Consider the following 144,179-nt stretch of genomic DNA (forward strand, 5'->3'; position numbering starts at 1 on the left):
ACATTGGGTGTGGGTCTTGGCATCTACTCCCATCATGTGCAGAGGTGGTCTCTCTGACGACGCCTGAGGCATCAGTCTATGAGTATCGCAAAACATTGTTAGGAATCATTTCATTGGGCTTTTTTGTTTGGTTTTGTTTTTTTGACTAGTCAAGTTTGGTTCTGTCCTAGTCTCTGGAAGCCCTGGGATTGTCCTCTGAGCACTGCCTCAAGCAGGCACCATGGTCCTTGTGTGTAATCCCAACACTATGGAGGTGGATGCAGAAGGATCAGTAGTTCAAAGTCATCCTGTAAGTATCAGGCCAGCCTGAGATACATGAGATTTTTATGCCAAAAAGACAGGTAGGAAATACACTTGTCTCTATTTGATCATTTATAAGTGTTTGGCATCTTGACATTTAGGATAATAGCTTATAATGGAAGCATCATTTTGTAAAATTCAGTATTAATTTACTTTAGGTGCCCTTACTCTGTGAGTACACAGCACAGGAAGGCCTGCCCCAACACTACTAACATCAATTTATCACTTAAGAGTGGGAGCTTCAGTGACTGAGATGTGACTTTAGAAGGATCTTCATTTTAGGAAAAGGCATTAAAATTTAGGAATAAAGCCTTAAACACGTTCTAGACAGGTTTCTGGGATCTGAATTACATGGAATTATGCCAGTGGCTTGATCATGATAGAACTCATCTCTAAAGTGAGAGCTTTTAAAGTCTTAAAAATCCTTAGTGTGATTTATTCTATAGTCATAGACTTCTAAGAGGGAAGAATGTTAGATAAACCACATGGGAGCTAGAGTAGTGTTCACCATAGCATGTACACAGTAGTGCATGACGGTGTCCCTGTACACAGTAGTGCATGATGGTGTCTAGAAGAAGGGTTAAGTTTGGTTCTAGGGCATTTGCTTTAGCTGAGGGCTAGGCCAAATTTTCAGTGGCTTTAGGTTTATTTTAAAAGGTCACTCCTGTTGCTTAAAAACTCTAACTTCTCACATAAAAATGTAATTCAGAATCCAGAGATTGAAACGGACAAGGCTCACCTAGCCACTAATATCACTTTCAAAGCAGTCAGTTACCAGCCTCAACCACCACCAACCTTCACAGGAGCTGGTGAAATATGTGTCCAAATATGGTGAACATTCCTCTATTGCCAAAATGGGAAAAACAGCCTTATCTCCTCATCAAAAGCCATCCACCAGGAAATCAGCTTCACTGTTTAGTACCCAAATAGACGAAAAGCACATTTCACGTGCAGCTCCTGGGAGGCTTGTCCCAGTGCCAACTTGCAGACCTCCAGTAAACATGAAATCATAGCTCTTGATAATGTCGACATCTTTCTAGAAACGCTCTAGGCAGAACTTGCCCAGTTAGGGGAAAGGTGATTTTATTCGTGCTTATGGAGCTAAGCAGGGCTTGTGCTTCTGCACTTCATGTCGGAGACTGAATTCTTCCTCCTCTCTATTTCCACACCAGAAAGTTTGTGCACGAGTGTGTGTGTACTTTACAAATGCGCACAGAGCTACAGGTGTCTCCCAGGCTACTTAGTCTGGGGTTACAGGTGGCCCCTCGAGGCTGTCTTGCCTAAATCTGGAACACAATCGCCTGGAGAAGGACTCTGGTTTAACCTGCTCTGGGATACCCAACCCTACTACATGCGCGCGTGTCTTGATGCCACTACAGAGCTCCAGAAACTTCAGCAAGGACCCGTGGGTGGCCCCTCAGCCAGCCTACACAAAAACCTGTAGCATTTGGGTTCCCCTTTTGTCTCTAAATCTCGGGGATCAGTGTGGACCAGAGGTGTCTGTCATTGCTCCGGGAGAGGGAAAGGCACGGACAGGCTCCCAGCGCCGGCTCCAGCCCATAGAATCCATCCCTTCCTGGACTAACTAGGTAACTAAGCCCAGACCAGCATGGGCGCAGGCAGGGCAAGATCCTCCCTTCTCACCTCGCGTGGTCCCTTCTTACTCACAGGGTCTGGGAGCCTCAGCCCTGTCGCCTTGAGCTGCAGCAAGGTCCCCGAGGCACTTTCGGCCCAGGCTGGGCATCGCGGCTGGGCCACCCCCACCCCGGCACGGTGGCGCTCTGGGTTCCGAGCCCCGGAGGCTGGCTCCGAGGGCTCCCCCCTCCCCCGTCCCCTGTCCTCCCTCCTTCTCCCCCGCTCCGTCCCCGCCCCGTCGCAGCCCGAGGCCACCCTGGGTCCGGGCAAGCGCTAGCTCCCGGGCCGGCTGCCCCCTCCCCTCTCCCCCACCCCGGGCGGGGGCGCGCGAGCAGCGGTGACGTCAAGGGGCGCGCGGTGGCAGCACCTCCCCGCGCGCTAGTTAAAAAGAAGAAGAAAAGAGGGAGCGAAACATGAGAGGCTGTGTGAGAAGCAGCAGCCGCCGGCAGAGGAGACCTCAGCATCCTCGGGAGCCCAGCGCCGGCCCTGCCTCCGCCCGGCCCGCCGCCGCCACCGCCGCCCTTTCGGTTCCTGCTACTGTCTCACCTAAACAACTCCCATTGAGCGGACTAGCGAAGTTCCATGACTGTCTTCTCCTATCCTTCCTCCTCCTCTTCCAACTCCTTCTCCTCCCACTTCCCAGCCGCTGCGGAAAGCCCCTAACCCAACTGACGCTGGCAAGGCTGCGGACAGTGTCATCTGCACTTTATCTCGCTGCTCCGGCTGCCCTAAGGCAAAGTTGCGTCGCTCTGCATCTTTCTCCCCCGCTGCCACCTCCCTCTGCCTCTGAAGCGTCCCGCCGCCCCGCAGCACTCTCCTGGAGCTGCGCCCTAGTGCCCCTGCTGGGCAGTGGCCACCCCCCACCCCCATCCTCCCGCGCCCTGCCACTGCTGCTCCGGGTAGACGATGCTGAAGATGCTCTCGTTTAAGCTGCTACTGCTGGCCGTGGCTCTGGGCTTCTTTGAAGGAGATGCCAAGTTTGGGGAAAGGAGCGAAGGGAGCGGAGCGAGGAGGAGAAGGTGCCTGAATGGGAACCCCCCGAAGCGCCTGAAAAGGAGAGACAGGCGGATGATGTCCCAGCTGGAACTGCTGAGTGGAGGAGAGATCCTGTGTGGTGGCTTCTACCCACGAGTATCCTGCTGCCTTCAGAGTGACAGCCCAGGATTGGGGCGTCTGGAGAACAAGGTAGGCACTCGTAGATGTGGCTGGCTGAGATGCTGGTAGCTGCTAGAGAGACCAAACTCATTTCGATAGTTCCTATAACTTTTCTAAGGTGAATAGGTGTTTGGGGTGTGTGTTCCTCAGCGGTGTGCAGATCTCTCTCTCTCCCCTGGAGTCCGTTGTGGGGATGCTGGTCAACTTTGCCTATCTCTAAAGAGACGTTTCTGTGGTACCCGCGCCCTGGGCTGGGTAAATATTTTTTAAAAATCGGGATTAACAGTATATTTTGGATCAAACCGAGCACTTGGTGAGGTGAAACTGTAAATTAGGGTAGCTGTGGTTTCCGGTTTGTTTTTCTGGGGTAGAAAAGATTTGTTCCGTTTCTCCACGTGCTCTAACTAGTGAGTGGATTGGATTCTAAAGGCTATCGCTATCGAGGCACTGTTGGTTTATGATCCCAAGCCCAGGCTGAGGGGTCTAGCTTGCATGACAATGGTTAAACCAGCGAAAGGAACTCCTGGTACGTTAAGAACTTGGAGATTTGACTGGAGCCTCCTACTCAGTGGTTTCTCTGTCTTGTAACGTTATAAATCCAGGATTTTGCCTGGACAGCGTTGTCTAGGAGGATTTTCTCTAGAAACTCATTTTTATGAGTGATGACATATGCACTTCCCATGCGTTGATTAGTTTAGCCAAGAAGTGTCTGTCCGGTGCAAGTCGTCGTTGGTCTTGATTCTGCATGAGATTTTTTTCCTGGGGATGCAGTGCTGTGTGCCGTCTGTGGGATCCTGTCATTAACAATCACTTCACGGGGAATAGACAATCAGGTGTCTCTGCTCCCCCTGTCTTTGCCCATTTTAGGTTTAATTAAGAATTCCTCTGTTACAGCCCTGCAGTTGTCAAGGTCTGAGAGACTCGGAAGACTTGTGCTCCACTCTTGCTGGCCCAGGCATTAAAAAAAAATGCCCAGGCTGAATCTAATTTTTATGCTCAGTTCACGGTAGATTTCACCCTATTATCATGTAAACAGCTCCTGCGAATCAACATATGTGTCTGGGTGGTACCTCTCACTTTGTTTTGTAACAAAAAGCCATATTGCATCATTTAATTTGCTCAAGTCATGCAAATAGGAAAAAAATCAATAGGACAAAAAGGGGTCGACTTCTCCTCCTCCCCACTAACTGCTGCCCACACACAGCGTCCTGTTGCTTATGGCCAAAGAATAACAACACCACCATTGTATTTGTTAGTTGGTTCACTAATGGGTGAAACTAGAGAACATCATTCTCTTTCAGTCCCCAGCTCTGTCCAAATGTTCATGCCTTTTGAGGGAGCGTTTGTCCAACTCGTTCTATTCCCAGATGAGTGAGAGCTGTCTTGCTGCGGGTTTCAGCTGCAGCTCACTCTTTATTCTTACCATATGCAGCAGTAGTCTGAGATGCGGGGAACAGATATTCCAGCGTTTTATTCACAACAATGTCATTAAGCCCCAGCCTCCTAATTGAATGAAGCTACAGAAACAGCTCAGTCAGAGCATCTTAAAGGCTTCCCCAGGAGTCCCCACCCCCATCCCCAAGGGGAAACTCAGAGAAAGGTGTAGAAATATTTACTCACCATGAAGTGCCCCTGTGTGTAGTGTATGCTGTGAATATAACAAGGATCCAGAGACCCCTGCAGTACTGACCTCTTCCAGAAACATGTGGAATGCAAACTTTGTTCTTACTAACTGTAGTGGGGAAGGGAAGAAGGGCAGACTTAGGGGGCTTATAATCCTCAAGAGAAGACACATTAGAAAAAAAAAAAAAACTTAAAGAAAGTAATTCTTTAGGAAAGGTCTGCCATGTTAGCTGTGCACAATCCTGTCTAAGCTCTTCCAGTCTTCAACAAATTCTGATTCCTTTGGGAAATGCTGTGAATCAAGTTGGGTGCTGCATGCTCTGAGGCTCCTTTGCAAGTGGTTTATAAGCAAACAATGCCAAAGTGTTCAAGGCAAGAGACTTGTTACAGCCACGCTCATGAATTCTTGACCGATGTTCTCAAATTTGAATAGTTTTAAAAACATGTTATTCTATAATAAACATAAAATATTTTGTTTTATGTTTCCCTCATGAGCTTTCCTAGATTATAACATATATTAGGTATTATTTCATAAATGTGTATGAAAGAGAGATGGCGGCTATTTGAAACAGTCATTTGTTGTTGTTGTTTACAAAAAAAAGTCCCAGAAAAGATTTTTGCATTTCTGCAGCTTTTCAAGAAAAGTACTACAGTAGCTTTTCATCAGGGAAGAAATTTCAAAGACAGATAGTAAGAAAAAAGTCAGTGGACTAAGCTTGCTCAGCTAAGCAGTTAAAGCCAGTTGCTAAGTTAATGAACTTTCTTTAGTGAACTAAAATTTAGTTCAATTATGTAGACTCCATACTATGTTCTTATGCTTGAGTTTCTTTTAAGTTTTAATAATGTTATTGTAATATAATGAGATTTTTAACTATGATGAGACATAAGTGTTGCCAAAATTTAGTAGGTTATGTTGTCTTAGAAAAATTGCTGCAGATCCTAAATATAGCATGCTAAAAGGATCTAATTCTTCTTAGCCAAATTGAATCTACAACCCACCCAAATACCCCATTTCTTAAATGTAACTTGTAGTCACAGAGGCACAGTCTCTCCTCTCTCTCTCTCTCTCTCTCTCTCTCTCTCTCTCTCTCTCTCTCTCTCTCTGCCTTGGTGGTTTCACAGCCAAAGCTGTCAAGGAATGGGTGAAAAGTAATTGTTTTCAAGTGTGCCCTTTTACAATCATTTGTTTGCTCTGGCTCTTGCAGGGACAAAGGCTATTGTTGAGCACATCCAACTAAACAAATAACTCATCCTGGGGTCCCTTTAACAGCTGCCTCAGTACAATGATCTATTTACATATTAGGCTACAATTGAAACTGAACTCTTTAATGACATAATCCAGCACTATAGTCCAGAGGCGCGTGTGTTCTGCCCTACAGCTGAACAGTCTTGTAGACATATGATTTTTTTAGAAATAGCTTTGCTGTGGACCAAGTGATGTTAAGGTGACATCTTAATATACTGTCATGTGTTTTCTACTTTTATCCCTTCATGGATCCCATGTGGGTGCCTCTTTACCCTCTTTGTTTAGTTATGTGATAAATAAAGAGAAATCTAGGGCGTCCCCGCCCCCTCTGTTGATAAGCTGTGGCTGTGGCTTTCTTCTGAATCCCAGCACTTACCTTTCTTCGTAGCTTTCACTTTCACGTGAATGAAGATTTAAGGATGAGCTGCCAAATGTTACAGACCAGTGAGCCACAGCTTCAGTACTTCGCAGGCTGGCTAGAATCATGTTTGCAAGTTTTACACAATTTCCAAAGTATATTTAGCTAAACCTCTACAACTTGATGGCCTTTAAAAATTGCAACAGGAAATTAACTTAAACTTCTTCTTAAGATTCATGGCAATGTGAGGCATTAAGAACCTGTGTGCCTGACATGGACATGTTGGAGGGGAGAAAGAAAGAAAAGACCGGGGTATTGCCCCCCCCCCCCAACACACACCAGTACTCATCTGCCTAAACCAATGTTGTTGCTTGGGCTGAGTCAATTTAATTGACTTCAGTAAGACTATCGGTTCATTGAAACCAAAGCCAGAATGATGGCTCTATCTATCTTCAAATAGGTGTTTATATTGTAGACCTCACACAGAGTAAAATGTTACCATCCTGCTGGGTCGGAACAGCGTCAAACCTTAACAAGAATAATATTCTACTTGATTTCAGATAATTTATTGAATCCTATTTGTGAAACTTTTGATGAAGGATCTTGTGGACAGGACATATTCCAAAAATTGTAAAAGACAAAATTCTGTAGGCACTAAAAGCAAGCTCTTCCTGAAGAGCAGCTGGGAGAGAACATGGGATCATTCTGTGTCAGCTATTAAAAAAAAAAAATAGAAGCACAAATAGTCTCTATAAAAGCAAAGGTAATTACAGCCCAGTTTTCGGGCAGCAGAAGAGTTGGCTTCAGGTCCCTGCAGTTGTTTAGTTCTTGGAGGATTGCTGTATGTGAAATAAACAGAACCAAGCTGAACACTATTCATATTGAATAGATCTGGTGAGGTCTCCAGGCTGGACAATAAAAGACATTGAAAACATTCTTGGAATGCAGATCCTAAGTGTCTGCTGTATGTTTTCTTTTACAAAACTTGGACCATTTAAGCAATTGTCATTTAAACAAACTGATAAAAATTAAAATGTAAATGCAACTATGATTAATAACTTTTGAATACTCTAAGTAGTTCTAATATACAAACCCTTCTTTCTGAACTAGAGTAGCCTCTTTAGACGGTTGAACATTCCATGCAATTTGTTTTTAGGTGATCTTGTCCTTTAGATCGACGACTTTTATGACCCTGTGATATTATAATTCAGAAAAACAGAAGCTAGATTATTTCCTCAAATTAGCTCAACTTGTAAAAGAAATACTTGTTTTAAAGAACTAAACAATTTTCTAAAGTTTCAACTTTTAATTTGAATGCATTATTCTAGAGAAATACTTAAGCAGACACCTAGATGGAAACAGTATAAAATTCATACATGTTATGACATTTTGTAATGTATGTGGGAGGGGGAATCAGTGGTTGATTTAGATAGCATAAATTTTATTTCCCAGGTATTAGGCTGTCCCCTATACTTTTTGAAGGGCTCCTCAAGTCAGGCTTCTAAGTGAATACTGATACTAAAATCTATTCTACCTACACATAATTAACTTCAAGGAATCATCAAGTCCTCCAGAATCAATCTTACTGAAATAAAGGACATTCCATTGTAAGAATAATAATAATAAAAGTAGTCTTTTTTATTAAAATTTACTACCCACTATACAAAAGCACTTTCATTAAACTCTGTGTTTATTCATGCATATAAAACACCTAAGGAACTAGCTAGAAAGTTTTTCCTGGCTAAGATATAATGAATATTAAAAATGGGTCTTAAGCCCATTTGGTTCAGTTTTGGGTATTTTTATAGAACACGAAAGGCAGTGTAGAAACTTGCGTGGTACCATTTGCAGATTGAGAACAAGTAGAAATTCACCAAAATGCTATTTAAGTACAGTTTTGAAATCATGTTAGGGGTTTTAAGGAATTACATGATTTTTTTTAACGCATGACACAAATAAGCCATGTTTTTAAATTACACTCTGGACACAGTTGGATAAAAGTGCAGAATTTTTAAGGTAAATATGATTCAATATCTGCTCTCGGGCAGAGTAAGTGAATCAAACATTCGACAGTCTATAAACATCTCAGTTTTAACAGCAGAAGGACAGAGTCACACACTTGGATTTGCAAAGGCAAGAAGTGCTTCTGTGTGCTCCCTTCTGACCTCTGTCTTCCCACCCTGGCCTAAAGATAGCGTGTGTTCTTTTGAAAGACTCTATATTGTGACATCGTCCTTTTTTTTCTGAATTAGACTTTTCTACCCACATGATTGAAAAGGGAGGAAGAAAACCGACAAAGCCCACTTTCCTCATGACTAACAAGATGTCTTTCTGATTTGTGGCTTTCAGATCTTTTCTGCCACCAACAACACAGAATGTGGCAAATTACTGGAGGAGATCAAATGTGCTCCTTGCTCGCCACACTCCCACAGCCTGTTCTACTCGCCTGAGAGAGATGTCCTGGATGGAGATCTAGTACTTCCACTCCTCTGCAAGGACTACTGCAAAGAATTCTTTTATACTTGTCGGGGCCATATTCCAGGTAAAAGAAAAAAAGAGCATAAGACAAAACATTGCCAAGCATCCTTAAGATAACTGTTCTTAAAGGCTTGCGTACAAGACTTGTAAATTGTGTTTCTCCTTCCTATTTTACTTCATAGTTAACTTTTCCAAAGTCTTATCTTTTAATTGCTGTGAAATAGTATGACAATTTCAGCTGACAAATGGTACACTAACTTTATTCTCATGGCTTACCTTTCTTGTTAAGATACTAATACAAGTGGTAAACTTTTTGCACTTTGGGTTATCAGTATAACTTTATACATGCTGGGTTATTATCAGTAAAACCTTTTTTTTCTTCTCCCTCTGAATTATACCCCGGCACCAATAGATGTTTCTTGTTGGAATCTTTTTTTTCACCTACCAGAATCAATATCAAGGCCATTGCTTGTAAAACATGGCAGATATGGGGTAAGAGGGTGCCCACTGACTTTTAAGATACTTCTTTAGATAAAGTGGGACTAAGAATTCCCCAAAGTAACATCTAGCCAAGCATTTTCACATAAAATGACTAATTGGTACCTTAGAAACACCATGAAATGGATAGACCAGTGAAGTCCTGGACAGAGGAGAAAAACTGAGCCCGGAGAAACTCTCCTGCTTTAACTAAAGCTGTATAAAGAGAAGATGGCAGTGGCTGCAGATGGTCTTCCTCAGGAGGTGTCCCAAGGACACCTGGTCACCATCACATTTCAGACCCTAACAAACATAGAGAACTCCACATGAGCATCATCAAAAGTTTATAACCTGGTGGGGGGGGCGGGGGGCGCGGGAGAGATAGCTCCATTGCTAAAGTACGTGCCACACAATCATAAAGACCTGAGTTCAGATTCCCAACACCCATGTGGAAAAAAAATTTTAAAAAGATAGGCATAATCATTCACATGTTTAACCTAGGGCAGGGATCTCAGAGACAGGCTGATCCTGGGAGCTCGACTCAGAATCTATGTCTCTGTGGCTCACTGAGAGGACAATGATGAGGAAGATGCCCAGTGTCAACCTCTGGCCATTATGTTTGTGCATGCACCCCCCCACACACACACACAGACACACACATTTATAAATTGAGCATTTGTCATTTTAATTAGAATAAACGTGAAGGAAGAACATAATTTAACAAGACAGATTATTTTTAGTTAATCCAAGTTCACACAGAAATCACTACGGTGAACCATTTCTAAAACTAAATGGTATTTAAGAAAGGCAAGCCTTAAGTACAGTAGGATGTGGCTCAGATAATTCTTTGAAAGTGCTATATACATCTTAGAATTTTTTTTTTGACCCACAAAAATGCAGAGAAAAAAATTTACTAGAACTTTCTTCTAAATTATAAACACTTCAGGTTTGCTTGCTCCCTTTGCGTGTAGCGTGACACGTACCTAAACCATTTGGATGTGAAAATATTATTGTTTTTATAAACTGTAGCCATGTTTCTGACTTTTCTTAAACTAGATGTTTTTTCCCCTTTATCACATTCCTCAGTGCAAAGTGGAGCAGCTCCCAGTAGCCTCAGTGGCCCACAGAGACCAATAACAGGTTGGAGAGCATGGGGGTTAGCTGCAGACTTCTGCCTTTACAACCCTTAGCAGAAAGTGATCTCAGCACTTGGCTTCTTCCGGTACTTTATCACTTCACAGAAAATGCAATATGTCAGGTTCACAGACTCCTCCACAGTGGGCTTTAGATCTCTGAAGCTATTTTAGCATCCAAAATAACAAAACAAGGCTACAAGATCAACTGAAAAGGCCCAGCAAACAGCTCAGAGCCCAAACGGCAAGCACGTCACTTCCCAGATCAGCATATGTGGTGACAAATGACAAATTTATTTTTCTACAAAGTTTGTGTATATGTAAAACTGCTGAAGTGCATCAAGATGTCAAGTGCTCTTCGTGGCCACCCAGGCTGCCTGGAAAGATAACCACATGAAAGCTCCACTCCTGAGGTGGAAAGGGCAGGCGGGATGCTGCCTACAGAATCAGGGAGACTTTAGCAACAAGCAGAGGGGCAGCCCTCCCTGGGTCACATGCTGATAATCATTTTAAATACTTGTAATAGCACACTCTTTGTGGCATTTATGTTCATTGATTTATTAGCCAGCCCTGGAAGGTGGGCCACCTTTTCCTGAAGTGTGATGGACAATGCGGGAGTCTGCCCATCCGCCTTGCCCCCAGCACAGAAGCGTGTGCAGACTTCTAGGGCACTGGGGCTTTAGAAATGATTGCAAGAACAACTGTGTAATCATTTCACCTTAAGTCTGTTTTATGCTTTACTCTTCTCAGAAATTCAAACCTACGGGAAATAGATACTTTGAGATTCCATTTCATCCAGAAACCTGGTCAAGGTTATCAGCTGCTCCTACCAGTGCCCTCTTCTCTCTACAAACCAAAATCCTGGAAGGAAGCAAGCTTGAGGAATGTGCTTTATAAAAAGAAGGAAAACTCTGAGTGGGACCATAAGAAAGCAATTTCAGAAATCCCTTCCCTTGTCCTATACTGCTCAAAACGGGGGAAAAAAGTACATCATCATCTTGGCTTTAAGAAAGCATGACCACTTCAGAGCATTCTTGGATGCTGAAAGATAACTCATTTCCAGAATTTAAATTCAGAAATGATCAGGTTCTACCTATTAGAAAAGAGATTCAAAAGCAGTAAAATTGAGTATACTTTCACTATTTATCAAAATGTTCTCCACTTGTGGACTTTCTAAGAAAGATAATTTCCTAAAATTTCTCCCATGTTCCAGTTGCTTACCCTTATGGGTCTTTTCCTTTGGTTTGGCTGAGCAGAGGAGATACTTTGTGTTCATTAAAGCTGGTATAATACACTCTGAGAAAGGCACATAAAGACGTCCATTGGCATTGCTTTATACTTTGTACCTATTATCGTAATGATTTTTATCACTTCTAGACAGTCATGTCCCAGCAGTAGGTTCCAGTTGTGGGAAAGGTCTGCACCCAATTAGTTCAATTGGTTTAATCCTGTGGCTAATGAGGCCAAGGTCAAGGGTTTGAGTCCACTGAGTTTCTCCAGCCCCGACTCCATCAGATACCTAACACCTGTGTCTTATTAGTCCCAGGGAGGAAAAGCTAGAGAGATAGGATGGATACATCGAAAGCCTTCTTTCCAGGGACTCAGAAGTTCTTCCTCTTTTCGGTATCATGATGGATGAACATAGGGGGGAAATACAACTTCTCTAGAATACACTGTGAGAAATAAAGCTGAAACACAATACACTTTGGGGGGGGGCGGGAGTATTTATTTTCCAAGTCAATATCCATCAGGCCTGGATTCTCTATCTTGGAACATGGCTACAGACCTGAATACTTGATAAATAATCAAGAGTTTTACAAATACAGCAGGGGCAAAAATACTCTGTATTTGTAGACCTGACCATAGCATGGTGATCCATGCTGGGGTAAACACATACCTCTAGTAAAAGGCTCTCCAGTGTATTCTAAGAAATAAAAGGTGTGTGTTTGATCAAGAGTCAGTACATCTGGATACACAAAGTTTATGAAGATACATTCTATCTTAAAGTCAAGATATTCTATTTGAAAATGAGTTCTCATTTCCTATTTATCCTCAGCTTACAGTGCTCTTAGAAGAGAAACCAGCCACAGTTCCATTCATTAATTAGCTTTAGATATGGTCCTGGTTTGCAGATACTCCAGTCACTTTTAAAGCAAACTTGAGTTTTCTTATACTTGTTTTTGCTCAAATGACTTGTTTTTAGCACTTTCAGTTTTCAGCTGTGTGCTTCGCCATTGAAGAATGAGGAGAGAAAGGTTATCTTTTGTAGTGAAAGTCCCTCTATGTCCCTTCCTGTGTTTGATGCTGGCAGATTTTTAAAGGAAGAAAATCTCCTTATTGCCCCTCCTAAGGAGGATCCCCTGACTGTCATGCCTCCTTTCTCATGCCCTATACCCGTTTGTACAACCCCTGAGGGCACACACAGTACCCTGTACCCCTGTATGCATACCCCCCTGAGGGCACACACAGTACCCTGCATATCTGTGTGCACACCCCCCTGAGGGCACACACAGTACCCTGCATACCTGTGTACACATGCTCCTGTGGGCACATACAGTACCCTGCTTCCCTGTATACACACACTTCTGAGGGCACACATTTTTCCCGGCCTTCTTCCCCAACTTAATACATTTCCCAACATCCTAGACAGAAATTGCTCTTGAAGAGTCTGTCAGCAATTTAAGGGTAAGACATTTCACCCAAAAGTGAGGTCAAAATGTATCCCAAGCTTTATCATGTGGGACTCTTACGCCCTCAGGGTGGTTTGTTTTGAGGTGTGTGCTGACCACTAGAGATGAGCTTTGAGTGTCTTGCAAGCTCCATCGATAAGCCTCGCTTGGCTGAGCTCCAAATCTTGTTCTTAGAAACTCTTGCAAAACCTGAATATTTTGTATAATTTCCAAACTCCGACTAAGTTACCTGATACTTTTATCCCAAGACTAGTAGGCAGAATGAAAAATCCAATTTGTTATATAAAAACCAGAACTTCACTCCGGTGAAGACAGGGGTGAGAGGCATCCTTCCGTCTGGGTAAGCAAATGCTCTCTCCTGAAGTGACTCTGATAAAAACAGATCAAGCAGGGCTTGTTTCTTGTTTGTTTGCAGTGTTAAAATCAAGCCTGGACTTGGAGTTGCTGGATAAATACTCCAGCAGTTATATCCTCTTCCCAGAGCCTGATTTAAAAAAAACATACTTGGAAAGCAGAAGTCTTCAGAATACAGAAGCAGTCTTATTGACACGCACAATAAAACGAGCATCTTACTACCTCAGACTATAGATTTCAAATGTTTCTACAGTTTTCCTCCAGTCTAAAGCTTTTAATTGCAGATTCAAGGAGAGCTGTACTTCCAAAAAGTCTGTGTGGGACTGGGGAATGGCTCAGTCAGTGAAGGATTTGCTGTCCAAGCGTAAGGACCCGAGTTCAATTCCCAGAACCTATGTGAAAACCTGGGCACAGAGGAGCGGGCCTGTGACCCCAGGGGGGGGGGAGACTGAACGAGGAGGCTCCTTGGGGCTCACTGGCCAGCCAGCATCACAGAATCCGTGTGTGTCACATCAGCGAGAGACCTTGCCTCACACACTGAAGAGGAGAACAGCAGGTGTTGGCTTCTGACCTCCACACTTGCATCTGTGTTCACACACACGGCCACACGAACACACACATATTCACTTACACATATACACACACATGCACCAACAATTTTAACATGAAAGAGGAGAAAAATTATCTTTCTTTTATCATTTGTTCAGTAAATCCATCATGGAATTTTGTTTTGATTCAGGGATGTGTCAGTTTTTCTTCTTAAGAAGGTGGAAGATCTTTTAAATATATTGTCCCTTAGAGAAAAAAGCTTCAAAGTATTTGAAATAAGAGGCCTCCTCTTAGCACCAATTCTTTGTTTAAAGATTGTACAATGGGTCGTTAATTTTATGTGGAGATATCTGTTATCTCCATTAATGCATTGCATTAAGACAACTGGCAAACAATAGACTATGGCTTTTCTAGTTGTCATGTGTTCTTTTTAGGAAAGTATTTAGTACTGTAGGAAAGTTAGACTAATTAGTGATGAGGTAAGCTCATAAATACAACCTGTGATTAGTGAGGCGGCTCGAGAAGCTTCAATACAGTGAGATTAACCCTGAGTTTATAACGTGTGTCTCCTATAACCTTTAAGTAGTAAGCACAGGGCTGGATGGCTCCCTGGTGAATAGCCCTTGCTGCTCTCTCAGAGGGTCTGGGTTCAGTTCCCAGCACCCACACTGACATCACAACTGTCTGTACTCCAGTTCCAGGGGATCTGATGAGCTTCTGGCTGCCTCAGACTCCTGCGCACACGGTGCATGTAAACTCGTGAAGGAACACAAATGGATAAGTACAGCTTTTATAAGTACTCAGCATAAGATTACACTTTTTTGGAATTCTTAAATGTATTTACAGAAGAAAAGGGAATCCCACTCCCCCCGCCCCATGCCTTTTCACACTGTTGTAGGATGATTTTCCTCTGTGAATATTCATATACTTTCTAAAATTCCTCTTTGGCCAGATGCCCAAATGAGCTGGTTTTGCTAGCACACTTCACGGTTCTAATGAGTCTTTCTCCATGTCTGTTTAAAGGTCTTCTTCAAACAACTGCTGATGAGTTTTGCTTCTACCATTCGAGAAAAGATGGCGGCCTGTGCTTTCCAGATTTCCCAAGAAAGCAAGTCAGAGGGCCGGCATCTAACTACTTGGACCAGATGGAAGAATACGAGAAGGTGGAGGAGCTAAGCAGGTCCATACGGTTCGACGCTCTTCTCCCCCAACCCCCCGCCTCTCTGTCTCTCTCAATTCTCTTTATTCTTTAAAAAAAAAAAAAGTAACAAATCTGTGATTTGGACAGGACACACCTCTCCATGGTTATGCTTGGGAGCCATAGACTCCACACGCATTAACTTCTTTTTCCTCTCAGGGGTTTGTCCCTCTAAAATCAGCTTAAGTGCACTGAATACTCAGACTCCTAATCCTATGTTATGAGCTTGGCTTCTCCATGACTCATGGGAATTTTATGGGCACAGTGTTCAACTTGAATTTTATGATTGTTGTTAGCTTTATGGCACCATGGAAATATTCAGCACATTTATTATTAGCAAATCAGTTTTGCTTTATATAAATGGATCTTAGAACTTTCTCCTTAAATGCCTTCTCATAAAGGCTCATTATTGTGAGTAAAAGCGAATTTTAATTATAGTCACTGAAAGATGAGATAATGAGTGAGTAACATTCCAGAACAAAATGTTTGCGGCCTCACTTTTACTTTCTGAGAAAAGGATATCTTGTTATTTTTCATTGAAAAGATGATACGGATTAACAAAAAGAATCCCATTAGAGACCACCCGTGTGAGCAGCCCTTCCTGGTTTTCAAGACCATTGGTTCTTGGAGGAAATGAGTACTTTTGGGGAACTGTGCTGTGTGCATCGTTTGTACCTCCATCAGGAGAACTGACTGGCGTTCTCTGGTTTGTTTAGAAAACACAAACACAACTGCTTCTGTGTCCAGGAGGTTGTGAGTGGGCTGCGGCAGCCTGTGGGTGCTGTGCACAGTGGGGACGGATCCCAGCGCCTCTTCATTCTAGAGAAGGAAGGGTATGTGAAGATTCTAACCCCAGAAGGAGACGTTTTCAAGGAGCCTTACTTGGACATTCACAAACTTGTTCAAAGTGGAATAAAGGTTGGCGTTTTCTATTTCTTTATTTTGTTCTGGCTGCGTAGGATTGATCTTAAATGTCTTCTTCTTCACTGGAGGTTTATTTTTGTAATAAAATAAAGAATATCTACAAGGGGAAATAACGAGACACCCTAAGAGATCAACAGTCACAACTCAGAAGGATAGTGACATTTTGTTTGATTTACTGGCTATGGAGAAATAAAACCAGGGTGATATTTTGACATGCTTACCCTATGTAGTGTTCATATTTAAAATAACTTTTGCCTTTGGCTCTTCGTTAATGGGCATAAAATTTTATATTACACGTTCACATTTCCGAGGAGAACAAAGATGTTATTTTGGAAATCGTAATTAATTCTTTTATCATGCCTTCTTGTTTGGGCCATGAAAAAAATGTTTTTTGTACTATGACTTCTTTGTACAGGTAAGTCAGACATTTTTATCAATAATTAGTCATCTGTAGAATGCGTAAGCATACCCATCATTTCTTTCCCACTTCTTCCTAATTTGACTTCTCTAGTCAAATAACTTAGGTACGTAAATTAAGTGTCCTGAAGTTCACATGAATAGCAGGTGATGTTGGCGGTAGGAGGCTGCATGGCCGCTGCAGCGTTCTGGAACCAAGACACACACACCAGCCACTGGCTGTCAGAGTGAAACAGAAAGTCACGGGCATCAGGAAGAACTGCTTATCCTTCTCACTTTGTGAGTGGAAACAGAACTAAGGGGGCTCTACATCCTGAGACTCATAGATAGGGAGTCCTTGATTTGTGTCCTGTTCTCAGTGGGGAGACAACCAAAATCAGAAGGGACCAATGAAAGAAAGGTAGACTCCCAATAGCTGTTCAGTAAATACTGGGTTAAAAAAAAAGTTAGAATGAGTCAGTGAGAACACAGGTCAGTGAGATCACAGGGAACACTGGGGTCAGTGAGATCACAGGGAACACTGGGGTCAGTGAGATCACAGGGAACACTGGGGTCAGTGAGATCACAGGGAGGAACACTGGGGTCAGTGAGATCACAGGTCAGTGAGATCACAGGTCAGTGAGATCACAGGTCAGTGAGATCACAGGTCAGTAAGATCACAGGTCAGTGAGATCACAGGGAACACTGGGGCCAGTGAGATCACAGGGAGGAACACTGGGGTCAGTGAGATCAAAGGGAACACTGGGGTCAGTGAGATCACAGGGAGGAACACTGGGGTCAGTGAGATCACAGGGAGGAACACTGGGGTCAGTGAGATCGCAGGTAGTGTTGAGATTAATGAGAACATGGGAAATGCTGAGATTAGTGAGATCACAGGTAATGCTGTACACGTTGGAACCATGTGGACTTGTGATGTACTGATGCATCTAAGACATACCTCATGGAAGAAGTAAACCTGGAGCTGGAATGTAGGTCAGTGGGAATCCACTTGCTTAGCATGTGTGAAGTCCTGGGTTCAATCTCCAGTACCACTAAAACGAAACAAAACACAAGAGAAAATAAACAAAATCGCTGGACCAGCAAGATGGCTCAGCAGGCAAAAACACTTGCCATACAAACCTGCCCACCTGAGTTTGATCCCTGGACCCCACAGTGGAAAGAGCAGACTCCTGGACACTGTCCTCTGCCTCCATGTCTGCACCAAGGCACATCCACATCCACAGCCATAAGCATACCCACAGACTAATAATAAATTATTCATATATGTATAATATATATACACAAAGATATACCTCTGGGGCTGGGCTCTGTATAGAGGGCTAACCTAGTGTGTATGAGGTCACTGGTTCAATCCTCAGTCCTGGGGTGGGAGATTAAGCCTTTTCTTTAATACATACCTGTGATCTCAGCCAAGGCAGGGAGATGGTAAATTCAAGGCCAATCTGCTTTAGACAGTAAAATCCTACTGTTGTTTGTCATTTTTTATTTTTTTCAATTTTTATTATTTTTCAATTTCTCATTATTTTATGTGTAGGGGTGTTTTTTTGCATGCATATATATCTGTGTACCACATACATGTCTGGTGTCTGTGGAAGCCAGAAAAGGCCTGGACTTACAGATGGTTGTGAGCCACCACATGGGTGCTAGGAATCTATCTTGGATCTTTTAGCAAAGTGACCATTGCTCTTAATGGCTGAGCCTCCTCTCCAGCCGCCACCCCTCCCCCTTTATAGATACATATCAGGAAGGGGAGGGGGAAGGAGGAGGCTTTTGACAGGAAACAGCTTGGACACCAAGACAGATTATTTGGGTGAATCTATTGTTTGGACTTTGATAGTTTCAACTTTTCCTCCAAAAGAAACATCATTAGATTTCACAGCAGATAATCAAAAGCAACATTAATGGGTTTCCATCTTGTGTTCAATAAATACTCCCTGAAATTGGTCTTGGTAAGTCTCTGTGGACTCACTGCAGACCGAAGATAAAGAGAGACAAGTGTGTGCGCCCCTCACAGCGGTAGCTTCCTCCTGTGAGAGTGACATGTGACATGTGACTTGCAAGAGAACAATGGAGAAAGCATGTTAAAACCATCCTTTGTAGTTCCACTGATTAAAGACAACCACAGTTCAGTTTCCACACACCTCCTTCTGGTGGTTTTTTTTTTTTTTTTTGGTTTTTCGAGACAGGGTTTCTCTGTGTAGCTTTGTGCCTTTCCTGGAACTCACTTGGTAGCCCAGGCTGGCCTCGAACTCACAGAGATCCACCTGCCTCTGCCTCCCAAGTGCTGGGATTAAAGGTGTGCGCCACCACCGCCCGGCTCCTTCTGGTTTTTATATTAAAATTAAATGATCTTTTTCTTAGATACAATTTTTAGCTTTTGTCCTAAACAGCTTTTAAATAACATTAAAATTAAATCACACACACACACACACACACACACACACACACACACACACACACATTTTCCTCTTATATTTTGGGACTTTCCTGAGACTTGGAAACTTTTCTCACAAACTTACTTTTGGGAGCTGGAGAGATGGCTCAGTGGTTTAAAAGTGTTTGTTGCTCCTTCAGAGAGGCCAAGTTTTGGTCCCATCAAGTCAGATCTAAGTCCAGCTTCAGAGAATCTGAGGCCCACTTCTGGCCTCCTTGGGCACTAACACGTGCACACATCACACACACACACACACACACACACACACACACACACACACACACTTTGCAAATTTCATTTAGATGTCTTCGTCCCTTCTTATTTGTCTTTAGGATGGCCCCATCGTCTAGTTCTCCCACTGTGAGCAAAGTCCTGTATCACTCCTGTATCTTCTGCTTAACCTGGCTGGTGGACTATTCTCTTAATATCCATTCATAAAAAGAATGTTTCTGAGTGGTGTATATTTCATAAATACACATTCTCAATTTGCTTTAAAACAGGCTTTGAACTATTTAAGGTTATAGTACAATTCTTTTTAACACTATTTCGGAAAAATGTTGAACTTTAAAAGACACATATGCTTAGAAGTAGCTGTGAGAAAGGCTCCGAACCCCAAAAATGTGCTACATAAGTCAGGAAAGTGATCATCTTATTTCTACTTCAACCTAACTGCCTAAAGAACAGATGAGACCCTTTAAAGTCACAATGACTTTGAAGTCCTTCTATTTCAAATTACACGTGTTCACTGGGATACTGAATGAAAGATCCAGTGGGCTATTCTGTTCTGGCAGGGAAACATTTCATAATGCAATAAATTGCCCAAGGCAGGACATCACAGTTGGGGGGGGCGGGGAGCTGTGGTGTGTTTGCACTGGAGTCTCCAGGAACTTTGTAGAGCATGAGGAAGTCCTGTTGAATTTGGTATCTGGGTTTCCAGAGGAGCCCCAGAGCTTCTGGAGCTTTAACGTAAACTTCAGAATCCATTATTCCAGGGAATGGCTAGGACACACTTAAAGGGCGATGTTTTAAATTCTCTTAGGGTTTGACACTAATGATACCACTGAGATAGAAATCTGTCCCTTAGATATTTGAGTGTGTTTAGTGAGGAATGAGACCCTGATAAAGCAGTCTATGTAGCATGTGCCTGTATCTCATTCTCTAGGGAACACTTGGACAAGGAGTGCTCGGAGGCCAGTGTAACGGGGTGGATGCCATTGCAGCCATGAAGAGATCAGGAATTATATCACTGCTTGTGATTGCTTGTCTCTCAGAGACCTAGGAAACAAAGACATCTCACAGCTATCTCTCAGGCCTCTTTGATAACAGATAATTTTAGCAAGCTCATGTGTGAATTTTGTGTTTGTCTATAATTATTTTGTATAAATGATACAAGGAAGACTTTTCACAAGTCACTTTACATGCTATTTCTTTTCTGTTCTTTCAGTTTTAAAATCCTAAGTGGTGGCATAAAGCCATTTAACTACAACACGCAGATCACAGAATTAATAATACATTTTAACTCAGCCTCCACATGCCTAATTAAATGAAAATTATAGAAACTTCAGGGGAGAGCTAAGCCACATGACATCAATTAATGACCTGTGGGAGTAAATCAAATCAGACATAAAGAAGAATTACTGATTACAAGACTTTCTGAGAGCTAGTTCTGGCTACAAGAGTTCTGGAATGTTCTCTCTTCTAATTATCAACTTAGAATGGATAGGGATTTCTGGCCCATAATAAGGCAAGTTGAACTCAGTTGATCTTAAACTCCACCAGTCCTTGTAACTGTTTGTATCCAATACCATCTACAATTAGTCAATAACTGAGATGCTTAGGCACAATTCTTCTCCACTTGGGTTTCTTGTGTGTGTGTATGGTGTGTGTGTGTGGTGTATGTGTGGTGTGTGCATGGTGTGTGTGTGTGTGTGTGTGTGTGTGTGTGTGTGTGTGTGTGATGTGTGTGGTGTGTGTGCTATATTTGAGTGTGTACACTCGTGTTCACGCAGGTGCGTTTGCACACATGTGCGTATCCAGAGGCTAGAGGTAGACATTGGATGTCTTCCTTGATCACTTTCCACATTGTTTTTTGAGACAAAATCTCTCACTGAGCACAGTGATCACTAATTTTCTAGACTTGCTGGCCAATGAGCTCTAGGGACCCACCTGTCTCTGCACCCACAGCACTAAGGTTATAGATGTGTGCCACTGGGCCTGGATTTCATATGCTTGTGAGGTAGGAGCTCGCTGACAGCAGGAGTGTGTTGCCTAAAATATAAGAGATCATAGTATCCTGGCCGGGGGGTGGGGGTGGGGGGGGGTGTAACTATGTTCGGTTCACATGACAACAGTGATCTGTGAATAGAAAAAAGTTTTCTGTGAGAAATAATCCTGGAATTTGGGATTAAAGAGTCCTTCTGAAATACAACTTATAAGCCCATCACCACTAGTACTGATACTAAAGACACTAACCTCCGCAATGTCTGACCTTGTACACACGTATTGTTACTGTTGATCTTTTGGACAAAGGGCACAAAACTGTACTCTCTGTCTCCAAAAAAGGTCTTTAGATGCCGGCCTGTGATTGTTTCAGTTGGCTTCTCTCTGGGTTGAACCAGAGCTTCTAAAGTCCAAGAGTCAGCTTCCCCTTTCCGAACTCCTCAGAGACCACAGACGAACAGCATCAAGAATGGACGCTCACTTGTCATGCTGACCCAAGAGCTTTCAAAGCTCCTGCCCCAAATCAGAATGAGTAGATCAGGCTCAGACAGAATGCTTCCCACATCCTTTTAACGGCTGGTCAGTTTCACAAGGGTGAGACTCATTTTCTCTGCCTGGTCTATAGCCAGGAATGAGTAGGATCAGGCTCAGACAGAATGCTTCCCACATCATTTTAACGGTGCTCAGTTTCACAAGGGTGAGACTCATTTTCTCTGCCTGGTCTATAGCCAGGTGTCATGTCCCCCAGGATCACTGAGAGCCAATGGCAGCGTACCAGTAGTCTTTCCCTTGTGTCTTTTTTTACTTACTCCCACTGGGCATATGACACTTGTGAGTGAGTAAGTAAGTAAGTTTGAGTGAGGAGATGCGTTAACTGTGGAGGTGGAAAACACTTGATATGGCATTTTGAAAAATAGTATTTTTTACAATTTTCGTGTGTGTGTGCATGTGCACACACATGTACATATGCACACACATGTGTGGACATGTGGAACTTGCATAAGTTAGTTCTTTCCTTCTACCATGTGGGTCCTAGAGATTGGGCTCAGGTCATCCATCAAGCTAGGCAGCAAGCACCCTTGATCCACTGAACTGTCTCATGGGGCTGACACCAAGCTTTGAAAATTGCACTTTAAAAAAGAACTATTTAAAAAAGAACCACTCTGTTTTTATTTTTATTTGTTTTCTCCATGTTGGAATCTGGTGCTTGGCTGGTTGACAAATTGTTATCGTTAGTGGTCTTGCAGTTTGCTGTTGTCTCTGTAAATCCTACCTGCAAAGGACCTGGACCCCGGAAGGCACTCCAACATAATCTCACCAAAGTAACTTAACACTTCTGGGGACCCAGAAGCCAGCCATGGCATTGCAAATGTACAGAAGGAAGGAGCAGTCTGCATCTGACCCTTGCAGGGAACTGGCAGGCATCACTCACCATTTGGTTCTCATGAGCGGTCAGCAGACAGAGGGTCACATTTTCAGCCCCCAGCTTGCAGCATGCATCAGAGCTGAAAGACTTGTCTGTCACTGGAGCAAGTGTCGCTGGACCCCTGTCCCTCTCTGTCTACTTGGATCCTCCCTTCAAAAGATGCTTTTGGAAGCAATCCTTTTATGGGGGGAGGAGAAGACATAAGGCTGAAAGCCACTGATTGTCCGGGTGACTGAGTCCATTGAGGTAGGGCTCTTGAGAGACCCAGTCCTAGTGGCTGGCAGTCCCAGGAACATGTGGAGGACAACAGAGGGTGTTGGGGGCCAGTCCTGCCTGCGCAGCCCCTGGCTTGTAACTCACACGCAGAATTACGAGCATTTAGAGTTGCTAAAATCCAAGTAGTCACTGTCTGCCCACTGGAGGATGTTCTAGATTTTCAGAATTTTCCTGTTTTCAGTCATTGAGTCACAATCTTAGGGCAGCCCCTGAAATGTTGGTGTGTTACTGTTTGAGTGGTGGGATTCAAAGCAGAGGACAGAAACAATTTGCTCTTTCTAGGAGTGTTGTGAACGTAGCCTGCACACGTGTGTCCATGCAGAAGTGATTGGACCATGTGTAGAAAGCTCCCTTGAAGAAAGAGTTAGTACCTGGGCTTTCTTTGGAGAGAAAGCACATCCTGTCGAAATAAAGCAGCAGATTATATTTGTAAAACATTACAATGGGGACATCACCATTCTGAGAGGTTTAAAGGGTTTATACTTGTTTATATGTTTTTAAGATAGGGTCTCTGTAGCCCAGGCTAGCCTCATATCTGTACCTTCCTGCATCAGTGTTGGGATTACAGATGTCAGTCAACACACCTGGCTTCATTTTAAAAGCTTTTGCCATATCCAACAGCTTCCTATAAGTTATTAAACTGTACCAGAAAGAGAATTACTATGGCAGCAGAAATAAACATATTTTTAATTCTTATGAAAAGTGGTAGACATTGTCTTCCCCCAAACACAAACTTTTAAGCGTCTTCTTTAATTATTTAGAAATCTAGTCTCAAATCAGTCAGTTAAAATGTAAACGAAGTGTTTTACTGCAATGGGTCTTGTTTTTTTGTTTTTTATCAAGGCAGTGTCTTTATCTTATTGGGTATTGTTGGTGCTTTGTATCAGAGTGCTCTGAACTTTATGAAAACAAGGTTATTTTCAACTTTTAAATATTTAATCTCATTTTAAATCTAGTACCTAATATTTTTCATAAAACAAAAAGATCCTTGTTCCAAGTTGAACATCTCAAATCCAAAAATCTGAAATCCAAAATGGTTTAGATTTGGAGACCTTGTGAGCTCTTACGTGACACGCTGGGAAATCTCAGACTTTGAAGCTTTTTCTGCACAAAATTATTGTCTTTTATGAGGTGTTGTGGAGATAATTCAGTGGATAGGTGCTCACTCTCCAAGCACAGAAACCTGAATTCAAATGCCAGAAGCCTGGTGTCAAGCCGGACACATAGCACAGGCATCTCAAAGAACCTCTGAGGGAATGAGAGGTGAAGCAGGACAGTCCCTGTGAGCTCATGGGCTGGCCAACCTGGCATACAATGCAGAAAAGCAGTGGAAGGCAAGAATTACTGTCCTGTTGCTAAGATCGTTGTAACTAGTAGAAACGTGTCGTGGTTTATACCACGCTAAGTCAGTGTCATCTATAAATTCATCATGCATCCTATCTTAAGCTACAGTGGCCCCTTGGTGTTCTTGGACTGAGCAGAGGAGGTATGCTTTCTCTTATATGTTAGGGGAAGGTGAGGAAAGTTCCTACTTGAATATTTTTGTATTTACTCAAGATTTCAAGGGCAAAAGAAACTGTGAATCTGATAACTCTTAGGGCAATCAGGTAAAACAAGGAAATTCCAAGAAATAGGACTCTAGAAACAGCCTCTGTCACCTTTGAAAGGCATCAGTCCTGAGGCAAAGTCCATTGTCTCCTCTAGGCTGTTGACTAGAAAGAGCAGAGCAGACCACTCAGGGATGCTGGGTATCAGATGCCCCATGACCTATGACCTCATGAAGACACAACACTGGAAACCATTATAAATGGTGGGTGATAGCATGCCATTCCCTTTTATAGATACTCAATGCATTTGTATGTTTAGTATGTGTGTGAGAGACCTAAGATCTACCCTTTTAGCAAATATTAAGTACACAATGTAGCCCAACACTGTAATCCTCAAGCAATCCCTGATGTCTACAGAGATACCAGGTTCTTTCCTTTCCTTTTTAAGTCATTGCATAGACTACCTCTTTTGTCCCTACAGGACCCCTGTGGGGAAGCTATTAATATGCCTCACAGATAAAAATGCTGGGGCCAGAAAGTAAACTGTGTGAGATGACAGAGCTGCAGGCACCAGGGCCAGATTTTAGCAGCAGATTGTGTTTGAACCCCGACCCTGAGCTGCCTTCCTGATCTTGATGAAAGACTGGAGCAGGTGCTGATGGTTGTTTGCATGGCTGAGGGCCTCGGACCTAGAGTCAGGTAGATCGGTTTGACTTCCGGCTGCTGCACCTGCTCCGGATTGCTAGTTAACCCGGGACAGGCTGTATACATGCCTCGTTGGTCCAGTGTCTTCACCAGTTGAAGAAAGAAGTACCAGGGAACAGTTTACACGCAGGCTCTCATATAAACATGAAGTGCTTTGGGAGCCTGAGCTAGTGTCAGGATCTGCAATATTAAAATGAAAAGGGGACCCAGAAGAAAGGAACAGCAGCCCCTGGCCTGACTTGGAGGCTCTAGTGACCACTGATAAGTCTGCTTTTTGGTTTTAAGACAATTCTCCCTTAAAAGATGTTCAAATGATACTTATAGAAAATTTCCAATGGTATTATCATTTGTGTCAAAATTAGATGACAGTTCTACAGAAATAAATCACACAGATACATGTGGAGTTTTCCTTGCCAAAAAATAATAAGCCTGGGATGTGCCTTTTTAAAAAAAATTAATTTAAATGTGACTCCAGGAGCTGGAGGGATAGTTCAGTGCGTAAGAACACATGCTGCTTTTACAGAGGACTGGAATTCAGATACAACCCCACTTCAGGAGGCGCACAACAGTGTGACTCCAGCTCCAAGGAATATGACATGTGCTCTTTTGGACTCCATGGGCAGTGGCACTCTCGTGCACATACCACGTGCGCACACCCACACACAGACACACTCATTCATACAGAATTAAAAATAGTCTCTGAAATTCAGAAGAAAATAGAGAAAAAACAATAACAATACCGGCATTTCTCTAGCCTCCCCTTTGGACACTAGACAATAGTGATGCAGCCCCCGCCCCCATTCTGGAGTTCCTCTGAGTGCATATGTGGTCATGAGGAAACCCTGTGCAGCTGACCCAAGAGCTCGACCTTTCATCAGAATCTGCTTGCCTTTGTAGTAGTTTTTCTCAACCTGGGTATTCTAGTAATGTGGATCTTCTCTGTGTTTACTTTGGAACGTGCTTTGTGTCAATCTGCCATAAAGTCAATAAATCATGGGATTTGCAAAGGAAATACACTGAGGCTGAAAACTAAGACCACACATATTTTTTGCCCATGAGCAGCTATTGCTCAAAGCACAGGTTTAGACTGTCAGAAAGGGTGGGGCCATTGGGTCAAATTACTTTAAGATTAACATATAATGTCATGTTACAGTGACTGTTTTAGTCAACTGTTTTTTTTTTTTGTTTTTTAAGCAGAGCAATAAAATCTCTAAAAGAAGGTTTTTCTAGCCAAGCAGTGGGGGCAAATATCAGTCAATGCAGCCCAAGGTGCTGGGTGCCCATGGAAGAATGTGCAAAGAGAGTGCCCTCAGCGCTCCCTCTCAGGCCTTGACCATGGAAGCGGCTATCCCATCACTCCCACTCGGTGTTAGGGACACCTCCACAGTCTAGAAACAAATTCACAGTTTGATTCGTTTCCACATTCCTGTGATCAGCTTCTGAGTTTGCATCTATAGCAAGTGATTTTTCACAGTTCTCTCTCTCTCTCATATATATATATATATGTATATATACACATTCTATCAATGTATTTGTTATATATATCAAACATGTACAAAATATTTTCCGTTACTACAATGATACCTTAATGTAACTATTAATGATCTCTATCACTTGATATTTAGTTTTTTTAAAGACTGTAAAAATCTGCAATTATACAAAGCTGTCATAATATCGAAATCCTCAGATGTGGGGATGTATCTGAAGTATTTTTAAAAACCATTATTAGTTAGAAATTAAACTCATCTTTACTGTTTTCAGTCAAAACGTGCTTTGAGAGTTCACCTGTTTATGAGGACTGTTTTACAGTTATCATCATGCAGAAGATTTGAGAAACCCTTTTCTGAGCCACGTCAACTATCCCCATGAGACTCTGTGACTGAGGCACAGCACATCTAGTTACAGTTGTGCTCAAAATTGTCACCAAAAAGGAGTTCAAGTTTTAGTCCTCTTTCGAGCAAATTCCCATTTTACTCTGCCTGGGCATGCTGCATCCAGTTTAATCATCGGCCTCATCTATGCACCTAATTAGTGTACAGACCTAGACTTCAAATCACAGAAAAAAACTATTAAAAGTCATTTCAGGCAGTATTCATTACTCTGTCCTCCCTATCCATGGCCACACAAGGGTAAGACTGGACCTGCGCTAATGGCTTCACTGCCAGCAATTAAATTATTTAATTAGATTGATAGAACTGAGTCTAGAAAGCTGAAGCTAAGAGAAATAATGCTGTGTCTAAAAGGACCATGCAGCTCCATACATGGCTACAGAATTTCTGAGAAAAGAGCATTCCTTTCAAATATTCAACTGTGGATAATGTTGTCTTTCTCTTAAAGACGAGCCAAATTATTTACTTTTTCTTTTTCATTCTAATAAACTCTTTTTAAACCACCCTCTTAGCCTAAAGCACCTTTGATCCAAACAGGATCACAAACCTAAATCAGAGACATCTGTCCTCAGGCTATTTCTAGATAGGGACCACATCTGCACAGCAACCCCGGAGCCAGCAGCCAGTTGGAAGCCACAGAACCATGTCTGAAGAGGGCTGGGGTTACATCCACAGAATGAGTGTAAGATGCTCGAGGTTTGAAATAAAATCAGAGTGCTGTTCTTCAGAGGATTTAAAGGTAGCTGAATGTCATTCCCATTAAATGCTAGACTTCCTGAGAACGATGTGGGGAGGAAGCAAACATCTTTTGTGAGTGAGTGTGAACACACCTGTTCAGGAAAAGTGAGGCAGAACCCGAGCCCACTTCTTCCCAGCCCCCAAGCACACACAGGTCACCAGACATCTGTCACAAGTCATCAACGACTGTCCTGGACTCCTGTGTCACAATTACAGCTTCTTTTTACATCTCCAGGAACTTGAAAGGTCACATCACCCCAGGATGTTAATAATGTATTTATACCCGTCACCCTGGGGCTGACCTCAGACTTCTCTGAGAGTTCCACCAAAGACTTTACCTAATAGTTGGGATACTTCCTTAATTGCAGCCTACAAGGTGGCCTCTCTCAGTTTTTTATTTTCCAGATTCTTGGCTTTGACTAAGTGTGTGTGTGTGTGTGTGTGTGTGTGTGTGTGTGTGTGTGTGTGTGTGTGTGTCTTCTGGCAAAATAATAGTTAAATGCAACAACAACAACAACAACAACAACAACAACAAAAAACCCAGTCACCTAGACATGTTGTTCAGCTTTCCTTGGGAACAGTTACTAGAACTTCTTCTAAGTAGGCGCCTCAGTGGGTAAAGTGCTTGCCAAACAAGCACAGGACCTGAGTTCGATCCCCAGAATCCACATAAAAAAGCTAGCTTGTAGCCAGGCATGGTATGATGACTCAAGCTCATAAACCCCAATGCTGGGGAGGCAGAGACAAGCAGGCACCTGAAGCTCACTGGCCAGCCAGGCTAGCTGACCATGTGATACCACAGTACAGAAGAAAGCCATACAGTTAGTTCTAAGAGAAGGATGGTCAAGAGAAGTGGTCTGTGTGACTCATGTTTGCCTGGACTCAGGGAAGGTGGCCTTTGCTTTCTTCTTATTTAATGATCCAGAAAAGAAACCGGAGGCAACCCTCCTCAGGCAGAGCTCACTGGGCTCTTTACACGCTGACAGATAGCACGCTCTACCTTGCTGTGTGGTCAGCACTGCTCAGTGTGGTTTTCAAAGCCCCAGCTGAGGCTTCAGGTTTCAACTAACAACAGGGTCATGTCTTAAATGTTCAGGATAGCAACACAAGGATTGTCCAAACCTGGATTTGAAGGTGAAGACACTCAAGGACCTTTCAATAGACAGTGTTTAGTGTGCTGGCAGAAGGGACAGCCTATGGCCTTGCAGAGGTTGGGGGAGGCACAGCAAAGGAGTTTGCTATGGACTGGCATGGGGTAGGAAGTACACTGTGGATTGCACTGAGTCTTACCGCAAAAGTCTTTGGCTTTTTACACACGGTCAAAAGGGGGAATTGCTTCAAGGATTCAGAAGAATGACATGATCTGAACTGGTCGTTTTTTTTTAAGATTTATTTATTTATTATGTATACAGCGAGTGTTCGGGCTGCAGGCCAGAAGAGGGCACCAGATCTCATTGTAGATGGTTGTGAGCCACCATGTGGTTGCTGGGAATTGAACTCAGGACCTCTGGAAGAACAGCCAGTGCTCTTAACCTCTGAGCCATCTCTCCAGCCCCTGAACTGGTCTTTTCTAAAAGCAAGATCAATAACAAGCATGTTGGGAGTAGACAGGGAAGGGCAAGAGTGAAAACAGGCCATGGGTCAAAATCGAGCTTCTATCTACTTCCAGCTCTGGTCAAAATGCTTTGTACTCACGGGCCCACCATCTTACCCTACCAGCCTCAGTTATTGACCTACAGAACGAAGTCAATAATAACTACAGTTATTATGGGCAGTTTCTCCAGCTATAGTGTTAGTACTTGGAGAAATATTAAGATATTTTCGCTATTAAGCATTTTATACAAGGGCATTTCCTGAAGTTCTGCTTCATTCCTAAGACTTTTAGGAGCAAGTTTTTAAAGTGCCTTAGCACCCTAAAATGTTTAATGGGATCCAGGAAGAGGTTTTCAGTCATACAGAATTATCAATTGGGGTACAGAAGGGAACCCAGCAGTTACCATTTGTAAATACTAGTTCATAAAAACATCGATTGCTACCCAAAACTCATCAAGATACCTGTGCCCATGGTGCTCTGGGCAAAGGTACAGTTAAAGACAGACACAGGGCACAAGCCCAGATTCACAGAAGATTAATAATAATGAGATCCAAAAGTATACATTTCTCATAAGGAAGGTGAAACAAGCTCTTGTGAGGAATTTGACATTTTAAATTGTCCAGTAATGCAATTATTTCTGAAATACCTATAATCCACTCTCAAGAGCAGAGTCTTTCCAAATATGCTCAGTGGACTCCTTCATCATTGGCATTTGGACAAATAATCACAGCTTAACAAATCAGCTTTTCAAGCTGTCTGTTAAACTACCAAGAGTGGTTTCTTCTCCTACCTGCTTCTGTGTCTACAGAAGTTAATTGGGCTGTGGACAGAGTAATGAGATGTGAAAAGCTGAATGGGGAGGAAGGTGGTGCTTGCTGATTTTCTTACACACTTAAGGGTTTCTGTGCTCAGCATTGCTTTGAGAGAATTCCCTTGGTGCCAATTGACCTGACTTATTCCCAAACAATTCTCTGTTTGGAAAGAATAATTTTCATTGTGGGTGTTCCCTGAAATTGTATGCCTCGTCCCCTGTTATTACAGAGATGTGTGCTGTGTGATTGAAAGTCCCGGTTTCATTTCCATGTTCTGTGTAGATTAGCACTATATCCCACACACAGAGCCAAATAATCGGTTTTAATTTTATCCCATGCACATATAGTTTAATTCTAAACAGTTTTTTTATGTGCAAAATTCTTCTTTGCCTAATATTAAACCAAATTTTTCATATTTAAACTATTAAAAAAAACAAAAGGCAAGAGACTTGTTTCAGTCACAAAGTAGTTTTGTTTTTTTACAATATTTTTTTAAGTTGGCTTTCTTGGATTGGCTTAAATGGCATCTTCATGCTCCTTTGAAATCATGTGAATACATTTTTCCCTAGTGTGAGAAGGAAAAAGCTGGAAGAGGACAGTTCAAAAAGACCGTAATGAACTTAGTCGGTGCATTCTTTTTGTTGGGCAGTGGTGTCTGCTGGGGTTTCCGCAGTGTTTTTTTAAACCCCAATAAATCAATTAACCAATATTCATTCTAAGATTTAATTTGGTGAATAGAATATATGTGCTTTTCATCAGGGCACACATCTTTTTAAGTCTGGAACCACCACACACAAAGAATTTAATTCTGACAGACATTTGTTCTCAGCATAAATACTCTGGGGCCAATAGTTGCCCCCACTTAATCATGCCTCTTAAAAGTAAATTCCAGAAAACGCCAAGCTCCCAGTGACCCCTGGTAAGGTGAGTTGTCAGTAAATTACTTTTATGATGTGCCCTAGAGAAGCAGTTCTGCCAGGACTTAGGAGTGGGGAGTTCTTGCCTGGAGGGGATTGGGCCCTTTTCTTTATCTGACCTTCCCACCACTAATTCCACATTGCTGGTTGGCTGCCGGCTGCATTGTTGGGTATCATAGTAGAAGAGACTTCTGCGCCAGGAGACCATGTTCACAGCCATTTGTTATTTAACTTCCAGATGGAACTTGCTAGTGAGCATTTGATTTCTGTGATTAAATTTAAATACTGAGCATCTAATGATGTCAGAACAGATCGGGGTAAATTATGACTGTCTTGGGTGACAACAGGAACCGGCTGCATTCAAGTCTGCCCCTCTCATTTTGCTAATTTGAATTTTTGTGACACTCTAACATTTATAGGAACCAGGAGACATGTATGAAGATGCCATGTCAGAATTGTGTCCTGTTTTTGTTTTGTTTTGTTTTCACAAACGATTAAGCTATTGGAGACAAATCTTGATAGTTTTATTTTTCTTCGTTGTAAGATCTTATGGTGCCTTGGTGGGGTAGCAAACACAGAAATTCATATTGTTTTAGATTTTTTTAAAAAAAATCAGACTAAAAGTATTACAAAATAATACTTTTATAGGCTATAGAACAAAAAATGTTATTCATTTCCGGTTAATGGTTAGGGTATAACTTCTGTAGCCTTAGACGTCTGTCTCAACTTCATGAATTCTAATTTTCCTCTTGTCCCATTAGTTTTAGCTGGCATGGGAGGAACCATATCTCAAATTCTTTCATGCAGTCCTTTATAGCTTGGCTTTATTTTCTATAAGTGTATCATATCATTAAATGATTGTGTGTGTGTGTGTGTGTGTACATCTAAAACACTACGTGGTGGCATGAAATCATGATGAAGGTAAGCACAGACTAAATGTAGACTATTTGTGTAATTGCTTCAGTTTATGTCCTAGACTATAGAATAAGTGAATCAGGAAGCTCGGGGGTTGACGTCAACCTTTTCAGGCAGACCAACAGTCAGAACAGTAAAGATGTGAGTTCAATAGCTCTGCAGTGGGGAAGGGAAAAGATCAGCCAATACTTTCCTGTAATGGAAGTTTCTGGCTCAGGAGCAGATGTAAGCAAAAAGGAAGCTTTAAACTTCGTGTACATGCCACACAGAATAACTCCAAAGTTATCAGCCCCAAATAGTTGTTAAACTGGGTGCGGTCTTTAAATGATGGGAAAGTATTAAATTGATGACCTTATATTATAAGTATAGTCATGTGCTTTCAAGCACAGGGTGCCCCCAATATTAGCACTGAGAGGGACAATAAGAGTAGAGAGCAGTGTAGAAATCGCTCTCTGACAACACTGGGCAGACTGTACTGGAGAAACTGATAACCAAGCTCAAGTCAGAAAGCAAATTTGGAAACAATAGTTAAAATAGATGTCTCATCAAGTTGCTGATGTCCAATCTTAGACTGTCTACTTGTTTTCATCCCACCCAAAGTGTTCACTTGTCATCATGTGCACATGGTCAGCCAGATGTTTTGTGAGCTTGTTTTGTCGAAAATATCCAAATGATTTTATCCACTACAGAGTGCTCCATGCTATCATTCCTTGGAGATTTGCTGTTCAGTTACCATTAAGACCTGGTCCAGAGGTTGCATTAACACTGTGAGATGCCCATCAAAGGATCCATCTCTGAAACCATTTGTAGGCCCATCCCAAAACCCAGGACCTGGAATTTGGAAGGCAGCTTTCCAGATGGAAATCTGGGGGCTTTGACCAAAAGAAAAGAGATAGACAGTAAGTACACACACACACACACACACACACACACACACACACACACACACACACCAGGGAAATGAGAAACTCAAATATAAAGATAAAGAGGAAACAGAACTTGAAAATGATTGGTGTCTCCTAATGTCAAAGTGAAATTTGGGAGATGCCAGAGGAAGGCGCAGGTGACTCCATCTGTCTGAGGATGACTGTGTCTTCCTTTGTAAGTCTGTCTTCAACAAGCATAAGTAAAGGAGGAGCTCTGGGGGTAGGTGACATGGGGCAGAATGGAGACCAAACCACACATGGCAGCTAAGGCCAGAGAGGAGACGTGTGATGCATCTCACAGGCTCCGCTGAGATTCTGAATGTCGCCAGTAGATAGCAAGAACAGTACGGCCACCCCGGCGCAGTGTCTGGCCTCGGTGCCCACTTAGCTTTTGAAGCAAGCATCACTTTAGCTGTGCTAATTGCCCCTCAGCCCACGTATGCAATTCCATAGTTTTTCTTTGTCTGAAAGCAAGAGGTTAAGAACTAAATCAAAAACTGAATGCAGAGAGAATCCAAGGAGAAACTGAAATTCAACTCAAATGGGCTTAACTAAAATAATTCCTGATTTTACATCCCCTGAACTTCACCTCTCCTAGTACACATTGTAGCAATTCCCAAACTCACCTAAGAGTGTAGAAAATCCTGGCTTTTCCTCTGGAGAACAAAGACAAGTCCAGGAAGGGATGGACACTTCCCCCACCCCCGACACACATACCTAAGGCATACCTTTCCTGAAACTTTGTATGTGTCTTGGTTACTTTTCTTTTCTTTTTTCTTTTTTTTTTTTGGGGGGGGGGTGGGTTTCCGAGACAGGGTTTCTCTGTGTAGCTTTGCACCTTTCCTGGAACTCACTTTGTAGACCAGGCTGGCCTTGAACTCACAGAGATCTCACAGAGATCTGCCTGACTCTGCCTCCCAAGTGCTGGGATTAAAGGCGAGCGCCACCATCGCCCGGCTTTGGTTACTTTTCTATTGCTGCGACAAAACACTATGATCAAGACAACTTAGGAAAGAAAATATTTAATTTGTGTTTGCATTTTAAGAGAATTAGAGTCCATGATAGCAGAACAAGAATATGGGAGCAGGAGCAGCTGAAGGCTTACAACTCTGCAAGTGGGAAGCAGAGAGAGAGAGAGACAGAGAGACAGAGAGACAGAGAGACAGAGACAGAGAAAGCACTGAGTATGACATACAAGTCCAACCCCAGGGACACACGTCCTCCAACAAGGTTACATCTAATCCTTCCCAAACATTTCCACCAACTAGGGACCAATTATTCAAATATGGAGCGGGCGGGGAAGCAAGGCATCCTCATTCAAACCACCAATGGTATGTCCTACCAGTGTTTGGCTGGGCCTGAGCCAGTAATCCTTTCCTGGAGCCGGTGATAGAGACTCTAAGCAAGGGAAAAGATAATTGTTCCAGCTTAAACTGCAGTGTCTGTAGGAGAGGAGAGGGTGGGATGCTGGGCAGTCTAAACCGTGGCTTATTAAACCTTATCCACTTCCGACACCTGTTCATTCAGGACATTTTTACACAGCTACTGCTATGTTTTTTTTTTAAATATACAAATCAAATGCCTAATAATAATCAACCAGAAAGAAAATTTATTTTAAGACAAGTCTTTTTCGTGTAATTTTACCACTTATTAAAGACTAAAGCAAATTTGTGTACTAATACAATGGACATATTTGTTTATTCATACATAAAAAATCTTGTCTGAATCTTTGATACTACAGTGTGATGAAGTACCTTTGACCTGTTTCAGAGTTGATTGATATTTTGATTTATAATTATCAATACTGAGAACACAACTTCACATCAATACATAATACAAAATGGCAGATATTGTTTTAGAAGGGATATTTCAGAAACTGTTGGAGGGGGTCTGTCCCAATCTCAACCCAAAATTCATTGAACGATTTTCCATGGAACTCAATTTGGCATCTCAAAAGGCAGTTTTTAAATAAAATATTCAACTACAGTACAACCCAGTGATCAACTAATTTGATACTTTCGTGCCAAGGATGACAGTAGGAAAGTATCAGAGGTTTTTATTTTCTATAATTAAAGCACTGTGCTTCTGTGAGAGAGAAAACCCTCCAGATGTTTAGTGTTTGTTAGTACCTGGGAGTGTGCAGGCATGTGCAGGGAAAAGTACACATGCAGTGTGTTCACAACCAAGGCTGCAGCAAGTCATGCATGCAAAACAGGCAAGCATTACCAGAAGCAGCTTGCATCTGTTCCTTTGGGGTTTTGTTTTTTTAAGATCTATTTACATGTGTCTGTGTGAGTATTCATGCACCTGTAGGTGCTGGTGTCCTCAGAGGCCTGAGAGGGATATTGGAGTCAGCCCTCTTTGGTTTTGAATTTGGGGTCATTGTGCATTCAAAAATCTTGCATTGTTACTAAGATTTGTCATGAACCTCAAATTCGGTTCCAGTCTAGTCTTGATTGTGATCCTAACAGTTTAAGCAGCTGGGATCTAAGATAGACACCTCCTCACCAGGACCTGAGACTCTTGATAAGGTCCTGACTTTCTTCCTAGACATCTCATCACTGAGCTCCTGAGCTTTCTTCTAAGGCTTGTCTCGGTACATCTGAGTGTTGCAAAGCAACCCATTCAAGTATTCAGTTGGTGCAGTGTGTCTGATTCAGTGTCTTCTCAGTGTATGTGTGTGTCCAGTACTCATTCTTCACCTATTTTTAATCTGTCTTCTGTTTAATATCATGTAGTCCAGACATCCACATTTCATGCACCAATATAACATGCACAAGAGAGCATTGCTGAGCCTCTGGGTGCAATACAGTAAAAAATGACTGACTTTTCAGTTGTGAAAATGGGTCATCTCCAAAGCTGAGGTGGCTGAGGTTTGGCTGACATGCATTTACACCACCGAGTCTTCTCAATTTGAAAGACTTTTGTGACATATCTAGTTTTCTTCTGTCTATTCATCATATTTTTTAGTGAATCACTATGGAGTCTGCAGCCAAACCTCCAGGAAAAATGGAAGTATGGAAAGAGCTGCCCCCAAAAGGCTTTCCTAGGGAATAAGAACCAACTAATGAAAAACTACTACAATATGTAGTATTGTAACATAGTTTTGATATTTTTTTGGTATCCTACGGTTTGAAGGTTTCCATTTTCTAAATAATGATACCGAGTTCCATCATGTGCAATTTAATTAACTTTGGCAAACAAGTTTGACACGTTTTAATTTGTCTTTAGTTGTAATGGTATGATTAATGTACTGCAAACTACCCAGAGTGTAATGTGCTCATTATTTCTTTACATTTTGAAATATGATGGGTGTTCCTGAATATCCCCAGAGTCAGTTAGCATGCCTTTGCTAGACAGCTAATGTTCTTATTAAAATCTGTTCTTATTTATTCAGTTAAGTGGAAACAAGAGAAAGTTTGCAAGGCATGAATCCTGACAATCTACCCAGGAAATGTGTGTTTTCATTTATTCTCTAACAATTAGAAAAATATTTCAGTTATTCCTTTGTTTATTTCAGTAAGAGCCTTTGTCACATTTAAGCATGTTCTTGAAATTAATGCCAACTCTACTTAAAAAACAAAAAACAATCAAAATCAAAAATATAATTTTTTAGTGAAAATTATTTTTGTTTTAGGAAGAACTTTTTATTTATTTAGTCTTTGTGTATATGTGTATATGGGTGTGTGCATATTCTTGTGTACATGAGTGTGTATGTGTGCATAGTCTTGTGTATGAGAGTGGTCGCATGCATACCATAGTGTGTGTGTGCAAAGGTCAGAGAACATCAGGCATCAGTTCTCATCTTGCACCTTTCTGAGGTGGGGTCCCCATTGTTCACTGCTGCACACAGGCTACCCTGCCTGTGGGTGTCCAGGATGTCTCTGTCTCAGGCTCTCCATTGTTCACTCTGCACACAGGCTACCCTCTCATCAGATGAAAAATGTCTAGGATGTCCCTGCCTCCACCCTCTCATCTCACGCAGGAAGATTATAGGCACAGGTTACCACACCTGAATTTTGCTTGGGTTCTGGAGAATTGAACTTGAGTCTTCACACTTGGACAGCACACACTTTATTCACTGAGTGATCTTCCCAGCCTGTATGTGAATGAGTTCTAAACAGGACTAGTGTTTTTTATGTAGGCAGCAGATTTTTTTTTTGTCTTTATAGCTCTTTCTTCTTGAAAACCTGCCTGTGTTGGCAGGATGACTTAATGAACGTATTTATCTGTTTCCAGTAGTGTACATTATGTAAGTATCTGTCATGTTCCATCCTTCTCAGAGTGATAATTAATTTGTTCCCATGGAAAGCTGAAGTAACTTGACCTCAAGCTTCATTTTCACTGCTGTGATTCCTTGTCATATTCTACCCCCTTGATCATGTTAAATGATGGGATCATTTTTCTTTAAAATTGTCTTCTCACCCATGGGATGTGTAGGTGAGATCCAGATTGTTAGCAGAAGGTGGCTGTGAAGCCACTTTCTGTTTGAGTAAAACTCAACAAGAGCTGTGGCATTCAGCTTAGTTGAATGGTATGTTTTCTGGAAGTTTCTGTGTAAGGACTTACTAGATATTGTCCATGTGTTCTATAGCACTACATAAAGTAACATGGGGCAGGGTTGCCACTCAGTGGTCCCCTGGGTTGTTCATTGATAGAGACTTTTGGTGAGCAACTGACTGATTCAGCATCTCCTAAATGAGCCAGTAAAACTGGGGGGAGACCAGAAAATGTGTCTTTATTTATGATACATTATGATAAACTAGGTGTGAAGATTTGTGTAAAGATGTGAGTGTTGGGAAGAGAAAGGGAGAGAGACAGTAGGGCCATTTGGAGTTGTCTCTCAGGATTGTTTTATAAACAGGTGCAAGTGTCTCCCCATTGACCAGTTTCTTAAGGACAGCAAGACTGTCGCATTGTTCCCTGTATTAACTGGGAAGTAGTAACATACATAACATTTCCAACTACCTTTAAAAGTGGGAGCTTTTCATTAGCTGAATGGTTTGATTAAAGCTAATAAGTTGAAAGATGCATGATAAAAAATGTCACAATTTTGTGACAGTATCAGGAGATGTGCACATTATGTCCTCTGTTTCTTGGTTACTTTTTATTGTTATGATCAGACATCATGACCAAGGCAACTTACAAAAGAACGAGTTTATTGGGACTTACAGTTGCAGAGAGTGAATCCATACCCGTCATTTGGGAGTGTGGCAGCAGGCAGACAGACATGGCACGAGACCAGTAGTTGAGAGCTCACATCTGTGAAACAGCCATAAGGCAGGGAGAGCTGACTGGGAATGGTGTGGGCTTTTTGAAATCTCAAAGCCCGCTCACAATGATACATCTCCTCCTTTTGTATCCTTCTGAGGCATTTTTGAATTTAAGTTTGGACTTTAAACCACTGTGTCAATTATACTTTTCTTTTGCTCTAGGGATGGTCAAGAATTAACCAAATGATGCCATGGTTACAATAGTTGTTCTTGGAAATTAAGACTATAATCCAACAATTAAATAAGATTTGTCCTAAATTATGCCAACTACTTCCACACATGTGGATATTATAGTATGTGGACCAATGTGAAGATGCTTCAAATGCAGTGTGTGACAATGACTTTGATTAGGAGTTGACAGACAACAGATGGAGTCTGGTCCACGGCTTGCTTCTGTAAATAGAGTTTCATTGTGACACTTACTGATACCCATGGTGACTTCTGTACTCGACAACAAAGCTGAGTAGTTGCCATAGAGATTCAATACCTTCTGAAAAAGTCACCAAATCCTAAATATTCACTCTCTAGTCCTTTAAGGAAGTACTCTCAAATACACTATTCTTTGAAGTCATGTTGCCATGAATCTTTGAAGACACTAAAATAACATTTTAGGGATATTTGAACAAAATTATAAAAACTATAAAAACATTAGCATCTCTCTACACATTTTAGTATGATCTGAAAGAATCCAAATTTCTTTACGGACTGTATTCCTAGGGCTCCGAAATTTTTAGAACATCATTACAGTTGATTTTTTTTTTAAACTTACAAGCAGTTGTAGTGATGTACTCCTTTAATCACAGAACTTGGGAGGCAGAGGCAGACAGATCTCTGTGAATTCAAGACCACCCTGATCTGCATGGTGAGTTACAGGACAGTCAGAGCTACACAGTGAGATTCTGTCTCAAAAAAAAAAAATTAATGAATTCATTTATTTTGGTAGCACATACCATGGTGCATGTGTGAGGTCAGAACACAACATGTGGGAGTTGGTTCTCTCCTTCCACCATGTGGGTCCTGGGGAGGAAACTCAGGTTGTCAGGCGTGGCAGCCAGTGCCTTTGCCTGCTGAGCCTTCTTCCCATCCCATATGACTGATTGTAGTGTTTGCTGGTGAAAAGATGACGACATAGATGCTTGTAATGTGCTATGTGACTCTCAACTCTGAACGAGCTGATACGATTTATATCAGTATATGTGTATATATTATGCATATATATGCACATATGTGTATATGTATACATATGTATAGGATTATATATATATGTAATATACATATAGTCCTCAGTTAGTTATCTTGGCTCCCTGGATATCCCATTATGCTAATGGCAAAGAGAAACTGTATCTCCATGAAGCCAACCATGTCAATAGGACATCTTCTCTATATTCTACAGCTTAAGGCACGAGAGAAGGTAGTGAAGAAGCTCTCCTCATCTCTGCATCGTTCACCATGTCACTGAACACCCTGACCTGTCCCTTCACCTAAGGAGAGGGACTGTACCCATTTCATTAACTGCACATCATCCTTTAGCATCTTTGTTTTACAAAACTGACATTTTTACCGAGAACAGTTTTCGAATTTCCTTCTCTGCATAAGCTCAACAATTGAGCATATGTTAAAGGGATCTGCTTAGTTTATCTTTAAATTTAGAACTCTTGGGGACGCAGGAGAGTCAGAACAGTTTAACTGTTTATAAACCAGAACCGAAGCTGCACAAAACAGCACGTATGTGACTCTAATTTCTGTAGATTGAAACATTACAATTCCTTGCCTATGACACATGACATCATTAAAGTGGCCTTAGTGGTCCCTAGGAAATTACTAGTGCCAAAGTGGCTTTTAAATTGGGGATTTTAGGTGACTTGGACTCAGCATCTTCGGCCTGATAAAGCAGCACCATGCCTGAGCTGTCTTTGCTCTCCTGCCCCTTTAGAGCTTCCTGCTCCATTTTGTCATCAGGAAAATCAGGAGTGGGCCAGGAGAGAAGGCTCAGCAATTCAGAGCATTTCCTGCTCTTCCAGAGGACCTCAGATTTGATTCCCAGAGCCCGTGTCTTTCAGTTTACAACTGCCTGTAATTCCAGACCCAGGATCTGATGCCCCCTTCTGGCATGCATGGGCACCCACACCCATGTGGCGTCTGTTCACACACACACACACACACACACACACACACACACACACACACACACTCACTCACTCACACACGTGCAGAAGGAAGAGGGCGAGAGAAACTAGAAGGGATTGTATCAGACTTAGGAAGTACTATCTTGCATAAGCCATCCTGTTTCGTTTTCCTTCTCTGGTCATCATGTTTTTCAGCATCATGGGGAATGCATCGATCTTACAAGAAGCTTTACTTCTATGGTAAAATTTGAGTATGGCCTAAATTATGCAGTCCACTATATTAAGCCCAGACTTTCCAGTCCACCCAAAGTTTCCAGTAAGTTCTATCTGACCTTTATATAAAGGCCACCTTCACTAGGTGACTTATTTTTGCTACCCTCGTGGGTGGTCGAATGAGGCAGATTTCCCCGTTGAACAACACAAAACTTTCTCTTTTGCCAACTGAGCATTACCCAGGGATGTGGCTTGGAGGAGCAGTTTCTCAGTGCCATCATCAGCTGCTGCTCTTTGGTTGGAACAGCCTATTGCTGAACTGTGGAGGTTGCTCTTGGGTTCCCCTTAAGTCATGTATGGATTGGTTAAGGAAGTGAGTGTGGCTGACCCACCAAATTACAGTGGTCATGATGTAATTAAGTTCAGTGTCCTCCCAAGAGATTTTAAACAGTATCATTATAACACCAAACCTAAAGAAGAGGAATTTCCAAGAGGAATTTAGTGAGAAATAGTCTTTGGGGAAATGTTGCAAAGTTAGAAAATAATACTAATCAGCAAAAACACACTATAATTATTCAAGAATATAACCGGTTCAATACAAGTTTATTATCTGTCATCCTGAGTACATTTTAGCCAGTAATTAAAAAAACTAACTGGGATAAAGGGATGGCTAGAAATTAATGATGCTGTTGGAATTTGGATAGAAGGTAAAAAAACACGTTTAAAAAATTTTAAATAAAGAGAAAATAAAAACACTTGTAAAGAAATGACTGAGTGGGCATTTGCTCTGTGATTATTTAATTAAACTGTACTGAACAGTCACAGTAACAACTTAGACTATCAAGTTATGGACAGTATAAACTACTAAAATACCATCTGAGGAATAAATGAGCATGCAGAGAGGGTGGAGGGGAGAAAGGAAAAGGGAGAGCCTCCCACCAGCCCCAACCAGTCAGAACCTTCACAGCAAAACCCCATGCATGCTTGCCAGCCTCCTGGTATGACCCTAGTCTGAGCTTAACACTCAGGGACAAGGAGGCTTGAACATGTATGAAGGCTATGTGCTAACGGAGGATGCTCTGCTAGTATTTTGTCCCGGATGGTTGTTGTTCAAGGTTCTGCTCTTATCCCTTCAGCGTCCAATAAGAAATTTTCTTAAAGTGACTTAACAAGTCTTCAGGTCAAGGGTAATTTATATTTTGGGTAATATGCAACAGCTCTGTCACTCTATGCAACTGTGACAACCAGTCTGTGTCTCACAGCTTACAATGTCATAATGCAGGTAATAACACTTAAGTTTCACTGTCTAGCTTTCAGATATTACAGTCATGTGTGGGAAAGCCAAGATAGCCTGTGTCCAGACCAGAAGCTACATTACAATAAACATCATTTCCTGATAAGGAGAGGACCCTGGGTATAAAAGGATGACCACTTGATATACAGGGTAGGACTCCATGGGTGGTTCTAATCCAGTGCACTAAAAGACTATAGATAAGTCCAGCAAGATGGCTCACTGGGTAAAGGTACTTGCTACCAAGCCTGACAACCTGAATTTGATCCCATTTATGAAAGAAAGAAAGAAAGAAAGAAAGAAAGAAAGGAAGGAAGGAAGGAAGGAAGGAAGGAAGGAAGGAAGGAAGGAAGGAAGGAAAGAAGGAAGGAAGGAAGGAAGAAAAAAATTTTAAAACTTCAAAGTTGCTGGGCAATGGTGGTGCACACCTTTAATCCCAGCACTCAGGAGGTAGAGGCAGGTGGATCTGTGAGTTCGAGGCCAGCCTGGGCTACAGAGTGAGTTCCAGGACAGGCTCCAAAGCTACACAGAGAAACCTTGTCTCAAAAAACCAAACCAAACCAAAACACAAACAGAAAACCTCAAAGTCTGAATCATAGCACTTGGCAAAGCCATCTTTATGCAGCCATTCCTCCACATTATATGGCCCAGGATAGCTCGTGTTATATGTCATGCAAAATAAACATACATGTGCTCTTGCAACCTGCAGGCCACAGGGTGGACACTCGTGGTTTTAACATGTGGACCTGCAGTGTGGCCTAGAGAAGTGGGCAGGTTGGACACCTGGCCTGGCTTAGAGCCCCCTTTCCAATGCTGCTCTCTTTTACACTCACCAACCTTCCAGAGGATATCCCAGCCCCTTCGAGAAGAGCTCAAGAAAGATTACTGTACTTCACTGAGCCTCTGTGGAAAGCTGCAATAGTGTCCAAGTCTCTGGAATTTGCTCTAGACCAGAGGTTCTCAAACTGTGGGTCTTGACCCCTTTGGCAAACTTGAATCTCCAAAAAATATTCATATTACTATCATGATACTAGCAAAATTACAGTTGCAAAGTAGCAACAAAATAATTGTACGGTTGGGGATCACTGCAACATGAGGACCTGTATTAAAGGGTTGCAGTGTTAGGAAGGTTGAGAACCTCTGACCTAGATAAAGCAGATGCTCTCGGTCTTCTCACACAAGCAACTCCCATTCTCTCTTGCCCTGTGACATTCTTTTGCTGTTGGCCTATGCCATCATAGCATTATTAGAGGTCAATCTGATGCTTTACACTATGCTTATATGTGTGCGCTCGTGTGTGTATGTGTGCATGTGTATGTGTGTGTGCATGTATGTGCATGCATGTGTGTGTGAACATGTGCAGATGTGTATGCGCACGCATGTGTGTGTGTGTGTGTGTGTGTGTGTGTGTGTGTGTGTTAATGCGCTAAACCAGAATGTTTAACCTTTTGGCTTATCTAAGCTACATCACATGAAGAATTGCCTTGGGCCACATATTAAACCCAGGAATGTCCAGCCTGTGGCCTCTAAGTTGTGAGAACATACCCTTTTTGATAGAAATGAATCCTCTTTTTTTGTGAAGTCCCACTGTAGTCCAGAAATCTTCTAATATGTCCTTCATTTAATCCTTGCCATGGTCCTATTATCTAGGTTGTAGCAACCCAACCCAGCTTTATAGACAAGGAAACTCGTGTTCAAAGAAGCTAAGAGATCTTCCCAGTGATTCGTATAGTGTGGTAACTGGAGAGACTAAGATTAAACTCTTGTCAATCTGATGTCAATCATCAAATACAATCCAGCCAATACCCACGCTGCATCCAGCCCCTGACCACATCTGAAGAAATTCTACTCCAGAATCGGCACTGACTTCCAGTGTGCCTGTCTTCTGGGAACACTGCCTACGGGAATACAAAGTTAGACATAAACCGTGACATCCCTGCGGCAAGCAGCCTCTGCCCCTCAATGTGGTGGCTTGATCTCTGAACAGACAGCTCCTTGCTGAGGCAGAAAAAAAGCTGCCCTTGATCTGGCCTTGAGTGGCAATATGAATTGTTCAGGAAGTAAGTGTGGCTTGCTGGGAAAGGCCCCTGCATGGTGCTGGTTTGACAGGGTGGCCTTCTACAGAATTAATTGGTTTGTTTTGTTTGGGTTTTTAACTCCCAAACAGCCCACAATTGAATTCATTCAAGGCTGGGGAGAAGTCTCACCTGTGCCCAGATAAGATTTTCCCATCCTGAATGAACACAAAGTTTGACGTTTCTGCCAATTGGGAGGGGCAGTTGGACTATACCGCCTTTGAAATGTACTAGAAGAAATGGCTCTTTTGTTCTCCTGCTCCGCTGGTTTTAATAATTCAAAAGACTCATCTTGAAGGGGTCATTAACTGTCCAAGAAACTGTGGAAACTGGTGGATGCTAGTGAACCTTGTCAGGTGGAAGAGTAAAAAGATAGGAAACGATGGAGTACCATGCTAGGATGCAAGGGTTGAGAACGTCCACACAAAACTCAGCTCCCCTGTGTCTACCATTCTGCTTTCTTTACTGTTACTGATACAGTGAGTCTGTGGGTTTAAAGGGGGAGCATTCAAAACATGTCACTGGAGTGCTCTTTTCTCCAAAGAGCATGATATGTCACCCATGAGCCATGTCCTATCAGTGGGCACTTAAAGCTTGCTTTTTTCTCATACACAACTCATTTCGGTGACAGATAAATACTTTACCAAGAATTTGAGCTGTGGAAGTTGGAGGGGAAAAGAAAACCTTTCATACATTTCTGTATTGAGTCATATAACTACCTCTGTCCACTGTGAATTTAAACCACACCTGTGCACGTGCAATCTGTGGAGATAGTTTGATTTCCCAGAGCTGTTAGGAATGTGTTTGATTTCACACCAAACTGTTCCGTATAACCAACAGGAAACTCCACTATGTTTAATCCAAGGTTTGAGCAATGGAAAGGCATATAGATGATGTCGTGCATTATAAATATTTTTTGTACTTGCTGGTTTATTTCTAAGGAAATTGTGCCGATGACATCATAATGATGACTGACTTTTATTAGTGTTTTGCTCTAAAGCTCTGGACCAGTCTTTATAAAGAAAAACAGATTGTCAAGTGGTATCCCTTAGTACTTTACAGGATGTCTTCTGGAGACATTAATCCTGGGAAGTGTTTCTGGGATTGTTCTGCCCCATTAGCCCTCTGTATTCTATTATCATAAGATACAACAAGGAGGCAAAACAAAGCTTCATAAATTTCAGAGTGCGGGATGATGCCTGTGGATTTTTGTCTGAACTACTCACAGTTCCCTAAACATCAGTCTTACACAGACATTTTCTGGTCACCACTGTTCATTGTCGAAGAAAGGCATTTCACATAGGCTTAGTATGATTTTAAATGTTTGGCTTCTACTGGCAGCCAGGAGGAATTGTTGACATTGTATTTTTATTAACTCCTTGCTTCAGCGTTTGTTTTTTTTCTAGATGAGTTCTTTAGTTAGATTCCTGTCATGAATTCCAGAATGTCATACATTGTGTTTGAATCATATTTACTCTAACTTCTCCCCCAACTTCTCCCAGATCCACCACCACCTTGACCCACCCCTAGTTTCGTATCTTCTTTTTTTTCTTTAGCAACTTAACTCCCGTTTATGCTGCTTATATACCCCTGGATGTGGTGCATCCAGTAGAGCATGTCAAGCTACCCAGAGCCACACCTTTAAAGAAAACTGACTGCCCCTCCCTCAGAAGCTATCCATAGTTCCTCAGTTAGGCATAGGGACCCGTGAACCTCTTCCTGTTCCATCTGGAATGTTCTCTGACTTGGTCTCGTGCAGTACCCACAGCTGCCATGGGAGCTCATAAGCACAGAGGCCCTGTCATATCGGGAAGACACTGTTTCACTCCAGTCCTCCATGACTCCTCTTCCAATCTTCTACCTCCCTTTCCTGGATTGTTCCTCAGCCTTAGGGAAGATATGAGATGTCCCATTTATGGCAGAAACTTATTTTCTGCACTTTGACCAGCTGTGAGTTATCCATTAACCACCATCCACTACACTAGAAACTTCTCTGATGAGGTCTGAGAGCGGCACTATGGGTAGAGAGATAATGAAGTTAGAGGGCAGTTTGATATTATGCCTCGTTAGCAGAATAATAGCATTAGGTTCACCCCCAAGGCCATGAGCTCCTTAACAATGGGTTCTTAGCCACATTTACTGCACCAGGCATGTGTTTTCTCTCTTAGAGCAGCAGACCTCACATCCAGCCAGAAAGTGATTGGTTACCCCCATAACATCCATGCCTCTGTTGCATCCGTTGCCATATCTTGCCATGCTGGACGTTTGTAGTTCTCAGGGTTCACAGCTGGGTACAACTGCTGATGACATTTTTTAACTGATAAATCCTTTTAAATGATTTACTTGACATGGCTACATTTTAAAAGAAAAGTAAAAAATGTGATAAAATACACATATGTATAAAATAGAATTATAGATTGTACTGCCTTTTATTCATTCATACTGTTAATCTCTTAATGCCCAGAAGTTACAGTTAAGTTTTAGGGATACAGTAACAGAATAATAAAATGAAGTTCCCACTCAAGAGCCTTTCTTCACATAGAAGGAAGACTGGTAAACACAATTAACACTACATGATGAGAGGTGAATGGGGTCTTAGGCATATGTGGAACATACTAGAAAAAAAAGAGAGAGACATGCAGAACGCTTGAGTCTAGACTTGTCAGGGAAGCAGAGGCTGACCCTTGAAACACCAGGGAATTCTTCCAGAGAAACTACAACCGAGAGGAGAGGCCTTCCTCCACTGGAGGGAAAAGCGAACCCCGAGGCACTGGGTGCTAAAGCTGACGGGTGTCAAGATGACTCTCTGGAAACACACAGACCTGGGATAGAAGGACCAAAGCTGAGGTTGGAAAAGGAGACCGGAACCTTTTAGGTGAAGGAGGCCTCGTGTGTTCTCTGAGAGATTATTTGGTCTTGTTTTGTAGATGATGTGAGTTGAAAATGTTCATTGATTTTTATTTTAAGCAAATGGAGTAAAATAATCATCCTGTTTGTAAATCTGTATGAAGGATGGAGCAGTGTCCCTGCCCCACCACCATCGGATCACGGCCTAGCAGAGTGAAAACTCATACAACCAAAGAACAAGTTGCCCTTTCCTCTTGCCATGATGTTTTTCTTACCTCCATTTAGATTTATATTGGAAAAATGCTTGATTCAAAGCAAAAAGCTTCATCCATCTTTCAACCACCTCCATAGCAACAGATGTAGTCTCTCCAGAATTAATAAGGGAGTTTTATATCAGGCCACTTTTCCATTTATACACCATTCTGAAATGATGCACAATGTCATTCAAAATACTATTTCATGGTATATTTGAGGCTCCTTGAGAATTCCTACATGTGTTTGTGGTACTATCCCTTTAATTGTGGTAAGGGAAAGATTGCCAATATTCAATAGAAAAAAAAATAACTTCCTCTGTCGCTGTTACATTGTTTATGGTCATAGCACTGACAGAATAAGTCAGTGATGGATGCCATTATTCATAATTCATGAATTCATGAACTTTCAATCCTCTGTGCAGTCAAAGATAGCCCTCCTGTCGCCCACTGTCATGGTCACAGACAAACCCAGCCCACACCTCTGAGAGGAAGAAAACTGATTGGCTGACACTCAGCAAGCCAACGGAGTGCTAGGAGCTTCAACTTTTGCTCCCTAAGTTATTCATTGTGTGGTGGGTGCCTTGGGAAAGGAACTTACAATGCCTATGCAATAGGAAAAATAAAAACCCAAAAGCTTAAGGGTGGGTTATCATGCCATAGTCAAACATCCTGCAAGCCATAAGGCAAGAGTTAAGCCAGTAAACTTCTGCTAGAACTCAAATTCTCTCCGCTGTGTTCACACACCCTCACAGCCCTGAGTTCAACACAACCCAAGAGCAAGAGTGGGAGAATGCACATACTTCTGTGCCTTCTTTTCATTCCTCCTTTTCTAAAGAATGGTAAGGGTTTGCAGACAGGTAAGGCTGTTGTCTTTCTCCAGTTCCTTCCATGAGGTGCCTCTCTGGGAGAGACTCCATTTTCTCTCCTGGCCAGCTTCAGTTTGCATGCACAATCCAGGCAGACCTTTCCCAAGCCCTTACACTAAATTGATCCCCAACCCTGTGCTCTTTCCCACAATATCCTATACTTTTATGTTAGAATTCTCTCTAGAAGCTAATTACATGTTTATTTGTAACCATCTTTCCTTAAAATCTGGCTTCCCAAGTAGAACACACTAGCCTAGGCCATGGCATGTGAGAATAATGTAGAGTTGTACTAAGCACTAAGAATGTGTCAGAGCCATTCCTTAGTCTTTCTGTGAGCTGCCTCACAGTGATCCGTGAGACAGAAAATGCTCTTGTTTGCATGCTGAAAATACAGGGATTCTAAAAAAAAAAAAAAAAAAAAACTCAAATCAAAGGCTCTTAAGTGGGAAGCTGACTGTAAACTTTGGTGTCTGAACCCAAGTTCATGCTCTTCAGTGTGGCAATATGAATGAATTTGGAATTTGGTGCCCCAGTCTGGAGAAAAAACTGGTTTACCTTATCATACTGGTGACTGAGGGAAGAGCTGAACTCCCAAGGCAAGCTCTGGGAATGATGAAAATAAATGTGAATGAGGCCATGGGTATTGAAAACAGTAGAATGCTGTCTTTAGGAAAATGAACACTGTATTTGCACTGTGCTTTGGTACCAGAATCTCTTCTCCCTCCCTATGGGATGTTGGGAATTATCATGGGATGCTGGGAATTAGCAGGGGATGCTGGGAATTACCATGGGATATTGGAAATTAGAATGGAATGCCAGGAATTAGAATACAAAGCATCCATTTTCCTCAGTTTTGTCCAGATTGCCTCATGTGTGAAATTATGAACATACAAGAAACCATTGTTTGTCTTTGACTAATTCTTCCCTTGGTTAATTGAGAGCACATCTCACATGATTTAAACATAAGAAACTCCTGCAAATTGGTCCTGTGGTCCCATATCACATTTTCCCTAGCAATCTAAAGTTTCTGTTGAGAAACTGTAGGAAACAGCATTTATTTCCACTGAAAACTGGCGAACAGCAATCTTGTAATTCAAGTAAAGACTCTGTTCCTCCTGATGTTTCTTTTAAAAACTTACAAAATCTAGGAGGTTGGCAAGACAGCACAGGGAGTAAAAGAGGTTGCTACAAAAGCCTGGTGACCTGAGTTCAGTCCCTGGACCTCATGTAAAGATGAGAAAGGGTAGAACTAATTCTACAAAGTTGTCCTCTGACCTCCACATAACAGTATGGCATGCTATGCTCCCACATATCTCCCTCTTTCCCTCTCCCCAGCACACACACACACACACACACACACACACACACACACACACACACACACACACACTAAGAAGAAGAAGGAGAAGGAGGAGAAGAAGAAGAAGAAGAAGAAGAAGAAGAAGAAGAAGAAGAAGAAGAAGAAGAAGAAGAAGAAGAAGAAGAAGAAGAAGGAAAGAAGAAGAAGAAGAAGAAGAAAGAAGAGGAAGACATCAAATCCTCCCTATAGTCTTTCTTAATGAATTCTATTCTGATTTTATAGTCTTTAATCTAGACTTCATCCAAATTAATATACATATCATTCCCACAATTATGCTAAAGAGACATTTATTCACAAATATTCACTATTGCTTTCATCCAGAATTAGTATAATACATAAATACTAAGCCAGGGTTGGTGGTGTGCACAGCTGAAGCAGGAGGGGTCTAGCCTGGGCTGCACAGAGAGACTGTGTCTCAAAAGAAAAGCCATAAAAATAATTAATGTAAGTACGTAAGATATAAAATATCAAACATATTTGCTCAACTTAGATATAGGAGGCACACGAGTATTCTTTCTAACTGTTGATTATAACTGAGTTTTTGCAGTAAACCAGTAAACACGACACTATGTAAAAAGAATGATTTGGTCCTTCTGACGTTGCTCTCACTAGAACTCTGCATTTTGATCATTTTATAAAATGGTGCTTCACGATAATATCAAAGAGCCAAACAATTTGATTTTGCTGCTTTGGTAAATTGCAAGTTTAATTGACACATAAATCATATTCGTTCAAACTCTAACTCAGAAAATAATTTTTAAAGTGCCATAATTTTTATGTGACCTTGAAGTTCCAGCAATCTATTATATAACTTTTCAAAAGAGGTCACATGAAGGGAACCTCATATTTCCTTAAATTTATTAGTGTTCCTTGGTGGTCTAAACTGCTAGGGTTGTTTTCTTCAAGGCTCTCTTTTAAAGCAATAATCTTATTTAATTGCTCAGTTTTGTGCTCATGGAAGTCAGTCAGAGCTCTTATTTAGAGTCACAGAGGAAATCCACAATGGAAGAGAACACAGAAACCTGACTGGGAAAATCAAGTGCACCAGCCTGAGATTTCCACATAACGATGTGAAGATAATGCTTTTAGCTGAATAATCACCGTATTAGCCACACATCATAAAACGCAAGCTTTATAAAACCAAAAAGTCAAATTCATTAAAAGCAATTTTATACCCTTTGCTAGAGTGAAGCATTTATCTTTTATATTGTGATTTTTCTTTTTGTCTTTATTGAAAAAGCCCTAAATCTCTCCTTTTCTGGCAGGAAAAAAATTATTTTTCCAACTGCACAGATATAAATCACATGGAACTATGAAGGAAATATGCTTTATAGTCCTGTGTCTAATGTTTAAAACCCAATAGGCAGACCTAATGCCTCAGAGATTCCAGCAGTGAATGAAACCTTACAACTCTACTTTATTTCATTAGTTTTCACTATAAAAATCGAATATTCCAAATAACTCATAAAATTGACTTTCATCCTTATGAAAGTACAACCCTGATGCTTATGCGTTCATTAAAAGTTTGTCTTTATTATAGACTAAGTCATTCAAAAGAAACTAGTTTCAAGTATTAAGACAATAGAAAGATACTTCATCCATGAGGTAAAGTGAACTTGAACCTGGGCTTGTTCACTCACACAGCCCTTAGAAATCTGAGGCAGCAGAGTTGTGAGCACAAGAACAGTATGAACAACATAACCAGTTACAAGCCCCTCTGCAGCGCACAGTGAAGCTCCTCCTTAAATAAATCAATACATAAGTCAATACATAAATACACAAATGACAAATATGTAGAGTTATAAGGAAGTCTGAAGAAGTTAATATGTTTTCTAAATTTCCCCCTTTATCTCAAGGGAATTGTTTATAAACAAGATTTGCCCAGTATGTGTGAACCGACAGGGTCTTACTACATACTCTAGCTGTCGTGAATTCACTGTTAACCAGAGATCCATTAACCTGCTTCAATGTCCACAGTGCAGGGATTAAAGGCATCAGCCAACACACCAGGCTCAACCTAACAGCTTCTGTTTATCTGCTAATACCTTTGAGAATGGTTCTAAGGAGAGCCCTCGAGGGAGGGCAGAATTGATCCTGCACAATCATAACAAGCAATGTCACTTCATTCTGCTACATGATCTAATATTCTGATACATGGATCCTTTCAGTGGATAGCACCCCTGCCTAGAAGGATCTCACAGTCTTCTTCAGTTTATAATTGAATAGCCAACTTGAATCTAAATTTAGTAAGTGTGGAGTTTAAATAAGCATAGGTTATACTAGTCAGCATCGTTCTAAAGTAATTTTCAGAGCCATAGGTCACATCAAAAGTGTATTTTTTTCCATCACAAATCTTGGAAGCACCTTTATGGAGGACTTACTTGTAATGTGGAGGAGACACCACCGGGATTGGCTTTCAGTACCCAGAGAGCACAGCAGTGTCGGGGTTGAGTTGTTGCTTCAAATATTGTCTTTGTTCACTAAATAAATTGCTTTATGTCTAACTTCAGAATATTTACCATCTTTAACTGACATTTTTTAAGTCAACTAAATTCCTAAAATGCCCCAGTGTACATGCTTGCAAATCATTAATAAACTACCATTAATACACACCACCTAAATCTCCTGAGATGAGAGACATGGATTTCTCAAAAGTGGGGGCTCTCTGCTGACTAGAAATCAAAATCTGTCTTCCCATGCCTACAATTTTGTAAAGTCGAGACGTTGTTTGGATGGCTGGAAGCAAGACAAGACTCCTTCTCCACAGCACACAGCTTCTTGTAAGACTGAAATGGGCCGGGCGGTGGTGGCGCACGCCTTTAATTTAATCCCAGCAAGCGGGAGGCAGAGCCAGGTGGATCTCTGTGAGTTCGAGGCCAGCCTGGGCTACCAAGTGAGTCCCAGGAAAGGTGCAAAGCTACACAGAGAAACCCTGTCTCGAAAAACCAAAAAAAAAAAAAAAAAGACTGAAATGGAGGGCTTCACATTCTTTTCTTCAAAATCCCATTCCCCTATCTGAAAATCTTATCTGTGGAACAACTGAATGTGCCATGGAGCCTCCCTTTCCACCCTTGACTACTGCGCTCAATTCAAGTATTGCTCTGGAGGTCAGTGGCTCACAATCCTTATCCTCCCAGGTCTCTGAGCCATCGTGGATGGCTATTCCCGAAGAGATTCTTCATGAACCCCTAGCCCGACAAAATGACCAAGCAAATTCTACTATATAACCTGTGGGTGTCTTATTCCATTTCAGAAAGTAGGTGTGACTACTTTGTGTGAATGTTCCATCTAAAAAAATCAGGAAGACACACTTCTTCCCCACCTCCTCCCCGCTGTGCTTAATGGGTCATTTATTTAATCATATTAAACCTTTGGTTCCTTCACAAAAGTGCTTGTGAAACAATGAAGGAGTAGGATTTGAAAACGGGAAAATGGGAAGACCACGGTAATGATGAAGGGCGAGTGTGTCTAGGTCAGTGAGATGTTCCACAGTGATGTCCACAGGCTACATCTGTGAAGAACTGACTGCCTACAAATCCTCACACCACAACAGCCATGGCATCAAACAGCTGATCCTCACTTGGCTTTGGTAAGATTATTTGTAGCATACCACAGAAATTGATACAAGTCAGTACTTGTTTTTCTCTGATAGTTTCTTTATTAATATAACACTGCATTGTTAAAGATTAAAAAAATAACTGTTGGGGGAGGGGTGTCCAAGAAACTTAAGTTTTATTGTAACAATACTTAGGAAGGGTGATGAATATTACATGAGACAAGTTCAGTTAAACTTGCTTTGTGCATCTTTCTGTTCATTGTTCATATCCCTTTGGTATGATAAAAATCAATAATCTACATAAATATTTCTCATGTTTAATTCTGTCTGTGCAGACAATTCTTTCTCCAGGTAAATGCCTTACTTGTTTCTTCTATTTCTGTGTTTAAAAAATAAATTACTATTTTCCCAGAGATATTTGAAAAGATAACTAGACACATACATGACTGTGTAAGTTAAAAATAGCTGAGTTGTTTAAGTTCAACTAACCACCTACTAGCTAAAATAACTAAAATACAGAGGTTACCATTTTTCCCCTGTAGGACTGATAAAACCTAAGCCAGACTGTTTCAAACCCTCTCAGTCCCTGAGCTGCACAGAGAAAAAAAAAGAAAGAAAGCCAGCCCCACGTGTCTCATTAGTTTTAGGAAATAGTTGGTCACAGACAGTGAAACACGTTTTAATTGTTTGTACTCCAATCAGAGATGAGCCCTGCACTGCCCTTTCTAATTATGCATTCTGAACAAATTCATTAATCCCTTGTCCAAAACAGGAGTACCAGTGAAATGGCACTAAGCCCTGGGATTGCTGTGGAGTTTCAACCAGCACTCCCAAGTTCCTGAGCAAAGTCTATGGGACATAGTAATGGAGCAGCACAGGCTACTGTCATGACACGTCTTCCCAGGGAGCTGAGGCTCACCTTCCAGAAGTTTCCAGCCTCGGGGAGAATTGTTCTAATTCCTGTTTTACATAACTGACATTCAGATGTGTTTAATAATGCAATTACCCAGTATTTCACCCTTTTACAGTTATCTTAAAAATGGTGTGTGTGTGTGTGTGTGTGTGTGTGTGTGTGTGTGCCCATGCATTGTACACAGAGCCTTTTGTGCAAACTAAACACACCTTTAATACCAAGCTGCTCCCTCATTCAGAAATACTTCACAACCTAAAGACCAACATGTACTTAGCCTATAGGTCATAACAGAATAATTTAGTGAACCATAATGCTTGTCTTTAACAAAACAATTCTCACTTTCCCTTACTTCTCAATCCCATGAAGTTCCTTTAGTTTGCCTTATACTTTCATTTATTTTTATTTAGCCAAAAATCACAGAGTATGATCTTTACTTTCCCTAAATGGCACTGACGCTTCTAAAATCTTTCTTCAGAAAAATGTGTGGCACTGTTTCTGAGAAGAGCTAACTTTTGTAAGCTTATTGTTTTGTTCCTTTATCATTGCAAATATATGTTTCAAATAGCTTAACTGTATTGAAGTCTTTCATCTTTTGGAAATGTTTTAGCAAACTGAACTTCAGAATATCTCAAAATTATTACCACGTGGCATACATGGAACCAAACATTCCTAGTGTTCAAGCCATTCCCTGACATAACTTAAATTCCTCTGGCACATATATTAGCAGTACTACGACAGATGGCCACTGCTTAAATATGGTAAGGAGTGCAGTGAATCCATTTTTCAGGAGGCTGTACTGTATCAAATGAAGCCTGGGGAAAGACATGAAAGTATAAACATAGTTTAATTCTACTTGACAAGTATGAATTTAACATAAAATAAATCACAAACACAGGTACTAAAGTATTGTAATTATAAAGTTTCAGTATGAAATGTGGTAGAGACATGTGTCTATGGAGAAGTAGGAGCCGTGAAGATGAAAATTCTAGAATGCAGGGCTCTGTGGCTGTGCCATACCTTCCGTGGAAGCAAGACCCTCGCTTGACTCCATTGTTCAGGAGGGATTTTGTTTTTGTTTTATTGTTTAAATGTGTCTGTATGATGGGAGGGAGGATATATGTGTGGGTGTGTGTGTGTATGTAGAGGACACAGGATAGCTTCAGATGTGAGTCCCTGCCTTCTACCTTGTTCAAAACAGGGTCTCTTACTGAGTGCTGGCCTGCAAGCATTTGGGAATGCTGCTTTGTCTCTTATTCTGCAGCAGTAGTGCATGGGCCACCTCTAGCTTTATATGGACTCCAGAGATTCAAACTCAGGTTTTCACACTTGCTCGGCAAATGGTTTGCCCGCTGAACTAGTTCCAAAGCCCAGTAGTTGTTAATGAAGATTTCATTACATAGACAGAATAGATTCAATTGTCAGCCGTTGGTGACTGAACTGAGTTATCAGCTCCTCTCTTGGGATGAAGGATGAGGAGCACTGATGGCTTCAGTCCTCTGTACATGGGGTTGACTTCTCTGGCCACTGGCTCCACTCCCGTCCTGCCTGGGGGCCACCAACAGTCAGCCCATTAACACGAGCTCAGGTGTTGTTGAAAGAGGGCTCTATAAATAAAATGACATTCCTGTCACTCAGGAAGTTCCAAGAGGTTTGGGGGCTCTGGGCCAGGAACTAGAGACAAAGACAAATTGTGTTTTTTATTGGGTGCGTATTCCTTCCCCTAAGTTCACTCAAGATCCCTATAATTGTCTCTTCTTCAGGGATTAAATTACACTTTAAACTGTTGAAAGGCCATACTTCTGACCTTTTCCAGAGGGCATTAAAAAAAAGTACCCTATACCCTATAGCATATTTCAAAATTGCAAACAAAAATAGTATAGAACACAGTTTTCTTTGCTTAAAATGTGAAGATTTGCCAACAGGCAGGCGTTCCCCTGGTCAGCAGTGTCTCCTGCGCCCTGAAGACCCATGTGGTCTGCACAGGAGTTTGGCCCTTGACTAATAGATACACACAAATTTCATTTGCCCACTTTTTGTAAAACAGTCTTCTCTTTCCCCCTCACTCCTGATGGCTGCTTTCACTCGTTCTGAAGGCCATCAGGATTATTTCTATGTGGCAGCTACATGAACAGGTGTGCCAGGATTGATTTCCCTTCTGTGCCTGTCAGGGACTGTAGATGCACTTCACCGCTAGAGGCCATGGCCAAAAACACTCAAGTTTTAAATACTTAGGGTCAGACAGGTTAAACTATTCTTGTTTAATTTGTCCAAAATATGTCCTCATTCTTATGATTTGTTACCTTGGCCATCAATGGAAATTAGGTTACAAAGGGACTGAGAGAACTAAACTACACATAGATGGGGAGTCTAACCTGAGCAGGCTACCTGGACCCACTCTTGGTACTCTGAAGGCAGAAAGGGAGGCTGGGAGGATGGGATTGATGAGTGAGGATTCAACCTGCCATTGCTTTCTTTGAAGATGGAGAGAAGGAGGCATAGACTAAGGAATGTAAGAGGCTGCTAATTGGAAAGGGGGGCAAAATTATCCCCTGGAGACCAGTAAAGAAGGCAGTTCTGCTGACAATCCCTTTAACCCTTGAGACCCATGTTGAATCTTCATGTACAGACCAAGATCACAAACGTGTCTTGTTTCCAACCGTGAGCTTTGTGAAACTATAATCTGGTATTATGTTTGGAACAACAATTCCAAAAATAAACAAATAAATATGATTTTTTAAACAAAATCACTTGTTTTCTCATTTCTGGATAGCAGAAAGTTCCAGACAAGAAGAAGCCATGCTGGTTACCAAGTCTTCCTTTTCCTCTTATTCTATGTACCAGCACAGACAAGTGAGTGATTCCTGATACAGGAAATGAGATAGTCAGCATGATAGTACAAGAATGTGTCTTATAGACAATCAAAAGTGCCACTATTCTATTCTTCTGTTAATTCTCAGAGATTTCGTTGGCATTAAAGGAACAACAGTTTTACCCAAGGCTGTCACTCCTACCTATGCCCTGGTGTCATGTAAGAAAATGGTCTTACTATCTGTAGAAACTTACCTAATTCTTCAAGTAATTTAGCTGCTCAGAAGGCAAGTTCTTTCTTTTTGTTACTAAGTCTTGGAGTTACTAAGTCTCTGAATATCTGAGAAAATAAACCTTTTGTGAAAAGATACCCCCAAATATTTATGAACTCTCTGCAACTCCTGTTGTTCAGAAAGGCCCATTTCTAATGATGGAGTACTGCTTCACCACTGAGAACATCAGCATCTCAGAGGAGTGTTGTGGGGATGAGACTCCTGAAAATAACAATGCAGTCTGCTTCCATGCTCTTTGAGGACCAGGAGTCCTTATCCTTACTGCCAAGTAAAACCTGGCATCTAATAGGTACTCAATAAACATCTGCTCAACTAATGTTAATTTCTAATCATTAATGCAGCAATAATTTCTTGATTATAGGACTGTTTAATGCTTCTTCACTGCTTAGTGCCATAGATTCATGTTATGGAAGTCATGCCCCAGAAGGCTAAGTCTTATGTGCTTGGGATTCCTTTTCTTGTTTTTGTTTTTTTTTGTTTTGTTTAGAAACAGAGACACAGGTGACCCAAGCCAGTCTCAGACTCATTATGTAACAGACACTAGCCTTGAATCCCTGGTCCTCCTGCCTCCATCTCCTAAGTGCTAGGATTACAGGCATGTTCAACCACCCCTGTCTGCAGTAGCCTTTTTAAAAGCGAAGTGTCCATGCAGTAGGCATGATAACCTGCCGCAAAGGTACTCTTGTCCTGATCCCTAGACACTGTGACTACAGTAGACAGCAAGGGTTCCAGGAGAGGTAAGTCTGGACTTGAAGTCAGTTAGTTAGTCATGTATCAAAGAACACTAAAAAAAAAAAAAAAAAAAAAAAAAAAAAAAAACTATGTACAATGGAGCAGTGGTATTTCCAGCTTCCGGTTCCATGTTGCCCCTTCCAAAAATACTCAAGCTGGCATTTCCCAAGGGGAATGGAAGCAAATGTAAGAAAAACTCAGAACAAATTAAGTTTCACCCATATTGAAAGTAGAGGGAGGGAGCTAGAGAGACGGCTCAGCAGAGAAAGCACGTGATGCTCTTGCACTGGACCTGGGTTTGGTCCCCAGCACTCACAGCTCACATCCATCCATTAAGTCCAGTTCCAGGGGGTCCAGTGCCTTCTTCTGACCTCTGAGGGCACCAGGTATGTAGGTGATACACATACATACATGCAGACATATATACATACATGCAGACATGCAAACAAAACACTCATACACATAAAATAAAGATAAATAAGTCTAAAAATTTTTTAAAGATAATGTTTTCTTTAGATGGCATCACAATAAAAGACAAATACCTCAAAATTTTCCTTAAAGAGAGAAAAAATGGCTGGGTGGTGGTATGCACACCTTTAATCCCAGCACTTGGGAGGCAGAGCCAGGCGGATCTCTGTGAGTTTGAGGCCAACCTGGTCTACGGAGCGAGATCCAGGACAGGCACCAAACAACACAGAGAAACCCTGTCTCAAAAAATGAGAGAGAGAGAGAGAGAGAGAGAGAGAGAGAGAGAGAGAGAGAGAGAGAAAGTTCTCTGTTCTAATCATTTTATGTTTACCTCTCCTTTTCAATAGACATTTCTTATTATTCAAAGAAGAATACTCTTCCACAATTTGTTAGAACTTGGTTCTGCTCAAAAGCATAAAGTTTATCCCAACATTACAAGAGAAGAGACGGTCTACTAAAGTCTTCAGTACTCTGATGCCGGTGCTAGCTGCTTATTCTGTGGACTTGTGAGGCTGGTCCCAAGACCTGAGTGACAGTTACCTTTCTTTTTAAAAGTCCCTGGAGAAGCTTTTTTGATGTACCTGGAAACATGGGTCAATCTCAAGATTTTAAACAGTTTAAGGATATTGTTTTCAAATCATTCAACAATTCTATTTGAGTATCCACTTGTGGTTGGTGTGGAGATGTCCAGACTATTGGGAAAGCTGAGGAAGGAGAAGAGGAGACTCCAGGCTCTAGTCAGAGTGGCAAGCTTGTCCAACCTGAAGCCTAACACGCTATCATGATCTTATGTATGAGGGCTTTCTTGTAAACTTCCTTCCTTCCTTCCTTCCTTCCTTCCTTCCTTCCTTCCTTCCTTCCTTCCTTCCTTCCTTCCTTCCTTCCTTCCTTCCTCCTCCTTCCTTCCTTCCTTCCTTCCTCCTCCTTCCTTCCTCCTTCCTTCCTCCTTCCTTCCTTCCTTCCTTCCTTCCTTCCTTCCTTCCTTCCTTCCTTCCTTCCATCTTTCCTTCTTTAGTTTGAACTTTGCAGAAGATAACCCTGTTTGGCAATGTCAGAAGTCTCTTGCTCTGTTAGCATCTGGTCTGGGTCTCATGTTGTTGTGCGCACCGTCACCTGAAGCACAACTTGCCTACAAAGTATCCAGTAACTAACCATGAAGCCCAAAGTTCAACATGAGGATTTGGGGGGAGGGGGGAAATCACTGCCATTCACATGGGCGATGATCACTATTTTGAACATTGGCTAACAGATTTGAAAAGCATTGTGTTAGAAGCCATACTTTTTTGTAAATGGCACAGCTCCCTGGAATATAAGTCTTCCTACCATGAGCTGTTCGGTGAGCTCAGGTCAACTCAGCTCATCTTGAACTCTTCATTCTCCTTAGATGCTCTAGGGATCAGTTTCTACCTCTAAGCATTTCTGGATGGAGTTCATAGTTTCCATTCCATAAATCCTGAGTCGTAAAGCCATCCATCATGAGGGGAAGGATGAGAGGAGTTAGGAGGAACCTCTGTGAAGTTGACATAAGGACTGGTTGATTCTTCCCGCTGAGCCTCTAAAACTGACTTAGCAGAGATTGCACCAGAGGGTAGGAAGATGAGGCTTTGGAACTGGGGGGGACAGAGTGAGGCTGCCTGCACACAGCAGAGCTAGGGTGAAAAGGACATATGATCACAGGAGGAGCAGAGGTCTTAGGGAGCTGTCTTCAGCTGTCCCTCATGCTGGGACAGTGTCTGTTACTGTCTGAAGCTGGAGCCATGTAAGGGGACTGAGGCTTTAAATATCTGATGGCATCACTGAAAAGCCCTCTGACTCTGCTATAAAGTCAACTTTCAGTGGCAGTCAACGTGTTTCTTCATGTAGACCTTGAAAACTGAGCCAGACCTCAAAGGCAGGTTTTCATTTGGGAGTTCAATCATGATTTGATCATAACATATTTTTTTTTTTTTTTTGGGTTTTCCGAGACAGGGTTTCTCTGTGTAGCTTTGCGCCTTTCCTGGAGCTCACTTGGTAGCCCAGGCTGGCCTCGAACTCACAGAGATCCGCCTGGCTCTGCCTCCCGAGTGCTGGGATTAAAGGCGTGCGCCACCACCGCCCGGCGATTGATCATAACATATTTTAATTAAATAGATAACATCACTGTGAAAGCTAATTCAGGTGAACTGCCTATTGATATTTTAGTCTCCTGGTTCAGTAGGAGTTAACAGAACTTCCCAACACTTGAGCCTTGGCTATCATTAGAGACAGCCATGAGATTTCTACAACACATGAAATTTTCTCACCAATATAGTTATGAAATTTTTTCTCAGAAATGACTTTAGTAGTCAAGTTTTAAACCAATCAGAACACAACTTTATACCAGAAGGTTCTTTGAAAAGAGCAGATCCTATATCCTAAATTAATCAAATGTCAATTGTGTAACTTGAAAAATGTTGGAATTTTTACTTTTTTAAAAAAATGTACTATCTATTTTTTTTTTCATTCACAACTCATTTCTTTTCTGAATTTGGCACTTTACTAAATGTCTGTGATGCTCCTGGATTCACAAGTGTCAAGCTATGTGTTTCTAAAGTGAACAAAAGCCCACTCCCACTTGTGGATTTATTTGTGGCTCTTTTCCATTTGCCTACTAATGAGCATTCTTTTTAAACCCCTAATTCCTGAAAAGCAACCAGCTCAGTTTAAACCATGTTGCTCTCCTCCTCAGGCTGTATTTCTGACTATTTGATGAGCAGCTACAGAGAACTGCTTTCAAGCAAAGCTTCCTGCAGTGACCACAAGCACTTGTGAAGCAGGCAGGCGGCACTTAACCTGTCCCACAGTTTTAGCTAGAAGTATATTGGGGAGGAGAATTAATCACAGACAAAATCCCACAAAATTCCTCACGCAATCCGTCAAAGTGGTTTAAATGTGCAGACACTCTCCATTCAGATATGAGTTATACATCTCAGCTTCTGGAGTTCTCTAAGACAGCCAAGGGATATTTATCTCCTGATGATGTGAGAAGTGAAACACCAGCATCGAGGCTGTATTAAAACCATCATCACAAAACAGAGGCACATTCATAAATCATAGTCATTAGCATCTGACTCTAATGATTAAACTTAAAATCAGGCACATGGCGGTGTGCAAAAAGGTTAACACTTGAATAAATGATTCAGTAGTTCCCGGTTATTTCTAGCCAGTGCATCATTTATGCAGCACTCAACGTCTGAATATTTCTACTTTGGATGCTCTATAGTCAAGCACATTTATTTCTGAGCCATGAAACAAATCAAGCAAGGCTGATTTAAAAGGAACTTTTATGGCTAGAATTTTATGTTCTCAGATTGATGTATCATACAAAATGCACCCAGAACTGTTCTGTGCTGGTGACAGACACTGTTGAGTGGGGATGAGCAACTGTAGACTTCAGTTTCTGTCATAGGATGTCATTGCTGTGGATAACTCACCAGACTGCAGAGAAAATGTTCACTCATTTCCTAAAATACGGAATGTGTTCTGATCTACGTCATCTGAGACGTTTTCATTCCAGGATGGACACTCCTAGACTACCCGTGGGATACAGCAAATGCTAAGACCATATCGGATTTCCACAAGCTGAATTAGCAGAAAATGAAGATAAAATGCCTTTCTATATCCGAACATGATGATGTTTTAATTGCTTTAGCATTTGGCATGTCTAATGTATACAGTCCTTGACGTTCATACAATAACAAAGGAGAGCTGCCTGAGATCTTTATTGTATTTCCTAGCATCCCCTTTCTTTCTCATGTTTCTCCCACCCCCACTCTGGTCCTTCCTTTTGCTCTCCTCCCATCTCTTCATCCGTCTATTCTCTGCAGAGTTAGGGTGCATGTAAAAATGCCTCCTCTCTGTGTGGATGGCCTAGGCTGCTGTTCCCTAGCTGTGATGTACAGACCACCATCGCTGTGACAACTGATGTCGATGCCCCCGGGTGAAACAAAGGTTTATACATTACACAAGCAGTTTAACTGCTTTCTAAACATATTGCCAAGACAGTGGGAGCCGGCAGGCAGCACGGCGTTTTAGATTTGGGTGAACTGGATTAGAAGTAAGCATTGATTGTGAGCTGGTTTTATTTGTCTCCCGTGCACTGCAAACAACCTTGTAACTCAGGAAAGAATTCCTCGTAGCACTTACACTGCTCTCCCCAGCTTCCCAAGATGACATGCACAAATCTCTTGACCAAAGTGGCATAAGAGTCTTGCGCACAGATAACTGCACAATCGTCTTGTTCTAACCTTTAAAGAGAACTACATAGAGAAGCGTTTTATAATCCTTTTCTGTGCAATCTGCAATGGAGAAAAGAAAGAGACTGGGAAGAGATTACCCAGAAGAAATAAAGAGACTCTTTTTGGGGTTCCAGTTGAAACACAATAAAGAACATAATTAACCTCACAATTCTTTGTGTTTTTCATTTGACTGCAGGGAGGAGATGAAAGGGGCCTGCTAAGCCTTGCATTCCATCCCAATTACAAGAAAAATGGAAAGCTGTATGTGTCTTACACCACCAACCAAGAGCGGTGGGCTATCGGGCCTCATGACCACATTCTTAGGGTTGTGGAATACACAGTGTCCAGGTATCACTAACTAACGTTCATGGAAGTCTACAAACTCTGCCATGATGTTTTCTCTTCTTCATCTTTTCACAAACTATTTAGAAATGATCGCCATAAATTGGTAGTAATTAAAGCAGAATCTTCTCATGGCTTAAAACACATGTATGTGTATGCATCTCTGTGTGTGTGTGTGTGTGTGTGTGTGTGTGTGTGTGTGTGTCTATAAGGGAAAATAATGTAAAATAATGTCTTTGACACTTTTACTCAATTATTTTTAACTTCAATGACGTTCCTAAAATGTAGAGATTAATGTAATTTTCCAGTAATTCTGATTAGCTCTGTTTCAAATGCGGTTCTTTCTGTATACTGCTTCCTCCCCAGTGGATTCACATTATGCCTGAAAACTCATGGTGCTTTTCCCCTCCATCTTGCAGGAAAAATCCCCATCAAGTTGACGTGAGAACAGCCAGGGTGTTTCTGGAAGTTGCCGAACTCCACCGAAAGCATCTTGGAGGGCAGCTGCTCTTTGGTCCTGATGGTTTTTTGTACATCATCCTTGGGGATGGTATGATCACGCTGGATGACATGGAGGAGATGGATGGGTTAAGGTAACAGGCTGCTTACCGACAAGCACTCTTAGACATTAACATGCTTTCAGTGCCTGGACATGCGGTCTGAATCAGCAACTGGAAACCAGAGCTGATGATTGAACACGTGGTTATCTTATGCTGAAGGGTTGCTTTGCTTTGTCCTAAAAGAGTTATTGCTTCAGATGCTGCCCCATGACACACAGCAACGGGGAGGGCACCTCTTCCTCTGGGCCCAGCAGCTGGGTAGTAGACTCTTCCTGACCCCCATACATCCATGCTGCTGCTCCACCCTCTGCCTAATGTGATGTCTAGGGGACATAAAACACAAGACTGGCAAAGATGAAAGAGGACAGATTTTTTAAAAAGCAAGGAGCAAACCATGCCACATCCTTGGCCACCCTCCATCTGCACCCAAACTACCCCTGGTCTCATTTCTTGCCTTATGGAATATGGAACTTAAGTAATTCCGTGTCAAAAGAGGGGACAGTTTCTTTCCTTCAGGCAGCTTTACCCCATGTATGCAGCTGGAACACACAAGCCGGATATGAAGTACTCACTCCCCTCCAATTTCTCAGTGATTTCACAGGCTCTGTGCTGAGGCTAGATGTGGACACCGACATGTGCAATGTGCCTTATTCCATACCACGGAGCAACCCCCACTTCAACAGCACCAACCAGCCCCCAGAAGTGTTTGCCCACGGGCTCCATGATCCAGGCAGGTGAGGACATCTGCCTATCTCATCCCTATTTTCACACACACACACACACACACACACACACACACACACACAAAAAGACAGAATTTGAGGTCTAGGAAGAGCAATGGGATGTTTGCCCACCACATAGCAAGGGGTGTTTGCCCTCTGTACTTGTAGAATCACAGTGGGACTAACTGAGCATAGTGGGACTAACTGAGCAGGTCTCTAGCCTACTTCCTAGCGCTCCTCTGTGACGAAGATTTAAAAAAGGTTAGACAAGGAAAACACGGGTTCTTAAAGAAGACTGGGGAACTGCTATTAGAGGTCATTGGCTTTCTTCCTTTAAACACCTCTAAATTTTATTTTCCTGTTATTAGTCTGTTTTATACTGCTTTAACAGGATACCACATACAGGTAATTCATTACAATAGATGGTTTGGGGCTCACAGTTCTGGATGCTGGGCAATCCGAGGCCACCTGCCAGCACTTGCTCAGCATCTGCTGGGAGCCTTCTGGCTTCCTCATCTCGGTGGAAGATGGGAGCAAAAGAGAGGGAGGGAGGGAGAAAAGTTGCCAAACTCATCCTCCTATGGGGAGCTCACTCCTAGGATAACCAGCCCCTCTCTCCCGATCACAGCACCAATCTGCTGGTGAGAGCAGTGTTCTCGTGATCCATCAGCCCCTAAAGGTCCCATCTGCCCCACGGGCTGCAGCGGGGACAGGGTGCTGGGATGTGAGCTTTGCAGGGTATATTCAGACAATGCCACCTGTGTTAAAGAGGGGCGGTAGCGAGCGTGCTCCCCGGGCTCTGTCGGGACTATAGAAAGAGTCGTAGATGCAGTACAGAGCGGTGTCTCGTGCCTCACACCGGGGCAGTTCGTACTGCCATGGTTTCACTTCATACTAGATGGTGTCGTGTTAATTTGCAAGGAATTGAGGTAAATGTTAATGTCTTTCATGCTTTAAAAAGTTAGAAATACTAAAGGAATCCATGTTGGCAGTTTTCTGCTTATACTATAATGAACCATAAAGAACAGAAAACTAAGAAGTCTGTAGAATGCAGGGTTTCAGCCACACTTTAAAAATTCTATGAACTGTAACAGAAATTCTCTGATGAAAATCTGGTCTATCATTCGACTAAGGGGTATGTGGCCACATTCATTCATTTACTACATTAGTTAGTATTGCTATTTAATGTTTATTAAGTGTTCACTATGTGCAAGGTGAATATTTCTCAAACTTTTTATTTTTATAATCCCTTGTGCCCTTCATCTTCCCTCCATCAAAGCCCAAGTCCACAGTTCATTTCCTTTCTGGCAATCCCCACAGATCTTAAAATCTGTTCAGCAGGGAATACTTAAGGTGGGGTCAGGATGTGGAGGAAACTGTCACATTCCATTCCTATAGCTCAGGACGCACAGACACCACAAAGCAGCACTTTGAAGTGAGGGGGCCTGAGTCACGATCCTCCCACCAGAACATTCTTGCAGCCTTCCTGGGGGTCCCAGGCTCAGTGTGAAAACACAGGATGAGGCGCTTTCCAGACCCTACGCATGGCAAGATGCCTGTGTGGAGCACTGCTTCCTCTGGCAGCCGAAGGCTAAAGAGAACGCCTGTGGATTCTGCTCCCCTTGCAGAGAATCTCAGACAGAGAAAGATCTCGTAGAGAAAAAAGAAACTAAAACCATTATTGGCTAAAAGTAAAGCTGGCCATCATTAAGCACCTCGCTGCAGGGAGCTAGACTAGGTACTCCTCTTGGTCGTGCTCTGAGGTAGCTGCTCATGCAGCACCTTTCTAACTTTTTTATGTGTGTGTGTGTGGTGTGTATGCACACCCACACTTATACATGTAGAGGGTAGAGCCCAGGAGGATGTCTTCCTCTACCGTCTGCCTTCCTCCTGTCCTTTATTTTTAAAGACAGATGTGTTACTGAACCGGAGGCTCGATATTTCAGTGAGCCTGGCTGGTCAGCAGCTCTGTCTTTTCTAATACCCCCACACACACCTGACTCATGTCTGACTTTCATGAGGGTGATGGGGAATCAAACTCAGGTCCTCCTGCCTGCACAGCGTGTATTCTTACCCACTGGCTCATTTTCCCATCCAACATCTTTTTTTAATTTTAAGAATAAGGAATAGGTTCACAGTAATGTGACCACAGGTACAAGGACCAGTGCTAAGCCCTGTGCCCACATTAACATAGTAAACTGCCCCTCGCCCCCATCATCATTCCCAGTAGAATGACTTTCAGTGAACAACTAAGGAGACAGAGTTGGCACATCAGTTCCCAAGAGTCCCTGATTGACAGTGGCAGCCACTGTGGGTGCTGCCCACTCTGTGCTGCTTTTAGGCAAATGGATGGAGACAGGTACCCACCATCATAGTCTCACCTGACTAGTTCATATCTGGCTGAAGGTCAGGGAATGGAGTGGAGCTCACAGCCCCCAGCTGCTCACCTCAGCGGAAGCTGGCCTCTGCTTCCACACATGAGATGCTTCTTACTGGAAAGAAGTCAAACTTCTTTTGTCATAAATTCTCCATCTTCAGAAAGAGGTACTAGAAAAAATCCTTTCATCTGTGGGGACTAAAGTTCCTCATGAAGTCATAGCATGCCTGCATCTCCATGCCTGCCCGACACTGTGCTGTGGAATCACTGTTAGGACCGTGGTTCTGTCTGTGGAACAGTCCAGCTCCTGCTTCTTTATCAGGAGTGGGCTGGTGGAGCTCTCAGGGGTTGTTCTGTTTTATTTTAATAATTGCTAAATGGCTCTCTATCTCTGAAGCCCCTCCTCTCCATTTTTTAACGTTTTTTCATTTATTTAAAGCCAAGTTTGATTTATAAGTAGTGTATTTTGTTCACCCAAACAGCAATTTTCAATGGAAGGTTTTTGCCTCCAGGGGACATTTGACAATGTCTAGAGACATTTTTGGATTTCACAATTGGGATGAGAGGGGCTAAGAGCAGGGCAACACTACTGTCATCAGGGTCAAGGTCAAGGAGATTGCTAAAAATCATAAATCACAGAATGGTACCCCCTCACCTCTTATTCACTTAAGCATGTCGGGAATACTGTGACCTCTTAGACCTAGACCAGGTAAGAGGAATGTAATGACCCTTGACCCCTGTGGCGCTCCACCAATGGTTAGAACTACAGGGATATTCTGGTCTCCACATTAGGTATGGAGGACATGAAGACAGAGTGGAGGCAAAAGACCTCCACACTCCACACGTGCACAGGCCAGCTGTGTTTTGTTTTATTTTGCTATAGCTCCCTGAGTATTAGAATGTAACCATTCAGGGACTGGTAAGATGGCTCAGTGGGTAAAGGCATTTGCCAGCAAACATAACACCTGAGTTCAATCCTCGAAACAGAAGAGGGAGAAGAAAGCCAACTTCCACAGATTGTCCTCTGACCTCCACACAATATACACCATGGTGCACCTCAAGCGCGCGTGCATACACATGGTAGATGAATGCATGTACTATTTTTTAAGTTAGCATCCCATGTAGGGAACGCCGCACTGGTTCTGAGGCTAACACATTACATACATTGTGTGGCACAGATGGGTTGACGGTAGCACTGATTCATATTTCCAAAGCCTGCCAATGTGTCATGCATGAGGTAATCCTTACCGATAGGCTAAACAAAGGTTTTTAAGACGATGAGAACATTCCCATTAGAAGACAGATAGCCAGAAAAATTAAGAAACACACTCCTGAGGTCATTAGCTTCAGCAGGGTAAACAAACACATCAAATGTTTCCTTCAGTTGGTTCAAGAACATCGGAACTAAATTGCTCACAGGCTTCTCGCCAGCCCACAGAGCCTTCCTTTCTCTGTCAAGAAGAGACCCTGGCAGGCATTAATGAGTATCTGTCTCCTTTATTGTGTAGATGTGCCGTGGATCGACATCCCACTGATATAAACATCAATTTAACAATACTTTGCTCAGATTCCAATGGGAAAAACAGATCATCGGCCAGAATCCTACAGATAATAAAAGGGAAGGATTATGGTGAGTCAAGCCTACGGTAGATGGTTTAAGTGAAGATTGGTTTTAGTATATTAATTGGAGAAAAAGGGAGCTTGCATAATGAGCTTTGAAAAGGCATAAAAACAGTGGCCTTTGTCATGCCAGTGAGTAAATTGCTCCATTTTTAAAGGTTCAAGGACTCCTCCAAACCCTGAGGATTCCTCTGCTTAATTGCCTTTCCTAGGGATTGCATGGTTCCCTGTGTTCAAATGGTTTAATGGTCTCAAAAGTCGGTGGCTTGTATTTTGCTCATCTGAGACTCAAAGTGAGGATCTTCTTCTCTTTACTCACTCTTATATGGGGGAACTTGTCTTAACATCTTACATGCAGAGAAATAAGCTTAAAGGTAAGAAATGGCTGAACACTCGACATGTAAGTCTCAGCAATTAGGAAAATAATGTTTCTAATAAAAATAATTTTAAAATGGGTTTCTTTTAGAGAAAACAAAGTAATTGACTTGTAAAAACAAGTCATGGGAATAAAATGTTTAAACATTATTTTTAATAACATGATTACTGAGTATTCACAGAGAACTTAAAAACATAAAGTTGGATAATGAAGTCCAAAACACTCAGTTATTTTCAATGCTCTAGTGCATACTCCTTCTGAAGGCCATAATATATTAAGCATTATTATGACTTAGGGAGTGCAGTAGATTGAGATTATTAAATTGATTGCTCCTTCTACTTACTCATTCAACAGAGCGATTTTAGCACTAAGAATGGGCAGCTGTGTTAGTTCATGCAGTGGTCGGTTGTTTTACTTTGCTTTTTTTCTAGATATTTCTCTCTCTCTTTCTCTCTCTTTCTCTCTCCCTCCCTCCCTCCCTCCCTTCCTCCCTCCCCCCTCTCTTCCTCTGTGTGTATGTGTATATGCACAAAAAGCCATACTAAAGAATAATGTTGTTTGGGGGAAAAAAATCTAACAGACCACTAATTCAATGGATTTTGGCTATATCAGGAGATTAAACTATATTTTACTAATCACATTAACTTCCAGACAAAACCAGTTAAAGTATTAACAGCCTTATAGTTGCATATTTTCAAACACATCCATGGCTCCCACGGCTCCCACTGTGAACACACTCACAGAACCACTGTAGGTGACGGCCACTGTAATCGGCCACATTATGCAGAGGGGAACACTGAGGTACAGAAAGGTTAATTGACAAACAAAATTGAACAGCAAAGGATGGATTTGAAGTGCAGCAGCCTAACCCCAGTATTCAATCTTAGTCATTCAATCACGCCTTCTGTCCGGGTGTGGGATATTTAAAACTTGACTTTTCCAAGCTTTGCTTTATCGTGATCATGTGAGAAGAGTAGGGCCTTTAAAATGACTGTGTTACCACAAAAGTGCTTACCTAAGGTACCGTCTGTTGATTGTTACTTATTTGACATTAAATGCATGAGAAGGAATCCTCAGGTGAATTTGCCACATGTAATTCAAAGGAACTCCTGAAGCCCATTTGTTAACCTTAAAACTCTATAAACAAAACCATTACCGTGCCTTAAGCTGAGATAACGCAACTGAGTGAGTGTTTCTAAGAATAAGTAAATGTGGGCTTAAAGAACTTTTATTTTTCATTAGAGTGTGAACTTTCAAAACTTTTTAAACATATTAAATGATTTGATAGGTCTGTTTGATTTGCTAAACGTAAGTAGAACCATTTTTACAGATTGTTCAAAACTCAAGTTTTAAAGTATTTTGGCTTTATAGTAAATAACAATGATTTCAAAATACCTGGATTTAAATTGTGTTGGAATCTTGGTGCATCCTGACAGATAACAACAGCAAGCTCCTGAAGGGCATTTTGATTTCTTTAAACTTATATTTTGGTGCTACTTTAAGCGAGTTTCATTATTCTCATGCGTGTATCTGAAAAGGATCCATGTCTTGCCTTTTGAAACACAACTCGGAATTAAATTGTTGTGACACTCATTAATTGGTCTGTATCACTTTTGCTTCTGAAAATGATTTATTTGCTCTAATGTTTAGTTTTTTGTTGTTTTGTTTTGTTTTGTTTCAGAGAGTGAGCCGTCACTTTTAGAATTCAAGCCATTCAGTAATGGTCCTTTGGTTGGCGGATTTGTTTACAGAGGGTGCCAGTCTGAAAGATTGTATGGAAGCTATGTGTTTGGAGATCGTAATGGGTATGTTTCCCAATGCCAGTTTCTTGTATTGGTTGGCACACTACCAAAACCTATTCAAGTGGATGTCCCCCACAAGTCACACCTTGGACACGCAAATGTTATTACTTCCTTGTGTTACACCACATCTGGAAGCTTAACTGAAGAGACGCTTCTAAAAAGATTCTTCAGTAGGAACAGTCACTTCTATGGGATGACGTTTAAAGGCAAAGAAGTCTTTGCGTTTATTTCGACTGTTCCCTTTATCCTCAACCTCATTCCAAAACGTGTTTTACGGGAGTAGTAAAAGCTGTCTTAGAATTACCCCAGAAGACTAAGAATTTTGGTAGTGCCAAACTCCCAGGACTGTGTGCAAGCGGAGTGTAATCCACCTACATTAATAGCTACTACAAAATAAAAACTCAGCCTACATTTTCAAGGTCTCATGGTGGGTTTCATCAGAAGGAGCTGATGAAACCCATGCTGCTGGCACTCATGTCTGCGTTCTGCAGGAGATGGGGACAGACTGTACCTACCCTGTGCTCCACCCGCCCATCTCACAGTTTTAGCGGCACAGTTTGCAGCTGAGACCTGCCTGCATGGGCAGTACCCTCTCTTGGGGAGAGGAGAGGAGGGGCTTTCTCTTCCTTGGACTTTTCAGAGCCCTCTCCAGACCCCATCTTACCTTTAGGTCCTTTATCCTCATCTGGCCTTTACAGTGCTCTCATACAGGACAGAGCACATTCCTTTTCCCTTGAGAAGTGATGTCTTCTGTGTGATAGTTCCTTGTTGCGATTTCTATTTTAAAACATTTTAGAGTGCCCAGTAAGCCAAGGTGTATTCACTGTAGGTCTGTGGTGTGTTTTGTTACAGGAATTTCTTAACCCTCCAGCAAAGTCCAGTGACCAAGCAGTGGCAAGAAAAGCCACTCTGTCTGGGCAGCAGTGGTTCCTGCCGAGGCTACTTTATAGGCCACATCTTGGGATTTGGAGAAGACGAATTAGGTACCATATCTATTACACCATTAAGTTCTAATTTCACTCATTGCTTGGAAAACTTTGTTCTGCCCTATAGAATAGCAGTCTCTTCTTCCATTTGTTGGAAATGTACCCACAGCAAAGGTGACCTTCCTAGAATCTGAAGATGGTACAGTTAGGTTTTCTTTCTCAGAAACCTTCCCCAAGGATCTTTATACCTGGCTTATATTTTGGAAATATTAAAGTAATAAAGCAGGAAAAACAGGCAGAAACAAGAAAAAAATCGGTCCCAAATGGAGAACCTTTTCATATTGATATTTTTCACTCTGTGCTATGATGGTCCTTTTGTTTTCTGTGTAAAAACTGTTTACACTTGCCCATGCTCCTTTAGTATATTTTAGAAGGGTGGAATCTGAACCTAATTTACTCTCTTTGTTGTTTACTTATTTATTTTGCCCATTGGAGAATAAAATTGGTGCAAGATAATCTGGGGGCTAGCGATCCTTGCCAATAGAACAGAGATTATCACACCGAACATCGGTGCAACCATATTTTTGGCCTGTTTCTCAATGTCCGGAGCCTATGTGTGTTGAAGGCCTCCTCATCACCTTGTTGTGGTGCTATTGGGAGGGGGCGCCACCTGGAGCAGGTGAGCCTCACGGAGAGGAAATTGGTGCTCTTTAAAAGACGTTTTTTAGATTATTTTATTATTTCATACGTATGGTGTTTTGCCTGCATGTGTGTGTACACCATGTACACAGTCAGTGTCTGAGGAGGTCAGAAGAGGGTGTCAGATCCTCCAGGACTAGAGTCATACGTGGTCATGAGCTACCATATGGGTGCTGGAAATTGAACCTAGGTACTCTACAAGAGCACAAGCGCCCTTCACCTCAGAGCCTTCTCTCCAGCCCCCCAACTGGTGTTCTTGAAGGGAGAGTTAGAACCTTGTTTTTCTCTGTATCTTTGCTCCCTGGCTGCTGTGAGGGCAAGAAGTGTTCTTTACCATACACCACTGCAGTGATGTCTCCCAAGTAACAGAGACAGGCTAACACATATTGCAATCCCTAAAACCAGGAGCTAAAATAAAACTTTCCTCCATTGGAAAAAAATACATATGGAGCCTAATGAGCAGAAGGGAGTTGGAATTGGAGTATGATTAATTGGAAAGTGAAACTGTGTACTCTGCACCATTTTAAATTACAGAGTGTAGCTTTTGTGGTATTTTACTTAACTACACCCTAACAAACCATGAGGACTATGATCCTTCAGCCTCAGAAATGAGTTTTAAGGCATAAAAGAAAAGAATGTTTCTTTCCTAAGTCAGAATATTCTCCCTATAATGAAAGTCCAGGCTGCTTTTTTTTTGTACATTGAATGGGGGAAATCAACAGAAATAGTTACATGCCATTCACTTAGGTTAATAAGGGACTCAGGCAACTCTTCCCAAAATGCATAGGAAGTACTTGAGAAACACGGAGATATAATAATTAGGAAAGAGATTTGTCTGCTCTTGTTCCAGAGTGAAAGCATCCCCCTCCCCAGATGGGGTTTCTCTGTGTGTCCTTGGCTGTCCTAGATCTCGCTCTGTAGACTAGGCTGGCCTCAAACCCACAGAGATCCACCTATCTCTGCCTCCAGAGTGCTGGGATCAAAGGTGTGTGTCACCACCACCCAACATCCACAGTGAAAACATTTTATATCTGAGTTTTTTCCCTTTGATGTGCTTCTACCCCACCCAAGAGAATCAGAAAGATATTCGTCTCTTGTTCATATGCTCTGTAGAATAATTTAAATGTCATTGGCAGACTCTAATTTTGAGAATAACTAGGGCTATGGGTGGGCATCGGAGGCAGAGTGCTTGGCTAGAACACTCAAGGCTCTGAGTTTGCTTCTAGGCATCCCAAGAAAAGAGAGAGGAGAGTCAGTAGAAGGAACGAGAAGAGAGCGGCGCGGGCGGGGCGGGGAAGGAAGGAGGGATGAAGGGAGGGGCTTATCCAGGCAGCTTCATGAGAAGGCAGGAAAATTCCACTTGACTTAACTTATGCCATTTCACTTTTGAAAAGAATCACTGGGTAAGAATAAGCCCACAGAACAAAGACAGAGACAGGATCCCAGGGAGGAGGCTGTTGGCTATGACCCAGGTGAGGAGCAATGTCCTCCTGAACAGGAACAGTCTGGGGACAGGGAAGAGGTGACTCGAGGTGTGCATAAAGGAGGACTTGGAAGATCCTGTTACAGCTTCTAAGCACAGGGTCTTCCTACTTGGCTGTGATGGATGCTCTGAATCTACTCTATTGTTTCTCTTTTCAACAGGAGAAGTGTACATTTTATCAAGCAGTAAGAGCATGACCCAGACGCATAATGGAAAACTGTACAAGATCATAGACCCCAAAAGGTAAAATTTCACTTTCTTTCTGAGTCCACTCAATGTCCATCCTCCAGTTACTTTAGTTATAGAAGAGACACAGTTTGCAATTGGCTGGAGTGAGCATCCCGCCCTTCCCATGACAGAGGGCTACACTTGACCTTGAAGGACTTGAAAAGTTCATTCATATCGTTCTTGTCCTGGACTTGTGGAATCAATGCTCACAGTTCAAAGTCAGGAGGGGACCCCAACATGTAGGACAGTAGCTTCAGCGCTCATGTTAGAAAAGGAATAAAACCTTTAGTTTTGAGAAAATGATAAATGTTCTAGCAGAATCAATCTTCTTAGTATGATTTTTGTTAGATAAGCAAGGCAAGTTATTTTAACAGTTCAACAAATGAGCCTCATTTCAAAACTATCTGACAGTTCACAGTGTTCATAAAGATTGTTTGATCAAGCTAATGAACTCTAAAGGGGTGTTTTGTTATTTGCTTCAGCAATGGGAAGGTTTGGAGGGGTTTGTCCCTTAAAGAGCATATTTGATGGCTTAGTAGATAAAATGTTGTCTGGAAAGCATAAGAGCAAGAGTCCACATCCCCAGAACCCACACAAATGTGGAGTGGACATGGTGGCTACATACAATCCAACACCCAGAGACAAGGCATCCCCAGCAGACTGTCTGGCTAGCCCAGCCAAATGAGTGAGCTCCTGTTTCAGCCAGAGACCCTGTCTCAGGAAATGAAATAGAAAATGATCTAGAAAGATACTCAGTGTTAACATCTGGCCTCCACACACACATACATACATACACAGATACATGCTTAACACGTGTGTGTGTGTGTGTGTGTGTGTGTGTGTGTGTGTGTGTGTGCGCGCGCGCGCGTGCGCGCGAGCTCTGCTACTGTTCCCTCCCTGACTACCCATCTCGACGCTGGTACACACAGCTCTATCGTCATTCCAATCATCATTCATCAGTCATGATTTTCAAATATGACAGCTCAGCTTTCAGAAACTGTTAAAATTACATGCAGCCACATGGATGTTGGTCATACAGAACCTAATCATTTTTATAGATACAATTAGTTAGTGACAAACTAACTAGTACTCTTTACTCACTAACACCATGCTGCAAACTTCAATCTTCTTTGAAAATTTTCTCAAGAAAATCAATTCTAGTGATTGGAAAGGTTAGCCAAAGGCATGGGCATCATTCAACTCTTAAAATACTATTTGTAAGTTGTCAATTGTGTATTTTCCCAGAAAAGCCAGAAACTAGTGACTGGGCAGACCTACTCTTTCTATAACCGAAAAACATTTCCTTTCCTGAGAAAACTACAGGTTAGCATTGGCTACCACACCACAAAGAGGGGAACCCATGAGAAACGAGAAGTTGTCTCTGACCCCTGCTCACTGAGAGCATGACCTCACTTCTTTACAATAAGAGACACACACACACTCTTGTTGTTACGTATGTAGTTGCAGTGAGGTTTTCCCTCTTTATGTGTGAAATCAGTGACTTCTTGGAGGACAGAAAAGAAATGAAAAGCTGTCAGACATGTCGGAGAGTGCTGTATCTGGCAAAAGTACATAAACCAAACTAGTGAGAGCTGTTGGAGCATTCTGATGGCCTGTAGTGCAGGGGATGGGCTTTCCCCGGACCTGCGGCAATTAGTTTCAAAATGGTCCCTGTTGCTCCATTATGCTGTCAAGATTGATCAGCCTCTGAAGCTTCCCCATAGGAGGGTAATGAATTCTCTCCCCATCTCTTCCCACCCCCACCTCACACAAAATCTCTCTTGATCTGGATTGTTTAGTCTGTTGGTGAGTAGAGGTGAATTTTACACCTTCAATCTATTATTAGGATCTAATTATCAGGGTTGCCATGAGTGACCTTGGCTTTGTGATCTTAGGGCCCTCTCTAGTAGGGTGGTCTCAGAGTGACATACCTGAAGGCCCGGCTTCTCATTATGGGGCTGTTTCTGGTGATTCATGTCATGTGTGGGGCCAGGGTTAAGATCTGTGTTTGCTTTGCAGAGGTGGGGGAAGTAATAGAATACCAAAGACCCATCCTCCTCCACAGGCATCAGCATATTCTAAATTAAACCGAGTGTAAGAAAGTTAATGTTTTCCTAAACGTTTGTTGGGAGCCTCTTACTGTTTTGATGTGAATGCCAGCAATTATTATTACAGTGTTTTTTTTCCAGGAGAGGCTGGTGCATGAGCAGACACTTCTGGACAGACAGGATTATTTGGGGCAACACAAGTTAATTGCTAGCACAGGCACGCACAAGAGGTCAGGCAGTGTAGAAGTATTTTTCTAAAACTGAAAAAAGAACATCATCAAATTAAAGAATTCCTAGGTATGCATATATGGTTATTCCTTGTTATTTCAAAAACCTAATTCAAATTGAGCAGTTAAGTTCATTGTCTTCATATAGAGAAGCCCCTACACTTGTTAGAATATTTTCAAAATAGCTTTCATATGTCAATTGCTTTATGACCCTGGAAGAGAAAAGTACTAACTTGCAATTTGTTATATTTTTATATAAGTAAGTACATAGAAGTTATGTATTCATACTACATTTTCTTATACACATACACACACACACACACACACACACACACACACACACACACACACACACACATACCAAACTTAGAAATAAAATGTAATAAATCCTAATCAAGTTTGGAAGAACATATAAGGTCCCAATATTGTCACTCTAATCTGTAAGGACAGTTTGGTCTAAGGCTGTAAACTGCAGAATCATTTATATAAGTTTTAAATTATTTACAGTGAAACAGCTCCCTTAGGACGTCTTTTAGAAAAAGTAAAAATCATTGAATTTTAATTAATTAACTTTTAAGTTAGTGTATAAAATAATGGGGCTTCTTGTCCATTTTATACTCACATCTTTTTACATCACTCCTCTCACTGCCCATCACCCTTCTTCCCTCCCCTTCCCCTGCCCCTCTCCAATTGGCCATTATCTATAATGAAAATTTGAAAATGAAAGATGACCAGCTTTCCTAGGTTATTTAGGAAAAAGCCTCCCCTGGGGAGACAGCACAAGAATGTATTTGTCTTGAGCCAAAACACTAAACATTTCAAGGACATCTTCAGAGTTGGGAAGTTGCCTCTCATGTTAGAATGGAGTTGGGATCAAGCCAACAGTTCAATCCATTTTGGATTCCCAAACTCCCTTGTACTCAGTTCAGTGTGCCCTGAGATCTGCCCTTGGGGGCTCCATCAGCTGACATTCCTGGGGATGAGTGTAGATGCACTAAGCATACAATTTGGGCAGTGGATTTCATTTCACTCACTGGTGCGGAGACTTGTCTGAGTCTTCCTTGAAACCGAACAGCACACAGGTTGTTACTGGGCTGTGCCCTTGGTCCACCAGAAATTAGTACATGGCCATTGCTTCTTGCCTCTGGACTGCACAGGGCTCTGAAGTGAGCTGAACAATGTATTTAAAGTGTATTCTAATCTCCAGTCTTGTCAGGCCTCATTCTTTGAATTCCATAATTATTTTCAGGTGATTTCTCAACTTTTAAGTTTCTCTCACTTCCAAAATTAGGATGCAGGTGTCCACAGAGCTTAGAAAAGCTGAACAAATACTTTCAGGTAGTCATTCCTCACGTGCTTGCTCTTTATTAACTCTTTTCAAACTCAATCAAATGTGTAGTGGGGGTGTGAGATGGCTCAGCAGGCAAAGACACTTGCAGCACAAGCCTGATACCTGAGTTCGAGTCCCATCATCTGAAGATAGAAGGAGAGAAGCCAGTCTACAAAATTGTTCTCTGAACTCCAAATAGGAAACCCCCCACGCACTCAGATAAATGAATGAATAAATAAATAAATAAATAAATACAATTTAAAAGAATTGGGATCAAATGCTCTCTAGTAATGGTGGAAACTTCAAAGTTCTGACAGTTATGTGACTTTAAAGCTTTATCTCTATAGAGCACAAGACTCTAGTTTTGTTTCAGGTTAACTGAAACCAAAATGCCTTTGTTTTGACTTTGAGATGTTCTGGGGTTAATTCTCCAGGAATGTGGAAAGCCAAGCTATCCCTGTTCTTTCCCTCCTGGAACCTACTCTTCCTGTATTTCAACACCTTGCTTAGCTCTTCTCCAGCCAAGATGCCGGGACCTTTCCTGTAAGAGGTCTATAAATTAACAGTGCAGATTCCAAGCTCGAGAGGTCGTTCTGCAGAGATGCTATGTCCCCGAACTCCTCTGTGACCAGTACCAAACCTGCTCTTCTGCAGCCTCTGCACTCCCATCAGTGCCACTTACTGACCTTGTTTTGATTTTTTTTCTTAATCATTTCATCCTACTCCTCATTATGCAGGATGCTAACGTGTTGCTTTACAAGAAATCGTTTCACAAGGGTAAGTCAGTCCTAGCCTTTGCGTCTGTCTGAGAGCCCACAGACAGCTCTGTCGTCCTAAAGAAACTTATACATAACAGAGCAACTTTCATCCAATAAGCCAGTGGAGTCCCAAGTCATCAGTCAAAGTTTTATGCAAGTGGCCCCCTAAGTTGATAACTTCCCACAGTGCCTGTTGACGCAGCTGCCCAGAACTCTTGCGGCAGGTGGTGTTTTCATGGCCACCCTGACGGTAATACAAACTGTTTAGCGGCTCCATTGACCTTGTAGCTATTAACTGGGATACAGGCTCCACAAGGGACTAGTTCTCAAACAGGACAGAATTTCTTAACACTAGGGGTCATGAACAAGTATATGCCCTATAAAAATCCATCCAGCATGGTCAATTTGAACTCTAAAAGACAAGCAAGCATTTGCCACATTTTTGCTGTTATTTTTATTATGTAAATTCGATAACCAAAAATGTGAGCACATTCATCTCCCTGCAAATGTTATCATTAATGATAAAGTTCATTTCATGTGTAGTTTAAAAAAAATATCTTTCGGCTAACAAATCTTTCTAAGCTGCTACATGCAGATCATCTGAAAATTTAACGGTATTTTATTTTTAAAAATAGGCAAAATCAAGACCAAAACTTGTAATGAATGGATTATCATGGTTACATAATCTGTTGTAACAACTTTGATATGACTAAACTTTCCTCAGACTTTGACAAGATTTGCATATGTGTATATACGTGTGTTTACAAGCATACTTAGACATGTGTGATCCGTACAGTGTTGTACCAGAGCCTTTACCTACTTCAAAACAAAGTCTCACATAACGGATCAAAAACTAACATGTCCATGTTATTCTAAATACTTTTTGTGTCCTGTTTTTGAAAATAATCATGCTTTTATTCAAAATGATGACAGATTTGTATTTATAAAATGCTAACCTAACTGTGTTTCTCCCCTCTTGAAACATTCACTGATTTTGTATTCCATCACAATGAATCTAAACTGTTTTCCCTAGATCTTTTAGGGTGTAATTAATTGACCAACAAGAATTGTAGATGTTTGCAGTGTACACACCCCAAGCCTTACCCTTGGGGATTTGTTTCAAGAACCCTGCTGGGTGTCTGTAATTGCAGATAGCATCTAATCTTGTGTACACTTTTCTCTAATACACACCCATGATAAAGCTTAACACAGAAATTAGGAACAAAGAGAGTCACAGCAATAATTAACAGTAAAGTAGAAAAGTCTGACAATATGCTATATTGACATATTTTAAAGTATTACTACTTCATTTTTTATTTATGGAATTTTCCATTAACATTTTGGACCACTGTGAGCAACAACAACAACAAAATCACACAGAAAGCTGTAGGGATAACTTGATTTTCAAAGGTTATGTGAATAATGTGAAATTATTAAGTCAAGCTAATTAGCATATCCTTTAGCTTACATACTGACTTTTTATGGTGAGAACACATATAAATATTTTTATATGTATTTCCTAATTTATATGTATTTCCTAATTTTTATATGTATTTCCTAAAATTCGACATATAAACAAATATTCAAAGGAATTTCCATTTTATTCAATTATAGTCTTTCTTAATCTATCAATTTTGAATGCTGGACCGTTAGCGACCACACAGGCTGCCATGAGATTTTAATCAAATTGCCACCTACAAACGGCATCTATTTGCAAATACATAAAATGGAGAGTATAAATAATGAAAAAAAATCCTTCAAAATTAGATTCATTTATTAAGAGGTCAAGATTCTTAGAGGCATTTCTAAGATCCTCATGTCTTCTTTCACCCACCAGCTTCCTCTGGCTCAGTGCTAGAACCAGATAGTGTTCAATCCACTGAAGAGCTTACATTTCCATTATATTTTTTATTTTTATTACTTTATCATTAGATGTTGCCTTTGTGATCAGATGAAAATAAAGTTCGGGTTTCCCACCCCTGTGGAGACCCTGGCTTGGCGGTTTGATTTTTCTTCCTTCCTGAGCTGAGAGTCTCACTTCCATCGGGAGCAGCGTCTCCCCAGAGGCGGCAGGCGAGCTTCCGGCTACGGTTGTGCTATTACTTGAATTGCAAACTGTCTCCCAATCTCCAGTCCTACGATAAATCTGTGACTGTCACTTAAGCTTCCTAGATAAGTTGTTATAATATCACCAAATGATGAAGGTGGGAAAAGTCTGGTTGGGTTGAAGCACTAACCAAGACAAATGCCTTGGAGACAGATTGTTTTCTGGCACATGAAACTTTGAATTAATTTTTTTTTAACATTCAACACTAATAATGATAGTAGATGAGTTTCCAGAGTTAGGAGGCTGCAAATGTATCAAATATCTGAGGTTATATGATAAGCTTGTCTTTCCATTGAAAAGCAAATGACATTAGCATTCAGTTTTAACTACTTTGCCTCACTTAAGAAATGTTACATTTTTTTCCTTTTGGTTTTTCAAAACAGAATTTCTCTGTGTAGCTTTGGCTGTCCTGGAACTCACTTTGTAGACCAGGCACAGAAATCTACCTGTCTCTGCCTCCCAAAGAGTATTGGGATTAAAGATGTATACCGCGACACCTGGGGGAAAAATCTCATAATTTTTACCTCCTGATTTTCCCATGGAAAGAGAGAGATTGATGTAAGCTGACAAGTTTTAGTGTGAGAGATTCACACACCATTTTAGATATTTGTGGATTCAGGTGGTGACTGGACCATCACCACATTAATAGTTGTTAGTGCCACTCAGCCCTCTTAGTGAGCATGTCAGGTAAGCCGGTGGGTCTGCTTTGTGAGGGAGAAGACCCCAGGAGCCCACAGAATGGACCCAGTCAGAGAAGACTGCACATTTTGTTCCATGTGTTCCGGAGCAGAAGTTTCTAGCTACTGTTTAGAAATAACATAGGACATTGACCCTATTTATCTAAATTATAGCTTTAGGAAACACAGTACAAACTAAAAACTTGCAGTGCGATTGTGTATAATATGACCTATACAAAATTACAGTTATTCTTGAATGGAAGTCTGCCTTCCCCTTTGTGGTGCATGTCAGTTACTCAGGAATTGCTGGAAACCAGAATAGACTCCACACCTCAAAAATCATTCAGTATCTCCTTGGGCTCCAAAGAGAAGAGCACCATTAAAACACCTCTTCCTATTCACATGGACTCCATGTCCAAGGAAGACAGCTGTTTCCTGGTCACACAGGAAGAGTCCATCTTTCTGTTCTACCTGGAATATGATTGTGCTCCAGATGAGGAAGAGTCCTCACAGCCTAACTGAATTGGTTAATTGTCAAGGTGAACTTCAAACTTACACAGTGCCTGTGGATAGTCACACAACATTGTGACCAGTCCTTTGCACTCTGGAATTCTATCCCCATGAGTACCCTGTAAAAGAAAAATGCTACCCTGACTAACCAGACAATAGACCATTATAAGGAAGAAAAACAATTGATTTGTGTATTGACCTTGGAAAACGACACTAAAACAAGATTTTTACAAGATAACACAGCACTTTTTTTTCTCTGCTTTGTCTTAGACAAATGGGTATCAGTCAGATCTACACAGTCATAAGCAATTTCCCTCCCCTAGCCCTCTTGAAGTGGAAGAGTTGAAGCTGCCTTTAGACACAGTGAGTGGTAAGGGTGATTGCAGAGTATCACGCTGTTGGAGAATTCACTAAGCCATAGGATCAGCTGCTGTGATCAGCAAGATGGCTACCTCTTCTGCTGAGAACAGACGCCACCCAATTATAAGATCCCAAAGCTTTCTGTATGGAAGTTCCCAAACACACTAACTAATGACCAAATTAGTTGCTCCTGGCTAGGAAATGGCCCCCAATGAGAATGGTGTTTGAATTCATTAGGTCTGACTCCGCCCACCATCCTGCTAGTTGTCATTTGATACTAGACTGTGAGCAACAAAGGTTTATAGACAACTGATTTCTCTTAACTGTTGAAAACGGGAAAACGATGGGGGAGAAACAGTTTCCTAAGTGTGACAGTGGCTAGGGGACACTTGGCCATGAGCTCCAAAGTGACTGTGGGTAAAGAAGTGAGACAGTTCTTATGTCACCCTCCCCCTTTAGGAAGTCACTAAGACCTACATTATTTTATAAATAAGTAGTATTTAAGATCCGCATGTCTGGTTTTGCAACAGAATGAATTTGAAATGTGTATACCTTTGAAAAAATTAGAATGAACTTTTGTTGAAGGTACAAAGTGGATGTCAACACTACTCATTCAGGACAGGATTCATCACAGTGTTTCAACACAAGCTGACAGATGTTTCATCTATTAATTTATTGGTTCATTCATTTAATTAAGTGCCATTAAATTAAAACCACCCAGAGTCCCACTACCCAGAGACAGCCACTGCTGGCCTTTTCTAGTCACAGAAAGTCAATACAGACAATGTGTGTTGTAAATAACCCATGCTTCCCACTGTCCCTCCTCATTTCAAAGAAGGATCCAAACCTGTGCACCACTACACAAAGCCAGCCAAAGTGAGTTTCTAAGAAAACGTCTTAACTTTCTGAAAACAATATTTTCTATATTAAAGAATGTTGGACAATTCTCTGTGATAGTCCCTCAGTGTTTCGTTATTTGTCCTGTGAGGAGATGAGGAAATATGTTTTTCTGATTCAAATTAAGCTTAAGGGCTGTCGGGATAGCTGTCAACACATAGGCTCAATATATTTTTTATTGCAAACCCAAACACCCTGTTGACTACATTTTCTATTTTGAAAGTTACTTCTGAGTCCATTCAGTAAAACTCGGAGTCCAGAGGCTTAAAAAAAATGATTGTTTAAAAGAACAAAACTATTCCAATGATTCTAATTAGATTATATACTAAACACACAATTTTCTAGCCCAATGAAAATAAGTATTAAAATTAGTTATATGATGGATGCAAATACTATCAGTTTTTGCTTAGCTGTCATCTAGGTATAGTTAGGTAGTATTCATGCACTACTTTGCCCCTCCTCTTCTTCGGCCCATGTAAAGGATCCGGTTTATTTTACTGGAAAGGAGGCTGTCATAGCAAACACATGGGGAGAGGAAGGAATGCTTGACTTTACCAAAGACCTTTGTCATACTTTATCAAATATCTTCCTAGAGAAATGAATTTTTAATACATTGACTCACCTCCTCTCTGGACAAGGAAACAAATCCCTGTCTTCAAGACATGCTGACCTTGACATCTTAGCCTTTGATGTACTAATATTGTAGTTCACATAAAAACATGATTTGTGATCAATGTAACTATACCATAAGTAAGAATTGTTAGGCAATAAAAAAATGCAGCAAATGTTTTTGAGTTTTATGGTGATGATATGAAAGTATATCAGCTTGGTCCAGTGTGGAGGTACACACCCTTAATCCCAGGACTAAGGAAAGGGAGATAGGCAGGTCTCTGTGACTCTAAAGACAGCCCAGGCTTCATAGTGAGCTCCAGACTACCCAGGGCTACATAATGAGACCCTCCGTAGCCCATATATTCCTAATATCTCTACTCAGTAGCGTGGGAAAAGACACACTTTCAAACACCCGGTCTATTAAACTCATCCAGATTTCATTAACCATTTCCATGGGCCACATGTTCTTCTATGTCCTTATGAGCTACCAAGAGAGAAAAGTTTGTCTTCATGGAGTTCATTTGAAAAAGTTACACTTAGAGTGTATAACACATTCTGTTTAATAATGAGCTTCAAGGCTCCTGAAACTTGCTTTGTTGGTGATCAGAAACACCATTGCCTCACAAATAAAGTAAGAGTTTTGTACAAGAAAGAAACAGAGAGAACTTTGGGTGTTTAACTCTAGCCTAGTAGGACTTTTATTGATGAAAGGAGATATAGAAGTTTCTACACATCTTTGGTATTTGAAATTTTAATACATGATTTTAGATCATTACAGAAAACCCCCAAATTTGATCACTGTTCCTTTTGGCAGGAGGAGATGACTAATTTAAGAAAACAGAATCTTACTGTCTAGGAAAGCCCTAGTTTTTGTGGCTAAACCTAGACTCTGGAAGCACATGACAGTCTAATGACATCTGTTTAGACTCTTTACTGGAAGGTCCTTCTCACCATGTGGTAACATGGAAACCAGTGAGGATAGGAGAGGAACACTGAATACTTTTCCCCTAAATATTAGGTCATGAACATTTGAAACTATGATGCCAGCTTGATCTTGTTTGAATGACAGCATTAGAAAAGCAGAAGAATCATTAAAAACCTTTGATGGCTTAGTTTTCTCTAAAAATGACAGTAGTATAAAACAATTAATACGAACTACATAAAGTTTCACATTGCAAATGATATATTTGTGCTTGCTATTATTAATGTTCTTCCTCTTCATAATAGGGGCAATAAAATTATTATATGACAAGAAAATAATTTGACTTTATAGAATTCATAAAATCTCCATCCTATGCATGTCTTTCTTTGCATTAATAGTTTAGATATTTATTCAGTGGTGTAAATACTCCCCTGCATATTAGGATGTCTTTCAAAGAGAAGGAATTGGAAGGCTGTTATCTCAAAATAAATGTAAATGATCTGAGTGCAGTGGTACACAGCTGGAATCCTGGCAACTGAGAGGCCAAAGCAAGAGGCTTTCCAACCTATGAAACAAAGCTGAGGCCAGCCTGAGCTACACAGTGAGAGCCTCCCCCAAAAGTAAGAGAGCAGATAGGGAGACCCTGCCCCAAAAGGAGACACAGAGAGACAGACAGATAGACAGGCACAGACAAAGAGAGAGATACTAGGAGACCCTGCCCCAAAAAGAGATAGGGAGAGAGAGACAGATAGACAGACACAGACAGACAGAAAAAGAGAGAAATGCTAGAAGACCCTGCCCCAAAAGACAAGGTTGTGGGGAGCAGAAAGGAGAACAATCAGCAGCTTAGCAGCAGAACTCGCACCTAATGTGTTCAAAGCCCTGGGTTTGACCCCGACAACTATTAAAAAAGAAAGAAGAGAGAAGAGAAGGGCAGAACAGAAGGGATTCATTCCCGCTTGTTAGGCAGCCAGTGCTCACTGTGATGGACAGAACAGGCCCTGTAGTATTGCCAGCTAGCCCAATAACAAGAGCAACTCCCGAGGACCATCCCAGGAGTGTTCGTGGGTCTGGGCGGAAGGAAGCTTCAAGATATGCACGTCCTTCGATTTTTAACATTGCGGTCTGAGGGCTGGCAGAAGGCAGGCGCGGTGAGTAAGAGCACCTGCTGAGCAAACCTAGTGACGTGGATTCCATCCCAGGAACCCATGGAAAGGTGACAAGAGAGAGCTGACATCACAGGTTGACCTCTGACCTACACACAAGAACGGCACGCACACACACACACACACACACACACACACACACACACACAGCAAAGATACATGCCGTCAAATCAAAATTTAAAATTACAGTTTCTAGAATTGGAGCTAACAAATACAAAAGAGCTGTGTTAGTCTTCTATTTTTTAATGGAGAATTTTGATAAGGTTTTTTAGGCTATCCCACATCACTGGTATATTTTTCTGTTCTTCCAAAGTTGTGAGTTAACTGTGTCACTTGCAAAAAAAAGATCTCTTTTGAAAGCAGCAGACAACCTTTGTAAGCTATAAGACGACTAAATTTCATCATACTAATTTTCAACTGACATGCAATGTCCACTCTTGTTTTCGGGTGAAGACCTTTAATGCCTGAGGAATGCAGAGTCACAGTTCAACCTGCACAGACCCTGACCTCGGATTGCTCTCGTCTCTGTCGGAATGGCTACTACACCCCCACGGGCAAGTGCTGCTGCAGTCCAGGCTGGGAAGGAGACTTCTGCAGAGTTGGTTAGTATTTCTGTTATCACCCAGAACACTGAAAATGGCCCTTGGGTGTTTGAGAAACTAGCATCCCCCTTTTCTAGAACTATCTAGTATGCAAGTGGCTAGTGCTTTACAATATCTCTTTCTGAAGTTACAAACGGAATCTTTCCTGTTTTAATATAGGATGTTCATATATATAAGTTAATCATAAGCATAAAAGATCTTTAAATGACTGAATCCTTTCAAAAAAGAAGAAAAAAATAAAAACAGCACGCCACAGCCCTGCATTTGGAGCATTCACACCCGCCAAAGACTTAGTGTTTGCCAAACCCCAGCCAACTGCAAGCATTTTCCAGACACCCCATAAATGCCCGCTCTGGCTTTGCTGCTTGCATTTTGCTGTGATTTTCAGGAGCAGAGATTTTCAGTGGGTATTACTAACTAAAAGGGGAGAACTCACTTATCTAGACACATACAAGTCTTTTCTATTCTGCTCCACTCCCTTGTGACCCATCAGGAAGGTGTGGAGCTGCTCGGAGAGAGTGAAGCACATTGGTTCGGGTTATTCTAGCCCTTCATGTGAGATTTCCTCAGTTCTGTGCTATGTTAAATTCTAATTGGTATGACGTTAAGAAAAATGAATAGGGGCTCGAGAGATGGCTCAGTGACTAAGAACACTGGTTGCTCTTCCAGAGGTCCTGAACTTAATTCCCAGCAACCACATCATGGTTCACAACCATCTATAATTAGATTTGGTACCCTCTTATGTCCTGCAGATCTACAGGAGGACAGAGCACTCGTATACATAAATAAATAAAAAAGAAAAATGAATAAATTTTGAAGCATAAGAGTTTAAGATTGAGTTTGAAAAACAAATTCAACAAGGAGTGTGCATGGCATTTATCAGAAGTGATTCTGATCTCTAGTGTTTCACACATTAGAACCAAAACCCAAATTAATATTTAATATTTCTCTTGGCTCATATATACTGCTTTTTTTCTAAAGATGTATTTGTTTCAAAATGTAATCATGACTTGTCTAGCTTGTATATAGCTTAACAAAAACAGTCAACGCTTCAGAGTCATATAGGTGGTACATATTTTAAGCTTAAATTGCTTCTGCCCTTTAGTAACATTACTAACATCGGATTAGAACTAAAGCTACAAATCTAGATGAGAGGTACGTAACTACAGCTCAGCAGAATCTAGGTAGTTATTCAGAACAAGAACATCCACTCTATTGACCAATTCCATCTCCCTTTTGGTTGGTTGAGCCCAAAATTAAAAATCAATGTACAAATGTGCTAATAGTCATATACCTGAGTATTATTCCTCTACTTCTTTTGGAGTTTGATAATGTGGACTCCTCTTAACTCCTTGTTTCTTCATTTAGCAACCAATTCTGTTAGATTTTTTGTGCTTTGCCTAACTACTATGTCACCTCAAACAAATGTAGGTTAAAAAATATTTTCCGAGTGCCTTCTCTGTACAGCATGCTAAAGTGAAGGTGAACAAATTATTTTAAGTACTGATGTGTTATACAGTGTCTTAATGGATATTCACAATAAGAGAAATGTTAATTTTGGTTAACTTTGCTTAACATTTGTTTTGTTTCTATAAAATCTTCTCAATTAAGATTTTCTTCTGATTAAATCTAAATATTTTCAATAAATGAGAAAAAAACAGTTTATAAAAGTAATCTGGGATGTCTCCAATGAAGAATTTTATTTACACACCTATGTGGTTCACACATCTCCATAAATTTGAAAGAGAAAATGCTTTTCATTTTTTTTCTTATACTTTTTTTCCCATGGGTCAGTCCCAGAGCCATGAATTTTGAATACTGTATCTGAAAAGACGAAAGTGATCCTGATTCTGACAAGGAAATGTATTCAAAGAATTTTATTGTGTCTGTGGTGGCTCCACACACCCCCCCCCCAGACTTATCAATAAGTGACAATTCATGGATATACCAAACTGTGTCTCTCCATACCTTTATGGCAGTAAAGCTTCCCATTCTCTTCCTAGATGGTAGTAGGGAAATGATTTAATAGAGACTATGCTGTAAAATAGCCCTAAAGAGCATTGTTCAGAACGTCCTCTGCCAGTCTCTTGTACTCCCAGGATGGGGCTTCAGGCATAATCAGAGAGCAATGTGTCCCATGCATCCCCTGTCTTAGCAAGGGAAAGCGGGGATGCCAGGGAGAACAGATACTGCACGAAACTTCTTCCCCAAACTGCCCTTATTTCAGTGTCACATTGGAACTGCTCCAGCCAATGGCCCTTTCTCAAGGCCAGCCTGCTTCCCATGAGGTCCTACCCTGAAGGAATGGAGTTGTTGTTGGCTGAAATGCCCCGTTGAGCAGGAGCTGAAAGGGCCGACGTTGCTGTTAGTGTCAGTTCTGCAGGTGACCGCGATAATTTCTCAGGAGCTCGGCTTCTCAGTGTGCCGACATCTGGACCGTTAGCTCGGGTCTGGAAACTGTCCTGCTTGTGTACCCTTCCCCAATCACTTTGTGACTGTCTTCCGGCTTCTTTTACCACCTTTCCTTATTCATCAAGTACCTGATCTCATACATGACATGGCTTCTCACACGAAGATTAAGAATACCATGGTGTTTTCTTTCTTGCAGCCAAATGTGAGCCAGCATGTCGTCACGGAGGTGTCTGCGTCAGACCCAACAAGTGCCTCTGTAAGAAAGGCTATCTTGGTCCTCAGTGTGAACAAGTGGACAGAAGCATCCGCAGAGTTGCCAGGGCAGGTATTCTGGATCAGATCATTGACATGACATCTTATTTGCTGGATCTCACAAGTTACATTGTATAGTTTCTGGGACAGTTTGAATATTCCTTCCTGGTGGGCATTTATTTTGATCTTGTCATTAAAAAGAGAGACTATCCTCCCGCTACACACTCCCATGAGTTCATTTTCATTTAGTAATTTAAAAGCAGTTTCCAGAAATGTGCAGATTTCAGTGTGTATGTTGGCACATTTGTTCACATACACGCATCCACACGTGCACTCACAGGCCCCAAACTCAAGGTTGTATAACAGATTTTTGTTTTGTTTTGTTTTTTAATATCTACTTCCTGGTGTGGAGTACTTCATACAGAAGTTCCGCTGTGAATTATCACAGAGGTTTTTATGGCATCAGAAGATATTCTTTTAGTTCCCGGGTAATTTCTGTCTGTAATTACTAAAGTTGACCATGGTAGTGTTTTGAAATGTGTTGTGCAATGTGGTGGAAATATTTTTATATTAAAGGTCTATAATAAGAGAGCATGTTTCCAAACTCCTTGGTGAATTTCTGAACAAGTAATGTGATGTAAGTTTGTAATCTGCATTTCTGTTGACATATCTTGTTACAGAACGTTGCACACTTACCTTTTTATTTGGCAGAGCAATCTGGTTACTTCAGCTTAATCTCAAGATGGTTTTCAAATGTTTTATGATTAAATCAGAATGACCTATTTGAAAAAGCAATTTTCCTGAATGGACTGCTTCTAGTGTACATTTTGTGTAACAATAAGCACTGGGTTTGTGTTGCATATTTATTTTTTTTATTTTATTTTTATAATATAGACATCACCTAGATGAAACACCTTTACCCTGTCCTGTAAAATACTAAAGTTACATTTTCACCAACTTAATTGGAAAGAAGGAGAGTAAGAAAGCAAACAGCCTTTAACGTGCTGTGGATCTAATCTAGTTTCCTTGTGTCAACATGTAATCACGCTGGTTGGACGAAAAGCAAGAAAAAAGCCAGTCCTTACAGAATCCCAGCTTTGCACACTTGTAACATGCTCTCACCATAGCAAGACTGTCAGAGTCTGTGGGATTAGAAGGTTCCAGTGTGCACTCTGAATCCGCCCTCCATGGAGAAGAGCTTGCTCATTCACAGTCAACGCAGGCTGTGTGTAAGCTGCCAAACACACAGATTCTTAAGATCTTCATTCTTGGCAAATCTGACTTCTACTACATATGTTCCTTCAGGATGCTGTGACAATACCCTTTGGTTCTTGCCTCAATAAATTTTCTGCAAATGTTCTGTTCAGATTTTCTTAAAGAAATGATGTACTCTAACTTTAAATACAAGAGTCTGACAGACATTTTTTTAATGGTTTTCCATTTGCCATTCTCTCCATGTTTGGATTTTAACTAAGTATAAGGGATTTTGTACTACTGACCATGATAAGCACACACCCTCTACCACAACATGCATTCCTCTGGAATCCAAATTGTAGACTCACTGAAGTGTTCAGTACTGGCTGCTATTGCACACATGCGCCTCATCCTTAGGAATATGAGTCTTAATTATGAAACAACAACAACAGGCTCCCAGCTAGTATTCTTCTGTTGTGAGAGAGCTGCAATTACATTGTGGAGTCTAAGGAATTCTAAGGAATCCACGCCATGGAACAATTGGTTGTTTCCACTGCTCCTGTCTTCCATATATGATACCTTGGGTTTCCAGTGACCTCATACCAATGGAAATGGGTTGAAAAATCTTGGTGTTTAGTGAACAATAGCCTGCATTAAAAAGTGCATGCATAATTTTGCACAATTTAGGTTCAATTGACAGTCTATTCAAAGAAGTCTTGGGACTAAATGAGCATGGAGACCAAATTGCCCTCTTACCCCAGAAAAGGGGTGGTCCCTTCTGGTCTCAGCAGCACTTCATTGGCCCAACACTGTGACAAATCTTGCAATGAACCATGCAGTAGCCTGCATCTGTAGGTTAATAGCAATCTTTTGTCTCCGTTGCTTTCTCTTCATAGTCCTTTTACTGAATTCCATCACAGAAAGTTTTACAATTTCAAAAAAGGAAAAACTGCCCTGACAACCTTATTATCAAATCATCCCTTATTCATTGTGGGTGACATTGGCAGAATGTGAACATCTCGTGAAGAAGCCAGCTGTCTAAATCTGTCAAATCGTACAGTTTTATTGCATATACCCCCATTTATAGTTTGAGCAAAAACAAGAAGGATACCCCTGGAAAGCCAGCGGAGTCTCAAAGCCCAAGTGCTTCTTTCACATCTTAAAGAGAAGATGTTCCATTGGGAGGCCTTCTACTCAAACAACCTAGATGAAGCTGGCCATCCCAGAGCTGCTTTACATATAACCTTTTCTCAAGTGACTTAGTGATCATTGTGTACCCCAGATGCCATTGCCTTTTCTAGAATGAGCTATTCAAATGAAATACCAAATTCTCTTTAAAGAAGATAGTAAGATCCATGGATATTTAACCCAAGCAAAGAAAGTCCCTAGACTTCTTTCTTTCTGTCCTTAGGAGAAAAATAGATAGCAATGATTGATGGATGACTGTGTGTTTTAGACTATGTGACCAATTCCAAAATTTTCTTTGACCTATTCCTTGAAGCTGATTTTTAAATGTATGACTGGGGATTATCACAAATGATTTGTGATAGATAGATAGATAGATAGGAAATGGTTTAAAAAGTGTGAGCTAAGAAAAATAAATGTTTAATCATTTAAAGGTCAAAATCTACCCATCTAACAAAGTACACAATCTAAAATGGAAGAATGATGTCATTCACGTGAATGCTAGTGTGTATGACAGTTACTGTTATTCCCTGTCCATCCTAGAGCTTAAGCTAGAGTACCAGCTGAATGTGAAGTGACCTTCCCACCGGTATCGTTGCCAAACTTTTGCCCTGATTCAAAGCATGTAAAGCAATGATAGGAACTAAATTGGCATATAATAAAGTGAAAAGGGGGGACATTTAAGAAAGTTCAGTGACAACAAAAATCTTTCTGTCTATACCTTTTCATCTTAGAATCTTACTTAAGGTATTGGAAAATATTTCACAAGCTTTACTCAGAAGTTTCTACAATTTAACTGATCAATTTCATGAAGGGTAGGCAAAGAAATGTACCCATGTCTACAAAACCCAGCTAGAAAACTATTTCATTATCATTTGAATACCTCTGAGTAGTCATGGCTTTCCTGTTGACTGTCTTGGGATATCATACTGCTATTTAGTACATTTGTTTCTGACTTTTGTTTTAATATCTGAACCACAAAGTAGCTAACAAATCTACTCAGGATGAGAAATGAGGTGAGACGCTGGGCTGAGGTCTTCCCAAGCACACACTAATGTGTAAGGAGTCGCTCTACTTTCTCTTGGCACATGAAAGAAGTCCAGTTTAAGTTGGTGAGGGGAGGAAGTATACCAACCAGATTAGAGGAGGTGCATCATCTTACTTCCTTACTTCTGTCTAGAACATTACCTAAGGTCTCTCTCTCTCTCACCCTTCTCTACTCTCTCTCTCTCTCACCCATATCTCTCTACCCATCTCTCTTTGAATCTTGTCTTCCTCCACTTTCCTGCATTTTATGTTGCTTTTCACTAAACAGACATATCATGAGTGCCCATCATGAAACCTGGGACAAATACCATTTTTGTGGAGTTTATTTTCCTTTGTTTTCTCTCCTGGAGTCAATGTTGACTTCATTTCCATATCATTGAGAAGAGCAGAGAACCAGCATACCGGGTTAGTCTACTGCAGTCATGAAAGGAATGAGGAAAAGCGCACATATCCACCAGTGGAAGTGCCCCATGTCAGTCCTCTAGCAAAATCAGAGGGAAAACAAGGATCTTCACCCTAGTAGAGAGCTTGAGCTGACAGGAGGGACATTCCTAGCTAGTTCCTACCAAAGTGACAACCATCTCCACAGAGTCTACTTTGAAGAAAACCATTCCAAGTCCATGTGAAAGGAAGCTAGCTAGTGTCCTGGTGATGACAACCTCAGACACTTATCCTCCCTGCCATGAGGTCCTCATGTCAGAGAATGCAACCAAATTTAGATGCCCAGAAAATGAACATATTTTTATTCCCTGAGGAAATCAGTGGCACTGTTTCTGGGAATGCCGATGGATTCCCATCAGAAAGTTCCTCTTTCCATATTTGAGACATGCATTAGCTCTCTTTCTTTGTCATGCCAGCACAAATTGGCCACACATCTGATTGGTAGTATGACGTGAGATAAGATAGGAAGCCCAAGAGTAGACACATACAGATGTTGAAAACATGTTCTTGGAGCCTGTCAGATGCAGGTCTCGCCAAGTTCTGCCTATCTTCCTTGTTTCCATCTCCTCTGAGTAACTTCTGGAATGGGCTTGAGGTTGCCTTCTAGGGGAGTGCAAAGGACTCATGGGAAAATGAAGGGGAGTAACCTGCTTGATTCCAATTCTAGTAGCCTTGGAGAGATTCATTTATTTATGAGTTGGCATTTTCTTAAGTTCTATTAAGTATGAAGCTAAGATCTACCCATCATTTACCTTGTTTTCCCATGCAATTTATGTAGGGCATGTATAATCCAGTTGGAAAGATGCAACTAAGTAATAGATTCCTCACATCAATAAAAAGCCTTATACCTAAAACTTCTCATTTGTCAGTCAACAGCAAAATTTTAAAAAATGGCACCAATTCAGCATTCATTCTAAAGTAATCTTTCATGCACATCACAAAGTAAGATGTTACTGTTTATTCAGGGTTTTCTTTTTTGAATATGTATTCTTTATAGATTTGAAATACGTATGCTGGCAAGTGAACATACCTATATAAAGTATATTATCTCAGTTGGCTATTGTCTTTTAAGTAAAAAGAATAACTTTTTATCTTCTAATATATATGTAATCTAATGTATATATTTAATTTTTCTCTATAGTCTATGTATATTATATCTCAATAATATATGTACACTATATATTGTGATGGGAAATTCACAGTTGTCAAATACAATATAAGCTTTTTCTTCACAGTTAGAAGTTCATTCTTGATAATTTCTGTCTGTACTGAAAATAACTAGTCAGTAGTTTCCATTCACATGAAGAAGGTATGATTAGGCTTGGTATGGTCTGTGCCAGAATAAACATTGGATGTTTCTTTACTCCACAATCTTAAAATCTGAGCATGAATTTTCTGGAATGAACTAAGAATCCATGTTCAGAGGGTTTATTTCACAATATTATTTTTTGAGAAACTAAACTGACAGCCTCATGAGATATCAGATATCCCCATATCTTATTCTAGCCAGCAGATGTGTGTGGACGTGCGTGTCACTAAGAACCATGAAGTAACAGTAATACTGAAGTACTGTAGAATTTTGGAAACTTGATTCCCTGGAACATGCTGCAACAGACTATTATTTAAAATATATCTGTCTAATTACAACGAAAAAAATTATTGAATCATGGCCATAAGCATAAAAGAATTCTAATAGGAAAACCTTGTGTCCTCCTTGGATTTGTCTGTGATAGATTTTGTTAAGTGCTAAGAGGTGGTTTTGTGTTCCATTCTTCTCACGTTTTGGTGTTTTGAGTTGTCTGTTTCCTTCAGGCTATTGACAGTTAAAGCAGTCTGTCCATAATCTTACAGGACGTTCAGAACCAATTCATCCTTGGGTTTCTGTTAATAAGAGGCAGCAGAGAGTAGGAACAGTTAGTAAACCCAGATGCAAGCTGAAAGGATCAGAACTAGTATAGGAACCACTCTGATTTCTCAAATGTTCTAAAAATTAATATGCACAATTACTGGTTCACACAATCCCCCAGAGTTTGGACAAATCTGGTTCACTAAATCAGTTTGTAAAAATATGCAGTGTTCCTTGATTGATCTTCTACTATTCAGTCACCCGTCTCTTCATTAATGCAATATAAATGCTGAAGTGCCTTGCATACTTTCACACTGCAGAGAAGGCAAGGGCATCCTCCAGCGCAGGGCTGTACATTCGCTGGGATGGTTATCATGTGTGAAGCAAAAGAGAATCTCACATCCAACTAGCTCCAGTTTGGCTCAGCCTCAGACTCCAGCAGTAGTACGGATGGACAGATGGCCTCAAGTACATCTGTGTGTATCTGTGCATGAGCACACACCCATGTATATATATATATTTATCTATCTGTACAAACACTACATATGTATACACACTATCTATGTAATATATGATATATGTATAATGCATATAAATTCTAACAAGTGTATTTGTGTTATCTTTAAAATAGAACAACTGTATCTTGAAGAAGTGGTAAATGCAGAGAATTGGCTTTATTGTTGATCTGTGGATTTAATGTTTTTTAGGTGAAAGGATGTTTTAAGTGTATAATTTCTTTTCTTAATTTAATATATTTATGTAAATGCATGCCTGAAATTTGATTAGATTGGCTGTGTTTTGTGTCTTAACATGATCAAATGTATTAAACTTTATCTTATGACTTCATGCTATGTGGCCTTTCAAAATTTGTTTTTATTTTAAAATTTTAAAAAGTTCCTCCTAAATTTTCAGACTGGTTATCCAAACACTGTTTTTGAAATATTCTATATTCAGGCTACTTATAAATATTGTCTCTTGTCATTATTTATGATCTAATTTTAATATTTTCCACCCAAATTAGAGCTAACGTCAGGGTCAGTTTCATTGCGTAGACATATTAGGCAACCATAAAGATAGTTCATTGGTTTACATATGTTCTAAGCTGCAAATGACTTAAACCTAATCCTTTTAAGTATGATCTAGTGGTCAAGTTAAAGCTAAGACATAAAGAGTGTAGAACATCTGTGACACTAAGTACCCTAGGGACAGGAGAAGCATGTGGGGACATGGAAAAGAGGGGAAGGCAGACACCCGACTCTTTGTGGCCTTGTTATTTGGCCTTTACCATAATTGAAGCAAAAATTTTTGTCAAAAGTCTGATCAATAGAGCCAGAGAGATGGCTCAGTGGTTGAACTGACCCAAGGTCGGTTCCCAGGGCATATAGGGCTGCCACAACCGTCTGTAACCTCAGTACCATGGCTCCAATGCCCTCTTTTGACCTCCATAGGCGCCTGGCATGCATGTTGTACATATAGGCACATCTGGCAGATAATCACACATACGTGTTTTTAAAAGACTGATCAGTGGGCCGGGCGGCGGTGGCGCACGACTTTAATCTCAGCACTCGGGAGGCAGAGTCAGGCGGATCTCTATGAGTTCACGGCCAGCCTGGGCTACAGAGCGAAATTCAGGACAGGTACCAACTATGCAGAAAAAAACTGTCTCGAGAAAAAAAAAAAAAAAAAAAGACTGATCAGTGAATTTGAACTTAGATTAGAAGAGCAATCTGCTTCCCTCTCAAAGCTCACCCCTGTCCTTTGTTCCTAAATAAACACAGCTCACTGGCTTCCTGAGAGGAAAGAAAGCTTCTGTAAAATGTTATTTCTAAGAGAATAAAATGTGCATCAAGATCCACTCACAAAGTGGCCAGAACTTAGGTTGCTTCCTAGAAGTTCAGGCAAAATGACATCAGGAAAGCATCCTTTAGCTGGTTCCCATAGGGACCCGGGAAGCACCAGGAAGCATCCTTCAGTCTTCCCTTCCAGCTGTTAAAGCACATCCCCCTGCCTCAGCCCACAGAGCATGTGATACCTGCATGTGCCTGCCACATTTTGAATCCCCGACAGGCCTTGAGGACTTGCTGCAGGAGTCAAACAAAACGGCACCTGCACAGCTAGAAATGGAAGCATGCCTGCCTTCACTGAGCTCTCGGCTCCCCCTCGGCCCGCGTTTGGCTCCTCAGCTCCGCCATCACTGGTTAAATCAATTTCTTGTTTAAAATTCCCCAAGTTATGAACATCTGAAGTTGCCTCCATGCCCATCTTAAAAGGAAACATACATTAACATGTGTGCTTTAGAGAGGGGTGAGGAGAGAGAGGGTTCTCCTCAAGGAGAGTGGGACACAGCCGGCCAGGGGTGTGGCTAAGCAGCAGAGTGCTCGCCTAGCATGCGCAAGCCCCTCGCTCAGTTCCATCCCCTGCATCACAAAAGATGAGTAGAACAAACAAACGAAAAGTCAAAAAAGAAGAAGAAGGCGTGGAGGAAGAAGTGGAGGGAAGAAGGAAGAGGAGGAGGAGGGAGAGAAGGAGAGGCATGGTGGAATATTCTCTGGGATATCGTAAGAATCTGCTCTGTTGGACCCCAGTATGAGCACAGTAAAATGAGATTAGGAAAAGATGGAACCTGGACATTTCCTAGGTCCCTACTGAGGGCAAAGACCCCAGCAGCCTTCACTGAGGATTTGCATAGGTCATGTTTGTATGCCTATCAGCCGCGGTTTTCTCAGGGCACCACAGTCAACGTGCCAGGTATTTCTAAGCACTTGCCTCTTTACACTTGTGTTTTAAAAGAGAGAGGGAGAGAAAGGAGGACGGCTGGGGAGTTGGCTCAGTGGTGACATGAATCCTAGCACCTTCATAAAAAGCCAGGACATGCCGGGCGGTAGTGGCGCACGCCTTTAATCCCAGTACTCGGGAGGCAGAGGCAGGCGGATCTCTGTGAGTTCGAGGCCAGCCTGGTCTACAAAGCGAGTTCCAGGAAAGGCAAAAAGCTACACAGAGAAACCCTGTCTCGAAAAACCAAAAAAAAAAAAAAAAAAGCCAGGACATGACTACCCATGCCTGTAACCCCAGCACTGGAGGAGGCTGAGACATGGATCTCATGAGCTAGCCAGCCTAGCTGAAAAGGTAAGCACTGGGGACAGAGAGAGACCTTATCTCAAAAAAATAAGGTAGGGAGTGACAGAAGATGCCTCCAAGTTAACCTCTGGATTTCACACTTGTATGTGCATGAGTACACATACACATCTGCACGCACTCACTCATACAAACACACTCATTCATAGACACATATACACACACTCATACATACATACAGACACACTCACTCATACACACACACATACTCACACATATACACATACTTACTCATTCAGACACACATACTAACTCATACACACATGTGATCACACACACTTACTTGTACACACACTCACACATACACACAAAGCAAATTTGAAACTATGTCCTATTTCCTGGGAAATATAATTTAAAATATCAGCCACAAGTTAGTGTCTCATTTAAAATTTGCTTTTTTTTTTCTATTTAGCACTCAAAGAGGTGTCTCTAGAGATTAAATTGTACCATCCTTCAAAGAAATGAAAGGAAAAAATAAGGCAAACACTGTAAATGAAGTATTTCTAATGTGTTTTCATAATTTGATTTATAGTTCATTCCTATGCACTGTTTCTTATAATTAACAGAATTTAAAAGGGAAGCGGGACAGGGAAAGGGGACGAAAGGCTGGGTTGGCAGTGACTGTAAGACTCCTTCGGGGACCGTGCCAGCATCAGAAGCCACTTGAGCTCAGGTCTGTAATTTAATAAGGTGCTGTCAGACCTCTTTGACATATTTACAGCCTTGTAATTAAGACCCCTTGATACAAAATCCATCTGCTTCATAGAAAGCAACATAGCTTATCATAGACAGTGATCTCCAGCTACCAGAAGCCACGCATGCCAGGTACACTGCAAGGACCCTGGGGGAGGCTGTGAGGTGTAGCTACCAGGCCTGGATCACTAATGGATTCCCTGGTTGGTATACATACACCTCTCTCTACACTGAGGAATCGGCTTTCTTCTGTTAAAAAGAAGAAAACTAGGTTCCTTCCAAGCTGGGGCTGGGGAGATACCTCAGTAGGTAAGATGTCTGCTTGCTCAAGCATGAAAGGCTGAGTTTGGATCCCCAGCACCATATACAAAAGCTCAGCATAGCAGGTCATGCCTATTAGTCCAGTGGGGGACCCCTGGTCATGGCCAGCGACTCCAAACAAAATGAGCAAAACACCAAGCCCCAGGTTCAGTGACAGGCCCTGTTTCAATAAGTAAAGTGGAAAGACAACTGAAGAAGACACTGAATGACAACATGCCCTCACAGGCAAGCATACTCCCCAGACACACATACACACAGACACAGACAGACAGACAGACAGACAGACACACACACACACACACACACACACACACACACACACACACACACGAATGCTAAAGAACATCTTTCTTCAACGTCCTCTTCTTTCCACTGGTACCCATGGCTCTTCTTGCCTTCTGTGGGTCTGTCATTGAGGTCTCTGACTTTGCCACTATTACCTCTCCCGTCCTAGGTGGCTCATTCGGACTCCCTTGTCCTAGCATGTCTGATCGATGCCTCTTCTTTCCTCAAGTTGTCAAGGGTGTGGTCACAGAGAAGCAACAGCTCCTTTCAGGGTCCTTCATGTCCACTTTGTCTCTGTCAGTTACAACAGGTCAGAGAAAGCTGCAGCAGAAGGTCCCTGCTGACCTAAATCCTCCCCTGGGCCCCATCCAGTAAAGCCTTCACAAACACTCACTAGCTCCCAGCTAAGAACCAAGCCTTTAGCTTGAATGCCTTTCCAGATCTAAACTACAGCACACTGTAACTGGAAGTTCCAGGCTTGGGCTTCGCAAAGCAGAATTTGTGGTAGTACTAAGTTAATGTGTTGATGGCAGCTGTCAGGAGCCTGGTTCTGTGAGGATCGTCACCACAGTGGCTGCTCTTCTCACCAATAGAACTATGATCCCACAAACATGCAAGATTAACATGCTGGAGTTGTTCTAGTGCCTGAGCTGAATTCATGCTGGGTTGTATAGTAGTATGCATGATCCATTAATAGAGATGAGCTTTAAGCTGTGTTGATCATGCCAGTAGTGTGTAGTAACAAGAAGAATTCTTGCTAAGAGTAAAGAGCTAAAAAGGAAAATATCACCATAAATTAATATGCTTAAATGAAAAGGCAGAGCTTGGAAAAATGGAAGTGAGACTTCTAAATATTATTCAATCTTCCTTAGAAATTATTTAACAAACTTTAATTCTTAGTGTGGTTTTAGGTTCATAGAAAAACTTAACAGAAGGTACAGAATTATCCCCTCTCCATACACAATGCATTGTCTGTACCAATATCTAGATTTGTTCCCCAGAATCTCATCTGTCACAATGGACGTGACAACTGACATAATGCATCCACAAGTAGCACATCATCCCCCCATCCGTGGTTCACAGTAAGGTCTGCTTTTGGTGTTCCCAGCCTATGGGGTTTGGAAGACAGGGATGACAGGTACCCGGTGACAGTGCAGCACAGAGCAGTTTCATTGCTGTGCAAGTGCCCTGCCCATTTACTCCCCTCCACCAGGCCTGGTTGTCACCGGTCTCTTAGTGTCTCCATTGTTCTGCCTTTTCTGGAATGCTCTGTGCTTGGGCTCAGGCAGCATGAAGCTATTTTGGGTTGGTTTTTCTCTTTTCATGCCCATTTAACTTTCTTCTGTCTCATTTTTATGACTCAACAGCTCATTACTTATTCATGCCCAACAGTTATTCCATCATACATCCATGTGGCACAATTTATTTCTTCTTAATCCCACTGAAAGAGATCTTATTTGCTTGCAAAATTTTGACAACTATAAATAGAGAGGTTACAGACATTAGGGAGCAGGTTTTTGTGTGAGTATGTTTCTTGGCTGATCTGGGTAAATACCTAAGAGTTCAACTGCTGGACTGTGATCATAAAGCACATCTAGTTTGATAGGATGCTGCCAAATGATCTACCAAATGACTGTACCTTTTTATACCTCACCAGCAATGTGTGGTGGTTCCTGTGCCAGTGAGATGCATCAGTGGGTAAAGATGCCTGACGCCAAGCCTGATTACCTGAGTTAGATCCCTGGGCCCCACATGGTAGAAGGAGAGATAGTTGTTCCCCTGATCTCTACATGCACACACACACACACACACACACACACACACACACACACACACACACACACACACACTGGAGGGGGTGAAATAGATAGATCAATTGATTCACCAATATTATTTAAGTAAATAGCAGTTCCTATGCTTTCATATCTTTGCCAGCACGTGAATTTGCCAGTGTGTACTGAATTTTCAGAAAGATTTTCTAATTCTGTTCAGACTCCAAGATGTAATGGTATTTAGAATGGCAAATATGTCTGGAGAGTCAAAAGGTGTCAAGAAAGCACACTTTGAAGGGGATGCAGACTTCCTCCAGATATTGATTGTAGAATTAGGATTTGATCACAGGCAATCTGGCTCTAGAGAAGCATTGTTCCTTGGAAATAGCATTTGAGATGTACACATGACTACTAGTAGGCTTAAATGTGTACATATATGCATTTGTGTGTGTGACGTATATGTGTGTACGTGTGTGTGTGTGTAGTTAACCCTCTATTAAATATATTTCAAAAGTAAAAAGAAATATATGAAACAAATTTAATGGTTCATTTCTTATAATTCCCTACACATCTAGTATTTCAGCATACACTCAATATAAAAACTATTAATACAACAACTTACATTTGTATAGTAAATAAGTTCTTGAAAACAATTGCACATTCTACATTTACAGCCCATCTCAATTTGGACACAAAAATTTCATCAGTAATATTTGACTGCTATCTAATTGGGAAGTTTTTCATTGAAAAAAATAGATTTACATACCCACATTATTCCAATCATGCCCAAAAGTTTTCCAATTGATTATGGAATCGTTTCTTTTATGGTTAAACTATTAAAAATTAAGTCTCTTAAAGAGTCATTTAGAGTCAGAGTAGCCTCATCCTCAGTGTCTAATAACCACGCGTGACTAGTGGTTTCTGAATTAGACAGCATAGCTCTAGAGCAGTGGTTCTCAACCTTCTTAATGCTACAACCCTTTATACAGTTCCTCGTGTCATAGCGACCCCAACCATAAGATTGTTTTCATTGTTACTTCATAACTGTAATTTTGCTACTGTTATGAATCATAATGTAAACATTTTTGGAGACATAAGTCATGACCCACAGGATGAGAACCTGCTGCTCTAGAGCCTGGGCACACGTCTCTGGTCACCTGCCTCCCAAGTAAAGAATATTAAAAATGCCCATAATTCAAACTCGGTTCTTCATTTTCCCATCACTTCACAGAGTCATGGTTGATTATTTTAATATGTCTGCCCGTGAGGGGTATGGACAGAAATACAGTCATATTGAAAGGTCACAGTCCAGGCTCACATTCAATCTGACCCATGTTCCATTATTTCTTGTCCCTTTTGGATGTGTGATCATACACATCTTTCCTGGCTTTCTAAATGCTCATTTAGGAAGAGTCATAATAAATAGTGACCAAAAGATAAAAAAGTCAATTCATTTAAGAAGCCTAGTACAATGTCTGCATTTAGTTTGTGATAAATACCTGTTAGTCATTATTGATAAGTGGAATACATTTAACTTGGATGACCAAACATATGTAGTCCATCTTCAAGATGGCATTTCTTTTCCCTAGAGGGGGCTTACCCACTTATCTGTGTAACCCAATATCTCCCTCTAGTGCCAAAACCCTTGAACAGCAGGCCCCCCTACAGCTAGAGAACACACACTGAACCCCCTTGCTTCCTCAACCTCAGACACCATTATGAGTTCCCTTAACAAGTACTCATTTTAAATCAGTACTTCTCAGAATTCATCTTCACCAACCCATTAACTAGGGGTTAATATGACCATATTAAAATGCAATTTATGACTCTCCCAGGACAGAGTAACATGACTCTCTTAAATTCTTGGGTAATCTACATTACCACAGATCTTCCTCTGAGTAGCAATGTTTTAATCAATTCTATTTATCAGCCAAGCTCTTTATAAAGAAACTGCTAGACTGTTAGAATAAAGAATTGCAAAGCTAAGTGATATGCCGTCATCTTTTTCCTGAAAACATGTGCTTCGAAGAAAAGACCTGAAGAATTACATAAACTAAGATACACTTGAACTTTAAAAAAGATGGTGTCAAAGAGAACCAGCTCTTCTAGAACACATTTTCAGCAAAAAATAACAAGAGTATGTGGAATAGCATGGCAATTCTTCCACGCTCTTGACCTCACAATGGAATCTGAAGTCAAATACTAGACTTGACCTAATGTCATGTTAAATTACTTTGTGCCCATAGTTTGTCTCACCGTCGCCTGATGATGGTATGGAAGGAAGACCCTTTGCCAGTAGTGAAAGAAGTTGAGTTAGCTTCTGAGCATGCCTGGATTGGGGGCCTTTCTGGTGTCTTTATGTTCAAGAGACATTGAAACACCAGCCAGTGTCTAGAAGACAACATCATCTGTGCTTCATTTCATTTTTGACAGAATGAATATAACAATAACTGTCACGTTTTTGCCAACATCAAACAAGATAACACAATGAATGCATTCTCAAAACAGCGCTCTGTCCACATAAACATGATTCGCTAAAAGTCTGACAGATCCAACTGGCCTAGATTCTCATAGGCAGAAGAAGTAACACCAGTTCTTCCTGGTTAGGATATAAGAAGGAGATGGTGATCTAAAGTTTATTAAAATGTATCCAATTAGTATTTCCTAAGCTAATTAAGGCCACAATGATTTAATTACTCAAAATTCCTGGATATCTGTGTTGCCTCCTATAATGAGATTGCCAAGTTAATGACAATGTTTATTTTCATCTTTTTTCAAGTATTTATTTCTGGTGATGAGTTTAATATACAGGCACAGTTCATCGGGAAGTTTGCCCTTGTCTTGTTAAACTCACTGCATTCCCAACTTTGATGAGCAGAGTCCATAAATCAGGCTGAGTGTCAAACAGCAGTCATGTGGAGGCTCTGCTGCATTTATCTCACAAGCATTGTGATATTGTTTGGGCAGGAGCCTAAAGTTTTAAGTTCATTTTCAACACCTTCTTTCATGGGCATGTGCAAAGACCAGCCTTCACCCTTTGTTTCACAGTAAGAAATTACTTGTTTTGCCTCTCTTGGTTTCTTAGAAGGTTGTTTTATTTTTTTAAGTGGAATCTAAAAAAAAATATTTATTTTAAAACTATGTGCATGTGAGTGTGAAGGGTAGGGTAGGAGCATTGAGTGTGAAGGGTAGGATATGAGCATGTAAAAGGTAGGGTATGGGCATGTGAATGTGAAGAGTAGGGTGTGAACATGTGAGTGTGAAGGGTAGGGTATGGGCATGTGAGTGTGAAGAGTAGGGTGTGAACATGTGAGTGTGAAGGGTAGTGTGTGAACATGTGAGTGTGAAGGGTAGGGTATGAGCATGTGAGTGTGAAGAGTAGGGTGTGAACATGTGAGTGTGAAGAGTAGGGTGTGAACATGTGAGTGTGAAGGGTAGGGTATGAGCATGTGAGTGTGAAGAGTAGGGTGTGAACATGTGAGTGTGAAGGGTAGGGTATGGGCATTGAGTGTAGGTGCCTGTGGAGGCCAGAGAGCACATCAGATTCCCTGATAAGTGTGTTGGGAACCAGACTCTATAAGAGTAGCAAATGCTATTCACTATCTCCTCAGCCCCTTAGAAGCATCGTTTAAAGTATTTTTCTTCAACTTGTTTTGTCTTAGCATCTCATAGTAATGGATCCCACTAATTGATCATTCTCTCTATAACATCACATGTTTTTTCATATGTGTGTTTGTGTGGTGCAGAATCCATGTGTATTTGTGTGCGTGCATGGTGGTGTGTGTGTGTGTGTGTGTGTGTGTGTGTGTGTGTGTGTGTATGTGTGTGTGTGTGTGTGTCTGTGTGTGTGTGTGTGTCTGTGTGTGTGTGTGTGTGTGTGTGTGTGTGTGTGTGTGTGTGCATTTGAGGCAGGGTCTCTTGCTGAACCTTCAGCTCATCTTGGCTAGTCTGACTATCCAGCTTGTTCTGGGGATTTCCTGTCCCTGATCCCCATATGCTAGGATTACAGGTAGGATGCCATACCTGCCCTGCTTTCTTCTAGGAATCTGAGCTCTGTCCTCATGCTCGCATAGAAAGCACTTTACCCATTGCAGCAGCTCTCCCACCTCCTGTAACACTCCATTTAAAGAAAAACACTGACCCGGATGCATTATAATCACTACACATGTAAAGGGAGTTTAAAAGAAAACAAATGCAAAATAAACACAGTCCTACATTTCTAAATGAAAGAAAATTAAGGAAGAAAGGAGGAATCAGATAGGGAGAAAGAGAGGAAGATGTTTCCAGGTTGTTTCTCACAGACTTTGTCTTTCCCTTTACACAATAACACCTAGCATCAGGGCCAGGAAACACTGATTTCATTGCAGTCATGTGAAGAATACTTACACAATCCACCACTCAGTTGATAGATGATTACTGGAGACCAGACTAGCCTTATTGGGAAGATAAAGACATGTAAGGCAGGCTCTTCAGTCTCACAATGCTTAGCATCCAAGAGGAGAAACAATATCCAGACATGCAAAGAAAACATTATTAGTGTCTAAAAGTACTTAGCAGGCAAAGTGAATTTTTTGGCTTATATCCAGTCCACTTTGGTTATTTACTTAAGTACTGTGTTTGGGTCCTGGGTCAAGAGAAAAGGGTGAGATCTTACTTATGTCATGGTTAATACTGCAGGTGAGATTTTCCTTTAGTCCATTAGATGAGCCAATCATCATTTGTCATTCTGGGTGTTGTTAAGATTCTCTGCTATCGTCATATGCCATAGCCAGCCTGCTGGAGTCCTGGGCCAGGCAAGCAACACCTTCTTACCACCTCCAGACTCCTAACTCCATCTCTTTGTCTGTTTACCTGGAGTCCATTAGCACTGCTTCTCTTTGGCTATTTGCTACAGGAGCTACTTCACTAAGATTTAGAAAAATTGCAGGTAGGTAGCCTGGACCAGCAACCACATGCCTTCAGCTCTCTATTGAAATATATGTATTCAACCAACTTACTCTAAAGTCAATTTTTCTCGTGAAAAGAAACATATGAATGTTGCTGCAGATGAGAAACTGGAATCTGTATTTTCTCAAGATCAGCACTTTATTCTGCCAGGCTGGCTTCATGATCCAATTAGTTCCTATCCTGAGTATGGAAGAAGAGCAACAGTTCTGGAAGAATCCTCATCTGGAAGTTCCCACACAGAGATACATCATCACTGTCCTTATGGAGATGATCCAAGTGCAGTTAGTACAGCATCTCTTTGAGCAGTTCATCACACTCCTTACTGGCATTTCAAAAGTGCACCTGGACAATTTTGTCTAAAGTCATTCATATCAAATTCCATTTGTTGAACAAAACACTTGTGGCAAATGTGGTAGAAAGTCAAGTATAGAATGGAAAAGAAGTCAGGAAATGTTCATAAAGTTGACTTACCCAATACCTAAAAAATTAGAAGGCAGTGTAACCTGTAGTTAGATCATCAATAACCAATAATCTTCAGATTAAGTATCGGTAGGAGAGAATTTCTTTCACTTGCTCATTGCCCTGAACTGGAGAACTTGGAGAAAGAGACTGGGAGGAAGCAGGCCAGAGGGGAGTACTTACATGCAGAGCAGGTAACTCCAAGAGGCAGGACAGTGGCATGGGCTTCTGAGCCTGAGAAAGCCTGTGTCTTTCAAAGGAAGATAGAACATCTTCAAAGATCTAAAACTGGCCTAAAGACCATGAGATCACAAGAGAGAGATTTCTTAGAGTCAGCCCTGACTATTCCTTCCCCTATACTTGAGCCAGCAGAAAATCAGAAATGTTGGTAAGTGGCTTTCCAGGCTGGGTCAAAAAGATAATGTAATGTCTGCATTTCACCCACAGGAACACTTGACTGTTGGAGACTCCAGTTATCACGTACATTGTTGGACTGCTCCACGGCCGTGAAACTATGAAGATACTAAAGCTGGTCCACATGGAGAGACCATGTCATTGAAAACACAGGGTGTCTAGCCTGCCTAAATGTCCCAACCTCAAATTATTTTAGCTCCACTCATCTCTACTGAAATTTTGTGGGAGACCCGAGCGAAGCCACGTGACCACACCTTCAATTCCTGTCCCAACAGATGGAATGTGAGCTGGGAATCAAATTACAGCTTTTGATTTAAACAACTCAGTTTGAAAGTGCTTTTTTTCTTGCATAGGGATTGGCAAAAGAACAGTTAAGAAGGAAATGAACAGGGTGATAATGGATAGTTGCTGGAAGCAAAAATTACTTTAGACAAGATGCCACAGAAATCACATCCTAGGAGAAAGATAAGAGGAATTGAAGGAAATGCATCCCAGGCAGAAGTGAAACCCAGTCCCAAAGGGAGAAAAAATGTGCAGGGGTCTGGCCTCAGAATAGCTCAAGTATTGGCGGTGAAAGGAAGAATGAAGTTGGAGATGTAGACAGGAGGCAATTACATAAGGCCTTTTGGAATTGATAAGGAGTCTGGGCTTCATTTTAAGTGCACTGGAAAGCCCTTGGACGGTCTAAAGGCCCTGGAACACTTAAGTTCACACTCGTTACTCCAGATGCTTTGGGTCCCTCATCCTTTCTGCACCTCTCTTGATGTGTGGTAGCCAAAGAAGAAGCTTCCAAAATGAAATAAAATGGGGTTACAGCCAGAGAAAGTATACGCATAACCCTATTCACCATTTTCTGCCCACGCCTCAGGTCAATACCTCAGGGATGAGAAATTCTATCCTTCACAGGGTCTCCTGATCACCAAGATAGCTTGTTCTGAAGTCTTTCAACATTATACTCTGGGCTTTTTCTTTTTTTTCTATAATTTTCCTTCCTGAGGAATTTCACCTTATAATTCCCATGGTCTTAGCCCTTGGTGACTGAAACAGTACAAACAGCAAAAGGCATGCCAATTTTTTGATTAGTCACAAAATGTATACATTTAGCAAACTGTAATCTAACCTCACCCTTAACTGTAAATCTTGATGGGTCCTTCAAGGTGACAGCTTTGGCTTTACAATCTTCATTTAATCAGACCCTGTCTCAGTTGGCTTTTTGCTTGTTTGGTTGTTGTTGTTTGTTGTTTTTTAAACAGTATTTACAAGTCCAATGATACTCCAAAGACTTCCAGCTCTATGTGCAAAGAAAGAGGTAGTACAAAGGTGTGTGTGTGTGTGTGTGTGTGTGTGTGTGTGTGTGGCAGAGGTGGGGTTGGGGGTGGGGAGGGAGCTGGGAAGGGGGGACCGGGTGGTCGACTGGTTCTTATCATAACTGTTTAAATTTCATTTACATTTTTTTCTGGGTTGCTCAGGTCCAAGACAGTGTTATTTGATGTTGGACACCTGCCTCCCCACCCAGCACTGCGGCCAGCTCCGCCAAGAGCAGTGTTGACATTTCTGCGGCATAGAATTTAGAGAATTGTACAGTGAGGCCAAAATGTGGCCACCTTAGGCTCCCTATGGTTCACAGGATGCTGGCTCACAAAGAGTCACAGCATGCTGTCCCCTGGGACTTTGGGGCTTCTGTGCTGAAGCAAGCTTCTCGGTGTTCATAAGCCGTTTGTGCTCTCCAGCCATTCTGGGTCCCAGTTCACTGATAGACAAGACATCAGGAAGATGAGGGAAGTCTGGCCTCCACAGTGCTAAGCTTCGGTCATTGGCTGCTCTGTCAGAGCTGTCTTTACCTGGAAGTGATGTGGCTCAAACATCCCATCCTGGAATCTGAAACAACTCACAGGCTGTGTAAGAAATACACAGGAGACTTTAGAGTGGTCCTTCTCAACGTCAGAGTCTATACTGATCACCTGGTACTGTGGAAAACGCAGACTCCAGGACAGTATGTTGAGACAATGGGAATGTTCTGGACCAGACTTGGTCAGACTCAGATTCTCCAGCCCACAACCTGGGCACAGGAATTCACAGAGCAGTTGCTGGGCCTGCTGAGATGGCTCCGCACGAGGACCTCAGGGTGGATCCCAGCACCCATGTGAAATGCCAGGTACATAGGAGCACGGGGGTGGGGGTGGGGTGGGGGGGTGGACAGAGCTGGGTCCTTGACAAGTCCATCAACTAGTGAGTCCAGGTTCAGCGAGAGACTCTGTCAAAAATAAAGTGGAGAAACAATCGACACCCAACAATGACCTCTGGCTCCACAAACATCTGCATGAGTGTGTGAGTGCGCGCATGCACATACGTGTGTGTGTGTGTGTGTGTGTGTGTGTGTGTGTGAGAGAGAGAGAGAGAGAGAGAGACAGAGACAGAGACAGAGACAGAGAGACAGAGACAGAGAGATAGAGAGAAAGAGCATACTTTCAGTTCCAGTAGCATCAACTTTATCCAGAAACTTCTTGTAAGTGCAAACCATTGGGCCCAACACTAAAACTACTGGATCTAGAGGTAAAGCCTGGGAGTTTGCTTTCCAATGGACTCTGCAGAGGATGCTGACTCATGATTGCTGACATTCAACAACAAAGATACAACCAAAATACCAAGATAGGGATCAAAGAATTTCAGCCGTTGTCTCCAAGCTTTCCTCTAATAGTCAACAGCTTTGGGGTCAGACTTTCAGATTCAGAGATTTAAACTCTAGATCTAGAGTTGAGCCCTCACCAGAAGACAATGACTACATCAAATTCCTCAGCAAACGTTTCCATCGAGAAGATGAATCCAGAGCCAGCAGGATGGCTCGGTCGCTAAAGGAACTTGCCTCCCAGCCTGACAATCTGAGTTCAATCACCGAAACCCACTTGGTGGAAAGAGAGAACCAATTTCAACAAGTTGTTCTCTGACCTCCACCTGAGCACTGCGGTGTGTGTGTGTGTGTGTGTGTGTGTGTGTGTGTGTGTGTGTGTGTGTGTGTGAGAGAGAGAGAGAGAGAGAGAGAGAGAGAGAGAGTATGTGTGTGAATGTGTGTGACACAATACAATAAATAAATGAAAATGTAATAAAAAGGATAAATTTCTTCAACCTTCATTCAAAAACTTTTTACAATAATATGAGCTTAAGGCAAGTCATCAAAGCTGAAGTCCTCGTGTCAAAGGATGCTGGAGCTGTTGGCTAGCCCATCCCTGAGTGTTCCCAGTGGCCTGTGCTCATCTCACTTCTGCAAGGAAATGGTACAGAAGATCAGTATTGTGTCGGACTGAAACTGCAGACTCAGGAATCAATTTCTTCTCCTCCAATAGAGCCAGTCAAATGTACAGCCTGCTAAAGTGATTGGCATTTCAGGTCAATAAGGCTAGTAATAATTATGCTGCCTTCCCAGCATCGGCTGGAAAAACATCTCAGACCTCAGACGTTTAGCATAATTTCCAGAACCGCCAAGACCACGTTAACTGCCTATCACCTCTGAAAGTGCAGAAGGGCAGGTTATCCCACAGGTCACCAGAGAAGGTGGAACCTGGAGCTTGTCCAGGCCACATCACACCACCTGGGATGCCTGTGAACAGGCATGGAGCATTCATTTCTACGCCGGTTTCAACTTTCACAACGGGGACCACTTTGCAGTTTCGGCTTAGAGTAATCTTGGAGAGAAATCCATAAACCCCTGACTAATGCCTTCTTGACTGTGGCTGTGAATGGAAGACCGGGCGGCAGTGTAAATAACACTGACTAGTATGCTAGGCCATTGCAACTCTTTTCATCTGAGATCCTCAAAGCACTCTGCTTGTACAACCTCACTTAAGCCTTGCAACAACTTCTGAGAAATACATGGAAATATTATCATCTCCATTTCTCCGAAGGAAAAAGAACGCACGGTGAATGACCGGGTTGTCACCCTGAACTCACAATGAGGCTCATGGCCCACCAAGAGCAGTGGGAAAGGTTCTGGATGTTAAGGGTCTCCAGGAGAATGGAAAGGAGGAAGGAAGGAAGGGGATAACTTAGTGGCAGGAGCAACATTGACCTTGCAAACCACAGAGTTACTGAGAAATAGAACTGCCTTTTGGATGGCGTGCTGGGGGTTGGTGAGTGAATTTGGGGGTTCCCCACTTTATCTCAGAAGACACATTTTGCAGCCCCGTGGCTTGCACTTCTGGCTGTGGGGGAACGGGGCACCCCTTTGCTTCCTCCTCTCCACTCAGTTCTCCTTGTGAAGTTCCACTCCCGGATGGCAGCTAAGCTTCCACTTAAAATGCTCATCCACTGCTTCCCTGTGCTCCTTTGACTCCAACTTTTCCCCAATGTTGCCCTTGAAATCCGCATTTTATTGACTCAGCAATTGCAGAAACTGCACCAGGAGGTCATTGGAGATATTATCAAAAATACCTCAGAGATCCTGAACTGGTAGGTTAACAGTTAAAATTACTAAATCCTGTAATTACCCTCTTCCTCCTCTTTTTCCTCTTTCCCCATCCCCTCCTCTACCATCTCCTGTACCACTTCCTCCTCTTCCTCCTCTCCCTCCTCTTCCTCCTCCTCCACCTCCTCTTCCTCATCCTCCTCTTTTTCATCCTCCTCCTTCTCCTCCTCCCCCTCTTCCACCTCCTCCTCTTTCTCCTCTTCCTCCTCTTCTTCCTCTTCCTCCTCTTCCTCCTCTTCCTCTTCTTCCTCCTCCTCCCCCCTCTTTCCCATTTGAAAATGTCAGAGGCTTCTCGCCATGCTCTGGCCATGGCCATGGAACACATTTTCTCATTAGGTTAATTAATGGCTCTGCTTGGGTGGCATAATTTGGTGTAAGTTTCCTTTTAGAATTCTGTCATAACTAAAAAGGATCTTATTTTTGTTATGTTTTGTGGTGTCTTTAAATTTTTATGACTTCTACTTTGTTTAGTCTGTGTGTAATCCTTCTTTGAAACCTAATGTCCTAGAAAATTTACAGTTTTCTCTCAAAACCATCACTTTTTTTACATTTTACAGTGATTCCTGTTTCTTTGGTTCCCACTAGAACTCCATTTAAGTCTTTAAGGTGTGAGTCGAAGCTCAGGGAATTTATGATTACATCGGCAGAGTAAACTCCCCAGGTGCAATGTGTTAAACTTGACAAGATGCTCTTCATTAATCTTTGAAATCTAGCCAGGTGTGATGTAGTGAAGGGAGGCTTCCAACTCAGAGCAGCTAAAAAGGGCCAAGCTGCCCCACTGGAGAGGATTCCTTCCGATGGCTGCCAAGGCCGCCTGGGTGGGGATGGGGAGAGCCAAAGATGTTTCCTCTGCCAACCATGGTGTTCCCTGTCTCTGCTGGCGCTGCTACAGCTCCTCAGCTTTTCTCGTCTTTCCACACATTTGGTGATTCAACAAATGTTTACTGAGAGCCTACTATGTGCCAGGAACCAGGTGGGCTTGGAAAAGGGACAGTGACAAAACAGACCCCACTTCTCATGCCATGGGGTGGTCTCTCTACGAACAGGGGTGTCAATGTGCCCTCCTCAGTACCACCCCCTCTATGCCTGTGTGCCTGTATGACGCTTTGATGCCAGCTGAGAAGGTAGTTCTGCTTGCTGAACCCACAGCTGGAGGTTGGCCAATGACACCATCACAGAGGAACAGGAAATGTGGCTGTGGGCAACCACTTCTCAGTCGGAAGAACAAAGTCCAGACAAAAGACGATGCCTCTTTAAGGGAATCTGTAGGTCCTTCCCCAGGCCCTCTGTTTGCCTTTATGGAGTAGTGGACTGATTCGATGTGGAATCCCAGAATGAGCCCAGGAACAGAAAAATGACATGAATGAAAGAGAAGAATTTTTTACCAGCAAATAGCAGCGGTGCCCTTGTGGCAGCCTTAGGTGTCACAAAGTGCTGTCGTAAAGTAGGTGCTGACTCAAGAGGAGCAGGGGAGGGTCATTTAGTTCTCTTTGGAACTAAATCTTTGGAGCTTTTCTGAAATTACTCCAAAATTTTTAAAAAACGTTTAAAATAATTGCTTATAAAATAGTATTCATGAAAGTATTTTTTGTATGTATGTATCATTTTTGTATGTATGTATCAAAAGTATCATTTTGTATGTATGAGTGTTTGCCTGCAAGTATGAATGTTCACTACATGCATGCCTGGTGCCCACAGAGGCCAGAAGAGGGTATCAGATCCCCCAGAACTGGAGTGATAGACATTAACTGCCGTGTAGGATGCTGGAAACCAAACCTAGATCCTCTGCAAGAGCAGCATGTGCTTTTAACTACTGGATGAACCATTTCTCCAGCTTCCAAAGAATGAATTTGTTTTGTTTTTGTTTTTTGAGAAAGGATTTCTTTGTGTAGCTCTGGCTGTCCTGGAACTTGCTCTGTAGACCAGGCTGGCCTTGAATTCATAAAGATTGGCCTGCCTCTGCCTCCCAAGTGCTGGGAATAAAGGTGTGTGTGCACCACCACCACCTGGCCAAAGAATGAATTCTTAAAACTACTAAAGTTACCAAAAAAAAAAAAAAGCAAATGGTGTACATAAGAAAATGATGTTGCCCCTGGTGACAAGCTACACATCTTACACCTCTTTCTTGTAACTCTGGAACCATGGATCTGGAAACCCAAAGCCCCAAACTGATATTTCACAAATGACAATATTCTCCCAAGACTTCTCTCTCCTGGTCTTCCACACCACATGCAGTTTGCCACATCAGTTTAAAGATTTCCTGTGTATGGGGGGGGGGGGGAAGGACATGGATAGAAGAACCATCATTCACCAATTAAAGAAGAAATGTCTGTCAAAGAATTTCTTAATTCTCTTATTCTTAAGACCACTGCCTCCCTTCCCTCACCTCTCAGCCCCCCCCCTCTTCCCCCCCCCCCTCTTTCAACTATCTCTCTTACACATACACTGCCGGTGGGATGTCCACAGTGATGTCTAAAACACAGCCCACTGTTCTCCCTGTCTGCACATTCACTCCTAATTTTTCTGGTTAGAGTAACATAAGCACTTATAGGTGCAGATTGCCACTACTCCTGGTTAGAGTTCCATTCAAGAAGACTTGGCTTACAGAGTCCAACCATGATTCTTGTTAGACTGGTTATGCTGTGAGGTATTTATACAACACAACACAACACAACACAACACAACACAACACACACTCTCTAAATCTTTTCAAGGAGAATTTTCTGTTTCAGAATAGAAATGGTGGTGTTGAAAGCACTATTTTCATAGCTAGCTGAATGCTTGAAGAGATAGGGCTCTGAAAACCAAATGTAAACCTCTAAACAAACTATGGCTACAATAAGGACTCCATCAAAGAGCAGAATTAGCTCTTCAACATCCAAACGGTGCTTTGTTTAGGGTGAAAATGTATGCCCGTCTGGGGAAATGGGTCACAGAATTGGACCACTAGAGTAGAGCTGAGAGGATTCTTAGAGGTCATCGAATAGTCGTTTTATTTTATTATAGATGGAAGGGGGAAATGAAGCTGGGGTTTGTGCCTTGTTCAAGACTTTAATGGCTAAGCTCAGAGGCAGGTGCCAGATGCCAGGCTGCCTATCCCCTCCCTCAACTACAGTGACTCACCTCCTGCAGCCTAGGTCCTGGAGATCTGAATGTGACTGCTACAAAGTTTGCTCTAAAGAAATTCCTCAGCAGTTAAGAGCACTTTGTGCTCTTGCAGAGGACCCACATCAGATGGCTCACAATTTCCTGTTACTCCAACTCTAGGGAGTCCGACACCCCCTTCTTGCCCCCATACACATGCATGCACGTGTTTGTGCACACACAAAGAGATACACAGATACAAAAATAAAATAAATCTTTAAAAGTTTTCTTTGTGTTATTTCATACCTTCTTTACATTGAATGAATAATATGGGCCAGCACTGGGAAGTCCCACGAGTGCACATTTGGAATCAGGAAGTGCCTGTCATCATCGTCTATACTGGACTACAAGAAGGGTGTGTGCAAATGTCACCTCTGCTCTCAACAGAAGGGCGCTTTCCACATGCCAGCAAACTATACAGTGTTGTATCCTTTCTGGTTCCATTGCTTTCTCCTGGGGTGCTCTGTTCTCTCCAAGAATCTGCTTTTGAAGATTCTTTTCCTTCTTTGGGTCTCACTCTCTTTTGAAAATATATACCAGCCAACAAGGAGGACTCATTGAAGAACAGAGCGCAGGCTGTAGAAAGGCTCTGGAAATGGGCAGTGAAACCACACCACCTGAGCACCGGCCAAGAGCAACAGACCCAGCCAGCCTCAGCACCTTCTTGACGTCGTCAGCACTAATGCGTCTTATTTCTCTCTTTCCTTACAAAGGAAAATGTGGGGGTAGGGGGTGCCAGGCAAATCAGACCATGGGGAAAATAACACCTTCAAACTCGAGGCAAAATTCTCATTGCCAGTCTGTGCTGCAGATGCCGCATCCAGTATTGTTTGGCAGCAAACACAGCTCTTGGAACAAGACAGGTTGGAGAGAAGATGTTGGCCAGAGATGGTTTGTGATTTTTTTAAATTCATACTGGTACAGCCTAAGAAATATCACTGTGATTCGGTTTTCTGCAGCAATCCAAGCAAATCCATATAAGCAATATTTCCTCAGATGACTTCAAGAAATGGATCTTCTGGTTTCCCACAAATTATTTTAATTACTTACTCCCCAATTCAGTTGGTACGTATCATTAACTGGTAAAAAAAAAAAAAATGGCAAACTCAAGATTCAGTATTTCAGTTTTTGTCCCAGGGAGAAATTGCAGAACAGGGGTGTTCCAGGCTGGAAAGAACATTCTTGATTGTGTTCCTAATTCCTAGTTGGTATTCCCTCTCTTCCTAATCAGAAGGAGAGCACTGGAGAACAGGAAAAGGCAAAACTGCACCTTCCTGAGGATGTTGGCTTTCATCCTTCTTGTCAGCCAAGGGCAGCAACTGAGAGAGAAAAGGAAATCCCCTGATGAAAGAGACACTTGGATCAAGTCCAGAAACTGGAGCTTTCACCTGTGCCCTGCCGTGAGCTTTGTGTGTGTCATCCCCAGGCTGTCAAGCTCCTTGTGGCCTCCAACGTGCTCCTTTAATAAATATAGACAACCCTTTCCAGGCTGACCATTCTGACTTTATTATCGCTGACATTAGATTTTTATCAAGTAGGCAGGAGTACCTTCAAAAATAGTTGTCACATGTGCAAAGAAAATACAAGCTTATATTTCAAGAGATGGGTGCTGCAGTGGTTTGAATAAGAATGGACCCACAGTCTCATAAATGTGAATGCTTAGTCATCAGGGAGTGGCACTACTTGAGAAGGATTAGGAGAAGTGGCCTTGTTGGAGGAAGTGTGTCACTTGGGATGGGCTTTGAGGTTTCAAATGGTCAAGCCAGGCTCTCTCTCTCTCTCTCTCTCTCTCTCTCTCTCTCTCTCTCTCTCTCTCTCTCTCTCTCTCTCTGCCTACAGGTCCAGATGTAAAGCTCTCAACTGCTTCTCCAGCACCATGCCTGCCTCTATGCCTCCATGCTGCTTGCGCACTGCCATGACCATCACTGACTAAGCCTCTGAAAAGCTATGAGCGAGCCTTGTTAAATGCTTCCTCTTACAGGAGTTGCCTTGGTGTCTCCGCACGGCAATAGAACAGTGACCAAGAGAGATGCCGGGTGGGAGGACCTGGACCAAAGGAAAGCAGTCTTCCTGATTAGAACATCACTCGCGTTTCTAGGACTTTCCACTCACAGCATTGCCTCCACTGCTGCTTTTCGTACTCCATGATTTCTCCAAGGAAAGAGTGACACCAGAAGAAAACTCAAACATCCCCAGAAACTCATAGCAGTGACTGAGAATGAACCAAGAGGATAACGTTTGGAAACACCGCCTTGTAGCTAATCCCTGTTTTGAGAGCTGCAGCATGGGCTGTGGAAGGAAGGTGGTAGCCACCAGTGAGCCCACACTCTGTGTCTGAGTGAACGCCTCTTGTTTAACCCCCCCACCTCCCCTCCCACACTCATCTGATCATGTGGCACCAAATGACAGATACTACTCACCCCCTTGGACACATGAAAAACAAGGCACAAAGGCATTCAATAATTTGTCCAAACTCACATATTGGGATGAATTTAAAGCAACTGTGCCCAGTTCGGAAGCCTTTCCTCCACATATCAGTGTCTTTTCAATCCTTTCTCTGGTCAGAGTGCTTACAGAGTCATGTACATGCAACCATTGCTTTAAACGACCAAGCAAAGACTATTGGGTTTGGTGAGTACTAACCAAGTCAAAATAAGAGACGAGAATATTCGTGTGTGTGTGTGTGTGTGTGTGTGTGTGTGTGTGTGTGTGTGTGTGTGTGTTGCGCAAGTCTGTATGCAGGTGCGCTTGCCTGTGAGTGTATGATGGAGGCCAGAGGTTAATCAGTATCAAATGTCTTCCACTATTGTCCTCCACCTTGCTTTTGGAAACAGGCTCCCTCAGTGAATCTGAAGCTGGTCTTTACAGCCAGGCTTGCTGGCCAGAGCTCTCTGAGATCTCCCTGTCTCTACACAATACTAAGTTACAAACAAATGCCACCTTGCCCACATTTAACATGGGTGGTGGGATCCAAACAAGGGTCTTCATGCTAATGCAGAAATCCCCCTTTTACCCACAGAGCCATGTCTCCAGATCCTATCCATAATTTATATGTGAATTAATAAATGTGTGATCTTCCTGGTGGAAGATACAATCAATGACTAAAAAGCCACAAAAATATTATCACTCATCAGATTGAGCAGACTTCTTGTTAGTTATGTTTTTCCAATAACATTTCTTTAGCTACCCAGGCTTCAATCCAGAATGCTTTTAGGGCAGGAGCGGCAAGAGGGAAGTGAAGGACTATCAGGATTGGGGGTGGAAGCCTTGTGTTATATATCTTATATCTCATAAATGTAAGAGTCGCCAAAATGAGATTCAGAGAACCACCCCCTGTGGCCTTGTTTTCATCCACGAAAGGTCTTTAATGTTTCCTGGCTGGGACTGAACCCCCTTTCATTCCATCCCTTGTCCACATAAGTGCACCTCGGCTTCTCTCCAGGCTCTTCTGTCATGTGGACACAGGGGCCATGGGAGACAGGAGGCAGGGGGAGATTCCAGATGTCCCACACCATTGGGGTTACAACAGCTTAGATTTCAGTTCACCATCACTCACCCATTTATTCATATTGTACCATCGCCCACTCTGACAGGCACGCCTTGCTTTTTCTGCTGCCTTCATGGGAGGTGCTTACAAAGAAAAGCACCTGTCTGGGAAAGTCAGACATTTACAGGAGCGACTGAGGAGACAACGGATCCCATTTGGGAAGTTTCCGGGCCTGAACTTTTGCAACAGCTGTATCTGTGCTATATACTCAGGCTTCTGTGAGATTTGGTGTTGAGAGAAATATGGTGCTTGTCTTTGCCTTGGAAACACATCTGAAAACCTGCCACAGTCTGTAGCAAGTGAACCAAAGGTAAACATTTTATAGGACTTGGAATTCTAGGCCTGCTCCCCTAAGGAAGGTTAAAAGAGGCTGGTTAAATGAAAAGTTTGGTTGAAACTAGATTCTTCTCCAAACACAAAAGATTATAATTTCAAGCATTTTTCCTCCTTGGATTTAGTCATGAATATTAAGTATTGGTACCCAAGTGCCAGAGTGACAAACCCAAGCAAAGACCACCCATTAACTTAATTCCAAAGGATTATTTCATGTAACTCAAGCTCCATTTAGCCGAGAGGGAGCGATGCTCCTCACAACGGCCTGTGAGAAAAACTACAAGGCTTTACAGCAACTTGACCTTCTCCTTTCTTGGCAGTTTACATTCAGAGAGAGGGGGAAATATTTCCCACTTTTATTTGATGACACGATGTCCAAAATATCTTCAATTAGTCAAGATCACCTCAAATGTCACTCACTCACATGGAATCATGAGCCAAAAAGATCATTATTCAATATCACAAAAATTTAGCAAAACATCATTTGAATTTGGCGATCCACAGAGCCACAGAAGCAGTTCACTTCCTCTTACAGCTTTATATTTACCCCCATCTGAAAGCCGTTCCTTTATTTCCTTTTAACCATTCTTATTTCAGCAGCAGCAAATATCCCAGGCCTCTTACAGGAGCCCTGCCCTCACCCTCCCTGGCCGTTTCAAGTGAAAAGAAAGATTATAGGTTTTGCTGGTCCAAAGCCTAGAATACACCCATCTTTCCTCCTGAAAACAAGAAAACACAGATGTTGAATCAGTTCTGTGATGGAAACAGGATGCCCAGAGTGAAAACACATCCTTAGTGCACTGTTTGCCTGGAGAAATAAACTGCATTTCAAGGAGGAATGTGGAGCAAGGTAATCCTAGAAACCCGGGGCAGGAGAAAGCTTAACAGCTTGATCTGCAGCAACTGTTCACAGCTGTGAATGTTCTGTTCCAAGACAACTTTCTGGGACACTGGTTGTAAGGTTACTAAGAGTCTTGCCGCCTGTGGAAGGAGTCAATCAACTGGGTCCCAGGTAGCCTGTCAGATGGAAAGCCCCCCGGAGAAAAACAGCTCCTGTACCAAGAAGATATCTCCTAGAAATTCCATTGCCTTAGCTTTGGAAATGAGTTACAGTGTCAAGATTAATAAAAGGGGCCACTTTGCTAGTCCTTGTTCAAGAGCCTCCCATACAGAAGAAGAAAAACTTGAGTTCAAGCCGTGGGAGGTATGGATGGAGTCCGCAGATATCTGTGGCAATCGTTATGTTCATCTGCTTTAGCTGAGGGTTTTCAAAATGGATTCCTCAGTGTTAAGAAATAGGCCACATTTCTACCAGCTTCCCTGTGAAGGAACCTCCACTGGGCACTTAATTAATCTCCCAAAGGCTCAGCAGGAGGGCTCTGTGTAAAAGGGAATTCTTTTGTAGGCTAAGGGAAAATATCTTGTGTGAATAAGAAGGTGGGTCATGAGTGGCCAGACCTCACAGATGGCCACTGTGTTTCTGAACAAACTTCATAATGAGTCAAGCCAAAGAACTTTGAGAAAACCTTTGCACAAAGCTCTGTTCTTGGTTGAGATCTACTGTGCTTGCTTCGTCCCAGTCACACTAACAGATGTCAAATTCTTGGTGGCCTGAAGGAAAGGATTTGCCTCCCTACCTACACAGCTGAGACACACAACTATCTGTCATGGACAATAATCATAGATGGTGTGTGATTACTGCACACTGAGAAGGAACATTTTCCTATGATATGAATCCCTGAACACACTCATGGTGTGTCACAGGATACTGTAGATTCTTCCATATCCACAGGTAAGCACACACAGTGCTCAACAAATACCTACTGACTCATTCAAGGAGTCGAGAGCAGTTCTCAAGGAACTATTGCTTTCTTCCAGCAGAATAACGAGTGTAGACTCCACTGCTGTGTCTTCTGTTCCATCTCCCATCCGCTGGCAGACACTGGGGATAAATCATCTGTATGAACACGTGTAAGGCTTGACACTAACATGCATGAAGTACTTTGAAGGGAGTTTGAAAAGACAATATTACCACTCAATATTCAAGAATTCTGTCCTGTGCTTTTCTCCAAACTTCCTGTTATTTGTTCAGCTTTTAAAAACAAACACCATTATTTACAGAGCCCAATTTGATTTCACAAAGAATTTATTTCACAATTTCAGGCCAAAGTGCTTTTCATAATTTAATTATTAGTATTGCTACATTCAAGAAGGGTTTTCCATCCATCCTCCAGAATAATAATTTCCTAAACGTGTTTTTAAACAATAGAATCTTTAAAACTCATTCAACAGAAAAAGAACTATGTTGTGTCCAAGGAATGTGAAATGGGTTTTAAACAAAGGGTAATTATAATTTTATCATTTTATCAGTCATTCCTAATGCTCTTCGTGATGATTTCTGTGGCTACATGATCTTCTTTCTGAAATAAATTAATGAGAAAGCAGAAAGTGAGCTTGAGATGTGCCCTGTAAGAGTGCTAATGAGGGTCCTTCAGAGCACAACCAAAGGACCCAGGAACTGACTTGTACATGAAGAAAAATGTGTGCTGTGGTCCAAGCAATTGTACAGGTCAAGATAAAGGACATTATGTAGCTATTAACTACATAAAGAATCATGTAAATCATAAAGAGAAGGATGGGGGTAAAATACTTGTGTACTATTGAAATTAAATTGGCATTATTCTGAAATAAATTGTTGTACTCTGTGGCTTCCCAAGGTATTCCTTAAAACAATATATAGTTAAAGAAATGGTAAGGGCATTCAAATGATACACCAGAAAATAGGCATTTTATTTAGCACAAAAGAAAGGGAGAATAAGACAAAAGAGGAATAAAAAGCCTTGAGACATACACGAAACATTGAAAAAAGGCACAAAGTATTAGTGACTACATTAATTATAAATGAATTAAACATTCCAGTTGAAATATAGAAACTAGAAGAGTAGAAGTTTTGTAAATACAACAATATGCCATCTTTAAAACCGTACTTAGGGGCCAGAAAGACGGCTCAGCAGGTAAGGCGCTGTGGCACAAGCTTGGCAGCAGGAGTCCCGTCCTGAAACCCACATGAAGGGGAGAGAAGAGAACCAGCTCCAAAAGGTTGTCCTCTAGCCCACACTCCCACACTGGCACACATGTGCTCTCAGCCACATACACATGCATACACCACACACACACACACACACACACACACACACACTGGCACACATGTGCCCTCAGCCACATACACATGCATACACACACCACACACACACACACACACACACACACACACACACACACACACGCACGCACACACACACAGACACACAAACAAAAATTTCAAAAAATATAATTAAGATACTACTTAGTTGAAAGTAAAAATAATGAAAATAAAGTACCACTCAATTAGCACATATATGCACTTAACTAGAGGACACCAAAATACATGATGCAACAATTGGTGGGATTAAGGAGAGAGGGAGACAGCATTCTGTCATTGTGGATAGAGGAGATCACAAGGCCCACCTTCCCTGAGGATTTGTAAGCCGTTAGTGTTTGGTGTGGGGAAGGTTTATACAGTCCAACCCATCCTGGAGGAGCTACTGGCGGTTAATGTTTGCTGAGACACGGGGAAGGGGCTGGGGAAGAGATCTCTTTCAGTGATGTAACCACTGAGAAGATGCTCATGCTCCTTCAAATAACCCCTCACCCATACAACACAAATTAAACTTTTTGGCCAATATAGATAGATAGATAGATAGATAGATAGATAGATAGATAGATAGATAGATAGATAGATAGATAGATAGATAGATAGATAGATAATCAATAGAGAGAGATGGATGGATGGATGGATAGATGGATGGATGGACTGACGGATGGACGGATTAGTGGGTGGGTGGGTGGGTGGATGGGAGGTTAATTGAGAAAGGATGGGATACATGGGAATGAAAGAGGAACAACAGAGGGTAATAGAAAGGTAGATATGATCAAAACACGATGTAAAATATATGAAAAAAAACAATGAAACCTATTATATATATAATTAATATATGCTAAAAATTATTTTAAAAAGAGAAAACTAGTGAAGTATGAGAATTCCTCCTCCCCTATTGTCCCCCCCCATCTCTCTATCAGCTTCTTGATTACAGACACAGTGTGACCAGCTGTCTCACGCTCTAGCTGCCACGCCTTCTCTACCATGGAAGATTGTGCCCTCAACCTGGGAGCCAAGATGAACCCCCTTTAAATTGCTTTCATCAGACATTTTGCCACAACAGTAAGAAAAGTAACTAATGCAAAGGTAAGCAAGACAACAATAGACAGATGAGGATGGACTGTGGTGTGTTTCCATGGCAACAGAGTCATATCTAAGCACAGTGGAAGAACCTGCCATCTATACAGCATGGGTGATCTTATGTCAAGTCAAAGAGGTAGTATGCAAAAGGACATGCATTACGTGGATTTTCTCTGGGGCAATGAGAGTAGTCAAATCCATAGAAGCGAAAAGAGAACAGTGGCTGCCAGGGGCTGGTGGAAAGATGTAATGGGGCTTTCCTGTCTAATGACTACAGGCTTTCTGTTGGGGTGATGAAACAGTTCTAGACATGGATAGTCATATGACTGCAACAGTATGGATGGATGCACCTGGTGCCACTGAACAGTATACTTGAGATGGCCAAGAGGCTAAGTTTTACATATGCATATTTTACCATAATTATAAAGAAAGAAATAATACATTAAAATTTTTAAGTGTTATGGGGAGAGTTAAGAGCACTATATATTCTATTGATCACTTTACAGAAACGCAAACCTAGCAATTTGAGCAATCAAAGGTAATGGATTGGATGGTCTAACTATGAAGCCTCTGCTTAAGTTTGAATCCCAGGGATCAGAAGCATTGTTTTTGTCTCATATCTTGCTCAACTTTCCTGTTTAGTTGCTTCATTCTCAGGACATTCTCCTTGCTTGGTGCCTGAAATAACTTCTAGAAGCTTCAAACTTCATTGGTTTTACAGCCAGAACCCATTCTGAGGTAAAAGCCTTGTTCAGTCAAAGGTCTGGGGGAGGACTGTGCCTGTATGATTTGAGAACTGTAAAGCCAGTATTGTAGCTATGGTAATGCAACCTGATTGGCCAAGTTAACAGTCTAAGAGAGGTTCATGAGCTACAGCATCTCAACACATGGACTGAGAATGAAAGGAGGCTTCCCTTAGGAGAACTCCAGCATGCTAAAAGTACATGGATAATGCCACAGTGTTCTATCTCCACACCTCAGCCCTCATGGTTCAATGCAAACAGGAGTATTTGCAATGGGCAATTGAGATTTTCTACCCAAAAGCTATGGCTGCAGGATTGTACGTGGGGCCACAGGAAGACAGAGTCCACAGGTTCAGCTCTCAAATAGCATATTACCTTCCAGTCCCTGTCTAGAGGTCTGGCCTGTGGATGCACATAATGTCTAAAGAAGCCACACCTTTGTTTTGGGGGATTTATTAAAGTAACTCCACATAGTTAAAAGGAGATTTATTTTGGGGTAACTTACAGCCAGTAAAGAGGTTGGTTACAGAATCAGGGAGAGTTGTGGTGCAGTCCAGCGGGGTTCTCTGGAGAACTCTGCTTGGTCTACCATCCAGCATCCAGGATCACAAGGAACCAAGAAAGTGAGCACATCTGGATCTTGGTTCTTTTTTTTGGGGGGGGGGGGGAAGACAGGATTTCTCTGTGTAGCTTTGCGCCTTTCCTGGAACTCACTCTGTAGCCCAGGCTGTCCTCAAACTCACAGAGATCTGCCTGGCTCTGCCTCCAGAGTGCTGGGATTAAAGGTGTGAACCACCACCACCCGGCTGGATCTTGGTTCTTAAGGGCTCCCTTCTTCACCCTGCCCCAGGGGCAGGTCATAGGTGGGTGTGGCAGTTACCAGAAGCCTCACTTGGGGTAGTACTTCCAGCACTTCCAGTGAAGTTGTTGGGACTGTTAATCAGATCATTTCTTCAGTTTCTTGGACTTGGGGTGAATGTCAGATGCACATTAAGTACTAAAATGCATCTGTCTAATTTATAAAAATCTGAAGAAATTATTTTTTGTTGTCCAGAGAAATATGTCATGCTGTATATGTGTGCACACTGGTTTTTCAGGGCGCCTATAGCAGAATACCACTTACTAAGAAGCTTCAACAATGAAAATGTGCCGTCTCACAACCCCGGCTGCTGAAGGCAGAGCTCACGGTGGGTTCCTCCTCAGGCTTGTCTCCTGTTTGTATGTGGCCATTGCCCTCTTCTATCCCCATGTGGCCTTCCTATGTGTCTGTAAACCACTATCTACTCTGTATCAGGACAGAACTTGGATTAAAGTTTACCCTAGTGGTTTCATTTTAACTTAATTATCTCCTTTTAGGTTCCTTTCTGAGGGGCACTATTTTCACCACACAAATTCAGGAGAGAAATAATTCAGCCTCTTCACAGTGAGTACCTATGTAATGTGTCCAAAAAGGCAAAATGCTTTAGGAATAGATGATTTTCCCATCACCTTCCTTTCCACAATCCATAATGTGGGCTATAAAGTGTCCTTTCTTTAAATTTTAGGATGCAGCAATTTGGAGTGGGCTCAGGATCCTCTGCCAAAGGAACTCAACAGCTAATGAGGAAGGAACTTGTGCACTCCCTGAGTAACAAGGCCAGGCTCTTGACAACATTCCTATCAGGGTCCAACAATGAAAAATATTCCAATCTGATCTTCAGCGTCCACAAAAAATACTAGCCAGCAGGGCTGGTGGTCCTCATTCTGTCGCCCTGGAGATTTGACGAGGCACTTGTATTATATCTGAAGATTGTGTTACATCCTTGTCTCTGACTTAAGCGAGGACATGGGGACCAGTGAGCTGTGCTAGATTCGCTCCCTTCTATAGATGGTGAGGGGCAATGATGGGAAGCTCCAAAGATCAGAGAATGTGCTGATAGCATGATTTATAACCAGCAGGACCAATGCAGCTATTTCCAGTGTTCAATCATGACTAGACTAAGAAATATGCTCTCTTGCTCTGCATCACAAGCCAATGTCCTTGGAGAAGCTTAGTGATGTGATGTCATGGCCCAGAGCTGGAGCAAGTATTTCATTGAAGAGATGGTTGGGAATCCCCAGGAGTGATTAAAGAGGCCATAAACTTGATGCACTAATGGCCTGTTGGTTGTAGAGATCACTCCCCAAAGCTCTGCACCTTGTTTATGTGTTGATTCAACAGGACCATCGTTTCTTAGCCCTGAAATTCCTACCTCTCCTGGACTAACTCCCTGCCCATATTTCAGGGCTCGGAAAGCATGCCCGAGATTTCTTAGGGAGACAAAGTGGCTTTGCTTCCTGGTGCAAGTCACCAGGCCACAGGGGCTGTTATTGTGGCTGCTGTTGTTTGTTAGTGGAACTTTCCCTGGGCCCCGACCTTCCCCAGCGATGGCAATCTGGGTCCTATTTTCTTTTTCCCAGATGTACTTTCAGTTGTTGACTTTTTTCCAATGAATCTCCAGATGTTGTTACTTAATCGCTTTATTTCCAGCACATTTTATCCTTTGCTGAACTTCTGCGTGCTCCCCTTCCCTGCCACCCTTCCTGCTCTCTCCCACCCCAACCAGGCAGAGTGCTGCCACAGTTAAGTTCTTCTGTGCGCCAGCTGAGTGTGCCAGGCTCTGAAGAGAACAGGCATGGCTGTCCACAGGAGGACCCTTGCAGAATGAACTCCCAGCTGATAGCCAGATGCTGCTGGGGTCTGGCCTAGTGTTGTTTAAAATCCCTGTAGGGACGAAGAATGCTTGCTGGGGTTCTGGGACTAAACCACAGTTTGTTTTAGAACTTTTTTTAAAAAAAAAATCTTTTTTGTGCAAATATCAAGCCAATAAGCCAAAAATGCTTTTTGAATTGTTGAACAATATAAAATTGCAACGAAGTCTTCTCTTTCTATAATTCTTTGTACATCTGACATTATTTGGAAATAAACTCATTCACATAAATTAATTTTTAGACAGTTGAAGCACCTACTTAATTTCTAAATCATTGCAATTAATTAACCATTTTTACATAAGCTCTCTTTAGAATGCCTTACATTTCAGGGTGCACTGATTGTAACTGAATACTTTCCTAATTATCTGGTCCACTGTTCTAAATATTAATGCCTATTTCCTAATATCTACGAAATATTAAGACTAAGTTTTTCAACCTTGGCATCATAGACCTTGTAGGTCAGATAACTCATTCTTGTAATATGACCCGTGCAATGTAAGATGTTTCAGCATCCCTAACTTCAACCCCATTGGTGCTGAGAGCACCATCCACTGGGGGATGACAACTAGCAAAACCTTAATAACAAAAGGGTGCGCTGTCATCATACACTCTAAACATCACCACAGGGGCCACAATCAATGCAAGAAGAAATAGCAAAAATAACAAAAAAGAACATATAAAGATTGGAAAAGAGGAAAAATTCCTTATTTGTTAATAATATTTACAGAGAAAACCCACAATAATATACCAATTATTTGAATAACTATAAGTACATTCAGAAGGTCACAGGAAATGAAAGTAATATGCAAAAAGCATAAAACTTTAAAGATACTGTAAACGGCCTAATCACAAAAATCAGGGCTGAAGGCTCAATGGTTAAGAGCATTTGCTGCTCTCACAAGATTTGCTGCCAGCACTCACATGGTGCCTCACAACCACCTGTAACTCCAGTTCCAGCGTCCAACACCCTCTTCTGCCCTCCACAGGCACAAGGCTTGCATGTGGTGCTCATACCTGCATGTAAGCAACACTCATACACATAAAATTGAAATAAATAAATCTTCTTTTAAAAACCAAATAACTATAAATTAATCTAACAGGAAATGCATATATTTGAAAACTACAAAATAGTCTAAAGAAGTTATAAAATCAAAAGGCAGCGGGTGACAAAAACTGGGCGACTGTTTGAGTTTTGTTTTTCTAAAATTTATCTACAGACTCAAGATGCCACTCTCACCAACAGACAAGTCTTCCCAACACAAACTAAACATCAGTGAGTTAAATGACCTTGTGGATCAAATGGACTCAATAGAACACTCCATCCAAATGCTGTAGAATAGATATTCTTCTCACAGACCATAGAACATCCTCCAAATAGATCATACATCAGGACACAAAATAATTCTCAACAAATATGGAGAAACTTATGAATTCCTTGCACCCTATCTGATCACAGTGGAGTAAGACTACAAATCAACAGCAAGAGAAACTTTAGAACATACACAACTCAGAGGGATTAAGCAACACACTACTGAATGATAAATGGATCCTTGATGAAATTAAAGAAGGAAATGAACAAGTTATAAAGTCAAATGAAAACATAACATATCCAAACGTATGGAATACAATGACAGCAGTCCTAAAAGGAATTTTATAGTTCAAAGTTACTACATTAAGATATCAGAGAGATTTCAAATAAATAACTTAATGATATACCTTAAGGCCATGGTGCTGGGGATGTCTTTCGGTATGCTGTGAATGTGTTGCTCTGATTGATTGATAAATAAAACACTGATTGTCCAGTAGCCAGGCACAAAGTATAGTATAGGTGGGATAAGGAGAGAGAAGAATGCTGGGAAGTGGAAGGCTGAGTCAGGAGACGCTGCCAGCCACCACCTCCATAAGAAGTAAGATGTAAAGTACTGGTAAGACACAAGCCACATGGCAACTTATAGATTAATAGAAATGGGTTAATTTAAGATATAAGAACTAGATAGCAAGAAGCCTGCCAAGGCCATACAGTTTATAAGTAATCTAAGTCTCTGCATGTTTACTTGGGTCTGAGCAGCTGTAGGCCCTGGTGGCCTGGAGAAATCTCCAGCTACATCATGGAAGAAGACAAACAAACCAAATCCCCAATCAGTAGATGTGAAGGAATAAAGAGCAGGGCAGACATACAAATGTCCATGGTCTAGGCTGCCAATGGGACCGTGTTGATGTCCAAGGACCATGCTACCACTGGGGCCATGCTATCTAAGTGGCCTATGCTGCCACCTTAGACCATGGTTACATTTGGATCCATGTTGCAGCTGAGGGCCATGTCTGGGTTCATGGCCCTACTGCAGCCAGGATCTATGTTGATGTCTATGGCCTGTGTTACCACCAAAGGTCATGTGGATGTCTGTTGTCTGGACAGCCACCCTAGGCCATGTTGATGTCCAAAGGCCATACTGAGCTGACCCACATCTCAATGGCCCTGGGAGAGCTGGCTCAGCCCCTCACTGGCTGCCACAGCAGGAAAGTTGGCCCCAGTGGTGTGGGCACAAGAGAGCTGGTAGTGCCCCTCAAAGGCTGCCACAGTGGGACAGCTGGCCCCGCCCCTCAGTGGAGAGTGGCCCTGGTGGAGTGGGTGCAGGACAGATGTCCCTCTTGTGTGGTGGTAGGGCGATGTCCCCATGGAAAACTGGGCTTACCAACCCAGCTAATACCCAAGCCCACATCTAGTATTTTGAGTTGGATCACCCCAACATCTTCCCCATCTATATGACCTATTGGAGCATGTGAAGGGACTGGTTCTGGGGAACTATAGCTGCAGGGTTTCATGACTTGGATCAACAGCAGCATTTCCAAGAGGAGTCTCACTGAGGTCCAGTATTGATGGTATAGCAGAAGCCAGAGGCCTCGAACCAGACAAATGACTCTTTGTAATGAACATTTACAAGTAAAACCTGTTTGGGCAAAGGGGTGTACTCCATGACACACTATGGCTCCATTGCCACTATGATGAACAATAATATGTGATAGAGAGTTGGGATAGATGGAGGAGTGAAGTGATTTTTTTTCAATTTTTGTACCTGTTTTTTAAATTTTCTTTTTCGGGAGAGGCTATAAGGGTGGAGGGCAGACATGGAAGAACTGGAAAATGAGTGGAATTGGGGTGTATGATGTGAAATTCCCAAAGAATCACTAAAAAGGTTATTTTTAAAAAGAGCAGGGTAGAAATTAGCAAAGTGTAAACAAACAAAAATTGCAAAGAATCAATAAAATAAGGTGTTGCTTCTCTGAAAAGACAAGATTGACAACTCCTTTGCCACACTAACCAAATGAAAGAGAAGATCCAAATTAATAAAATTAAAGATAAAAGGAGACCATTACAGCAGATGCCAACAAAACCAAGAAAATTCTGAGGACATACCTTCAAAATTTGCATTCCACTAAATTGGAAATACTAAAAGAAATGAATGGGTTTCCAGATTCATATGACCTACTAAAATGAAACCAAGATGAAATAAACAATTTAATAGGTATGTTACAGGCAGTGAGATTAAAGTAGTAATTTAAACTCTCCTGTCTAAAAGAACTCCAAGTTCAAATGAGTTAGTTCCCTGATAAATTTTACTTGACCTTCAAAGGAGAACTAACACCATTGTTTCTCTAACTATTCCATAAAACAGAAAAAATAGGAAACATTACCTACTTTTTTTTATTAATCTAGCATTTCCTTTATACCAAAAGCAGATAAAGATCCCAAAATAATGAAATTACAGATCAAATTATCTGATAAACTCAGAAGCAAAAATTCTCAACAAAATACCCGCAAACTGAATTTAAGAAGGCATCAAACAGATCATTTGTCATGATAAAGTTTTGTTTATTAAAAAAATTCAGAGCTGGATCAATATACATAAATTAATAAACATCATAAATTACATAAATTCATTTTTTTTAATTTCTGAATTCAAAAAATTCAAGGTCAGAAATTCCATGGTCCTCTTAATGGATACAAAGAGGCTTTTGACAAAACACAACATACCTTTATGCTAAAAAGTCCTAAAGAACCTCAACCTTAGAATAGAAGAGATATATCTCAACATAGTAAAGGTCATGCATGACAAACATACCAACATTAAGTTAAATAGGGGGAAGTACAAAGCATTGCCCCTAAACTAGGGACTGAGCCAAGGGTGTCCATTGCCTCTAAATGTTGTCCAGTGCGGGAAGGCGTAGCCAGAGCAGAAGATGAGAGGAAAGGGAAACAAAGGGGGAGGAATAGGAGAGAAAGAAGTCAACCTGCCTCCTTCTGCAGGTTTTATATGTAGGAAATCCTAAAAGCGTTTAGGACGTTAGAGCTGAAAAAATAATAAATAAACAATTTAAGGAAAACATTAGAAGATGGAAAGATCTCCTATATTCACTGATTGGAAGAATCGATTATTATGAGAATATTTGTTTTAAGAAAAGTAAGCCATGGAGTCAACTCAATCCCACTCAAAATTCCAGTGGCATTCTTCACAGAAATATAAAAAACAATCTTAAAAGTCATATTAAAGCTGAAGAGACCCTGTATAGCCAAAGCAATCCTCAGCAAAAAGAGAACTGCTAAAGGTATCACCATACTGGATTCCAAGTTATAATATAGATCTATATCCATAAAAAATGCATGAACTAGCACAAAAACTAACACAAAATTAAATGAACCAGAATAAAGGACCAAACCACATGTCTGTGAAACTTTGGCCACCTGACTTTTTAAACATTATCTTCAACAAATGGCACTAGTAGAACTGTCTGTCTCCACGTAGAGGAATGGAATTAAATCTTATCTCTCGTCCTGCAGAAAAAAACACTCAAATACACCCAGGACCTCAACATAGGACCTGAATTTCCAAGGAAAAAGTAAGAGTGTATTTCAAGATATGAGCTTTCTGAATAGAAGCCTGATGCCTCCAGATATAAGACCAAAAATCAAAGAATGGGGTCTTGTAAAATTAACAAGCTTCTGTACAGCAAAGGAAATTCTTAATCAAGTAAAGAGAGAGCCTACAGAATGGGAGAAAACACTTTCCAACAGAGGATTGGTATCTAGAATATATAAAGACCTCAGGAAACTAAGCATCAAGAGACAAATGACCCAGTGGAAAAATGATCCATGGAAATGAGCAGAGAGTTCTCAGAAGAAGAAATACAAATGGCTACTGGGCATTTAGAAATTGGTTAATTTAGCCGGGCGGTGGTGGCACACACCTTTAATCCCAGCACTCGGGAGGCAGAGGCAGGTGGATCTCTGTGAGTTCGAGGCCAGCCTGGTCTCAAAAGTGAGTTCCAGGGAAGGCACAAAGCTACACAGAGAAACCCTGTCTCGGAAAAAAAAGAAAAGAAAGAAATTGGTTCATTTAAATGTAAGAGCTAGTTAGTAATAAGCCTAAGTAATCAGCCAAACATTTGTAATTAATATAAGCCTCTCTGTGGTAATTTGAGAAGCTGCTGCTAGGTATTAGGGAATAGGTGGGCAGGAGAGAAGAATCTGTTTATATATGGTACTCCAACATGGGGCACATACATCCACATAAAGCCTGAAAAAGCAAAATGAAATAAAATAAAATAAATGGGTTCTAGATACACAAAAACAGAGCCAAGAACAGCTTCATGATTAATGTCTCTCATGTGGGCCATGGTACAGAGACCCATCCCCTGGCCACAGCGTGCAGCTTTAACTACAGCATGGCATCTCACATGGGCCACAGTACATAGAGCTGGCTGCAGGCTGTGTGCTTCATGGCAGATTTAAGGTTTCTGCTCAGACAGGCAAAAAAGGGTTAGAGATACACAACACAAGGACAGATTCAGACAAAAAGGCCTCTAAATGGGGCACAATGTGTTTGAAAATGTGTGTAGGCTTGGGAGAGAGAAGAAAGGGGATAGAAACATTCTTAGATTAAAAAGTAATAATTTAAATAATAATAAAGTCCTTAAAAGAAAATAGAGTAATAAAAAATATGATAAGCCATGTAAAAATGGAAAATACACAGAGTCTGAATTCTATATTTTATCGTGTTTTCTTTAGATTTTTTGACTGTTAATGGGCAAATGATAACTGCTGAGAGGCATTTGATTGTGAAAGCTGCTAAATTAAACCAACCTATATATTTTAAAAATATATTGACTTCAAAATTTAAGTCAAAGATATGTTACTTTGGGAAAGAAGTTCTGCTTTTATTTCTACAGGAAATGAAAGGCTGTGGATTCGTTCTAGGTTAAGAAACATCAGATTTGATTAAGGAAGACCCCCCTGAAAAATCTTGGATGGGAATGGATGACCCAGATGATCCAATGTTCCAGAGCACCTTTGTTGTAGTTTCCTCTGAGTTCTGCATCCCAAACAGCTTCAAGGCCACTGACTGAGATGATTCAACCTCACAAAACACTACAGCCAAGACTTAACAATTATCCTGATTTTTTCAGGGTCCCTCAAAGATTACTGATGCACACCAATCAACAGGAAGTAGGCTATAAAACTACACCCACATTCCCAAAATACTGGTTATAAGTGTTTGTTTTCATTTAAGGGGGTTGGTTACATATTGTTAGCAGTCATAGTCAATCTCTTTCTAAAAGAAGAAAGGGGGATATGATATAGAAATGACAGGAGAAAGGGCAGATTATTATGATGGGGAAAAGGGCAGATTATTGAATCTACTTTAATCCAAAAAAATACTATTAATCTTACATATCTTACATTGGTATGATTTTGGTTTGTTAATACAAATTTAAAAATAATTTTGTTATACTGTATGTATATTTCTACTCTTGTTTAAGGTATTGTGTTTATGCAGCTCAATTAAAATATAATATATAACTAAGAAATACAAATTAATAGTCAACGATAAAGTCAAACTTACAGTTGTGTTAGATGTGTTTTCAAGGTTATACACAGATATATTTAGATAATCTTCAAACACTCCAAAGACCTACAGAATGTGGCATTTAATATGTTTAATAACCTAAGACTTTTCATGACAGTGAGACACATCTGCTCTTGGCAGCACTGATCTACTTCAGAGAAGATAATGGGCATTGAAGAAACTCCATATAGAGTTTGCTTTCTTCATGGCAAAAGCTAGCCATGTGGGCAAAGAAACTGCCCTTGTCTCAATTGCTGACAGTTACTGTCCAGCAGGATGCAAGAAAAGCAACTACCAAACTTTCCCAAGACAAGGTAGGACAGTCCTTCAAAATTTCCTGCTTCTGAAAAAAGTCTGTCAGATATACTAGGGTTATAGGCCAAAGATAGATACCCCAATGTTACAGAGAAACTTGGGGTGACTGTCCAGGTAGCCTGATGTCTCTGTCATTAGGTAACATTTCATCCTTTTGGAGTCTTTGATGGAGTTGAAGATGAGATGGTCATAGATATAATGTTTTTTTAGTTGTGATAAAAGGGTAAATTAGATATAAGTCTTTGAACTCACAAAGATAGAGAAAATGGAATATTTTCTCTAATTTTGTCAAGTGCAAATAGGCTGGATATTATGACTGTGATTCTTACTTGATAACTATTTTTGTGACATACATATCACACACACACAAACACACACACACACATATATATATATATATATATATATATATATATATATATATATATATATATATATATATATATAATTTTACTGTGTAAAAGTTAATACCTTCCTTTTTGATTAGACAGAAAGGGGAGATGTTGTTAGATTTTCTTTTACTCTAGTCCCACATTGGATGCCAAAGGGTAGTTTTTTGTTTATTTTTTTACTCTTTTGGGGTGCCCACCACCCAGCTCCTGAATAAATCACACATGGAGACTTATTCTTAATTATGAATGCCCAACCTTAGCTTGGCTTATTTCTAGACGGCCTTTCTTAACTTAAATTATTCTACCTTTTGCCTCTGGGCTTTTTCCTTTTCTTACTTTCACTCTTACTCTGTGGCTGGCTGTGTGGCTGTGTGGCTGTGTGGCTGTGTGACTGTGTGGCTGTGTGGCTGTGTGGCTGGCCCCTAGCCTCCTCTTCCTTCCTTTCTCATTCCTTCTTCTTTTCCTCCCATATTTCTCCATCTATTTATTCTCACTGCCTGCCAGCCCCACCTATCCTTTCTCTTGCCTCACTATTGACCATTCAGCTCTTTATTAGACCATCAGATGTTTTAGACAGGCAAAATAACACAGCTTCACAGAGTTAAACAAATCCATCATAAAATAATGCAATACATTTTTGCACCATTACACAAATGTTCCACAGCATAAAGTAATGTAACACATCTCAGAATAATATTCCACAACAGGGAGATGGTGCAGGATGATGCTTCTGTACTCTGTGACTATGTACCATTAGTTAATAATAAAGCTGTTTGACCAATAACCAGGCAGGATAAGGTTAGGCAGAACAATCAAACTGAGGACTTACATGAGGAGGGGCAGAGTAGGGAGAGACAAGAACTAACAAGAAGCAAGAGACCAGAGGGCTGGTAAAGCCATAGCCACATGGCAATACATAGGTTAATAGAAACAGGTTAATTTAAATGTAAGAGTTAGTTAGTAATAAGCCTGAGCAATTGGCCAAACATTTATAATTAATATAAGCCTCTGTGTGGTAATTTGGGAATCAGCTGCCAGGTATTTGGGAACAGGCAGGCAGGAGAGGAGGATCTGTTTACACTTTACTATATAAAAATGACAAATATACTAAAACTGAAACCAGGAAAATAATCCCATCCGCAGTTGCCTAAAACAAACAAAAAGCCTTACAATGCACCCAACCAAGGAAGTGAAAGATCTCTACACTGAAACATTAAAACACTGAAGAGGATAAATGAAGAAGTAGCTAGACGATGGAAAGGCCTCCCGAGCTCATAGATTGGCAAAGCTAATATGGGAAAGTGGCCATATTATCAAAAGAAATTAACAGAGTCAGTGCAATGCCCATCAAACTTCCAATGACATTCTTCACAGAAACAGAAAGGAAAAAATGGAAGAACAAAAGACCCACAGAAAATAAGTAACATATGCTAGAAAGGATACAGAAGGGAAACCCATACAACCACAGGTGGGAATTAAATTGGTCTAGCCACTATGGGAGTCAGTATGGTGTTTTCTGAAAATACAGGAATGCATCTACCATGTTCAACTTACTCAAAGAGTTCCAAGTCAACACATCACAATAGCCATGCTATGTCCACATGCTAGGTGTCCATGAGCAAAGAAATGGATAAAGAAATGTGGTATAAACACACAAGAACAGTTCTCGGTCTCAAACAAGGCAAGTATGTCATCTTCAGGAAAATGGGACAACTGGCTCAGAAAGATAAGTATCAGGTGTGTTCTCTAAGTGGTGGTGCCTAGACTTTATATCAACACATAAAATCAGATATGAACAGATAATGTGAAGATAGGAGCTAGGTAGGGAAGAAATGGGGCTAGTGGGAGGAGGAAAAGCAGGGGAGCGGGGTTACTCAAAGTACTCTCTATACTTCTACAAAGTGTTACCCAGTACCTGGTAAATAAATATGTTCCAATGAAAAAGCAAAATTGGCTTCTTCTCAGAAACTGTACAAAATGGAAAACAGTGAAATAACAAATAAAACAATCTGCAGGAATGAACTGATCCAGGGAGGGGGAGGGGGATAGGGGTAAAGTGTCAATGCATGAGCGTGAAAGTTTGCATTCACATCCCCAGAACCCACTTAAAAGTGGGGCACAATGGTGTGTGCTGATAACCCCAGTACCAGGGGGCCAATATAAGTGGCTCCTAGGGACTTGGTGGCCAGTTAATCTACCTGAAACATGAGCTTCAGTTCAGTGAAAGACCCTGTCTCTAAAAAAAAAATGAGTCTCTGCCGGGCGGTGGTGGCGCACGCCTTTAATCCCAGCACTCGGGAGGCAGAGGCAGGCGGATCTCTGTGAGTTCGAGGCCAGCCTGGGCTACCAAGTGAGTTCCAGGAAAAGGCGCAAAGCTACACAGAGAAACCCTGTCTCGAAAAACCAAAAAAAAAAAAAAAAATGAGTCTCAATAGAGGATTGACACCAGGTATCAATCTCTGGTCTCCATACATAGGCAAATGTATCACATATATGCATATACCATAAACACACACAAATATTATAAATAAATTTTAGATATTTAAATGTATAATTCTATATCCAGTAAAATTATGTGTCAGAAACAATGTAAAATAGAATGATTTCAAATGAACTGCAGCTTGGAAAACACATCAGCAGTGGGTTTATATAGGAAAAGAATCTGTACTTTTTTAACCTTCATTTTACAACAAATAAAAATCAAATGGTTATTGAAGAAACATTATAGATCACATAAAATTAGTTCAGTCTTTGCTATGGCTAAGATGTGGAGTCCCTCACAATGCCATGTGTTGAGAATGGACCCCAGTACAACAGTGTTCAGGGCATGAAATGGTGAGGCTTTTAACCTCATCCAAGGATTAAATCCTTCTGTGTTATACTTTAATGGACCATTGAGAAGCAGTGGAAACTGGAGGAGGAAGCAGACCACAGAGGCCACGCCTTCAAAGACAATCTGGTCCCCTTCTTGTTTCCGATTCCTATATAACGTGAATTAAAACACCCTGCTCCACTGTGTGATTATATCGCAATATTCTGTCTCAAGGACCAAAGGGATGTGTCCAAGCAACCATGGGATCTTTTAAACCCCTCAAGCTTTGTTTCTCAGCAGAGAGTGGATGTCTAAGTCTCAAATTTAGGAATACACATATGTATGTACACTCATACATGTACATACATGTGTTACATATGTGTATATGTATACCCTTAGGTAACACAATGTTGCTAGGAGAATGCTTTTCATTAATAACATTTACAGTGTTTTTCAATTTAAAATTCTTTAAATAAAAATCTGCCCCCATTCAGACATCAATATTTAAATACAAGATGCTGGTTGCCTGTTTCAAAATAATCAAATTCTGGACTTTAAAGTTAGAGCGTCCAGTGAGGCTTGAAGTGTTCATCATAAACAACAGATACTAAAGAAGCAACATCTCAGAATTAATGTTCCTATCTCAGGAAACAGGTTTAGAGGACAGTGGGGCAGGAAAGAGCTAGAGAACTAACAAGTAAGACCTAGAAATGCATTGTTTCTCAGGAAAATGTCCGAGCCCCATCCTCCACCTCCATCTACTCCACTCCTAGTCCATCTCCACCTCCATCTACTCCAATCCTAGCCCATCTCCACCTCCATCTATTCCACTCCTAGTCCATCTCCACCTCCATCTACTCCACTCCTAGTCTGTCTCCACCTCCATCTACTCCACTCCTAGTCTGTCTCCACCTCCATCTACTCCACTCCTAGTCCGTCTCCACCTCCATCTACTCCACTCCTAGTCCATCTCCACCTCCATCTACTCCACTCCTAGTCCATCTCCACCTCCATCTACTCCACTCCTAGTCTGTCTCCACCTCCATCTACTCAACTCCTAGTCCATCTCCACCTCCATCTACTCCAATCCTAGTCCGTCTCCACCTCCATCTACTCCAATCCTAGCCCGTCTCCACCTCCATCTACTCCACTCCTAGCCCATCTCCACCTCCATCTACTCCACTCCTAGTCCATCTCCACCTCCATCTACTACAATCCTAGTCCATCTCCACCTCCATCTACTCCACTCCTAGCCCATCTCCACCTCCATCTACTCCAGTCCTAGTCCGTCTCCACTGCCATCTACTCCAATCCTAGCCTATCTCCACCGCCATCTACTCCAGTCCTAGTCCGTCTCCACCTCCATCTACTCTGGCCTGAGTCTTGTGAGAGAGAAGAAATAACAGAAACCCTATCTAATACCAGGGAAAGCTCTGCTGAGTTCACTTGTGGATCCTAGGGAAACTTTAGAACTCCTTGTCACTAGATGGGGGATCTGAGCACACCTGCCTCAGACAGCCTCACCTGCCTATGCTCCAGTGAGGCTCAAGGGAACCCATAAAAGGCTCCTGAAAGATGGGGTCAGAGATGGGTGAGTTGGTAAAACGCCTGTCACCCACGTATGAGGGTCTGAGTTGGGATCCCTTACACCCACATATCAACCTCTGACCTACATGTACACACACACACACACACACACACACACACACACACACACACCATAAAAACATGTGAACATATTTTTAATTAATAAAAAATAAAATCACCCTGCTTACATACCTAAGATTTGAATTTCTATCTGTGACAGTAAGTGATTTTATAATAGAGATACTGACAAGCAGAGGAGTCCACGGGAACAACCTCTTTTAGACATTAAATAGGATGACAAGAAGGTAGCAGACATCTCACCTCTGTCATGAAAGAGGAGAGTTTCAAACAGCACACTAAGAGCACAGAATTATGTGGGTTTGTTCTGCATCTGACCGGACCACAAGGTCTGTGGATGAGGTTCTTGGGCAGGGCTTAGGTTTGGGGTTTGGTTGTTTTGGTTGTTGCTCTTGTTGCCTGGCTTTTGTTGCTGTTTGAATAGAAGGAAGGCACAACCACAGTAAAGAAGCTGCAGAGGCAGGCGGCTCCATCATGGGAATCAGTAAGGGGTGCCCGCTCAGGCGGAATTACAGAGGTGACCATCATGCCCAGTTTGTATAGCAGTGGGCACCAAGCCCAGGCCTTGTGCATGCTCCACAAACACTCTCCCACTGAGCCAAGTCACAGAGCAAGGTGTGTCGTGGATGGTTTTAGACTTAATAAGAACCTGCATATCTTAAGTCTCAGCTACAAGCCAATGAAAATGGACATGCCACCTGAGCAGTGATGGCAGTTCTACGGACACAACATGTGAAAAGAAGAGATAAAAACATCTGCAGATAGAAAACCTGCCATTGCTGTAGAGGCAAAACTCTCCCAAGCCCCTCACAGCGCCCACATCAGGAAATCCACCCTGGTCCTGAGAAGGCTGAGCTTCCTTTTGTAAAAAGGCCCCACTTCCCTCCAACCACCTAAAGAGAGTTCTGTTGGTGAGATGCACAGCTGCATCCCACTGGAATATTTGCCATGTGGACTCACACCCACTTAGGACATTGCCAAAACCCCAAGAAAGCACCGTGACTAAGATCTGTGCCTTCCGTGGGGTCCTGTTTCCATGGAAAGTTTTTTAGTTCTCTTCCCTGACATTTTGGAAAACAGTAAAAAAATAAATTAAATAAAATAAAGAGAAAAATACCCCTGAGAAAAGGCCGAGTGTAAAGAAAAATGTGATTTTGGCATACTTCTAAAGTGCCCACTCATTTCCTCAGCCCGTCGGCTTATTGTTGGCCCAACACCACAGAGAAGGCAGCTTCTGCTTGTATAAAAGACTGGGCTCTGGGGAAAGCACAAAGTCAACCGATAAATAATCTTAACAGGTAATAGTTCAACTGCTACCATGTGTCCAAAGCGACGCTAAGAACTCTGCATATAAACTAAATAAACGGAAAGGCCTTTTCTTGTCACAATCTTAGAAATGAGAAAGCCAAGAGACAGACAGGTGAGAGAGCCTGTCTAAGATCAACTGAATGGAAGAGGAATAAAGGGCTGAAGGGATGCCTCAGGAGGTGAGGATGCTTGCCACCAAGCTTGATGTCCTGGGTTCCGTCTCCATGGTGGAAGGCACTGGAAGAAGAGGTCCCACCCCTGACCTGTACATGCAAGCTGTGCTGCATGTGTGCATACACACACACAGCAATACATAGGCAAAAATTGTAGTAGTGACATTGGGGTTTAATTCCAGCAGCCAGAGCTGAAGGTCGTGCATTTGTGTATTTCCCTCACTGACTCTTATGGGAGAAACTGGAAATATCATCACTCTTTAGGTAAGTTTCCACAGGGAATGAAAACAGAGAACACTTTGAAACTAATAGCATCCCTTGGCTGACAAAGATATTTTAAAAATGGAAAATTATGTGTAAATGTCTCTTGAGAAAACAGAAAGATAAAGAATACAAATATTAGCAAATTGATTTCAAACAATTCTTATAAATAAATAATAAAAAAGGATAACCCAACAGAGAAATGGAAATTCACAAAGAGGATATCCAAAGGGTTAATGAAAAAAAATGGAGCATATTCACTATTTTTATTCACTAAGAAAAATAAAAATTAAAGCCACAACATATCCATCAGAATATATCCAAGCCCAAAGGCTTTTTCTATCAGGAACTAAAGAAAATATCATGAGGAAGTGTCGGTACATTCACCATGAGCATGGATCTTCAAACACCCACCAAAAGTGAACACAGAGATGACCTGCTTTCCCCAAATTCCAGCTCTAGGTTGATGTTCCAAGGAGATTCACCAAAAGAATTATTGAAAGGTGTTCCTACCATCTTTGTAAGATCTGAAGGCTGGAAAGAACCTAAATAAACACCAGGATGTATAAACAGAGGTATCTGTGTACCACGGAATGCCACATGGCCATTAAAGTGAGCCATAACTGAAATAATCCCCACAGTCTAATGTCAAACAAAAAGAGTTCAGACAGGAAGTGGATGTGCTTTTGAGTGTATTTTTTAGGAAGAAATCTTCAATGGAAGCGGTCAGAACAAGGCTTATCTCTGGGAAGGACTACTGTGAGGGGAAGGGAAAGGGTGTGGACAGGGTTGCCCTCTTTATCTGTGGTCACCGGGGTGTGTTCACCTGATATTTCAAGAATAGTTCCAGAAATACTGAGAAGAGGCAAGAAGTAATGCCGATGAGTGGTGTATCTTCAGTGAAAACGGCTCAAGCAGAGAGACGCGCATTAAACAGACACAACCTCAGGATCGCAGCGGGCTGCAGGAGGCACCCCCTGCCCGGCCGTGTGGCCTTGCAACAACCCCAAAAGCAACAAGTGCCCACCCGTCTGAAACCTCAGAAGTGGGTGCCAGGATAGTTCTTTTCTCTTTCTTTATTTTTTCCCAAGCAAGCAAAAGGAATTATTATGTTACAAATGTAAAAACACCAAGAAAAACTGTGTGTTTTCTTTATTTTTTATTTTATTAGGAGATTTTTCTATTCATTTTACATACCAACCACAGATCTCCCTCTCCTCCCTCCTCCCGCTCCTCAGCCTTCCCCCACCCCAACCCACTATGTGTTTTCTTTAGAGAGTAATGAAGAAAGGCCGGGAAGCCAGCTCAGCCAATCAAGTGCCTGCCATGCAGGCTTGGCTTGCTGGGTTCTGAGCCCCAGCACCAAGGGGAGGGGAAAAAGCCAGGTGGGGCAGGGGCAGTGCTCACTTTAAGCTCCAAGCTGGGGCTGAGAAGACAGACAGATCCCTGGAGCTCACTGGCCAGGCAGCCTTGCCAAAACAGTAAACTCCAGATTGAGTGAGAGACTGTATCTCAAAAAATACGGAGGAAATTGGTGAAGGATCACTCCAGATAGCGAGCACTGACTGAGACACATGCACATGCTTGTGCCCTCACACACTGACAGGAACACATACACACATGGACACACACCAAGAAACACACATAGATACATATAAACCCACACACACATAGGCACACATACAAAACACGTGCACACAAGCATGCGCAGCCACAGATATTCTTGACATCTGGGTTTCCCTACGAACAGAGGTGTCGAGGCTAAGTGGGAAGGAAGCTCAGACTCGTCCCACCCTGTGCAGGAGGCAGGATCAGGAGACAGGTAGTTGTGCCTTTCAGACTCAAGTTCTGAGACCAACCAGACACTCCGAACAGCCACTTGATCCCAGTCAGACAGGAATGAAAGATAGTTCAATTAGCTAAAAGTGAAGTGAGTGTTTTTTAAATCTTTTAGCTCCTCTTATAAAGGTAGGCACTGAAAAACTCCGTTTTGTGAGGTATTCAATGGAGACCTGGAAAACTGCTCTTAGCATTTTAACATAAATTAAAAATCATTTAAGCAGACCTCTATTCAGCTCCTGCCAACTGCACATTTATTTTTCTGGTCAAGGAGGCTTTGCTATTGCAAACGAAGGGGAAATTAAGGCATTAGAACCTGGGCATATCAGCTGAAAAAAAAAAAAAAGGGAGTGAATGTGGATGTTGGATTAAGTTGGTCTCACGACCACAGTTTCATTTTTCTAGGCAAGGAACTGCCCCTCCCTCCACAGCAAGGCTCTTAAACTGTGCTGCAGACTTAGGTGGTAGGGATCTGTAAGGGCTGCAGGTGTGAAAATAAAAAGCCTGACCTAATGAGAGCTCCGTGGGTGAGACGCACAGCTGCAGGAGCTAGGTGAGGAGGGAGCTGTTCCCACCTGGATGGAGAGATGGGGGACTCCACTCTGAACAAGCAACATTGTAAGAGTGGGGGATGGGAAACTGGGAAATGGAGGCTCAAACATTGCTAATTCTAAACATGTGTAGCCTGCGCGTTGGCGACTTGAGCTTGGCAGAGGGTAAAACAGAACCTCACCGACCTGCTCTCCCCGGTGACAGCTATATTGACTTTTCCACTGGCCCCCGCTTTGGAGTCTCCATTTCCTAATTCCAAAACAACAGAGAGGGTAGTCATCCCTCGTGTCCGAATACACTCGACATCGGTGTTTTCACTGAGAGAGAGACTCTCATCCTCTGCGGGCCTGCAAAACATCAGTCTCGCTCGGGCCCACAGCCTAGAGAAATTTATAGATGCACGGCGTCTAGGGAAGTCAAAGACCACAGGCTGCACCTCTTCCTTTCCTTCTTGGCTCTCTCGCCTTCCCAAAGCACAGGCTGCATCTGAATAGAATGTGGCACCAGCAACTCCACTCCGCCCATCTTCTCCTATTAATAGAACACAGCATGGCAGAGGAAAAACCTGTGAATGTCCAGTCAATAGCTAACTCAATTCAAGATGACCCATCTGGAGTCAAAGTCGACCAGGAGTCTCTCCCTCAGAAGAAGGAGAAACTGGGAAAGGATGTCTCCAAGTGTGGACCCCACGAACAACATGGTCGGGGAAGCTGCACGTACTTCGGGAACTGTGGCGGGTGTGTGCCTGATAACAACAGAAGCCAGTTTATTTTACACTGTGCATAAGTTACAACTGGCTAGGCTATAACACAAGCCTGGGGCTATTTTATTAATTCAAGTATTTCCCATAGCAAAAAGTTTGAATTAAATATAAGCACTAAGAGGGAAAGTTTTCTTGCTTATATTGAACCTTGTTCTGGTAGGTTGTCAGAGATCCCAGCTCACTAATTACAGCCCTATTTCAAGCAGCATATGGGCTGGGCTGTAAATCAGTGGTAGGATTTGACCCTACACCATTATTATCATCATCATCATCATCATCTAATTATTATTATTATTATAATCTTTGAAGTGCAAGATTTAGGGCTTGTCCACTTTGAGCAGTCTCTAAGATCCTTGAGGTGGGTATAATGCATAACCATATCAGTATTTACTATAAGGCCTCTCAATATCTGGGAATGTATATGAATATATATGTCTACACACATATATATATATATATATATATATATATATAGAGAGAGAGAGAGAGAGAGAGAGAATATCTACATTATACAAATGTTTTATTAGCTTCACATGGGACATAAAGGTGACTAATAACTCATCCCTATGCACAGGCATATAGTGGTCTTGGTACACTAGAGATGTGTGTTATGATAATGCCAGTTAGAAGAAGAGAAGTATTTTAAGGAAAGTAAAAATGTTTAAAAAAAATAACATGAAGAAGAGGGGACTACTCTGTCTGGGGGCGAAAGCTAGCTGGGGGCCCTGACAGATCAACAGTTTCAGCAGGCAGAGCTAAAAGGCGGCTCACCTGATGAACAGAGAGGCAGAAGGTGAGCGCCTGCTCCGAAGCCTTCCTGTCAGGCTGCAGAAGATGCTGTCTAGAGGAAAGCGGGTGCTAAGCCTGGGATGATGATTAGCCCAGCAGCTCTTCCCCAACTGTAGGCCCTGGGTGCATAAATGTTATCTGTTAGGACTTGGTGTCTACTCGTAGCCAATTCTATCCCATATCTTCTTCCATCTGTCAACATCTGAAAAGGTAAGCATCACATTTTTAGGATTCTTTGAGGTTAAGGCTCTCCATATGCCCTGGATTCTGACAATCCGTCATCTCATGGAGTTCAGGAGGCAGACGCCTGCTAGGCACAGCTGTGACAACTTAGTAAGATTGAGAAGCTAAAGGACACTTGAGGGAAACTTTCAGAATCCAGTCTCTGTGGTCACATAGGCTATCTTCTCCAGAGTGCTACAAATGACCCTTCCTTAAACGCCTTTTCACAGGTGTGAAAAAACAACATGTCTGATGCCACAGGTCAGTGGACTGTCCCTCTTGTTACCAAGTGCACCAGCTTAATGGCTTAAAACAAACACTTGCCAGATTAAGTGGCTTCATAGAAAAGCCATTTATTGTTTTTTGGGAGTCAGCTGGGGTCTAGCTGTTCTATGGTAGCCTCAGCTCAGAAAATGTGGCTGTTGTCCAGTGGGGACATATCTTTCAGCATAATACAGGAATGGGAAGAGAAAACAGGAATAGATAAGCATCCTTTCAGGCCAGTTCTACCAGAACTACGTACCACTGGCCAGGAGGTGTGGGAGGGAGTGACCAGACTCTCAAGTGGGAATCTAATGACCCTTCTCACCCCTTCATCTGAGGCAACGTTATAGTCCACAAGCCCAACTCTCTGGCAGTGGCCAAGCTACTCTGAGGAAGATGTCACCTGCTTGCTGAGAGGTCACAGCTTCACAGCAGCAGATCAAAAGACTCTGGCCTGATGACTCATTATATTTAATAACTTGTAAAGAGGTTGTTTCCAATGCAAATACTATGAGAGGTCACTCACCAAGCCTCATAGGAAAAGCATCAAATCTTCAGAATAAACTTTATCTTCTTTAATAAACAGGGACTAGAAATTTGAATTGCTTTACTTCAATTGATTAAAGATTGAATGTTTTACTTCAGCCTCTCCCAATTATAAAGCAC

General features: G+C 41.7%; 1 protein-coding gene across 2 annotated transcripts; it reads left to right on the forward strand.

The window, feature by feature from the left end:
- Nucleotides 1–2,323: 2,323 nt before the first annotated feature.
- Hhip (hedgehog interacting protein) lies at nt 2,324–94,841 on the forward strand. 2 transcript variants are annotated; one of them, XM_076571940.1, is made up of 13 exons: nt 2,324–3,120; nt 8,667–8,859; nt 15,022–15,187; nt 15,913–16,114; nt 62,464–62,615; nt 63,029–63,202; nt 63,760–63,903; nt 67,777–67,898; nt 69,946–70,069; nt 70,919–71,049; nt 73,336–73,417; nt 85,470–85,618; nt 88,227–94,841. In XM_076571940.1, the coding sequence occupies exons 1-13, from the start codon at nt 2,842–2,844 to the stop codon at nt 88,418–88,420; spliced, it is 2,112 nt and encodes a 703-aa protein (XP_076428055.1). In that variant the 5' UTR covers nt 2,324–2,841; the 3' UTR covers nt 88,421–94,841. The 2 variants fall into 2 exon arrangements, with proteins under 2 accessions (XP_076428055.1, XP_006971795.2); XM_006971733.4 differs by having other exon boundaries at nt 2,326–3,120; nt 15,022–15,178.
- The last annotated feature ends 49,338 nt before the right edge of the window (nt 94,842–144,179 follow it).

Source organism: Peromyscus maniculatus, chromosome 5 (assembly GCF_049852395.1).
Source record: "Peromyscus maniculatus bairdii isolate BWxNUB_F1_BW_parent chromosome 5, HU_Pman_BW_mat_3.1, whole genome shotgun sequence".
Taxonomy (NCBI): domain Eukaryota; kingdom Metazoa; phylum Chordata; class Mammalia; order Rodentia; family Cricetidae; genus Peromyscus; species Peromyscus maniculatus.

Excerpts from the sequence above, each read along its gene's own strand:
- Hhip (XM_076571940.1), top strand. The coding sequence starts at position 2,842 with ATGCTGAAGATGCTCTCGTTTAAGCTGCTACTGCTGGCCGTGGCTCTG. Across the intron at positions 3,121-8,666 it reads TGGGGCGTCTGGAGAACAAG|ATCTTTTCTGCCACCAACAA; the intron begins GTAGGCACTCGT and ends TGTGGCTTTCAG. Across the intron at positions 63,904-67,776 it reads GGGCTCCATGATCCAGGCAG|ATGTGCCGTGGATCGACATC; the intron begins GTGAGGACATCT and ends TTTATTGTGTAG.